We start from the raw sequence: 119,962 nt of genomic DNA on the forward strand, positions 1-119,962 counted from the left end.
AGTTGTATAGACGTCTATCGTGTCTCCCCTTAGCCACCTTCTTTCCAAGCTAAACAGCCCTAAGTGTCTTAACCGCTCCCCATAGGACAGTTGCTTTAGTCCCCTAATCATTTTGGTTGCTCTTTTCTGCACCTTCTCAAGCTCTGTAATATCCTTTTTTAGGTGTGGTGACCAGAAATTTACACAGTATTTCAAGTGTGGTCTCACCATAGTGTTCTGAGAGAACTGTGACTAGCCCAAGTTCACCCAACAAGCTTCATGTGGATAAGTGGGGGACCAAACCTGGTTCTCCAAATTAGAGTCCGCCGCTCGTGTGGAGGAGTGGGTAATCGAACCCTGTTCTCCAGATTAGAGTGCACTGCTCTTAACCACTACGCCATGTTGGTTCTCTATAAATATCACAGAGGGGTATTCTTCATGGATATTTGCTGCTGTTTTGACGCTGTTTTGCGTCGGAGGCAAATTTTGGTTATTCACTGCAGAGCCGTGTTTTCCCCCACTGAGCAAAATAAGCCGGTTTAAAAGAGAGGCAATCCAAACCACTTCTGAGCCGTACTTTCCAGTAAAAGAGCATTTTGTTGCTCGGATGCCCATGAAGAAATGTTTGCTTCGCTCCCCGGGACGTCTCCTTTCTCCTCCCCCAAGAACGGTGATTGGCTGGAAGAGTTGCCACTCTAACAGCATCGCACTGGCAGGAGGGAGACCCAAACCAGACTGGCTGCCCCTCTTCAGAAGGGTGATGGGGGTTTTGGCTTGGATTTGCTGCTCTCAGGATGCCCCTCCCCAACACACACACACATAGGATCGCACCGGCTGGAGGGAGACCCAGAGCAGACTGGCTGCCCCTCTTGAGAAGGGTGATGGGGGTTTTGGCTTGGATCTGCCGCTTTCAGGATACCCCCCAACACACACACACACACACACACAGGATCGCACCGGCAGGAGGGAGACCCAGAGCAGACTGGCTGCCCCTCTTGAGAAGGGTGATGGGGGTTTTGGCTTGGATCTGCCGCTAGAGAATATAACCAGCACCTGGGAAGTAATCAAGCAACAAATCAGCTCTTTAATGAGATCTGAATTACAATCAACATTTTCTTCATGTTCAGAGCAACAGCATCTGACTTTTTCAAAGGGGGCTGGGGCACACTGAACTGGTCTTGTCCTGCATCATCAAGTGTTGCATCAGAAGTCACCATATCCTCAATAAATTTAGAAAAGTTGTTGGGACTGGGATGTGACAAGATATGATGGGCCACTGACCGTGAAACAAAGAGCCTTCTTAGCATATTCAAGGGCTTGTTCATGTCCTGTGGCATTTGACCATTTTTGTTTGGACAGCCATATCACAAATGGCTTTTGGGAATCCCTCCCAGTCTCAACAGTGGTTTACCATAAGCAGACTGCTGTTTAAGATACACTCACCCAAGCTTCCTGAGGCATTTAGAACTTGTGCAATTATTTGCATCTTGGCCCTCTTGTTGAATCATTCACAAGATCTGTAACGTGCTTAAGTCTACTAAGTGCAGTCCTAAGCAGAGTTACATCTAAACCAATTGACTCAGAAGGGTGTAACTCTTCTTTGGACTGCACAGTATAGTGATCAACTTTTGATGATGTCAATAGTTAAGCTACTCAGCCTTTAGTCTTTTCTAAAGCAGAGGTTCTCATACTTTGTCAACATAAGCCTTCTTGCCTCCCTAAATCATACATAAGGCCAGGAGGGCACCTTCTGCCACTACAGTGTTGACTCAACTGAAAGAGAAGGAAAGAGTCATGAAGCATGTGTGTGTGTGTGTTAAGTGCCATCAAGTCGCTTCCGACCCTATGAATGAAAGTCCTCCAAAATGTCCTATCTTTGACAGCCTTGCTCAGATCTTGCAAATTGAGGGCTGTGGCTTCCTTTATTGAAGCATGAAGCATAACAGCCTCAAATGGCACAGCATCAGCGACAAGCTAAACCCTCGAGAACACCAGTGAGAACAAGTACACTGGATCACACAACCTGCCCTTGGAAGCCATCGCTAGTGAGTCACTGGGCTTATCTGATAGAACCCAAAAGAAGGATCCATCAAATGGTGCGAAGACTTTCAAAAACACACATACAGCTGAAAGTGGAATTCTTACAGGAGAGTTAATTTTGTAAGAGCTTGGGAATGGTAGTGCTTTAACAGGAACCACATTTCAGAGTGAGTCACAAGTACGCACCTGTTTTGCAGGGTTGCAGAAATCCAGGCATCCGCAAGCTATTGCCACTTACGTTGGGTGTGTTTGCTGAACAGAGCAGGAAGCAGATATCTCCTCCCATCACGCCTTCTGTTTTTTTTTTAATATGACTCCTCCTCTCTTTACTCCCTTATTAACTTCTTTGCTCTGCACACTCTGTCCTCACTTTTAAGGTTGCAAGCTCTTCCTATACTGTTGGGAACTGCCTGGAAAGGAGATTAAAAGAGACTGCTATCTGGCTCCTGTGTTTCAACGTATTTTGCACTCTTGCACTATCGTTAAGAATATCAGCAAGAGTATAGATCTACTAAGGGCCAGGCTACACAGTAAGTCTAGAACATGACTTCTATAGAGTCTTATAGTCAGACAAGTTCTTCATGGGAACTTGACTATCCAGTGTGTGGAGCTTCAGTTCAGATTGGGGTCACAGTGCACAGGCTCTTACCTTCTGCCTTTTTCTGACCCCCAAACAATCTGGGGGCCAATATTTACCCTGCTGGCAACTGCAAGTGTACAGATGGGCTACATGTGCAGTTGTCAACAATAGCACCCCCAGAGCTGTTTCATGTTGAGAAAATTGTTCGGGAAGGGAGACAGGCACCACTTTTTCCCATGATCTGAATGGGGGTCTAAATATGCTTGGGAATTGAGTTCACGTGGAGAACTCATAACTGACATCAAAGTGGCAGTGGCATACGTGTCCCCTGGTCCTTACTGGATAAAGTTTATAAAATGTTCACCTGGATTTTGTGAATATCTGGCCTTTACTCATAGGAACATCACTTTGGATAAAGGCCAATGTAAAAAGAAATGTTATGGATACTGTGGACTTAAAAAAAAAATCAGTGGGTTATAGATCAAATCAAGCCTGAACTGAGCCTAGAAGCTAAAATGACTAAACTGAGGCTATCATATTTTGGTCACATTATGAGAAGACAAGAGTCCCTGGAAAAGACAGTTATGCTAGGAAAGGGCAGCAGGAAAAGAGGAAAACCCAACAAGAGATGGACTGACTCAACAAAGGAAGCCACAGCCTTCAGTTTGCAAGATCTGAGCAAGGCTGTCAAAGATAGGACATTTTGGAGGACTTTCATTCATAGTCGGAAGCGACCTGATGGCACTTAGCACACACTCCAAGGAGTGAGAGGTTCTGTGGGATAGTGCTTAACTGGGTTGGTTCCCTGTGGAGGAGTGAGAACGAGAGACCTATTGAACTTTGTAGTATTTAATAAATACAGGTAGAGTGCAGGTGGAGGAATAGATGCACCTCTACAAGGCAGTGGACCCTCTATCCCACATCAGATCCCCAGAGAGAAAGACCCTGCATCTCAAGATTTTTCAGCCTACTATCTCTCTACTAGCATCCAAAACTGTTACACTTTCTTTTCATATACACACACCCATTTATCTCTAACATCCCTCTAAGCAAAGGCCACAGTTCTTCTTCTCAGGCCCCTCCCATCTTTATGGAAAATTACCAGTCAGGTAGTCCCTGAGTCTCCACTGATAACATACAGATCAGGTATTAAAGAAGTGCCTTTGTTCTCTCATAGGGTTATGTGAAGTGCCCCCTTACTGTCCTGTCAGACTGAAGACTAGATACATGAAGGCAGCTTTAGCTTAACCTCTGAGCACCTAGAGCGCAAACTAAACATTAATCCCAAACCTATCATCACAATAATCAACCTACATTTTTTCAATCCACTATGTCAGATGACTTTTTAAAAATTGGTCCTGTGTGCGTTATTTTTGCACTGCGATCCCAAAGCAAGCCAAGCTACAGTTCTCAGTTAACACTCAGACCCTGCGTAAACACTTAACTCGATTCTGCCAGGGACTTTCCCCCTCATTTGATGAAATGTTGCGTTCAATTCTGAAACTCTTGAAAGATACAGAAGCCTTCTGGATCTGTCACCCTATTTAACAATATACAATTTTATTAAAATGCACCGGGAAGACAGGAAGAAGCTGTTGTTCTTAAAATGTTGTTAGAAAGCCATAGGTGAAATGCCTTCTCAGTCACAGAAGGCTCAACTGGGTAAGCCAGAGTAGTAAAGTACAGAAGAAAACAGTGACGGTGTGGAAGCCAGGTTCATGATCTAGACGCATTACGTTCATATATGTAGTGAGCAGCCAGTGAGCAAAGTCCTCGTGCCAGATTGTGGAGACAGCAGCAGCCATTACTAGTTGCAGTAGTATAGGCAGGATCAAGAGAGGGCAACGATATTAATTATCAACAAACTAGTGGAACTGCCAGATGACAAAGCAAACCAACTGGAAAACACTGAGACTTTTCCCCCCACTACAATAATCATATTTAGTTTAAAAACTGTGTTATTTGCTGGGGCAACTGGCACAATTTAATTAGCTTTGTTGCGGTCTCAGCTGAATATTTGTTGGTTATGCCCTTCTTTGGAACATCATAATTGGGTGTGAGCCGCTATAAGAAATTGTGGTTAGTAGGTGGGGAACAAATGTTTTAAATAAATAACATAACCTGGAGTGTCACTTTGCAACACTTCACTGAAGCATATTTTCAGATATAGCAGCAGCTCTTGAACCGTTTAAGAGCAATTAAATAAATTTCTCTGATGCCACTGCCTAGCCCCTCCTAATTGTTTATTTTCTTTTCGGCTGCTATTAATTCATCTGATATAATGCAAGCAGCGGTTCCCAAGCTTCAGGAAAATCTTTGCCAGTATGGCAGTTAGAGACAAAAGGCGTTACAACAATACTAAGCAAGAGTAATAACACAGTCCTTAGCAGAGTTAGAACCTTCTAGTCCCATTGAAGTCAATGTCTCCTTTGGCACCAGCGCAAGCCCCTGTGCCAGAGGTATGCTGCCAACACGGCTGCGCCATACTAATGTGTGGTGCTAGCACGCCACTCCCTGGCGCCAGCAGAAATGCCCATCTGGACAGCGCAAATGGCATTTACACCTCCGCCAGGGTCACACCGCCTCCAAAGTTCCCCCCCCCCTTAGGATTGCACTGTTAGTCTCTCTCTCTCTCTCAGCTAGTACTGTAGTTAAAACAATATGGTCATTTATGCATGGTCGCTTTAACCGCCTTTATTCCCTGTTTCAGCCAGGATCAAATTTTTCAGTATGCACATTACCTCATTCCTTGGAAGCTCAACGCTGTTTCAACGCAAAACGAACCCAGCTTTTCCCATTCCTCTTCTGGCCCGAATTAAACCGTTGATCGTGGCTCATTCTGGAGTCACAGAGCGTGCATACTCCATTAGGGGGAAACACAGAAGACTGGCTTCTCTCACAGCCAGTCACGAAGCAGTGTGTAAAGAGGCGGGGATTCAAGTGCTTCCTGCTACCTCGGAGCTCTTTCTGAGCAAAAGAAAGGCTTTTTAAAAACGAGGCTTGGGTTTCTCCCCCCCCCCTTTTAGATGGCTCCGTTTTTTGTTCTTTGTTCTTAAAATGCTTTTTTATGCAGCAGTTGGGTTGGGGGGGGGGAGGAAAGCTTCTCTCATGGTAAGCTAACAGTTCTCTCCTTACACTATTTATATTCCTATTTCATTGGAATTATTCACACCAGGATAAAATGCCTTATGTGCTGTGAAGAGCCTTTTAACAATATACTTTATCAAGAGGCCAAAACACCTCCCCCAACAACTTATTATTCTAAGCTTTTCCTTTGATCTTCACTTTGAACCTTACACATTTTAAAAAAAACCACTTTAAAGACAAGCAACAGGTAACAAATCTCAAGGAGCAACAAACCACCAACGGCCAAACTAGACATAGGAGTTGTCCATATATAGTTTTTAATAAAATGCTGCCATGTGGCAAGACTGTGAATTTTATCAAAGTTGAATCTGAGCATACTTAATTCTTTCCTCACAGGCGATTCTTCCAGTCAAAAGCCCTCCTCCTTAAAGCTGCTTTCCTCCATACGCGGCAAAAGATCCTTTTCCCCTGAGGTGAGAAAAGCAGCAGGGGGCAATTTTGATCAGAGAAACAGCCCACGGGGAAAAGGTTGAGCACACCCTTTGCCTCATGCTGCTTTGATCAAATTTACAGTCCCATCCCCAGGGCTGCATTTCAATTACAGCCACAGAGAGACAGCTCACGTGTCTACTCTAGTTTGGCTTATTGCTTATTAGTTGGCCCTAAAGACAACCTGACAGTTTTGAAAAGCTGGCCTGGAAATTCTGTGTGTGCACCATCTTCAGATTGGCAGGAAAGGGCACAAGACAGGGGATTCAACTGGTAAGCAATGAAATAAAGAACAGAGAAAAATCCAGATACTACCCCACAGAGGGATATGATGCCTCAGAAGTCATACATACAAACATAACATTTTCACACCATAATACTCCAAGGATTGGTTTCTGGTTTTCTTTCTTTCTTGAGAAATACTCTTTTCATCTGGTCAGAAGAACTAATAGATATCCATTTAATGCGGTGTGAAATCCCCAAATATCCAAGAGATAAAAAGAAAAAGTAGCATTCTCATCTACCGTGATGAAACAGGACGAGGGTTTGAAAAGGGAAAAAATGAGCCTAAAAGAGATAAGGGAAAGAGAGAACCTTAGGATTGTTTTATTCCCTTCTGATTGTCATCAAATACAAAAAGAAGAAGGCTAACACTTTTCCTGTCCAGGGAAAGCAGAGGTTTGTACATGGTTCTCAAATCATCTGCAAGGGTCAACATTCACAGGAAGCAAACCTCAGAACAACATGCTAGAAAATCGGCACCTGGCCAAAAATAAAAGCCAGCTACTCGTACAAACTATTAGAGAAGATGAACCTTACCTTACCTCATGAATCTGTCTGAGTGGTACTGATTAGGTTTGAGACCCATTTCCAGTTATCATCTTACATTTACATGAGGAAGGAGAACCTTTGCTTTCTCTCCTCAGTTTTTCCAAATGAATGTCTGTTTGGTGCTTAAGCAAAAAGCCTTGCAAAGATTATTGAAGTGCTTAAATTAAAATGTATTGCTGTGCATAATCCCATTACTTTAAAGGGCAAACGCACCTGGAAAGATAATTATCTATTTAAATCCATCAAAGACTGAAGGTTGTTAACCTTATCTTGGTCCAGCCAAGAACTAAAGCTCTAATTGCTGTGTAGCTCTCAACTCTCATCCTGTTCCACTGGCAAATAAATTCAAAATAAGGAAGTGAAAGTTTGCATTTCAAACTATGGAAATATTCAGATCTCCATTCTTTCAAAAGAGTCATTCAGCACTTCATATTCTAAAGGCTTAATGTACTGAAGCAAAAGTTCCTCACTGAACCAAAAGTACCAAAAATGCAAATTTAACTTAAAAGGTCTTATTTTTCATAGTCAAAGTTCTACTCACAGCTTGAGTTCAATCTCAACAGAAGTCGGGTTCAGGTAGCCGGTTCAAAATTGACTCAGCCTTCCATCCTTCCAAGGTCGGTAAAATGAGTACCCAGCTTGCTGGGAGTGAAGTGTAGACGACTGGGGAAGGCACTGGCAAACCACCCCGTAAACATAGTCTGCCTAGTAAGTGTTATGATTTGCCATCACTCCATGGGTCAGTAATGACCCAGTGCTTGCACAGGGGACCTACCTTTATCTTTTATCTAAGGTTTTAAACACTTTTCCAAAATCAACCATCCTTTGTTTGGTATTTTTGAGTATCTGCACAAATCTCTTGAGAATCTACCTGACCAACAGGGAAGTGGGTCCACTGCAACATTTGTCAAAAATGGCCAGGTAAGAAGACAGCAACCACAACATCCTAAAATAGCCCCAACTAGCATGAGTTCGTCAGAACTTGGAAGCTAAGCAGAGTTGGCCCTTTTTAGTACTTAGATTGGCGATCATCTAGGAAGACCAGAGTTGCTACGCAGAGGAAGGCAATGGCAAACCACCTCTGCTCATCTGTTGCCTTGAAAACCTCATGGGGGTCATCAGAAGTCAGTTGCAACTTGATGGCACTTAATTATTGTTATTTTTTTAAAAGACCAGGGCTGCAGTGGAAATAGATGGTGAGCATGACTGAATGGGTATTATATGCCATTAAAGGTTTTTGTTTGTTTGACTGAATGGGTAACACATTGGTACTTGAAGGTCTTTTATGTATGGGCTGGATCTCCCTGCTTGGACCTGGGTTCATCGCACATTAAAGTAACCTGGGCTCGGAGAAACTGTATGCATTGGCTTGAATGATCAGGGACAAAACTGTGTACTTATCGAACCATGAATACAGAAAAACAATCTTCCAAGCTCAAATCAAGTCCTACCCCTTTAAATGCTGCTCTGTAATTGGCTTACCTCACATTGCTCCCCTCCCCGTGAGAGAAGATTTCCTTCCCCCCAAACCCAACTGCCACATAAAAAAGCTTTTTAAGAACAAAAAACCCTGGAGCAATCTGAAAGGGGGGGGGAGTGAAATCCAAGCCTCGTTTTAAAAAAGGCTTTCTTTTGCTCAGAAAGAGCTCCGAGGTAGCAGGAAGCACTTGAATCCCCGCCTCTTTACACACAGCTTTGTGATTGGCTGTGAGAGAACCCAATCTTCTGTTTTCTCCTGCAAGCTGCTTTGAAGAAGGGGTTAGAAAAGGGTGAAGCATGATGGCGATGGGAAGCTCAACCCGAGAACACAGTATGCACGCTCTGTGACTCCGGAATGAGCCAGGCTGAGCGGTTTAATTCGTGCCAAAAGAGGAATGGGAAAAGCCGGGTTCTTTTTGCATCGAAACAGCATTGAGCTTCCAAGGAATGAGATATCGTGTATACAGAAAAATTTGATCCTGGCTGAAACAGGGAATAAAGGAGGTTAAAGCGACCATGCATAACACCAAAAAGGAACTAAGTACTGGTCTTTGACAAATATTTACCTTTTTGTCACCTTGAATATTTCTTTTAGAAAAGTGCCAAATAAATACATATATAAACTGTGTGAAAGTTGGTAGATATTTAGCATTAGTCTACCTAGAGCTATTTACTTTACACAGCTAAGGTCTTCTTTTGTGGAGTGAGTTACTTCATATTTTGTAATATAATCACTTGGAAGGCACAGTGTCCAAGTTTCATTTCTTGCCACTCCCTGATGCCAGCATGCACACCTCATTTTCTGTTTGCTGATTTTTCTAAATATATATTGAAAAGGAACACTAATTTAAAACCTATGAATACAGTCCAAATAACTTCGGACCGAGTGTGTCCAACAACGATAGGTGTCACTTCCCTGCGGTGACGGATGCAAGTGACTGAAAAATGTGTCACCGTGTTTATGGCAAGTAGTGCCCTATCATTGTGGACCTGCCCGTTCAGATGGTGCTTTCTCCATTATGGCTACATCAATGGCACTGATTCTTATGGAAACCTGTCAAATATCTGAGTCAACTAGGAGTTCCTTCTTTCAATTACACCTAGATCTTAAACTAGCCCCTTAGCTAGATTTTGCTGACCTAGCTACACTGATCCAACACAACCAATAACCTCCAGATTGGACTGCTATAATGCACTCTACATAGGGGTTGCCTTTCAAGACATCTTAGAAGCTCGTTTCATGCAAAATTCTAGTCTCTGGGGTCAGCCACTTGGAACACGTAACTTGCAGCACTGCGTCAACAGTAGTGGCTACCTATTTGATTCTAGGCTCCATTCACAGTGCTGGTTGTTACCTTAAAAGCCCTTCATGGCTTAAGAGCCCCCATAATTATCAAACCACATTTTGATCTACAACAAAAATGTCCTAAAATCACGCAGTAGCATCTGAGGAAATCACTAAAAATAGGAACCATGACCAACATTTCCCGATGCCAGTTTCCACATGACTCATTTTCTCAGCATTCCATTCAGTTGGGAGTTACCTCCTCCTACTTGGCATAGATCCTGAATAGCAAGGATTTGACAGAATGAATTTCCCTTTTATTTTCCCTTCCTGGAATTAAATTGTTATCCCTAATGGTTGTTGAACAGCTTACTCATCAAGAGCCGAAGTCCTAAATGCAGTCATATCCTAATAGATATTTACTTGAAAGATGACTCACTGAATAGTACAGGACTTACTCCTAGAAAGTGCTTATAGCTCCGCAGCCCTATTTTACTAAATCACCAAGCCCAAATGAATGTAAGAGCTTAAAAAAAAACAATGCTGGGAAATCCTTCACAATATATTCCCAGCATATTTTAAAGGCACCAATTGGGATCTCGTGCTGCTATTAGTCCTGAAAAGGGAGGAGGGGAACAGGCACACTTCCTTTTTGTCCCTTCTAAGGTTAATAGTGTGGTGACACTAACTTTGATTGGCAAACTGTGTAGGGAACAAAGAGTTAAAGTCTCCCCCTTCCCAAATTGCTATTTAACTTTTAAAACCACTGGGACAATCTGGCCACAGAACACTCATAGGGATTCCACTTGCTTGCCCGACCCATCCCTGTGGGCAGCAGAAGAGCTGGGCACAAGCCCCCTACTAGGATTGCCTCAACAGAGGCAAGCGGACAAGCAAGTTGGTTGCTCCCAAAGGCCCATGTCGCTAAAGGGGGCAAACAGCAATGACAGGCAGGAACATCAGTCATCAACGTTCACTCACCCATTTCTCTCCATTGGAGCAGCCGCTACTTTTAGCTGCCAGGACCACTCATTCATTGACCCAGATGAGGTGCGCGACTGAGCAGCAATGGCCGCTCACTCACCTGCACTCCTGCTCATTTTACTAAGGGAGGTAAGAGCAGCATTTCCCCACAGCCATTTCCCATTTTCAATGGCAGGCGCTGCCCTCAGTTCTTAAAGGAAGAGAAGGTGCTACTATGATACCGGTGGAACATGGGGCAAGACAGAAAAGAGGACCCAATCTCTTTGGGGTGCGGAATAAGCTCTGAGGTGCCACTGGAGGGGGGAAGCCCCCCTGGGGGGCCAGCAGCTACAAGATGATGCTGATCCTTCAAAATAAGCAAGCGTGCCAGGGGGAGAAGACAGTTGCATAAGCATGGTTTCTGGGCCTTGGGGTTCTTGATATTTTTATTTATTTATTTCATTTATACCCCACCTTTCTCCCCAATGTAGGCCCAAGGTGACTTACATAATTCTCTTCTCCTCCTTTTTATCTTACCTCTTTATGTAGAAAAAGGGATAAGCAAATTGTTATCTTTACAAATCTATGTAAAGTTAGCTTTTTGCTATTCATGTTGTTACATAATACATTTATCACCTATCTTGGCAGAAATGAGACTTCTCTTTATGCAAGATTTCCTATAATACTTCCTCTTCAGATGAACTTTATAATCTTCAATACATGATTGCACAATGAACACCAAACCAGCCTTTGAACTAAGGCCTGTCTTAATGACTGATAGGCTGTTAAAATGGATAAGAACCTGGACAAATTTATATTTTACTTTCAAATGGCTAGTTCCAATATAGTGAAAATACTCCTAATTTTCACTTAGTCAAAAGCTTAAACAGGAACACATCAAACAGAAACACACACAATGAAATCAACAAATCATGTAATTTGGCTTATTCTGTCTACTTAAAACCATCCTATATTCTAATAGCGAAGCTATTACCCCCAGCAAGCTGGGTACTCATTTCACCGACCTCGGAAGGATGGAAGGCTGAGTCAACCTTGAGCCGGCTACCTGAAACCAACTTCTGTTGGGATTGAACTCAGGTCGTGAGCAGAGCTTTTGACTGCAGTACTGCAGTTTACCACTCTGCGCCACGGGGCTCCTTTTTGCCATAGCTGAACATTTATTACACTATACAATATAATTTTATATGTCCCAATCCAGAAAAGAAAATCCAAGTGTGTGAATATCTGCATACCCAGCAGATACTCTTCTCTGGCCACACTGTGTGCCCCCCCCCCTCAGTTTTGGTTTGTTTTTCTATATTCCATGTCCAATCTATCTTGTTGTAGAATCTGGTTCGTTTCTCATCATGTGAAGCCAAAATACAGGATTTGTGGCCATTAGCACTTCAAAACACAGAATGCCACCAGGTATGGGGTTTTATCAACCCAAGATTTAGGCTCACAAAATAACTAAGGGAGCCATTCCACCCAAGAGCACCAACCTTGCCCCAGCATCACTCTCGATGAAGGGGGTTCACCAACCTACCACAGGGATCCAAAGTGCTCTGATAAGTCATAAAGCAGCCCCCTGTGTCTATATGACCTTTTTGTTTCCTCCAGTGACCTTACAGTGTTTTTACTGTTTTTAAGCTGCAAAGTTTTTACAGTCTCCCTCATGTCCATTGGGGCCCAGTAACATGGCAAATAGCAACCATGGTCAGTGTTTCACCAAGCAACTATTTAAAAGATGATAGTGGTTAAGTTTCCCCGTGAAATTCCCGACCAGCCTTAACAAACAGAAAGTCAGTGATGAAATGAGGTGAAGATTATTCAGTTTAGGCTTCAGTAGTACCCAATGCAGAGAACATCAAGTTTGTTCTACTGCCGCAACGGGAATTCCCCCGCCAGAAATTCTTCCCGTATATCTTAACCTTTTAACTTCCCCAAATCAAAGGTGTGCTTTTATCTTGGCAAGGCTGAACCTTTTTCCCACACAGGTATTAAACGGCTGCTTTTTAAAAACTCCTTTTAAAGACTGCGGAGACAGTGTAATTGAAACCCATCTGTTCTCTTTTGCAAACACTGGAACGCAGAGAGAACTCGCTGAATTACACCTATTCTAGCAAAATACGATCTCCCTTTAGAACCTTGGATTATGCCGTTTCTTCTATCTGACCTCAATGGTGATACCGAGAAAATTTACCCGATTGCGAAATAACGCATGTAATGGCCTTAAAATTGTCTCGATAAAATGGTTCTAATTTATACCAAGCTTTAAGGCAGGGGTGGGGAACCTTTTTTCCGCAGAGGGCCATTTGGATATTTATAACATCATTCGTGGGCCATGCAAAATTATCAACTTAGAAATTAGCCAACCAAACCCCAAGCAGGCAGCTGCCCCAGATGACCGCCCCCCCCCCCGGCATGGGCAAGCAGGCAGGCATCCAACCAGTGGCACACTTGCCCACCTGATGGCACAGGATGGTCTGTTGCTCCAGCCACATGCCAGAGTTGCTCCTGCTACCTCTGACACACTGGCTAAGAACTCCCCACCCCGCGCATTCTGGCCCTGCTCCCTTTAATTCCTCCATTGTCGCCAACTCTGCCCCCAGCCCTCTTGTAGTACAGAGGGAATACGTTTCTCCACGGCCTGGGTGGGAAAGGGTTGACACAGTTTCTTGGGCAGCCCTAGCAGCTCCATAGCTAACGACTCTTCTGCAAGGGGGGGGGAAGGTTCCTTTTCTCGGCAAAACAAACTCACATCCGCCTTGAATAGAGGCTATTCCTGTCTGCGGGAGGGGGCAGAGCGCCAGTCTTAGATCCTTCTGAGCTAGAGATCTGCTAGGACCCACGAAGGGCCAGACCAAATGACTTTGCGGGCCTTAAACTCCCGGGCCTGACGCTCCCCACCCCTGCTTTAAGGGATCATGCTGTTTTTGTAAAACTGTTTTCCTATACAATGTAAACGCTTACGTCTCCGTCAATGAGCAATAAAGGTTGTTGTTGTTGACAGTGATTAAGAGCGGTGGAGCAGATCCCCACTTGCGCTATAGAAGCTCGCAGGTTGACCTTGGGCCAGTCACACGCTTTGAGCCTCACCTACTTCACAGTGTTGTTGCGAGGACAAACCGTAGGAGAGGAGAACAATGTAAGCCGCTGTGGGTCCTCATTGGGGAGAAAAGCGGGGTACAAATGAATTAAATAAAGCTAATTTTACTTTCCCCTCCCTTGCATTGTGAAGATCATGCCTATAAAACGGAAATCGGAGGCCAGGGTAAAGAAAAGGGGAAGGGGGGGGGGGAGGGAAGGGGAGGGGAGGGGAGGGGAGGGGAGGGGAGGGAGAGAACCTCGTGTATTGAGTCACACTTTCTCAAACTCATCCGATCGATCACGAGGCAGAAATCCACCCCCACCACCCCCGCAATCTGCGGTGAACAGACTTTGTTCCCTTCCCACGACTCGCCGACCAGCTGGAACAGGGGAGGCGCGGGACACCACCCCTCCCACGCCCTGCGAAACAGCGTTCGTTGTGACGTCAGCAGCAACGCGTTCGGAGCCCCGGCGAGGAGACCAGACCATGTCCAGTACAGGGGGGGGGGACCGTAAAGTACGGCGGGGGCGTCAAGGCGTTCCTTCAGCCGTGTGAAAAATAGCTTGCCCCAGTTGTGTTGGTTAAAATTTACCCTGCTCTGAGTAGCGTGGCTGGCGACATTTTTTTAAACGTTATCATCTCCCCCTCCTAGAACCTGCAGTTGGGAGCTGCCGGTTGCGTCAGCGCCGGCAGGAGGCGCGAGGTCTACCCTTTCGGGCTTCTTTCCGCAGAAGCCGGGCGGGCGGGAGCGCTTTCGCTAGGGAGCCTCCAGCTGTTTTCTCCCGGGAGTTCTTTCCCAGCAGCTGCGGCTCTTCCCCCCACCCAGGGACCGCCTGGCAGGGTCGGCGTGCCCCGTCCTGGAGGGTCCTTCCCGGCTCGCCCAGGGTAGCGTGACTATGTATCAAAGCCCCGCTCGCTCCATGTGCTCGGCCCTCTCGAACTTCTGCTGCGCTCCTGCCTCCGCCTCCGCGTCCCTACTGCGCCGGTCTCCTGTGCTGGTTAAGAGGGCTTTTCCCCCGCCTGCCCTTCTCGCCTCTGCCGCCGCCTCTCTCTGTGGTTGCTCCGCTGCGAACCCTCGAGCTGGTGAGTATTCGGAACTCCCTGCGGCTGAAGGTTCCGTGGATGGAACGCTGGGCGCGGGGCCTTTTAATGCAGGCTGCGATTTCCATCGGGCCGCAGCTAGAAGGGTACGCGTCACGTTAGTAGCTGCTTTGTAAAGCCAGGCTTGGGATGATAGGCACCGTTCAAGCGAGTCAGTCCTCTCAGCAACCTTGCGAGGTAGGTCGCTGCCATTTTACACGTTGCGGGGGTGGGGCGTTAAAGCCTGGATTTGAAGTTGAACGCACATGAAGCTGCCTTATACTGAATCAGACCCTTGGTCCATCCAAGTCAGTATTGTCTGCTCAGACCGGCAGCGGCTCTCCAGGGTCTCAGGCGGAGGTCCTTCACATCACCTACCTGCCTAGTCCCCTTTAATTGGAGATGCCGGGGACTGAACTTGGGACCTTCTGCATGCTAGGCAGATGCTCTACCACTGAGCCACAGCCCCTCCCCACGGCTCTCCAGGGTCTCAGGCAGAGGTCTTTCATCACCTCCTTGCCAAGTCCCTTTAACTGGAAATGCCAGGGATTGAACCTGGGACCTTCTGCGTGCCAAGCAGATGCTCTACCACTGAGCCACAGCCCCTCCCCATGGCTCTCCAGGGTCTCAGGCAGAGGTCTTTCACATCACCTACTTGCCTAGCCACTTTAATTAGAGATGCCTGGGATTGAACCTGGGACCTTCTGCATGCCAAGCAGATGCTGTACCACTGAGCCATGGCCCCTCCCCAGGATTTGAAGTTCTGCTTTTCAGGTTCAGCTCAGCTCCTAGGGTGAGATCTGAAGTGGGGCTGCTCTTTGGGATGCTATCCAGACTCCACAGCATCCTGCTTCCATATTGGTCAAAGCTTTCAAGGCATGCCAGATGCAAATTCTCGGGTGGGGATGTTGGAGTGACTAACAGGCCTGCTATTCATTGCCTTATTGATGCCATCATTTTCAAATAGGGACTGGCCGCCTAATGTGTTCATGATGGTAATTCCAGTGGTGTTTGCCTGTGGCAGCAAAAAGAAACAGGAGGGTTGTGCCATCTTAAAGACTAACAGAGCTTTATTCCAGTGTAAATGTTTGTGGAGTAGAAGCAGGTTCTGGTATGTAGAATTGGAATAAAATTTTGTTAGTCTTTAAGGTACCACAGGACTCGTCTTTGTTCTCTTTGTAAAGCATCGTGTTACACTATCACTCGGTACATTACCCACTGGGCAATGTTCTTTGTTTTACTATCTTATTAAGATAGGTTTCAAGCTCCCGGTTTATTTCTCTGGGTTACCTGCCCAGGCGCTGAAGGAAGCATTGTCTCCTGTGCCATTTCAAGCAATCCCTGTGGCATATTTAGAAGGGAGGTATGCTAAAGTCACTTTTAATTATCAGTGTGCATTTGTGCCTGGGGAGCATGGAGAAAACTTCTATGCTGTTTGTTTCTCTTGTGTTTTATCCTGCTTTTGATCCACAGATTGGCTTCCAAAGTGACTAATACATTCCAATGGGGTAACCGTATTAGCCTGCGGTAGCAAAACCTCCCAAAAAAGCACACACTTTCAGGAGCATCTGGTGAAGTGGGCTCATGGCCAAGAAAGCTGATAGGTGTTATGGGACATTTCTTTTGTTGTTTTTAAAACTTCAAATGACACTAGGAATCCAGTAAAAAACATTTTTTTAAAAATGTAGCTCAGGAAGGGGTTACTTGGCAACATCTAGGCACAATGGAAGGATAATATTTTCAGCAGAGACCTAGTAATTCTCTCCTGTGAGGTTTATCTTAAATCCAACAGAAACCAAGGAATTCATATCTGAGGGGGATAAATAGGTACCATGCTTGTCCTGACTGCTCAGAGAAATAAGTAAAATTTGCTTTACAGAACATAGGAGATGCATTGGAGACTGTTGTGATGAGCCTATAATATGGTCCTCTTCATTCGATTTTGTCAGCTGATTCATATATAAAACGAGTATGTTCTTATATTATTTTAAACTAATACTTGAAAGGAAAGGTGCTAGGCCCTAGGGCTGTCAAAAAAAAAAAATTCGGTACAGTTCGGATTCGGCCGAATTTGACCCTTGTGGGGTCGGTACGGTCCGAAGTCCGAACTCCCCCGCTTCGGATCCCCGGTAATTCGGGGGGATCCGGAGTTTGGGGGAAAATTCGGCCGAAGCGCGCCTTCAGGGATTCCCTGAAGGCGCGCGGGGGCCCTTTAAACTGATCTGAGCCTCCCAGCTGGGAGGCGCAGATCAGTTTAAAGGGCAGCCCGCCCCCCTTCAGCGGGCTCCGCTGAAGAGGCGCGGGCTGTCATTTAAACTCATCTGTGCCTCCCGGGCGGGAGGCGCAGATGAGTTTAAAGGGCAGCCCGCCCCCCTTCAGCGGAGCCCGCTGAAGGGAGGCGGGCTGCCCTTTAAACTGATCTGAGCCTCCCAGCTGGGAGGCGCAGATCAGTTTAAAGGGCAGCCCGTGCCTTTCAGCGGGCTGCCCTGAAGGGGGGGCCGAATTGGCCGAATTTATTCGCGAACTCCCGAACTCGCTGAATTCGCCCCCCCCCCGTTGCCCGCCAGAGTTGAGTTCGGATCCGTCCGAACTGAAAATCACCGAATCAGGGGAAATTCGGTTGATTTTCAATTCGGACCGAACCGAATTGACAGTCCTACTAGGCCCCACTAGCTGTTTAAGTATTTGTTTTTTAAAAGAGTTAAAGAAAAAAACGGGAGAGTGGCAGAAAGGATCTGAGATCACTTGAACCTTTTATAACAATTACCTGGATTTATGTACCCCTGCTTTCTTTTCTTGGTTCTTCTGCCTCTTATCTTGTCTCCATCAAAAAATAATTCCTAGTAATCTTCTAGCAGATGGATGAAATTGGGATACCTTAGACATAGTGTACACAAACGCGAGAGAGCCCGCTTGGTATAGTAGTTAAGGTTTTGGACTAGGGCCTGGGAAACACAGGTTTGAATCCCTACTTATGCCATGGAAGCTTGCTGGGTGACCTTATGCCAGTCACACACACTCAGCCTTGACCCTGGCTAGTATTTGGATGGGAGACCTCCAAGGAATACCAGGGTCATGATGCAGAGGCAAGCAGTGGCAAACCACCTCCCAACATCCCTTGCCTTGAAAACCCTACTGGGTCGCTGTAGGTCAGCTGTGACTGAAAAAAAAAACCCTCAACAACACCACAAGCACAGGAAATACTCCTGCCTCATTCACTCCCAGCTGACTTCACCTAAGTTGAATTTTTGTCAGTCCTTACCCAAAGATTTTGAACCAATGATTATCCATCTGAAACCATCAGCAAAGTAGCTTGTTTTCTGAAGTTTTAACGAAAAACCACAAAGATTCCCTTCCTTTCCCCCTCTCAAGACTAATTTGTCTGAACCAAAGAATCTTCTGTGCTTATTGGGGGCAAACTAAACAAAACACGGGAGGTCTGTGATTGGATAAGTGTTTGACCCCAAGAAGCTCTGAAGCCTCTGTGGTTCAGGATTTAAGAATAAATAAAGAAATAGCTGCTAGAGGACAAAGGGAATTAGTTTGGGACCATGGTAGGGAGAAGGGGTAATCTTGATGTTCCATAATGTGTTTTGATGTAGATCGCACACCCCTCCTCCCAAGCTACTAATGCCATAATATTGAGGCAAATAACAACTGAGGAGGGGAGAGCTTTAGGACTGTTGAAAAAGAAATTCGGTAAAATTCAGATTCGGCAAAATTCGGCCCGTTTTGATTCGAGCCATGCTGAAGTCCGAACTCCCCTGCTTCGGATCCCTGAAATTCGGGTGAAAATTCCCCCCCCCGCACGCCTTCAGGGGGCTTCCAGCTGGGAGGCGCAGATCTGTTTAAAGGGCCCCCAGCGCACCTTCAGGGGAAGCCCCTGAAGGCGCACGGGGGGGTGGAACAGATCCGTTTAAAGGCCCCCCTGCGCGGGGGGGGGGCTTGGAATAGATTTGTGCCTCCCGGACGGGAGGCACAGATCCATTTAAAGCGCCCCCCCCCCGCGTGCCTTCAGGGGAGCCCCCTGAAGGCACGGGGGGAAACCCCAAATCTGCCTAATTTATTCACCGAAGTCGGCAAATTCGGCTCCCCCGTTTCCCGCCTTTTTTGAGTTCGGCTCATCCCGAACCGAAAAACAGCCGAATCGGGGGAAATTCGGCTGTTTTTCGGTTCGGGACGAGCCGAATCGACAGCCCTAGAGAGCTTACATAGCAGAAGGGTGAAATTCTCTTGTTTCTTAGCGCCACGTTCTCATTTGAATTCTGTGCCTCCCCCATATGCCATTAACGGGATTTTAAAGAGACAGGCACTATAGTCTTTGATGTCCATTGTCGCTTCAAGATTGGCCCTCAGCCTGCTCAAACCTAGGCCTTGACAAATTTCCAAGGTACTCACTGCTTTGGAGCAGGCCCCCAAAAATGTGTGTACTTTCATCCTGCATATAAGACGCGTGAGTTGTATCATCGAGAGGTCCACCTAGACCAAGCATAGGAGTTTGAAAAACTCCTTGGTATGGAAGAATGTATGGCCGTAGCAGTTGTCAATGATACTACTTATCGTCTGTGGCTATGACTATTATTCTTCACTTTGCAGCAGTTCAAAATGTGAGGCTATGTATTCTCTGGCATCTTCTTGACAATTTCAAAAGCATGTTTGGAATAGACGTACTCAAAATTATTTTGTGTGTTTTAGTTAGTTGCTGCTTTCATAAGATGTCTGGGTGTTGCTAAACTTAAATTGGGGTGTGGGAGATGTTCTCCCCCCCCACCCCAAGAAATGAGTCATGCTTGAGAATCTCTCCTTTTGGAGCAGAGGCTCCTTGTCATTTTCTCACCCACATTGCAGCACAAATAGCAAAAGAACAAATTGTCTGGGCGTTGTTGTTTTACCAATGCTGTAACAAAAGAAAGAGGAAATAGCTTTCTTAAACAGAAGTACGTTCTTGAATCGTTTCACCCACATATAGAAAAGGCTTAATAACTGGTGCTAGGTCCAGGGTGGAATTGTGACTTGGTTAAGGGAGCAGATAGTGGCCACATGCGTGTAAGATCCCAAGCATCTCATTAATCCCTCCCTCAAAAAAAGGCTGGGGACAAGGTAACAGCTACAGATGTCCCTGTTCCCTTGAAGTGCTGATGGGTTTGAAGCCACTTGGACCCCTATGAAATGGAGAATTGTTTTCCAGCTATTCAAAGGACACCACTTCTTAAGGTCCACCATCTAAGCATTCCATTTCAGTGGTGTAGCGGTTAAGAATGGTGGACTCTAATCTGGAGAACCGGGTTTGATTCCCCGCTCCTCCATATAAAGCCTGCTAGGTGACCTTGGGCGAGTCGCAGTTCTCTCAGAATCCTCTCAGCCCACGTGGAGGCAGGCAATGGCAAATCACCTCCGAACGTCTCTTGCCTTGAAAACCCTTCTTATGGGGTCACCATCAGTCAGGTGTGACTTGACGGCACTTTCCACCACCATAGCACTCTGAGAACGGTTACTTGGAAATCTTGTTAGGCTCATTTAAGTTGCATTACATCTTTGTATACCTGTATACATCTTTTTTTTTTTAAAGTTCTACCCATGAAATGTTAATGTACTTTAGTGACCCTGATAGTGGTATGGCAACCTTCACAGAAATGCTTGGTTGATTATGTAAATCTCAACTGCCTGTGCTGAGCAAGCTACGCACCTTGCATAAGAGTTATTGAGCAACTTACAGTAAGCTTCGTAGGCAGGATTAAACCACTCTTCTCTTCTGGTGGAAGGTTCAATATTCCTTTTGCTTCAAGGTTGAGTGGAACTATCTCGATGGACCCTGGAAGAGTTCCAGACAATTTATTACCTAGGCTCTGCCTGTAGACTTCTGAGCTTTCCATAGAAGCATCTGACTGGCTGCTGCTGCAGCGCTCATCAATCATCAAGGCTACGTATATGATGTTGGGATAGCTCTGCTTCACTTGCTGCGATGTGTGTGGTTGCTTGTGTTGCAGCGTTGCAGTTTATGTGCTGGAACTATATACAAAGGTTTTCTGTGCAGGGCAAAAAGCCGTTCGGATCAAGTTGCAAACTGTGCAGTTGCAGCAGTGCAAAAAAAAAAACAGAACACCTAGGGCTTTGGATCAGTGCAACAGTGATGGTGGATACCAGTGTGACTGCCTAACTGCATCTGCACAAATACAGTCGACGTAAGAATTATTGACTAGACTTAAACACGGTAAAAGTGACATTGAGCTCACTGCTGTGCCATAAGCAGCACTCTGACACCCTGGCGCTGTTCAAGCCCACGAAGCGCCCACAAAGGAGATGGGCGGCAGGTTTTCTGATTGATTTGTGTCACTTAGTTGCAAGGATGCTTGCTGGCGTACATCAGTATAAATGTTTGTGTGGCAGTAGGCTATTGAAGAGACCCATAGGATCAAGCTTTCATTCTTTTCCTCCTTTGTAGTTTACATGTCCTTATCCCATGTTTGACCAGCATGCTTGAATACTGGCTTTTAGGTTACTCTGGTCTTCAGCTGTTGGATCAGGACTAACATGTAGGTCCCATTTTGGGTCAAAGTGGCCCATGCCAGGGTCACTGCTATCGTTTTATTTATTTTTAGTGTAGCGCACATTTCTTTTTCTTGGGTGGAGAGAGGGAGAGAAATCCACATGTTAAAAGTAGGTCCTGCATTCCAAGTCAAAGCTAAAGCTGATCTCTCCCCACCCCCATGATGAACTGTATTCCCTTCAGTAGCCATCCTTTGATAGCCAGAGCACACATGTCAGTGCTGGGTGTGGCTACTTTCTGCTGTCCACCTGCCTATCCCTAAATAGCAATCACATCCAAGGTACTGTAAACTTGGTGGGATTCGGTTAATAGGTCATTGATAAGCAAATCTTCATACACAAGTCATGAAGGTGAAGTGGCATGCTAGAGGTCATGCTAAAGGTCATTTGCTTAAGGTAGCTGAGAATTCTTGTTGAATGGAAGCTTAAATAAAGCAGAGCCTGGGTCTTCCCTTTCAAAAGAGAAATTCTTAGGCGTCTTGATGAATTGAGTGTGTAAGGCTCATGCAGACTCTGTGGTATGCATGGTATGGAGAGAGTGGACAGGGAGAAGCTTTTCTCCCTCATAACACTAGAACTAGCTTTTCTCCCTCATAATACTAGAACGTGAGGACATCTGCTGAAGCTGGAGGGTGAGAGATTCAACACAGATAAAGGGAAGTATTTCTTCACACAACGCATAATTAAATTGTGGAATTCCCTGCCCCGGGATCTGGTGATGGCTCCCAACTTGGAAGGCTTTAAGAGGGGAGTGGACATGTTCATGGAGGATAGGGCTACTCATGGCTACTAGTCAAAATGAATAGTAGTCGTGATGCATATCTATTCTCTAGTATTAGAGGAGCATGCCTATTAGGTTCTGTGAAACACAGGGAGGATGCTGCTGCAGTTGTCTTATTTGTGGGCTTCCTAGCTGCACCTGGTTGGCCACTGTGTGAACAGGCTGCTGGACTTGATGGCCCTTGGTCTGATCCAGCATGGCCTTTCTTATGTTCTGAGTACTAAATTAATTTTCAAAGCAAAAAGGTGCACAGGCGTGCATTTCCTTCATGTGCCAAAGCTGCCACAGCTCATCTACTGAGTGATTTGCCATGTGGGAGCCAGTCTGAGTCTAGATTTTTTTGTTGTAAGCATTGCTGGATAACAGTTAAGTGTAACAGTGGGCGGAAACATTTCCTGAACCATTAGAAACATTGTTGCAGGAGGCCATTAGGTGTCGCCACCAGACCAGTTTAGCAAATGTAAGAGAGCTCATGTGACTTTCAGAGGCTGCTAATTGTGTCTGTGCCTCACCATTAGCTGTGTTTGCCGTAACGCTGATGTGGCCTTCCAATTTTTCAGGTGTGTATGCAGCATTAACGTTGTTAAATGCTTTTTCTCTTGAAATATTGCAAAGCTTGCTGTCTGGAACCCTTCTGAGTGTTGACAGGTTTGTACGGGTATGCTTAGAGACCGTTTCACGCAGTTTTAACTTTCATCCAGGAACTGTTAGACAAAAAAAAAAAAATTACAAAGGGGAACAACGTTATTCTACCATAGGAAACATGGTTATAAATAAGCAGTAAGATCTATTTTCTGTGTTGAATGCGAGAGTGGGTAGATTGTGCGGTTTGAAGGCCTTACCTTAAAACTATTGCATGTCTGACTGTACTGTTCCTCCCCCCCCCCCAGCCCCCGTCTGGGGGGAAAAAATCAGGGTTGTTCATGTACTTGATACTTGCTTTAGTAGAGGAGCCATAGAAAAATGCCTTCGTACAAAAGTCCAGTTTCCCCTTGAGGACAAGTTGGCAAACCTTGCCAGCAAACAGCTGCTTGGCCAAGACAAGGCGGCTGAACATATTAAATCAAGCTGCCAGTTCTTTCCAACGATGGGAGCTGGGGTGGGCTCCGCTGCCGCGATGACTTGATATGGTCAAGTGTGCTCTGCCGTGAGATTTGGCTTGTCGGTCACGGCAGCGGTGGAATCGCTGGTGACTGTGTTGTGATCTGAATTCGCAGAGGGAAATGAAAGCGTTTCCAGAATGGGAAATGGTATCAGTTTTCAGACAATCAAAATGCGGTTCCACAGCCTTTGGGCCTGGTGTCTCTTTATATGTCAGATGTGGCTCTAAATTCTTACTCCCTTCTCCTCAGGCAGGTGTTTGAAAATTAGTTCTGCCGACAGGGCCTAGAGGCTGAGGCCTTCCCCTGATAAAGGGAAGGGCTCCACATTCGGAGGCAGTAAACCCCTTCTACCACTGGTGTTGAGGGGTTTACTGCCTCTGAATGTGGAGGTTCCCTTTAGTTCCCTTTAGTCTCAATGAATCTGTCTAAAGCTCTCTGTGCCTGTGGCCATCACCACAATTAAAAAAAAAATAGTTCCACCATCCTCTCACAAACATTATTGTTACTGTCGAAGGCTTTCACGGTCAGAGTTCATTGGTTCTTGTAGGTTATCTAGGCTGTGTGACCGGGGTCTTGGTATTTTCTTTCCTGACGCCATTCTTTCTTTTTTCTTTCCTGACGCTATTCTTTCCTTCCTGACGTTTCGCCAGCAGCTGTGGCAGGCATCTTCAGAGGAGTAACACTGAAGTGTGTAGGAAGAGCAATATATAATCAGAAAGGCTATTAGCACATTACCTTTGATACTTTTTGCAGGACAATGATTCAGCTCAAACCCAACCCCTTTCTGACTCTATATTACTCTTCCTACACACTTGACACTGAGAGACACTGTCCTTCAGTGTTACTTCTCTGAAGATGCCTGCCACAGCTGCTGGCGAAACGTCAGGAAAGAAAATATTAAGACCACGGTCACACAGCCCAGATAACCTACAAGAACCAATTATTGTTACTGCTTTTCTGTTACTGCTTTATCTTGTAGAATTTTCTTTTTATCATCCAGAGGCCCCCCTTTTTTTCCTTCCGCAGTGGGCGGAAGTGAGTGGGAACAGCTGTGCTATTTTCTTCTTTGCAAACTGGTGATGCACTAATGAACAGAACATTCATGACTGCTTTGGCCCCTGTCTGTGGGTGGAAGGTAAACCCTTGCGTCATCAAACTTGGCACGCGTGAAAGATTACATAAACCGCCAGTCAGTTGAGTAAGAAGCTGCCGGTTTTTGTGTACTCTTCACACGTTTAAAAGCTGCCACTGTTGGCATCAATAGCTGGGTCGTGCAGCCTGATGGGAAATGTCTGGTGTGTGACAAGCCACTCTGGGACGCAAGTCAAGTCAACGGAGAGGCTTAACAATCAACTGAAAGAAAGTTCAATTTCTCAAGCGCCCCACTGTAGAATTGAGTGGATTCTGATGAGGGATGATTTTGGCCTGCAAATTGTTTCCATGATAGTAGTAATAACTTGTGTGATGTTCCATGACTGAAAACAATAAAGTTGGGGGCTAGATTTTCAGGCTTTAAGAGAAGAAGAGTTTTTTTTTTTTTAATATGCCGACTTTCTCTACCACTTAAGGGAGACTCAAACTGGCTTACAATCACCTTCCCTTCCCCTCCCCACAACAGACCCCCTGGGAGGTAGGCGGAGCTGAGAGAGCTCTAACAGAGTTGTAACTTGCCCAAGGTCACCCAGCTGGCTTCATGTGTAGGAGTGGGGAAACAAATCCAGTTCACCAGATTAGCCTCCGCTGCTCATGTGGAGGAGTGGGGAATCGAACCCAGTTCTCCAGATCAGACTCCACCAATCCAAACCACCACTCTTAACCACTACACCATGCTGGCTCTCATTGTGTGCCCAGCTCATAGCCTTCATGCCAAAGAATTGAGACATTGTAGTTCTTTGCTGCAATGTGTACTGTCCAATTGATTCAATAGATTTGCCCTTGCAAGAGTCAGCATATTTTCCTTTCCCCCATCGTGGATCCCTTTTCAGTGTGACACGACCTCCATGTGCCCCTCATTATGTGCAAAGGAGTGTTTTGAAACATGGTGGCACCAAAGGGAATTTAAGCAACTTTGTTTTTGAGTATAGTGTTAAGAGGTCTTTTTTTGTTCTCTTTCTCTTATTTACAGTTGGTTGACTAAAGAGGCAACTTTCAATAAGAAGCATAAGCTAATTCTGAGCTGATTGGTCTTGAAGTTTTCTGATGGTCAAGTGGAACTTTATGCTTGCTTTTGGGTACCACTAGCAGGTAGAAAGAACCTTGGTGTTGTTCTTGCATGCAAATTACCAGTGAGAAGCTCCTCTGTAGCCTTCCTGTTCATATTTTCCCAGATAAACCAGTATCCAGCCTCATGTTTTGAGGTTGTGCTGTGTTAGGGACTTTGTGACATAGTTGGGACAGTGTCTGAAGGAGGAATAAGATATTGGCATACTCGTCTGTGGAAACCAGGTCCATGTAACTTGTGGCACAAACCAATTTCACAGCCCCGTCGTTAATAATATTTTCCTTACTACTGTTGACAGCATCAGCACCACTGTCAGCAGCGGCTATCCACTTAGAGATGACATTTCACATTGACGGTGAAAATATTGCCTAAAACAATACAGCTGCAGTTTATCTTTCCAAGCGAAGTGCTTCATATTTAGCACTCATGACAGCAGATGGCGGCACAAGATACTAACAGGACTAATTCTGCACTATTAATAGGAGCAAAAGAGAGCCAAGGACTTTTCAGATTCTGTGGTAAACTGATTAAATGAGTTCAAGAGGAAGGGAGTGGTAATAACTGGAGTTCCAAAGAGCAGGAAACAGATAATTGTAGCACCATGAATAGTAGCGCTTCCTTTTTTGTTATTTTATTCAGTACGTTTTAGGCCTTATGCTCATGTGACCCGAGGTGTATGCGTTGCTATAAACATCATTCTTCCTGAAAAGCTCAGAACCGTGCAGCACAGCCAGCGTAGCATAGCTTATGATCTCAGCCTAAAGGGAGGTCAGGACGACTTGTACTTGTGCTTTTCCAGTGATGGTTCCAGTCCTCTGGAATTGGCTGCCTAGAGTAGTGTGGTGATAACTTCAGCAGTCTTCAGGAGGTGAAAGTAAGACTTGGAACAATTCAAACAACATTTGGAAATTGAGCGGCTTTTACTGAAGTATGGGCTATGTGTATAATTGGAAACGGCTTTGGTTGCTTTTCAGAAAAGCAGTATACAGATATATTCAATTAAAAAATAATGTCTATTATGTTGGTCTAGGACTGGGGAAGTCCTGAGTACAAACTGAGCCACTCTCAGTTGTCTTGTAGGGGAGGCACACAACAGGTTCTGCCTGCACTATTCTGGGCATCCCATTCATTGCCCAGCAGGACAGAAGTTGTGGCACTGCCAGTTCCGATGCCACTGGTGTGACTGCAGTTTTGAATACTGGAAGAAACCAAATGTTACCCATCCCTTCCTCTCTCTGATGCCGTCAGCAGCCAGCCACTCTGTAGCTGAACAGAAGAGGGGGAGAACAGTAGGCCCCTTCAGTTGACCCACTTCAGATATGTTTCTGTTGAGGGCCTTTGTGTCTCTTAATGAGAGAGGCAGGTACAAAGACATTCCCATGGACTTCATCATTGTGTGGTCTGGTTCTCACATAATGGACACTTTTTTTATAGTGATCTAAAGAGCACACATTTGGAAAGTTTTACATCTGAGCATACTGTCTGTCTTGTGAGAAGAATCCCAGGGTTCTGGAACTTGGAAAGAACCATTGTCTTAGTATTCAGAATAGACAGTCTCTGACCTCCATGAAGATCATGGTAAATCTGCCCTATACAGTATACTTTTGTCCTTGGCTCTTTCAGAGGAAAGTAGTAATTTTTATTAATTTTTATTTAATTTATTATTTTATTAGTGAATATTAATTCACTACATAATGTCTACTCCCATCTCCGAGACTGAACCTTTTGAAGTTTGCCTAAATGTTTGTGCAAGCATCTTGCATGAAGGCCTTGTAAAACTAATTGGAATGGCAAAAATTAATTGGAACATGAATGTATTTATTTCTGACATTTGGGGGGGAATGAAGCCTATCCAGCATTAGCAGATCTGGAGTGGGAACTACTTATCCTTTTTTTCGCTTAACTGGCCATTCTTTCTTCCCTTCAGCGTATCCCATGGGCAACAGTACAAGCAGGCTGTACAGCGCTCTCGCAAAGACTTTGAGCAGCGGTTCGGTCTCCAAACATCAGGAATACTTAGAACACCCAGACTCCGAACTCCTGGATCCTATAGATCCTAAGGATCTCCTTGAAGAATGTCAAGTGGTGCTTCAGAAACGTCCTGCCCGGCTCCAGAGAGACTTTGTGAACCTGCGGACCAATGTTGCCAAAAGCCACCAACCCATTAGAATAATGCAGTGGAATATACTTGCACAAGGTAAAAACCTTAACCACACTATTCCTGGCCATCCAGGAACACTTTAATCAACAAGTAATTACTCTGTGGGATTAATTGCCAGTGAATCTAGTGATGGCTGCATACATAGGTAGCTTTAAAAGGGGTGAGATAGAGCCATATGGAGTAGTTTTAGCAACTCAGGGTCTATCAATGGCTGCTAGCCATGGTGACTGAAGGGGAGCCTCCATATACTGAAGCAGCAAACCTCTGAATACCAGTACTGGGAGGCAATATCAGGGGAAGGCCATATCCTGTATGCCCTGGTTGTTGGCTCTCCAGGGCAACTGGTTGTGCAATGTGTGAGGCAGTATGTTGGACTACATGGATCACAGAGCTGGTCAAGCAGGGCCCCTATGTTCTCTACAAGCCTCTCATTGTTACAATGATCAACAGTTGCAGTTGATGTATCAGTTGCAGGAGAGGTTGAGTGGAGTAAGACTGAAAATTATAGTGCAGGTTTAGCCATTGGTGGACTTGAGCCTTGGAGGATAATGAGGTTGGAAAATCCTGAGGTAGTAGAATGAGTTATGAGAGGTAAAACCAGTTCTGCATGTCCCTTTGCGTTAAAAACTTCATGCAAATAGAAGGCTCTTCGCTGCTGTGCTGACTTCTTGTTTGCATGGATGTTTTAACAGAGGACCAGCTCAAAATGTGATTCTTCAGCTCTAGACTGACGCTTTGACAGTCCATTTTGCCATCTCATTTTCTGCCTCCTCATTCTCTTGTGAATATGAACTAGGCTTTACAGTTCTTTCACCAGCAGCATCTCATCTGAGGCCTCCATTTGCAAAATTGATAAACAGAATACCCCTATAATGGCAGGACAAAAATTCCTGAATTGACACAGGCTGATTCTCGGTATGTAGAGTACAAATTAATCCACCAGCTGCCATTTGAATTGCTGTAGCAATCTTCCCATGAGATGAGCTCCCGGTCTAGAGGTATGGGTGGAATTAGAATGTATGAAAGTGAAAGTTAACTTCTGAAGAAAACTTAACTACTGTGAATGTGTTCTTTTATTCCAGCCCTCGGGGAAGGCAAAGACAACTTTGTTCAGTGCCCTATGGAAGCCCTCAGATGGGAAGAAAGGAAATGTCTCATTCTCGAAGAGATCCTTGCATACCAGCCAGACATCCTGTGTCTACAAGAAGTGGATCACTATTTTGACACCTTTCAACCACTCCTTAGTCGAATGGGATACCAATGTACTTTCTTCCCTAAGCCATGGTCTCCATGTTTAGATGTGGAATGTAACAATGGGCCAGATGGCTGTGCCTTGTTCTTTCTTAGAGACAGGTTTACTCTAATCAATAGCACCAACATTAGGCTGACCGCCATGAAGCTAAAAACTAACCAAGTAGCCATCGCTCAGATTCTAAAATGTAATGAAACCGGCAAACTATTTTGCATTGCTGTCACTCACTTGAAAGCACGTAATGGCTGGGAAAGATTTAGATCCGCACAAGGAGCTGATCTTCTGCAGAAACTGAAAAGTATCACCCAAGAGGCTGAGATTCCTGTCATTGTTTGTGGAGATTTCAACGCTGAGCCCACTGAAGAGGTTTACCAAGAATTCTCAAACTCCAGTCTGAACTTGAATAGTGCTTACAAGCTGCTGAGTGCTGATGGGCTGTCAGAACCCCCATACACAACGTGGAAGATCCGCCCCTCTGGAGAATGCAGGCACACACTGGATTATATCTGGTATTCACAACATGCCTTACAAGTGAATGCTGCTCTCAGTCTTCTAACTGAGGAACAAATTGGACCCAACAGGCTACCATCTTTCAATTACCCTTCAGACCATTTGTCTCTAGTGTGTGACTTCAGCTTTAGTGAAGATCCTGACAGGCTTTTATAGTTTAGGTTAAATTTGAGGGATTTTTAAAAACGTACTGGGTTTATGCAGTAGCTTGTGAAACTATGCTTCTGAAGACTTTGGGGAATTATTTATGAACAGACAACTAATTTACTTTGAACCACATTCTAAAGATGCTGTCATTAAGACTTTGCCATGACAGTAAGAAACAAAATCTCTGCCGATTGCTCACTTCAAGAGATGTCTTGTGTGTTCTCGTCACAGAGACTAAAGAGAAGCTCTGCCACTGTCTCCTGTGTTTGAGAACTGATTCCCTAACAAATACATAGAGCTTGGGGGTCTATGAGTTCTTAGAGCATTTGCCCGAGATGTGAGTTAGGCATTAAGTTCACAAAATGGGCCCAAAAGGTGACCTACACAAAAGGTGTCACATTACAGTGTAAGTTATATCAATTGACCAAATGTTGGTGACCCAGTTTAGGACCCATTTAATTCTATACATGCAAAAACACTGTAACACAGATTTTACGTAATTAAAATATGCTTGAATTTGCACTCAACTGGTCTCCTTTACTGGGTAAAGGTGCTGCAAATGTACTAGTTTTAATTTCCATTGTGGATAATAAATAACCTGCAACCCTAAAGCCCTGTTTAGAATCTCATTGAACACAGAACTTTGTATCTAAATACAAATGCTTAGAATTGTGCTGTCACCCATAAAAACAGTTAGGTCATAATGGCTGCGAACTATTGAGACCAACTAGCCTTGGAGTTAACATACTTCTGTGTATTGATTAAGCCTCTCCTGTTTCTCTAAAAAGCTGCTTCTCAAATGGATTACATACATAAGGCACTGTGACTCCCCATGGAAAACGTTTCAAATTAGGCGAACTTCCACATTCCTTCCCTCTGCTGCTCTCTTGTTCATAAAGCTGTTCATTCTCCTTATTCGCCTGGGCCATCTGTTATTTTAAGCTTGCTTCCCTTGTCCCTTGCTAAATCTGTCTGGGAGTGGCATAGTTGTCATGAGCAAACAGCCAAGACTTTAGAAGTACAGCTCAGGGAGTGGTAGCCAATACACTTGCCCTATAGGCACGCATGACCCAAGGTGTTTGGCCATGGTTGCTTAAAAATCCCTAGGCAAGTATCCATGGTTTCAATGTTTCCTCATGATCCTAGTCCATGAATGTACCGATTTTCAAAACCCTTACCTACTGAAATGGTTTAAGTTTGATATTAACTGAGCATAATGGATTTTATGAATAGTATTAGGAAGACTTTTAGTGGATAATGGGGAGTGAGGTCTGGTTCCCGTACAAATGAGTCTGAAACAAAAGGAATACAAGGGTTTGGGTTCATACTTGCTGCCTTTGGGAGAAACAGTTTGCTATAGATGTGGTAGATGAAAGTGGCACAGCAGGCTAATCCTGACTTTTCCCAAAGCCTGCTATTCATGACCTGTCACTGCTGGCCTGCCTAATGAGTCAAGAGTGGATTTCAGAGCAACTTAAAATGGCACATTTTAATGGAAGCTGAAGTGTGGACAGTTCCTTTACCAGTGGGGCTGAGTGCTCATGGGCTACGCCCCAATGGTAGCATTTTGGACAACAAAGTTCTTTTTTCTTACTATCACAAACAGCGCTTCCCTGGGGAAAAAATCACTATGGGAGTAAAAAGGGGCAGGATTGCAGTGTACACAGCAGCAATACTACACATTACCCTGCTTCAACAAATTGGCCCATGTGAAAAGCACCTCCTCCTCTAGTAGAATGGAAAGTGTCACAACTACCTGCTAATTCTTACCATTTTCAATTATTCTATGTGGACATGTTAATAAAAAGCCTTAGACCGTTTGTTCCATATAGTAAAATATGACAGTTTAGAAGATAATTACTACATTGTGCAACAAAACCACTATTGTAGATATCTGTTTCAACAATAAGAAATATACTCCCATAGATAACCCTAACATGGGGCCAACTGCTTGGTAGTCTGACTTGCTGTATCTGCTGAAAAACACTTTAGCAGTGAGGCTGCTCTTCGAGACTGGAAAATATGAGAACAGTACAGACTGCTGTTTTCATACACATCTATTCCGAGCATGTATAAGCTGTCCAGGCTTCAAGGTAGTGGCATATCTACCATCACTGGATTGTAAGGACAAGGGTTTCTCCACTACCTTTCCTAGGGAAAGCAGATGATAGAACATGCAGCTGTTAACCACGCCAATCTAATACCTATTACAACATTCTCTTCAAGAACAGTGCAGCTGTTTCATAATTCTTGAACCATGATTTGGATATTTCCACTGCAATGATGAATAGTAACTGGTAGTCCGTTTAGCAGATTTTCTTCCCTCATTGTTTCTCAACCTTTTCATTATTTTAATGAACCCAAGCCCCCAACCATAGCATTTCTGCTATCATTTTAGAAGCAGGGCTGAGAAATATGGGGGGGGTTTGCCTTTCCTGAAGCATAATCCGTGAAAACAGCCTTTATTGCAAGATGCAGTTTTTAAAAAGTGTTCCCCATCTAAATCTTTGTTAGCATGAAAACTATATATATGATATCTGGCTGAACATCAGCAGACATAGAGGATTTTTTTTAAAAAAGGAGACTAAATTTAAATTTCATGTTTGTATTTCAGTAAAAGCTACTTGAATACACTTTGAAACAAGAGTACAACAAAATAGAATATACTTTAAATGTTGAATATACAAACTATTATAGTTCATTCTGAACACTGGTACTTCCCTCTAACTTCAACTAAAAAAAAATTTACAGGCTTTTAACTACCTGACACGAGTTCATGCCAAGTGTGACCTTTCAAGTGACAGAGTAGAAGCTGAAATTGAAATGTATGCACAGATGTCGAGGCTAAGTGGTTGACTCCAGGCACGGCACAGCAAAAGGCTGGCAACGCCCAGCGCCACTTCGTCCACAAGTAAGAAACTGACAGACTTAGCTACCATACAAAATATGTTACATGTAATTCTATAACAATACTGTGCTAGGTATAAGATTTGTTTTAAAAAAATTGTTTTTAATAAAAATGCTTTACACAAACAAGCCATTAGCTTATTTCAAGAAAGGTAACTGAAAATCAGTCTAAGGCTTTCATTTTAAATCTGCTGAAGCTGTATGATACAAAAATCCCTCTAGATCTCAATCTCTTAGAAGCTCTTTAATCCTCCTTTAATTCACATTCTAGAATACCTAGTAACAAAGTTTAACATAGCACCAGATGAACACTGTGAGTACACAGTAGTAACTGCTGGTATGCATATTAAATGCATCTGATTTGTCTTTTTGTAACAACTTTTTTTAAAAAAACCTCCAATACTTAGCAACTGAGAATCCCACATAGAATCGGCTTAGTGTTCCGTGCATTAGTGTAACGTGACAATGCAGTGAGCTTCTGCAGCCCCCCACCAGTTGGCATTTTCCTTTTTCATCAGCTTAGTATTTTCTCCGTTTGCAAGAGGCAGTTGTGTCAGTGTGTGTGGCTGTGGTTCAATTCCCACTGAAACATGGGACATTAATTCATTTCCAGTAAAAGTTTCAAATATATTCATAACTATTAACATTTTAAAAGTCTCTGGTTTCAGCCTTGATTGTGTCCATTTCCCTGCCTCCCTCAATATGTCAGTTTGCTCAACTCCACAATGGACCATGCTAGCTAATGTTCATAGTTGCCCTTTCTTCATTTCTCGCACGTTACTATTCCCTCCGTTTTCACGGTTACAGGGAGGGCAATGGCTGAGGGCGTACTGACGACAACTACATGAGTGACTGTCTTGGTTCCATCTGCTGGCTTTTCTTCTTGTATAAGCTGCAGGGTTTTAACTTCCTGTTCCTGCTTTAAAGCCACGGCTTCAGATTTGACTTCTGGCCCTTTGATGATGGCGCTAATAACTCTGGGAGGAGTATGGCCGCTGGCCTGCTGGGGAGGCATGGAGAGTCTCATCACTGGTGTCCCATGGGCTAGAGATACTGGAGTGAGTGCTCTGACAGCCAATGGCGTTCCAACTATGTTGATACTTCCTGTCCCAGGCAGACCTGTTTTCGTTTGCAGCTGGCACTGTGCCAGTTGTGTGGCAGGGATGGTAATGATTTTTGCAGGCTGCATTGTGATTTTCTCTCCATTTTCAGCAGATGCCGGCATCACAGTAGGGATTGTCTGGATGACCACCTTTGGGGTTGTTGCTGCTGTTGGGCTTGTGTTTGTAATTAACGGTGACCCTGCGTTTACTGACTGCACTGCAACAGTTGAAATTTTCTGCCCCAAGGACGTCATTACAACAGGCACTTGCATTGCCACGCGGACAGTTCTGTCAAATACGTAAAGACAAAACAGCGCAGGTTAAAACCCAAACAAGCAGCAGGAACAAAGGACTTAAACTGAGATACCACAATCAACTGTACCCAAAAAGGAAATATTCTCCCTCACACACACAAGTCAGAGTTTGAAACTACAGATACCCAACTACCCAACCCCGTACTGGCATGCTTTCATTTGCTTCTTAAAATAGTGTTGTCTTGCTGCAGCTTTAAGAATTGCATTAAAAAAATGTAGTTTAAAAATATAAGATTAATCAAGTAAGAACTATCTTAAGAATTTGCTTTTTTTTAAAAAAAAAAGTCCTGACTTCACTGTTAAGCCAGCTGAAACATTCAAAAATAGATAACCAGGTTTCTCCAAAACAATCCAAATTTAACTAATTCCAGGTTTTTCTAGTATGGTTTATATGCCTGGTATTTAAACAGTCCATTGGTCTTTGCCTTCTCAATCTGAATAAGTACATTAAAAAATGCATCCAATGGTGCCCCTCTGGCCTCAGCCCAGGGCACTCCATGCAGCACTAACCTGGGAGCAGTCGTCGCTGTTACAGTAGTGGTGGTGGGAGAACAAGGTGACATTTCATGCCCAGATGAGGAGATATTCATCACTCTGGTAACTGGCTTCTCTGCTCTTGTGCAGTTCAACTGAGAAGCGTTTTTCCCCATGCGAGCGGAGGTCGCTGCTTTCAAGAGATTTTCTGCAGACAATGACACGCGCTCTAACGATTTCTCATCTGTTGGTATTGACAAATCTTCACCGCCACATTCACTTTTGTCATCTATTACCACAATGTTTTTGGGCATTTCTTTAAACTGATATACAAGCCTTTGCCCTTCAACTTTTGCCAGAATTCCTCTTTGATAGTAGTATCTGCAAGGAAAAAGTGCAAGATTACTGTACAGAACATCAGTTATAAACAACCTTCCCCTTTTGCTTTTACATTTCTAACCAAAAGATTTAATGGGGAGACCAAGGCCATTTTCTCAAAAGAAAATTAACTAACCTATGTCTATCGGATTCTAGAGTATAAAATTCGAAAGTGAGAAAGATTTACAGTAATGTAATTATTAATGAGAGGAGCCCTGTGGCCCAGAGAGGTAAGCTCTGTTCACAACCTGAGTTCAATTCCCAATGGAAGTTGGTTTCAGGTAGCCATCTCAAGGTTGACTCAGCCCTCCATCCTTCAGAGGTCGGTAAAATGAGTACCCAGCTTGCTGGGGGTAAAGTGTAGATAATTGAGGAGGGCAATGGCAAACCACCCCATAAACATAGCCTGCCTAGTAAATACCATGATATGACGTCTCCCCATGGGTCAGCAATGACCCAGTGCTTGCTCAGCAAACTACCTTTACCATTAATAATGAGAAGAGTGGCAACAGCAATGCTCCATGGGGGGCGGGTAAAGCATAAGGCTATAGTAGCAAGAAGTCTCTAATGTCTATGGTAAAGCTCCCAATCTATCATTAGTGCAGGCATTTTTTTTCTTATTTTATTAGTCCTCCCCATCCATGATTTTTACATACATATATACCTCAGGGCCCTTCCCATTGTTTCGTAGTTCATGTCAGGCTTGTTCTTGTGTTTTCCCCATAGTTTAGAAACTGCCTTTGAGTCCACAAGTTTAAAGATGCCCTTCTCCCGCTGGGTCCATTTGATATAGCGAGGACAGGTGTTTTTGTCCTGAAGCAAGTCTAGAAGGAATTCCCACAAGTAGGTTGTATTTCCTACAATAAATAAGTAGATATATATACATGTAAGTGTATCATTTTCATATTTAAAACAGAAAAGTACAAAACTTCCCTTGCTATTGCCAAGAAAACAGAATGGTTAGATTATATATCCACCTTCTCGTCACGTGGATATATACGGTAATTAAATTAATTCAAAAACAAGTACAAGTCAAAATTATAAGATACAGCTATAAAAGAAGCATTAAAATAATGTTAAGTGCTTTTAACTTTCTCAATTACTGGGGAGAAGAAACAGAAATGAAGTATCTATAGGCTGTGTCAGGATCTCAGGGTTGGTTAACATAGTAGTAGCCTTAGGCGCTTGCTTCTCAAGTAAAAAAACAATTCTTTTCAGATCCAAACAACAGACTTCTTTAATATATAACACTAACTTCATACCATTAGAAAAAATGCTGAACTGTCCTTGGTTCTTATTCTATACGTTAATGCAAACTTACAATCTTCTGAGGCTTTCCTGTCAGTATTCTCACGGGGAGGGGAATCTCCTCTTCCTTGCCCTTCAATGTAGCAGCTCCCTTCACAGACTCCCTTGTGACTGGCTGCAGTCAGGGTCCTGGGGCCTAGCTCTCTCCGTAGCTATTCTGCCCTGCCTGGTCTACAGCTTCCTCAGCTCTCAGTCTCCTTCCACCTTCTGAGGGAATTCTCTGCTGCAAGGGTCTAGATTTCAGCTCTGTCCCTGTTTTCTGAAGTCCTTCAGAACTCTTCTTCTGTGTCTCCTGGGCTGATTAAGCTAGTTCTACTTATAGTTTGAAGGGGGAATGAAAACCCTAACTAGTGATTGGCTCTTATCACAGTTTGCTAAAAGGGCCAATAAGATTGCTACATCCTCCCTGCTGCCTGATTGGTTCTTTTCTTACCAGGCTAAGGGACCAATACAACAGTTCTATTTTCCCACCTTCTCTAATAGGCTAGCTTTACAAACCCAATTTGCATGATTGTTCCGCTTTCTACTAGGCAAAAAGACCTTAAATTCATTCTAATACATACGCTTTTCTGTTTACAACTATAAATATACAAATATATACATTTGTTTTTATTTCTTCACAGGCTGCTAAGCAGAACTTTTCAGAAAATGAACTCTCTCTCTCTCCCCCAGTTTGAGTTTTATTCATGGAACCTCTGCATATTAGTGTGTTTTATAATTGGCTTTAATCTAACTTGGTATTTACCATAGTGAATATTGTTATTTCAACTCAAGTACCCACCTCCAAATAAAAACCCAGGTACAGCTACGTTTGGAAGGGAAAGTGATAGAAAAAGTTTTTAGTGAAGAAGGGTTAACAAGTGACTGAACTTGAATGCTGATATGTTCTGTATGTTTGTTAAGTGCCATCAAGTTGCTTCTGAGTTATGGTGACCCTATGAATGTCCTCCAAAACGTCCTATCGTTTAACAGCCCTGCTCAACTGAGAGTCATAGCTTACTTCATAGAGTCAATCCATCTCATGTTGGGTCTTCCTTTTTTTCTTGGTGCCTGCAACTTTCCCTAGCATTATTGTCTTTTCCAGTGACTTTTGTCTTCTTGTAATGTGACCAAAGTACAATAGCCTCAGTTTCGTAATTTTAGCTTCTAGGGAGAGTTCAGGCACTGATTTGTCTTTTCGGTAGTATCTGTAAAACTCTCCTCCAGCACCACATCAAAGTTCTTGTCAGCTTTCTTCATTGTCCAACTTTCACACCAATAGATAATAGAAAATATTATGGCATGCATTACTTTTGTCTTTTTGATGTTCAGTTGTAATCCTGCTTTGGCCCTTTCTGCTTTAACCTTCACCAGGAGTTGTTTCCAGTCTTCTCTATTAATGTGGTATCATTTGCATATCTCAAATTGTTCATGTTCTTTCTACCAATTTTCACTCCACCTTCATCTAAATCTAAACCAGCTTTCCTCATGTTTTGCATATAGATTGAAGAGATAGGAAGGTAAAATACATCCTTATCTGACACCTTTGCCAATCGGAAACCATTCTGTTTCTTCATGTTCTGTCGTAACAGTAGCCTCTTGTCTGGAGAACAGGTTGTGCATCAAAACAGTCAGGTGCTGTGGCACACTCATTCTTTTAAAACCAACCACAGCTTTTCATGAGCCACACAGGTAAAAGCTTTGCTGCAGTCCATGAAACACAATCTGATTGTCTTCTCAAATTCTCTTGTATGCTTAAAGTAGCCAATGTAAATTTGCAATATGATCACTAGTGCCTCTTCCTTTTCTGAATCCAGCTTGAACATCTGGCATTTTTCATTACATATATGATAACGGTCTTTGTTGTAAGACTTTGAGCATCACTTTACTTGCGTGAGAAATTAATGCAATGATCTGATAGTTGCTGCAATCTTTGACATCTCCATTTTGGAATTGGAATATAGATTGAGAATTTCTATTGTTTTCGTGGGCCACTGTTTTGTTTTCCATATTTGTTGGCATATTCTTCTGCAGCGTTCACTTCCTCAAATTACAGGTTCTTCTTCAAAAGTTTCTTCCTTGAAGTAATCTGTTATCTCCTTTGATCTATTCTTTACAGTTCTTCAGTGTATTGTTCCTAACTTGTCTTCATGTTGTCTAATTCAGTCGATATTTTTCCGTGTTCATCTTTAAGCATGCCTACCATGCATTAAATTTCCCTTTGATTCCTTGGATCTTGTGGAAGAGATTTTGTTCTTCCTTTTTTGTTGTTCTGTTCAATTTCTTTACACTGATTATTGTAATATTCTCTTTGTCTCTACATGCAAATCACGGGAATGCTCTATTTAGACTTCTGTTTCTGTCACCTTTTACTTTTGCTTCTCTTCTATCTTAAGAAATTTTAAGAGTTTCATCAGTCACCCATCAAGGATTTTCATTTCTTTTGGCTAAAGTCTTTGTGTATTGTTCCTTGACAACATCTCTCGTTTCAACCCACAGTTCTTCTGACATTCACTTGGACTTAGTAATGCAAATCTGTTCTTTACTTGGGCTTTAAAACTCCTCAGGAATGCTGCTTAGATTGTATTTTGGCACTATGAATCTCTGGTTTCTTCTTTAGCTATATTCTAATCTTTGATATTAACAATTCATGGTCTGTACCACAAGGCTCCTGGTCTTGTTTTGGCAAAGAAACCAGAGCTTTTCCAATCTTCTGCTTCTGATTAAGTAATCTGTTTGATTTCTGTATTGGCCATCCTGTGATGTCCACATATACAATCGTCTTTTTGGTTGCCTGAAACATGTGTTTGCAGTGAACAAATAGTTGTCTTCTACGAGTCACTCTTCTACTTCATTTCATGCTCCTAACTTTTGTGCTGAGACTGGCCTACTTTTTATGTTTGAATGGATCAAGTTATATCACTCACTGAGATAATAATTAACCAATAAGGATTAATACGAAATGCTTCTTAAAACATTAGAAAATTTGAATATAAATAACTAGATAATAAAATCATTCAGTATCTCTACCCTTCAAAAAACAAACAAACCCTTCCAAAGTATCATGTTAATCACCATGTTAACTATCTGTCAAATGAAGCAGAGGTACAACTGCTTGTCCAAAGCAACATACAATTCGTTATGTTATACATGCAGAGCTAAAACAAAAAACTCTCTGAATTAAAAAGACTTACGCTTCCTAGATCCTCCTGCAGAATGTTATAAAATATCTGACCAAGTCCTGTCTTAAACACTACTGTGATTTACTAGCATTTCAGTAGGGGGCAATCTTCGACAAGAATCAGTATCAATTTACAGTACAAATATTTTTGCTACCATGAACTGAAGTCATATTGTACAAGGACAGTGTAAAGGTCATCTCCATTTCTGCAGTGAATACACATAACTTTCTTTCCATTTTATCTGAGGTGAGATCTGACTCACAAAAAGCTCATACTAGAATAAACGAATAGAACTGTATTTAAGGTGCCACTGGACTTCAGTTTTATTTTGCTACAATAAACTAACATGGCTACCCCATTGGAATACACATACTATAACTATATGGCATGCAGTGATTTTAAGAGTACACAGCAGTACCTATAAGCTAAATGCTTGTTCTTGCTAACTGGCTCTCTCCTTAGCACATTTCCAATACCAGGAAACATTCAACACAATGACAAGTTAATGTCACCTATGACTTTGTCCAGGCCTCAAGAATCACCAAGAAACAAAATCAAATAGCATAAGCTACTATTGCTAGCTGGTGAACAACAACAAGGAGCAATTAAGTAAGGCTAAAAGAAACACGGACCCAATGCATAGTGTGACTGCAACAGAAAAATGTGAACTGAAAAGCCCATTGCTCTACCATGCCAACTGGAAGAATGTGCACTTCTAACTAACAAAACCTGAGGAAGCAGAAACCTGGAAAACACACCAACAACTCTGAGTGCTGGAAAAAGGCAAATCTAACATGTTAGTTACAGCCAGCTACCTGGCAGCTTACTTCCCAGAAAGTCTATTTCCCTACGGCTCACTGCAAACCCTAAAAGACAGCAACAGTAGGGGGGACACCATGCAGCTGGAGAGAAGCTTTAGCATCACATAGCCGCCCCCCCACCCCCATCTCACTTAGTTCACACATACAGGAGAATGAGGTGGCAGAGAAGGAAGGATGGACTGCACCACTTCAGACTGCAGGTGGAGGATCATGTAGAACCACATTTTGGGATGCTTTTCTGAATTAAAAACTCCCTGCAAATGGAAAAATAGCACAGCAAGTAAAGAAAGGGAGTGGAACCTTTCTCCCTGCTGTGTTAATTTTGTTTTTTTTATGCTGAAGAAAACTTTAAGCTGGAATCCGCCCCACTGAAGTTTTCAGTGGCAAACTTCTGCCACCTCTGGACTCTGCCACTTTATTCTCTTGCACCTACAAACCAGATCAGAGCCACTAGGCTGCTAAGAGATGACCCCGGAACTACACCCCCACAGGTATCTCCTTTCCTGTATAATTGATCAAGAAGTAGGACATAGATAGTATAAATAAATATGGAAAATACCCATTTCATTCTGCCCCCACCATTTCTTTCTCTTTTTTTTAAATTTTTTTAGTTATAAAGGACAAGTGTAAGGGAAATACAGGAAAAGGGAACATACATAAATGTTACATATCTGCATGGCCTGCACAAGTCAGGACATTTACCCAACACAGAAATATGGTTAATAGAGATATCAAAATACTATCAATTCTAGCCTTCTAACATCAGTTATTTTACTACAGCTGTGTTAAACCTTTACGTTAGTATAAATTGCAAAAATATATCCCCACCATTTCTTGAACTGTTTCCCCTCCTCATTGCCGTGGCCACCTGATCTTTCTGGCTTGGCAAACAAGCCCTCGCAATGGCAAATGCCTTGGTGTCATGACAGGCTGCCTTACCAACCCAAAACAGCAGCAAGAACTTAATATGATTTTCTCATGATCTCTCCACTGTGAATGAATTAAGGTGTGCTTGCTAGGTACTTCACAATATTGCAAGAATGATTACACAAAAGTCACCTTTGCCTTCTCTTGGCTTCTTCTTTATGCCCAAGTCTGGAGATGAACTGGAAATGGCTGATGGTGCTTGAGTTTTTGGCTTGCGGCCAGCTGCAAAGAACAGTTTGAAAGGCTGAAACCTGTACCTACTTTACAGTTTGGGTTACCTCACAAGGTAGGCTTTATCCAAGTGTACACAGGCCACCAGGTGGTGATAAATTAAGATGGTGACAAATAAGCATGTCTTGTAAGTCACAATTTATCTGATCTTTGAATTTTTAAGGAGAAAATCTGTTTCATTTATATGTAATTGACAGGTACATTAATTATAATCACTCGTTTGAGTCAACTAATTGGGTATATGCTGATCATTCATCCATTCATTCATTTACTAGTGCACATCCTTAGAAATAATCATACAAACTCAGTCATTAACATTCCTCTTTTACAGAGAGGCCACTGATGGTGTCCCTGTAACCTGCCCCATCTCTCCTGAAAAATGCATGGCAGAGGGCAAATCTGAACCAGTATTCCTGCAACTATCACATGTACTCCCCTCAAAAATAAAGCAAAGGCAGTTCACTTTGGTCTGTAGGTTCCATCAAGAACACTGTTGAAGAGGCACAAGTTTCTTGTCTAAATACGTAGTCTGAATTGTCTATTTACAACATTATCTGCAGCCTTGCTTTTCATTAAATCAAAATATTAATAACCAATGGAGCACCTATTGGCCGATGTAGGAAATATGCCATTTCTTAGTTACCTTTCTGGCCCAGAGGGCTCAAAGTGACCAAACAACAAATAGCTCTATGTATGCCTTAATCGCATTATCTGCTGTTTTATTGTTTTCATTGGTGTAGTTCACCTTAAGGAATCTGTATATAAAGGCAACAGAAAAGTTAACAAAAATCAGAAACTCTGGGGCATATATTCTACTTGCCCCTGAAGTTCCTTGTTGGGCTTAAAGTACCTTTTTTTTTCTTCATTGGCTCATGAATCTCTGGAGATGTTGGTATAGGAGAGGTATCCATTGGTTCAGCCTCCTCAGTTGATACCTCCACTACTGTCTCTGTGATCACATCCGGCCTCATTGCAGCATGAATGAACTCTGGAGTCGACACACAAGGCGGCATAAAAACTTCCACTAAAGAAAGCAAATAAATAAGGTGAGGCTTTTTTTTCCAGATTCTTCACACTAGACATAATTCAGTATACTCTACATTGTACAAAATATTTTTATAATATTGCATGGATGGCTTAAGGCAAAGGCATCCCAACATTTCTAAAAATCATAGTATTCTATGCATTCAGTCACTATCAGGTACATATATCAGTGCTGGACGATACATACGTCTATTGTGACGTAATATGGACCTAACTTTTTAAAATAATTTTTGCTTGTCAGAAGTGGAATGTGTTAAGTGTAAACTTTACAGCCCGTAGTTCTTTAAATGAGATTTAATATCCTTCCTTTGTAAATCCCGTGCCTCCTACCATGGTTCCACTAAAAGGGAGGAGGGGCAATCTTGCCCAATCCTCCGCCTCAATGCAGTCCCCCATTGCACATGTGACTTTGTGTCTGTAAGGAAACCTCTTCCCCCAACCACGCCTTTTCATGAGTCACAGAAGGCCGCTAGATGGGAGGGGAAAGGATCTGCTTCTGACAGCCAGTCCAACATCTGTAGGATATAACCCATAGACTGAGATAGGGTGTTTTTTTCTACAACATTTTTCCTTTTAGAACACAGTAATCGGCACACTAGTAAACAATATCCCCAAAGTACAGGATCTTACAGTTTTCTTTCTGTATTACGGGGGCATAATACAACCCCTGAATTTACAAATGGTGTGGTGTTTTTTGTCTGTTTTTGCCCCACATAATGTAAACAATATTGAAGATATGTGAGTAAAAAAAAATACTCCACAATTTTTTCAGAAAATACTGATCCACGGATATATTATTAAATGCTCTTGATACAGTCATGTTACATCTTCTCATAGAAAAGTGACCTCATAACATTTTGCAGAAAGGGTGAGAGTTATTAATTATGAAAAAGGAGCAGGTCTAAACAAAACAAAAAATAACCTAATGTGGAAGTGTGCATCTAGGCTTTGGAAGTTTGAAACAATCACTTCTCCCCCCTCCCTAATAGCTTTAGGGTAGGACATTTGACTACCTTGAGATACAATGGAATATGAACTGAGATAGGAGGTTGGATCCAGAGCAAAATTTCTGCTTGTGCTAAAGCTCTGAGCAAGCATAAATGCAAGTCCGCAGTACCTAGTTGAACTAAGTCAAACATATTGTTTCCCAATTGGGTTTGCATTTGAGTAAGTTGTGCAATCCATTTCTGTGCACTATAATATATAAAGATCTTGTGTAAAAGGAACAACAGTGTCCATTTATATTTTCACTTGCACATCTCTGGTTCCAAGCCAATGAATACATCACAAACGACAAGCTTTTTTTCACACAGTTGTCAAGGGATCTTTAATAGATTGGGAAGGACTCGGGCTGTTCTTTAATCAACATTTGTATGTCAATGGCTGACTATTTAAATATATCAGTTCAGAAACACTTCTAGAAATTGAATAAAAAAGAAAACATTCTATTCTGTCAACCAACAGTTTTCTGACTGACTAACCCGAGTATTAATGGACAGATTTAATGCAACACAAACAAATATACAAATAATTGTAAAAAATAACATGGCAGGCACAAATTACAAACTGCCTTTCCTTTTTGAGGTCACTTAGGGCCAGTCTAGACACGGCGTTTGCCATATAGAAGTTACTTGAAACAAGCTCTGTGCAACGGCTGCTTTAAATGGCAACTATAATGCATGGAGCTACTGCTGGGGTAAACAGTCCTATTTGTGCAAAGTTTCCAAAGCATTGCTGCTGCCCCAAGAAAAAGGTTTCCAGCCTGCACATATAACTTGTTAGCTAGCTTTTAGAAGGAGTATCAAAGTTGGCAATATGAAGGCTCAGGAGAACAGGAAGAAATCTAGCCCTTCACACCACTAAATTAAGGTCAATGAACACAATCTTCAGGGCTCAGCTCTGCTCTGACTGAATGCAAATTAAACCACTGTTCCAAAATTCTCATCTGTGTTATTGACGTACCAGGAGTTCGAGCATCTCTTAAGCAGGTTGGAGATTCCATGTGAAGCAAGGCTTCTGCTGCTTCAATCGTCTTGTCTGAACAGTGAACATTGCTGCCATGAACTGATGCTTCCACTGCACAAAGAGAAAAGTAAATTCCATCACACACATACATTCAGTTGACAACAACTGTGTGACATGACCTATACATTAGTCAGTATCCATTAGTTAAATCTTAAAAGAAACAAATTCCATTACAACAAATGCTTAAAAGAGCTAAAAATCATTTACATATTTATACATCTACTCTCCTCCCCAATCGAGACCCCAAAGTTACTTAAAATTTATTTAAGATGACACATATGTGGCATCTTTCCCCAAGCAGAGTTAAAAAAATGTGCAACCTGTATAAAAATTCTAGTAAATGTTGGTATTGTGATTCAGCTGGAACAGATTTTCTACACATGTGGTGGAGCTGCAGTAGAGCCCAAATATATTGCATGAAAGTGATTGAAATCATATCGAGCGACCTTGAAATTGTTATTCCAGTAAGACCAGAAACAATTTTATTAAATTATTTTCCAGATAAACCACAGATTATTAAAGTTATGTTTTCCCATATACTAACAGTTGCAAGAACAAATCTTGTGAGATATTGGAAAAGCAAAAAACTCCCTTATTTAAATAATTGGCCTGATAAGGTTAAAGAAACCTATGCTCTAATTAAGTTGACGTATTATAATAATGGCCCTGACCTGGATGGCCCAGGCTACCTGGTCTCGTCAGATCTCAGAAGCTAAGCAGGGTCAGCCCTGGTTAGTATATGGATGTGAGACCACCAAAGAATACCGTATATACTCGCGTATAAGCCGAGTTTTTCAGCCCCAAAAAAGGGCTGAAAAAGCCGGCCTCGGCTTATACGCGGGTCAATACGGTAGGGTAGGGGGGAGGAGGGAGGAGGGAGGAAGCAACTTACCGCCGCCATCGCTGCCGGGCCCATGCGGCTTCCCCCAGCCAGGAGCGCCCTGTGAGGGCCTCCTGCGGCCGCTGCAAGGCCGCGCGGCCGCCGCCGCCAGGCGCACCTGGCTCCCCCCGCCCTGGAAGGGCCGGGGGAAGCCGGCAGCCGAGCGCTCCTGCCTCCCCCCGCCCTGGAAGGGCCGGAGGAAGCCGGCAGCCGAGCGCTCCTGCCTCCCCCCGCCCTGGAAGGGCCGGGGGAAGCCGGCAGCCGAGCGCTCCTGGCTACCTCCGCCCTGGAAGGGCCGGGGGAAGCCGGCTGCGGAGCGCTCCTGCCTCCCCCCGCCCTGGAAGCCTCCTGCGGGGGGCCTGCCGCCGCCACCACCGCCTTCGCCGGGAGCCCTGTCAGGTAAGCCTGCGGGGGGGGGAGGGGTTATAAGCCGACCCTCGGCTTATACGCGGGTGCCTAATTTTTCCCCATTTTGGGGGAGAAATTAGGCACCTCAGCTTATACGAGGGTCGGCTTATACATGGGTATATACGGTACAAGGGTTACTGTGCAGAGGAAGGCACTGGCAAACCACCTCTGTTAGTCTCTTGCCATGAAAACCCCAAAAGTGGTCGCCATAAGTCGGCTGCGACTTGACGGCACTTTACACACACACACACATTATAATAATGACAAAAATACAGAAGAACTGGACGCTCGCTGGTATGTAACAATTTCAAAGATAGGAAAAACACTCCAATGTGTAAATCGCAGTGAGGGAGGGAAGTGACAATCATGCGGATTTTAGATAAATAGATTAGTGCTTGGTTCACTATTATGGATATTTTAGTTATATTAGCAGCACGGTCTTAGTTTCTTCTTAAGAATTTGTATAATGAGTATTTTAGTAATGTTATATTTCCATTTTCCTTTGTTGTTGTATTCTCATTTTCTCTTAATAAAATAATAAAATTGTTTTCCCCTCATCCATTTTTCTTCACAACAACCCTGTAATGTAGGTTAGGCTGAGAGAATGACTGGCCCAAGGTCATCCAGTGAGTTTCCATGGCAGAGTAGGAATTCAAACTAGCTCTCTAAACCCTAGTACAACAATCTAGCCACTACACCATGCTGACTCTTCTTTCTATGAAGAAACCCCTCACTCTACAAAAAGAGTGCACAGGGTTAGAGACAACATTTCAGAATTGATCCTTCCCTTAATGTCAGGTCAAAACAGCTTCTCAAACACAACTAATTGTGTTTATGTTATGATCAATTATCTGTGTGTATAATAAACGAAGGAATTAATCATCAGATTAAAAAAAACACAACTATCCAGTTGTAAGGATATGAAGCTGCCTTTACCAACACAGACTGAAAATGGCTCTTCAGGGTCTCTGTAAAGTCAGGATTTTCCTAACATCTACTAACTGAGATCATTTTAACTGGTATATGATGGAGACCCTGGGAACCTCTGCAGGCAAAACATATGCTCTACATATAATTATGCCCTTCCCCTAACGGTTAACTGGGAACAAGGGCTCTGAGCCAGAGAAACTGACCAAGAGCTTACTGACAACATTCAGATATCAAAACAAACCTCCACTTGTGATAAACAAGAGCATGCCATGTTTGCTATGAACATGCACTATCTCCCTTCTCCCCTCATATGTGGGGCACAACTGAAAGCTCGCAATTTAATTCCAGTTTGTTATGATGTCTGCACAAACTGGAGTTTGTTCTTGCACAAACCAGAAGTCTAAAAAATAGTCTGCACCAGTACAGAAACCTGGTTTGTGCAGAGAAAACAAGTTCCAAGTTGCCCATGGGCCTGCATTCAGACTGGAGGTTTCCCTAACCAGAAATCTTTGAATCATGCTCAGTGCATGAGGGGAGGAGGGAAGGGAGTATACCAGCATGGCTAAACAACTTATCACGTCTGTCACAAACAAACAGAAATTTATCATGATGTCAGTGTGGGGCCACACCATAGTGACCCCGACTGGCTGAGCGCTCCATTTCTCTGTTATTTCTCACACCTTCATTTCTCACTGTATAAAGGGCCGATAAGAAAAAATAGCTACATCTATTAGTTAAGTACATTTGTAATACACAAGGACTTACAGATAGCCAAAAGCACCCAGCAAGTAAACATCTGAAATTGAAGTTTTATATCAGGTCCCAGCTGTTACCAGCAAACACATGCGATAGATTTTTTCTTTTTCTTTGCTATCAAGTCCTAGCTGACTTATGGCAACCCCACAGGGTTTTCAAGGCAAGAGACATTCAGAGGTGGTTTGCCATTGCCTGCCTCTGCGTCACGACCCTGGTATTCCTTGGAGGTCTCCCATCCAAATACTTGCCAGGGTTGACCCTGCTTAGCTTCTGAGATCTGTCGAGATCAGGATAGCGTGGGGCTATCCAGGTCAGGGCATGATAGAAATAGTCTGAGAAAAACATAAAGGGTTGCTTTATGTGAACATGTATAGTAAAAATTTAGTCCATGGCAGCTTTGGATGACCCAGTGATATCTGAGGCAGTGAAGTAAGGCACCCCTCTATTTTTCCTACAGGAAATGTTCATTTCTAAAAACTTCTTTGTTTCTTAACATTTGTAATGTTACATGAAATGAGAAGAATACCAATAAATTAGGCAGTTAAAAGTTAATTAGTGGACGTCAGTTGCTTATCACACACATTTGTATGATAAATGTGCTAAAATTAGGTTAAGTTTTCATGGCCTTAATCTTCCCTTAAGACTTAAACAATTCATGGTAAATATATGATGTTGAATTGTTAAGTCTTGTCATGGTGGTGGAAAGTGCCATCAAGTCACAGCTGACTTATGTTAACCCCCACAGGGCTTTCAAACCAAGAGACATTCAGAGGTGGTTTGCCATTTCCTGCCTCTGTGTAGTGACTCCTAGACCTTCTTGGTGGTATTTCATCCAAATACTAACTAGGGCCAACCCTAGTTCTCCTTCTGCTGAGGAGAAATAAAAATAATTTCTAAGTAATGCTTAGAATGTTTTGAAGTAATAAAACCACATTACATTGTTTTATTGATTTGTTCCCCCAATCAAGTATTTTAACTACTGCTGGCAACTGGAAAACTTTTGAAATATTTAAACAGCATATGAAATAGAATTTAGATTTTTATACCCCACTTTTTCCCCAGTGGAGACTCAGTGTCTTACAACATCTTTCTCCCCATCTCCATTTTATCCTCATAATGATCACCCTGTGAGGCAGGTTAAGCTGTAAGTATGTGAGTGTCCCAAGGTCATCCAGTAAGCTTCCTTTGGTAGAGGGTGGATTCACACCTGTGTCTCCCACATCCTAGTTTGACACTTTAACCTCTATACCATGTTGGCTCTCTGAGAAATCAACGTAGCTTCCTTTCTCGTCTAACAGTTGTACAGAAAACTGATATCATAAGTATAGGTAATACCCAGATTCATGTTATTACACATCCACAGTCAAATTTTGATGGTGCCAAGCTTAAAACTGGGGGTGGGGGATTAAACCCACCCTCTATGCTCCACACATGCCAGCACTGGAACATGCCATATGAGGTATTTTTGGATTCATGACTAAGCTTTAGCTTCAAAGGTGCCAAATCAAAACTGCTTGGGGGGTTGGAATTGAATGCTTACCCCTGGTTGACTTGCATACCCTGTCCAGGTGTGTCAATATTTAGGGATGTTGGTTACCAAACTGAATTTTTTTTATGCCAAAAGCGTGCTAAATCTTTCAGGAAAGTATCTTAATTGATATTTTGAGATACAGACATTTCAAGAATCAGGCAGTTATTTTACTAATGGTAGAATCCAACAATCTACGGGTGCAAGAATCACAGATCTGTCCTGTGTTCTCTCCCCTTGAGAAGTCTTCTCCAAACGTAGGCCAGGGGATCTACATGGACTAACAGTTACTTGGGACAGGGGACCTGCAATGTGGATGGGGAGGGAATCACTCTGTTGATAGAAGAGAGAGAAAGCAAAAAAATAAAAAACAGTGGATGACTGGTTTTGTATTTTATCTAGATTACTATTGCAAGCTTACAATTGTTCTACAACACTACAAGAAGCCTTAACATTAGGACTTGGATACTCTTATGCATGCAGTAGGATTTTACGAAGAAAATATTAGACAATTTGGAAAACAACAACTATGTTATAAACATTTATTATCAGAGACAAAATATAAAATTAAAAGCAATTTCTTTGTTTATCCCCAACCACAGATTTTTAAAACCAGCAATATATTTCTCAAAACCTGTTACATATCACCCACATATGAAGGTGTATACACATGCACACAATCTCCAGTTGGCATTTCCATTTATGGAAATTTGCTCAAAGCTAAACCACTCCAGCTGAGCTGTCAGCATCAAAGTCTATCTTTAGAATAAGCAGGGTCACCAATCCCCAGTGCCAGTAAGCTAATGAGGATTCAAGTAGTCTTTCTCTGCTGGAACTTCAAAAGAGCTATCCTGTTACATCAATATTCTAAATTAAGTAAGTGACAAGGAAGAACCCCTTTTTAAAAAATGAAGAAGGCTTTTGATCCTAGGACCCAAGTCACACATGAAACCATATGTGTGGGTACAGGTTTGAAATGCAATATTGTGGAGGCTGCTTCATGTGGCATACCACTCAAGCATCTCCCTACATGGTGGAATGCACTTTCACCAACCAAGCAGCCACCAGAGAGAATAGCTGCATATGCAAATCAGGCTTTCCCACTGCTGACAGGCACAGCTTGCAAAGTGTTAATAGGGACTTTCACCCACAACAAGGAAGATGGTGGCTTGAGAATGACGTGGAAGATGGAGAGGAGCCGGGGCACATACAAGTAATGTCAAGTACATGCCATGCCTTGACGAAGACTTGAACCTGAAATAACTGATCCCAACACAGTGAAGCATGGGGCACACCAGTCCCTGCTCTAAAAATTGAACCCTAACCACCATCTCAAGGGGCTGAGAATAAGAATTATAACATGTTTTTAAAGTGCTGGAGAAATGAATAATGAACTCTCTTGCAGACCAGCAGTTAATTAACAGGAAATGGGATAGCACAGATCTCTAGAGTGCAGTGCCCTTTGACCCAGACAGAGAGTTCCATTAGTCTGTACATGCAAGGACTGATGCTATCTGCCATCTCTGCTCTAGTACTTAAAAATGAGAAAGTGCACTGGGCTCACATTATGGTTTATCCTCTTAGGTTCTATTCCAAGGCATTCAGATAACTGTAAGTCTCTCTAAGCAGCAGCTGGAAATAATTCACTACATGTAAGAGAATCTGTCAGTAAGTAAACAGCAGTCAAACGTAACAGGGACATGTGGAAAAACTAACCAACCTTGAGGTTACTAACCAGAAGAACCTAACACACACACAATAGCAGATTTGTAAATAAATTTATTTTGTAAAGCACAATCAAGAATAGGTATACTGGAAATGCTATAAACTAGGAGCCAAACTATGTCAACATTTAGAGTAACAGATCAACAAAGACCCTGTATCCATTTGTATAACTGAAAACAGATGACTTTACATTACTGATAATTGACATGATAATTGAGACTATTCAATTCAGAAATGCCTAGATATTTGTAGTTGAACTAGCCAGTCTTAATGCAGTCAATTCCCCATCCATCACCCCTAATACATGGATTACAAAACTGGGTTCTCACTGTACAGAAAAAATGACAGGCAGGAATAAACCAGACAGTGAAAAAGACAACAAGAGGAAATTTCCCAGAATGCTGAAGTAGTGACACATAACTATTGTAATATAAGAGAATCTGCATAACTTAAATTTGCCACAAACTAGCAATATGCTGCATAAGCAAATCAAATTCCATCCCAAATAGATCTGATATGCATGTATATTCAACTTTGATCTCAGTGCATATTTCCATTAAGAATTATTTTGACAATGCAGCAACTCCACATTAAACAGAAGTAATTGTATTGGGAGACATACTGGTTAAATTCAGACACAGCTTAAGTGATGAGCCTGTTCTGGTATATACGTGAACACATGAAGCTGCCTTATACTGAATCAGACCCTTGGTCCATCAAAGTCAGTATTGTCTACTCAGACAGGCAGCGGCTCTCCAGGGTCTCAGGCTGAGGTCTTTCACATCACCTACTTGCCTAGTCCCTTTAACTGGAGATGACGGGGATTGAACCTGGGACCTTTTGCATGCCAAGAAGGTGCTCTACCACTGAGCCACAGCTGATTTGGGGCAGAGATACAACCTTCCTAAGACAACAAAACTCAGAAACAACTGCTTCTTCCTGGTTCCAGCAGAAGACAGCTGTGCAAACAGTGCTCATTGGCTGGTCCTTATCATAATCACAGACCTCCTTGCCCAACCACACAAAAGTAGACTGGCTTTTTAAAAGACCCCAAATATATATTTAACAAGTTAAACACAACAGACAGCTGAAAACAATATAAAGCCAGAAGCCTGCCTGATGTATGGAATAGAGGGGTGAAAATCCATTCTGTATTCAAGGCAAAGTATGTATACCTGTAGAGGAGGAAAGCAGCTTATCCCTCCCCGGGAGGGGGGGGGAGAGAAACTATGTCAGATCCTGCAGGAAGGCACATCTGTATGCTACCCACATTTTTGCATCTTTTTAAACTGTATTTCAAGTCACAGGGACCCAATTCTGGTATATGCTGCATGGGAAACAGAGAGTGGTTTCATCGATCCACCCCCGTAAGGTCTCACCTTTCAGAACTTCCCCCTGTACTCCCATTAACTTTGGAAGGAAAAAAAAGGACAGGTGCAAATCTGAACAAGGGACACCCTAGTTTACAACTTGGACTCTTTAGAGCCGATTCACGTGAAACAAAGTCCTCATGATCGCCATGAGGACTTTGGATCACATATGCAGTGGAAGTTCTGTGCTCCCCAGATGTGTGCACACCTGATCTGGATCAGGTATATGGCACAGTTTAAAACTGAAAAAAACAATTTCAGTTATAGTTCTATAATGCAATTAAATAATCAGATCGGCCCATAGACCCACAGCTCTCTTCCCTCCCTACCTATATACACACTAAAAATATAGCTGCGATATATAATCAAATTGGTTGCCACTGGTATTTCCATGTTTGTTTATAAGTGGTAGCCATTCTTCTTTTTATCTAAAAATAAGCAGTGCTAAGTGAAAAACCAAGACTGATAACATCACCAATCATTCAAGGGCACCAGCAACTTGAGGGACAAGGGCAAAGGTATTGTGTGCTTTGTTAGGTTCACTGACAACCAACTAAAGCAGAGGTATGCAAGGCTTCCCTTTCTCTACCCTCACTCCCAATACCTATCCTTTCTGGCATCACCAATATCATAACACCAACTGTAGAAATTAGGTCACATTCACATCCATCCCAATTCCACTCCATGATACAAACTTACAGAGGCGTTGAGATAACTATCTGAGGACCTTCCTCAGGTTCCTTCTACCTTCAGAAATGAGGCAAGCCACCCAGAGAGAAGGCCTTTCAATACCACCCATTTAATGTGGAACTCTCTCAAAAGAAATGTTCATCTGATATTGTCTTTGTAATCTTTCATGCACTGGGTGAAATTAGTCAGAAAACAGAACCTTTATTGGCATTAACAGTGAAATTAGTCCTGTTTATTCATACTGGAGTGTTGATTGAAGTGGGTCATAAAGACCGTATCGCTCCAGTCTTGCTCTTCCAATTTGCCTCCGGGCTCAATTCAAAGTGCTGATATTGACTTTTAAAGCCCTGAATGGCCTGGGACCAACATACCTGAAAGACCACCTTTTTCCATATGAACCTACTTGTCCATTCCAGTCATCCTCTGAGGCCTGCTTCTGTTTTCCCCACCGTCTAAGGCTAGAAAGGTGGCTACCCAAGGAAGAGCTTCCTCAGTCATGGATCCAAATGTTGGGAACTCTCTCCTCAGGGAAATTCTTCTGTCTCCCGCCTGCAGTGAAGATTTCTGTTTTGTTTGGCATACCTCCAACAACCATTATTGGCTCTCCTTCCCAAAGTCTCATATTGTTTGTTTTTATTGAATTATTTTATAATTTAAAATGTTTTTAATTGTTCAAATGTGTTAGTACTGTTTTTATGTGCAAAGCCTTGGGGACCCTGATGAGGTGGAAAGGTGACCCAAAAATATTTTAAATAAATACTTCAGCTGCTCGAGTTCATCCCCTCTCCCTTCTTATGGTTTTACTTGTTTAATTTTAAACTACAAGCTTCTAGTGTGTGTTTTGAACTACTGATGTTTATACCGCTAGGTTAAATTGTTTTAATCATTGTGATTGTTTTTACTGTTCCTATGAACCACCTTGAATGTCTGATAAAGGGGCAAACAAAATGTCAATACTGTCCCAACAAGTTGGTGACACAATATATCCACAACTGAATGGCATCATGTGCTGAACACACTGCTTGTCCTTTTCCTCTTCCTACAATCACAGCCAGTCGAGGTTGGAAGGATAAAGAAGAGATATTCTCCCTTCTGTGGCTGTTTGCCATGATGATCTGATCAACTGGAGGCGGCAATAGCAGACAGGAGACATGTTCAAATGCTGCTTCCCAGAAGATGGCACCATTTTCTTTTCTCAGTTCTAACACCTGTACAAAGGTGGTATTTTCCATACAATTCACAATTGACAGAGATGGAAATAACTATTTTGCTACTGGTACTGGTAACATCTAGACACAGAAGAACAATGAGTCACAAATGATCAATGAAAAAAGATAGAAGTGAAGTCAATACTACTGAAAGCCAGCGTGGTAAGAGGCTAGAAAGTCAGACTAGGATCTAGGAGACCCAGGTTCAAATCCCCTCTCCTCCATGGAAGCTTGCGGGGTGAACTTGGGCCAGTCACACAAACTCAGTCTAACCTATCTCACCTCATAAGGTTGTTGTGAGAATAAAATGGAAGAGAGGAGAATGATGTGAGATGCTTTGGTCCCCACTAAAGATAAAGGCAGGGTATAAATGAAGTAAACAAAATAAATAAATAAATGCAAAGAATTGCTAAGTGCTGTGTTACAAAGCAAGCAATGCCGGAGGAGTCTGTGCATTAAGTATGGTAATTATGTTACCACTCATACCAGCATGGCACAGACATTGCACTCATACAACATGAGGAACTGGGAAGCTGAACACATTTGGTTACTAAGGACACTGGCTAGCTCAAGGCAAAAGCATAATCCTATTCATTTCCCAGTCTTTTAGGCAGAAATCATGATGGTATCTGTAAAAGCCCATTACTGCCCTCACCAATGTCCACTAATGCTCAAACCCAACTATTTCAATCTTAAACAAATTAAATCCACAACTGATTCCACAAACCATTTTTCCTTCCCATTACAGCAGCCATGCTCTAATATAAAAGTACATGATGGTCATAACTATAGATAGTGTCACCACATGCATACTGCATCAAGGTATGGGATAGTGAGACAACCCCTTTTGGCTCCACTGTTTTCCAGAAATTCAGGTCAGATTAAAGATTCTAAGAGCTGAGGTGGATGGTGAACTAGAGGGAGGGCCTTTTCAGAAGTGGCACCTTACATGTAGAATGCCTTCCCTTTGAGGCTCACCTGAGGCCTACCCACCACTCTTTTAGACACCAGGCCAAACCATTTATTTTTAACCCAGACTTTTAATTGAGAAGTTGATCTCTGAATTGTTTTTACAGTTTGCTTCACCATCACACTGATTTAAATTGAATGTATTTCCTAAAAGTACATTTAAAGCCCAACCCTGAATATCTTTCCTTATTCCAATTGAATTCAGGACAATTACTTTCTAGGAAATATGCTCAGATTGCAATCTATAAACTGCAACCAGAGACTTTAGAGTGTCGATTAAGCAGATGATTCTTGACACAAATGTAGAATGCTCTGGAACAATCTGGGGTGGCAAATAGGAAGGTAAAATAGAAATCTGGTAACTCCACAACATCTAACTATATAGTAGGAGCACTTTGAGGTTATAGGTTTGAGAAAATAAGTTGAAAATTTCTAACTCATTACAAACTCCCCCAAATGCCCCACAAATAAAAATGTGCAAACTCTTTTCAGTTGCCATGAAGTGGAAAACCGTTTACAATAATATCCTTCTAGAGACCTTTCAATTCCCATGAATTACAGATGCTTAAAAATCAAAGTACATCAAAAAGTAACACATCTGCAAATGAAGTACATCAAAATCAAATCAATACATGAAATTCAGCTTCAATCCCTGCATCCATACCAGTCTGTTTCCCTGACTACAGCCTCCTAGACATCTACCCATTTTTCCCTTCAACAGCTACAGTCTTTCGTGTTTCTAAGTACTGTGTGAGGTGTTTCCCCAGGCTGTTTTTCATTCTCCATTCTCTGTTCATATCCCTCTACTTACCTTCCCTCTTTTCCTGTCACTTAATCGTCTAACTCTGATCATTTTATTTCTCACCCTGCCATCCCATTCCCACCTAAGAATACATAGCTGCCTTTGCATCTATGCCCTGTGGAAGAAATTACCAACTGAAGTGACCTTTTACTTCCCTCATTCTATATTTACCCACTCCTCTCAGAAGTTAGAGTATTTGTAAACATTCCATGGCCTCGTGGTAGTAGCTCAGCATAGGGATAGAGGGGATGACAGATAAATGTGCAGTAGCAGGCTTTTAACCTACTGTGAAGACATCTTTCCTTTCATTAGTAAAACAAGAATGTTACATTCAGCTGTAACTGGTGCCGAAATTGAAGAAGGCACAAGCCGCTTTTCAATTTCAAGAAACTGCTAAAATGACAAATAAAATTACCAACAGCAAAAAATATATATCTGTGACTGTAGAACTATGTAGAAAGATACTGAGGGTTCAGAATGACCCCATGAACATACATCTTCTCCCCCCTCCCAATTACACAGCAGGAAACAAGAGAATCAGGCATCAGACAACCGTGTGCCACTTGCCAAACTGGCAACTGGAAAAAAAATTCCTAAGAAATATTTTCTCTATTTGAATGAAGAAAATGTTTCTTAAGACGGTAAGTCTGAAGACATTTTCAATTGTTCCAGTGGAAAATATTGGGAAATTTGGGGCTGAACTCAAATTCTTCTTTTTGAAATGAGCAAATGTACAGTATAAAAATTTGTATATGATGATCTATAGGTTCAAATAATGAGATTTCCTATGTATATTGTAGACATATACAGCATTTACAATAATATGTTTCTTGTTCAAATGTGAATAATTTTGGTAACAATATCCTATGCATTTAATGATACAAAGTTACTAAACAGTTCATTGTTTTCAAGGTATCTCCCTCAATTATCACATATATTTGCAATTTTCTCATATAGAAAACTAAGACATTTATACTTTTAAATTCCACAAGCGTACAAAATTGTACAATTTTATGTGCTAAATTATAAACAGGATTTCATTTTGTTAAATCAATAAAATTAGTTTAGATTTGATAGGAAAGTAAGTACTATATATATATATATATTTCAATTTCCCCCAAAATGTCTCTTCTCCCCACCCCCAAGCCCCATGGAACTGCTGTATACAGTTCCATGGGGCTACACCACCATTTTTGCTGGCATAAGTACATGCCAGCAAAAAGGAGCGTTCCCGCAGCAAAAGGGCTTAGGGAACTGACTGAAGTAAGTGTTGCCCTTGGGAACTCCCCCTTTGGTGCCAACGCAAGCCCTTGCACTAGAGGACTACTGCTGCCGCAGCTACTCCACAGTCTACGCATGGAGCTGCCATGCCGCTCCTCGACGCAGGTGTAAGTGGCTTTGCATTGGCGTAAGTGCCCATGTGGACGGTATGAGTGGCACGGTATGAGTACGGGGGTCACACCACCTCCAAATCCCTTTTGCCCTCCCTCTTAGGACTGCACTGTAAGTCTGGTCTTCTCCACAACCTTTGAAAGAACAAATGGTCTTCTGCAGCTTAAAGATTGTGAGAAGGAAATAAGCTTCAGGGTTATGATGCTTGTTCTCCCAGTATAATTCCATCCCTTCCAGAACAACCCTTGGACTGTACAGGAGAACAGGAGACAGACTTAGGGGAACATACTTCCTATAGACTCCATTTCCTTCCTCTTGTTTATGTAAATATATAAGATACACATTTGCAACATAAGATAAACACACATTACAATGGAAATACTCTCTATTTGGCTGGCTAGCCTTCCTAGAAAAGTGGATTTGCTCTACTAGTTTTGTCACTGACTGATCAGTTTGGGATCCAAAAAAAGATCTATAGCAATACAGACCTATACTGTTGTTTAAAAACACACAGATTGCAATACATTGCCCAAACAGCACCATCAATCAATATGTAAAAAGAGTGCAAAGGGAGAAATCATGTATCACAGAGTTGCCCAAGTGAAAAGCCTTCTGATCAAAGCAAGATATACAAGAGACAAGAGGTCAGGAATAACCTGCACCTCCCCAAAGAGGGGTGTCCTAAGCTTCATGAACTGCAATTCTTTCCCACTTGAGATGGGTACCTAAACAAATACAGACAAGAAAGGTGTATCACAACATCAGCGGACGACCATGGTCTTCAACCAAGCCATCCCTATTCAGTAGTAGTTATTCTGCAAATTAGTTTTATAAAGTAACTAGCATCTTAACACGTTACTCTAAATGTAGTACATTTGTACCTGTGATTCACCTGATAATGTTACTATCAAAATGGGCTTATTAGTATCAGAATTCTAAAAAAAAAATTAATGGGTACGGGTAGAAATTGGCAAATGTCTGTCTATGGCTGACTGGCTGTGTGCAAAAGCAGCGATATAATCCTTTTCCAGGAGAACACATGCTTAAGGTGACTTCAAAAAAAAACCCACAAGGGTAAATAGCTGAACAGAATCTACCAAAGATTGCCCGATCAATAACGTACACAGTAAAGCAGTCAAAAGGTTAATGGTACAGTTATCTTCGCATCAAGGCATCAACACTACAAGGACAGGCCATTTATGAAGGCTATTGGGGGCCCCCCTCCACCACCACCTTCCAGCCCCTCCCTCGCTTCCGTATTTACAATCCTTCCTCTTCCCTCCAATTCCGTGCTTGCATTGTCAGGGCCACAGGCAGCTGCCAGTCACCTCAACCTCGCCCGGATTGGCCTGACGGAACCTAGCCCCGCCCAATGGAGATGGCCGCATTCTGATTTCGAACACGCTTGACAGTTGATTGGCCGGCTGGGCCCGTCACTCCCTCCTTATCCCCCCCACCCCACCCAGCGCACAGGGGCTCCTCAGGGAGCTCCGCGCTTCCGCTATGGGGGAAGGGGGAGGCCAAACATCCTTCCGAAAGGCGGCCGACTCCGTTCGCCTTTGGGACGGCACCCCAAGCTCAGTGGCGGCACCCCCCACCCACCCCCCACCTTTCCCCTCAAAGCCCCGGGCGGCTGCCGCGTCCTCCCCAGCGCGGGACAAAGTTTAGAGGGCAAGAGACGCCGCTAAGGGGAGGGGGAGGACCTCGAGCCCATTGTAGCCCACCCGAGGGAGGAGGCTCCTCGGTCTTGCCCGAAGGCTGCCGGAGGAAGCCGCCTTTGCGGTCGGGCGGCGTGGCGTGGCGCGAGGGCAGGTATAACAATCGCCACACGCTTCCTGGTTCGGGCTCCGACAGGAGGCGCGGCGGCGGCAAGACGCGCACGCTTCTGCGCCCGCTAGCAGCGCGCGGACACTTCAGCGCTCTCGGCGGCTGCAGCACAGCCAGGTTGCTATAACCGCGCGCACACAACACACGCCGGAGCGACCACTTCCTGGATTCGTCCTCCCTCCATTACTCCTGCCCAGCGCCAGTGCCGCCCCCGGCAGCTCCTGCCCTGCTCCCCTCCCCGGCGCCCCCACCCCCAGGCGTCTCCCCTTCCCCGCAAGCGCTCCGGCCGTCCCCCCCGCCGCCGCTTACCGGCCCGGATGAGCAGATCGAGCTGGTTCGTGGGCCCCTCATGCAGGGAAGTCGCCATGTTTATGCCGCTGGAGCGAGCGGCGGCTTCGCATTGACCCGCAGGGGCTCCCTCGCGCTCGGCCGCGCGCCCGCGGCAGCCCCCCTGCCGCTCCGCGCGCGCGCACGCCCGGGGAGCGCGCCGCAAGCACGCCCGGCGCTCGCCCAACAGCCCTTTCTCTCTCGCGGCGCGATCCGTTCCCGCGCACGCAAAGCTGCGTACGGCCTCTCCGCCCGCAGCGGCGAGGAGCAACGGCGAAGAGGCGCTTCCTCCTCCCCCTCGCCCCCCCCCGATCCTTCCGCCGCTAGCCTCGTAGACAGGAAGTGCCGAGCGGGCGCTCCTCCTCGCCCTCCCTCCCTCCCCCTGGTCTGGAGCCGCGGCTCCGGGAGAAGACGACAAAAACGCCTCGCGTCCTTCGGAGGCTTCTCCCGCTCGAGAAAGGGGCGAGAGCCGCTTCGCTCCTTACTTCATCCGTCAAGAAACTAGGCGAGGCGGCCGAAGAAAGGCGGCGGGAACGGTCGCAGGCGTTGGCGGTTTCGTCCTTACGGAGCGACGGTCTCTCCTGCAGGCGGACGCCCCCCCCCCCCCGGCACCCTCCTGAAGCGCCTTTCGCCGCGCAGAACGGCAGACCCTTCCGTCGGCCCGAGGAAAAGCCATCCCTTCCCCCCCCCCCATGCAGTTCCTCGGCTGGCTTCCTGGAATCGACGGGCAGACGTTGAACTAACGGCTCTCCTGTGACCCCTGTCATCGAAACGACGGCGGGCCTCCACCCGGTCATTATGCAGAGGCAACCAACCAGCCTCACGTGGCGGTGCTGCCTTAAAGCCCACCGCTTCGGGGCAGATTTACACACCCGAGAGGCAGAGACGGTCAAACGGCGTACACACGTACACACACACACCCGAGGGCAGGTGGAGACCCACTACAAATGGCAAGCACAGTGAGACCCGGCAGAACCCATCTCCCCACTGGCGCTAGTTATCTATTTGAAGGTGAAGAACATTCAGAACTGGAATCCGCCGACTGCAGTATAAATCAGGCACCTGACATCAAATTAGAGATCATTGCTATTGGTCTTATGTATTTAGAATATCAGAAGAAAGCTGAGGATTAATGGGTTGATATTTTTTTTAACTGAACACTTCCGTTATACTAAATTGTTCCTTGGGGGTTCCATCAATCTCAAGACACATGCCTTGCTGCATCTTATCTAGCATTACATCATACGCCTTTGTAAACTCGCAAGCAAGGCATGAAGGTGACTGTCCTTATCACTAATAAGCATTAATGTAACTGCGTATAAATTAATCAAAACTACTTCTCTACTTCAGCAACGAGCGTCAGACAGAAGGTGACAATTGCAACCCTAAGCACACTTACCTGAATCCCACTAAATTTAGTGGTTCTTACTTCAGAGTAAACATGCAGATACTGTACAGTAGTTTTCAGCACTGCTGCCCAATCCCATTCATTCACATATATTTAGCAGGCATATATGCCTGCCCACACACCAGTGTGGATCAAAGAAAACAGAACCTTAAAGGCTGCCAAGTAAGGTTCAGCAAACCCGGGAAAATCCCAGCTAATGTTAAAACAAACCGTAATACCTGGACACATGCAAACCTGCATGGCAGAGGCAGGGGGAGCATTAGTAGAATGCAAGGTGTACTGCTTCTGCAGACACTGGGTCTGAGATGAAGAGGCGTAGGAAAGGGCACTCCTGAACCCATACCTGTTTCCCAACTTCTGCAGCCCACCTTGCATTCTACAGGGCAGCCAACAATCTTGGGCCATGTCTGCATTGCACAGCCACCACCAGAAGGTTAGAGGGCAGAAGTGGTTTGCTAGGGATAAGAGGACCAGTGAAGGCTGTGGGGGGCAGGGAGGGAAGGGGAATCTGGAAGCAGCTATAAGGAAAAGGAAATAGGGGTGAGGGTTGAACAAAGCAGAGTGCCTGAGCCAGCAGGGAAGCAGAACCAATGGCAGTGAATGATAACAAGGGGGAAGAGAAAGCAGGAACTGTAACAATGGCAAAGAATTGGGTAGGGAAGAGGAGAAAGAAAAGGCAGAAAGGCTGGGGGGAGAGATGCAGGATGCCCTCTTCCCTCCTGCCCCCAGGAGTGTTCACAATCCCCATTTGTTACAGTTAAACATACATGCTGCAATGCCCTTAAAGACCTTATATACAAAGTTATATCCAATTAACACAGCTGCTCAAGTTTAATGGGTTTTATCCTACATCCCACTACTGGAATTAACATGGATGTTTTCTACATCTTACACAAGCACACACAAGACCCCTGGTATAATCTGAATACTGGCAACATATTTACCATATTGAAAGTCAAACAGCAATGTTCAGTTTTGAGTGGTAAGGTTTTAAACAATTCTGTCAAGCATGTACAGAAAATGAAGCTGATATTTTAAAAAGCAGACAAGATCTACATGGCTTTCTCTGCCTTTATTACATATTGCTCAGCAGTTAAAATAAGCGATTAAGGGCACATTCCTGGGAGGGGGGGTATCAAAGCTCCTCAGGAGCCAGCGTGAACCTGTGCCGGCGCAGGTACCCCCTTATCCCATGATAAGGGGCACTTACGCTGGTGCCTGGGCAGCACGGTGCTGCGCTGGCCTCCCCCACCAGCGCTGCCACTCTGGGAACTACATCCTGGAAGAGGTAGGATTCCCAGGGGCAAAGCTGTCTTTAGGCAGCTTCCTTACCCCTTTCAGCCCAGAAACACCCCGTGACGCAGCTGTGTGGTTGCCACCTTTTTTGGTGGCACAGCCCTGCTAAAGTCAATGGGGTTTTTTGGCCTTTTTCTATTTTGTTATATTTAAAAATAGGGTTTTTTTTCTCCACAGAGGCCAGGAAGCCTCTTTGGCAGTGGCATGGCTGCGCCACTACCAGTTGCCATACAATCCCCCACCCCCAGGAAAGGGCTGCCTGTATATGAATTACTATGGCAGTATCAAGACTTTCTTCAAAACCAAGAATCATTATGAATTTATATATGCAAGAGCTTGCATACAGAGGCTTGGATCTAGCAGAAAATTTGACTGAATGGATGGGACAATTTTTGACAATTCCCCCCCTCATGGCTGTTTCTGGGGCTCCCCTGCCCCCAAGAGGCAGCATTTCAGGGGACATTTTGGGATGCACCCTGAAGTGGGTGGGAGAAACGAGTTACATGCTGTTGATGGAAATCCCTTAAGTTGACTGAAGCTTTCCACTGGATCTATTCCACAACAGAGCTTCCTAGACTTTCCCCAAAGTCAAAAGCAGCTTACAATTGTATGTGTTGCTTCAGAGCCAGCTGTTTTAGTGTTCAAAGCAACCTTCATATTTAGAAACGACTAACACTTAATTTATAAAACACTTTCACCACAGCCATTCAGATTTTGCACGAAGTACAGATTATTTCTCAGAACTTAAATCCAAGTATATCTAGCTGAACAGATAGTGCTAGATACACTCTAAGTAGAGAAGGGGGATAATTTTAACCAGCCCCCCCCCCCCAACTACCATACTACTCCTAACAGAATTCCTGGGGGTTCCCTGAAATCTGGGTGCAGCATTGCAAGTGGGTGGGGTGGTTTTAAACAAGAGGGGAGGCAGGAAAGTTCCATTTTGCCTATGGAGCTCAACTTGCAGTACTCTGGATCTAGTTTATTTCTTTTTTACTCTATTCTGAAAACTTGAATACCCATTAATCTTGCCCATTTCACACAAAAATCTTGTTAATGTCATATGCCAACTTTAACTGCCAGAAAAATGATGAGGATGGACAGGGATGTATTTAGAAATGCAGTATTTAAAAAACAAAGGGTTAAAGAACATATTTCATGAAAAGGTAACAAACCAATTGGCTTCAGATGAATGGTACAGATTCTTCAAGCAGTATCTTGACCAAACACATGGCAAATTAATCTTTCTACTGTTCCTTTAATATCTATCCAAAACTGAAATCAGATTTAATCGTCACTATTACAACAGTTCATTACAACAGTTACAAAGATGTATACATGTTTTTACCCTTATAGTAAGATGAAAATGCAGAGGAATACATTTAAAATATGTGCTTATTAAATTGACAAAGTGGTGAATAAAGATTTGAAGTGGTTATAAATTATTTGTAGTGAGCTGATATAATCTGAAAAAGAAAGAAAACTTACTTCAGAATATATATTAGCACTTTCTATGAAAGGGGCTAAGGGGTTTTCTATATCTTTATAACCCACCCTTATTTATAATTTCATAATATAATAATACAAAACAGTTATACATACCAACACTGTTCTCTGCCTCAGGTTTTTTTCTACCATGTGGTAATCATGAAGGAGCTTCTGTTGAGTTCCGTGTTTTTCATTTACATCTTCTACCTCTCTGTGGCAATATTTTTATAATTAAAAGACTTTGCTTGTGGCACAGGAAGGATTTCTAATGCGAAGTCAAGTTCTGGCAAATGTTGTCAAATATTTAAAAAGTATCAGCTTGTCTAAAAAGAAAACACTTCTCACATGATTTCACTGGTTTGGGAAAAATCAAGTTATCACCCATTCTGGAAAACGGAAAGCATACACAGATACATTTCACTTGAAGTCAAGTGATAACTCCTCCATTAATCTATTTTCTTAAGCACCAGTTTTTATTTTGTCTTAGGAAGGAAGGTTTAACCTTAAAAACCCCTTACTTTACTTTTTTTTTTTACAACTACTTGTACAGAAAGTTAATTGAGTGCTTAAAATATATCTGCCTATATATGTATAAGGCCTTGGTGGCCATGGTTGGGCACAAAAGCAGAATATAAATTCTGTAAATATATAAATAAATAATGTCCCTTTCATGATACACTTTTCCTGGGGGGAAAAGACACCATCTTGTGCTACCTTGAAGACTAATGCAATTTTATTCCAGCACAAGCTTTCATTGACCAGAGCCTTCTTTGTATGCAAAAAGGTGCCACAAGACACCTGTTTACTTTTGCTGCAACAACTAACACAGCTACCCCTGTGAAATTTTCCCCAGACCATTATCCTGAATGCTTTTAAAGAAGACACACATTTGTATTAGCTACTGAAAGTGTAGGGCTGGATTCAAATAGCTTTTCTACTGATAAAAAAGAGGAAAGGTCCCCAAAAGACCCACCTAACAATTATTCTAGGGGTGTTGAGATCTGCATGTACAAAAGGTATGCACCATAGCGGCTGTGGTAAAGAAGAGAATTTAATGAAACTGAGGGGGAAAGCTGGCTAGTTCCAATTCACACTTAACTATTTGTTTCTATCCGGTGGAATTTTTTACTTCGTTTTCTTGAAAAGCAGATTGCCCAATCCATTTCACAAAATGCTTTTGACATTCTCCTCTGATTCAGAAGCAACTTATCACCTGGCAAAGAGGCTACTGCTTGAAAAAACCAAAGCCCCTTTGGGTGTGCATTTCTTTGAATCCTAGCAGAACTCTACTTCAAAGTATTGGCAACACCACTAGTTCTTTAAGATGGCAACATTTTAAGTGTCTTGAATTTATAAAGTATCTTTTGAAGTCAACTGCAAATTTTAACTGCATGATTCTCACAATCCTGCCTCAGAGACAAAGTATAATCAATGAGCTAACATGCTAGCATTTCACATGTACTGCACAAACATGGCATTCCAGATACAAGCCAAGGACTGTGCTCATCTACCTCAAGGATCTTTCACTTTTTCCTCCCTGCCTCATTCCTAATAATATCTTCCCAATGTTATGCTTAGGAAGTTGTTTTTTTAACGGCCCGTTGCACAGTGAGGGAGAGAGGAGAATGCTAGTTCAGGACTAAGTTAGCTGGATCATGGGAAAATAACTAAGCCCATACGCATCACACACTTAAAAACTATGACTACCTGCAATCACTCATCACTCTGCTAATGAGGACAGAGAGGGTGTTCTTTACAACAAACTCTTTGTTGTATTAGAACAGATACAGTTTTAATGCTTAACAGCATTTTCACTGTATTAACTGCTTATGCAAAACAATCTTAGCATCTAAATTAGACACATGTGTAGAAATATTCTATTAATTTCAGTGGAAGGGTTTGTTTGTTTTTTGGTACACACATTCATGCTCCAGCTAAGATGCTAGACTGATGGGTAGACAGCAAAGATTTAAAACATTTGGCAAAAAAGTATCTGACTGACAATCCTAACCAATTGATTGTCTTGGCTTTACCTGAAACACTGATCAATAAAATTTAAATAATGTTTACAATATGTAATGTCTTAATGAAAATACCTGCAAGACCAGCTATAAGGTAGTTGCCTTTCAAAATTGCACATTACTTCTTATTAAAAGGAACATATTTAATATTTTCATGCAATTTTGGAAACAGAGCTATTCCCTACAATAACTACACACCAGAATAGTCTGAAAAATTAACAACTTTAAGAACCATCAGCACTGTAAAAATTCCAAGTTTGAACACAATGCCAGATTTAACAAGCACTGTTAGCTGGTTGGCTGTGTTTTGGATTGTGAGAAGGAAAGCCACAACAATCTCACACCCCAAGAGGCAAACCACCTGCTAGCACTGAATAGTATTTGGAAGGAAAAATCATGTTTCTTCATTGAATTTTATACAGGAAGAACAGAGGTGGAATATTTGTGCAGTGTACACAATGGCTGCATTTTAAAGTTCCCTGGTACTAAAGGGTTTTTATTATTATTAACCACTCCTATTACATGAGACCCGGACCTGGATGGCCCAGGCTAGCCTGATCTCGTCAGATCTCAGAAGCTAAGAAGGGTCGGCCCTGCTTAGTATTTGGATGGGAGACCACCAAGGAATACCAGGGTTGCTGTGCAGAGGAAGGCACTGGTAAACCACCTCTGTTAGTCTCTTACCATGAAAACCCCAAAAGGGGTCGCCATAAGTCGGCTGCGACTTGACGGCACTTCACACACACATTACATGAGAAGAGGAAGGAAGCACATTTTAATCTGAAGTTCAAACTTCAGTAAAGCACATCAGTTGATTAAAGCTTGAAAAGTGCTAACAAAATATTCTATTTTGTTTTAAACCTACCTGTTTTTACAGTTTCAGTCTCAATTTCTTGTTCTTCTGCAACATCTTGTAGCAGATATGTTTCATCATCATATACAAAGATCTGGGCAGCATATCCTTGTTCTACTCTGGCACTTGGCACCGGCTCTACAATCACCGCTGGATAGCCAATGACTGGGTCATCCTCCTATAAGGGTGAGTAAGCATGTCAGTAGTTCATCAGCACAATTAAATGCATCCCTTCTACTTTCCCCTTAGTGGCTTTAAAATAAATCTGTGTGGGCAACCACTAGCACCGGTGGAGAACATTATGAGCCCTGAAGCCATATCAGAAATGCATCAGCGTACTGCTGACATGCAGAATCCGGTAACAAACAAATAAAGCTAACAAATGCCAAATTACTCTGTTATAGAAATAATGAGGATTGAAATAAGGCCAGAATGCAGCCAAAATTAACCACTTCTAAATTAAAATTCAATATGATTTAATGGGACAGTTAAGTATAAGCCTCAAATATGGGATTTTGATCACTGCCAATTCACATGTAGCTTGGGCTTTTCTGAATATTTAATAGATACTTGACATTATCTTGGAACAAGAGAGCCAGACTGTTCCTTCTCAAAATTACAGTTGAGATGCGGGATGGGATCCCATGAAGGATTTCTGCTGACAGACCATGGGGTAGGGGGATGTTTTGCCAGTTCCCCCATATTGTTTCTGGGGTTCCTTGTCTCCCAGGAGCAGCATTTTGGGGGTGTTTTGGACTGCAACTGGAAGAGGGAAGTAAGAAGTCACATTCTACTGATAGAAATTGCTTGCGTCCAGAAATTTCTGCTGGTCTCAACCCTTAGTTTAAATTGCCCAGGCCAAGCCTGTTCTACTTACCGTACTTTAAGATTAAGAACATGTTCACTAATCACACTGCACATATTGTTCTCATCAAACCTGTTCTGCATCAGACACTAATTTTCCTCACACTGTAAACTGTACAAGTCTTTGCTAAACAACCTCCCTTATAACCTGTACCCTTACTAGCCATTAATTAACATTTATGAAGACGGCATGAAAATTTAACATTTCCTGACCTCGACTTGAATTTGTACTCCATTGTTGTCAAACTCCAGGCCTGAACCTCCACTGTCAACTACTGCTGATGTCATGGTGCATTCCCTGGAACAATTATAAGGATTGTAGCAAAGTAGCCAAATCTTCCCAATGATGGCAATGCTAGAAGCTTGAGTTATAGGAAGTTTGTAAACCAAGAAGAACGTTTCCAAAATTCAACTTCTCTGCTACTGTGATTAGAAATCCTGAAACAGAGTAAGTGAAAAGTCAGTTAAAATGGATTTTGTATGTAACTGTGTACAATATTAATGGTTTAATTGCAGTTTAAACGTGTGTACATCTAGACATCAAAACAGGGTATCAGTTAATAAAACAAAAAGGAATGTGATACTTTTCATATTCTGAACAGAATTACTGTTTTGGCATCACATGACTGTTACAGATTTATGGTCCATATCTGGAGAATCCATTCCTACCATATACATTACATTTGTAATTATTCCTATTCAATTTTTCACATAAACTCAATGTTGTTCATCAATATATTTCATACAAGTACTCTTTACTATTAGTAACTGACAATATCAGAAGATCCAGTAGAAATACTCTAGTATTAAGGAAGAACTGTAAACATGGTAGCTGAGAGAACGAGTAAACTTAATTAGTTTCTGGTTCTCTTAAGAACTCAAGTGTTCTGATAAAGAATGCTGAGCTGTACAATGGTGACCTAGCCTAATTCAAAGGTAGCAACCCTCTCATGCAAACTAAACCCTCCATTAAAAAAATTAATAACTCTGAGCACATGCTTTGTGTCTTTCCTCATCCACAAGGCACTGCTCACTCCAAAGCTAAGACTAGAGCAATGTTTTCAATAGACAGTATGTTTGGATTCCAGGTAGACAAGCCCATCTACACTACCACTTTCTCATTGCCTTCCTAAAAGAAATACATGTAAGAAGAATGATAAATCTCACATTTTCTACAATTCTAATCAATCACTATTCCAGAGTATTGTGCAGCCGTACAGGATATTAACCACACTCTGCCCTGCCACTCCTGAAAATGGGATATGGGATCTACAGGTCAGGTACAACAACAGGCAAAGCTACCAGCACCAATGCATGTGCTAAACTTTCTACAACACCCTCAGAATTTCCTGTTTGGGGGCAGGATTAGGGCATGGCTACCTGCCATGACAACCTCTCTGTCCCTAGGGATAAGCAGCACTGGCATTGGAGGCAAATTCCCCATAACTGTAGTTAAGAATCTGTATCTTACATCCTTTTTTAGATATCCCACACATGTGATCAAGTGGATTATTTCTATTACTCTACTTGCTGAAACAAAACGTTTCTCTACAATGCTGTGCAAAGAAAATCTCATGTCCCTTGCTACATACCTACATTGCACTCACTTCAAATGTTTCATATGTTAAAATGTGACTATTAAACTCACCATCACACAGCTGCTATTACAAAGAATACCAGGTTAGAGGTAGTAACTAATCTATTACACACAGTACCTAAAATCTTGAGACTGAAAATTTTGAATTTTCGGTTAATTTATTTTCTACATTGTTCAATATTGTATCCATAAGGAATTGAAACTACATAAAATATAAAATCTTGATAATTTTAGTCAGCATTTATCTAATGCATAGGTCTCTCTGCATTTGTCTTCGCTGTCAGGTTAGGAGAATCATTCTCTGGTTAGGAGAATCATTCTCTATAAACAGGAAAGAGAAAGTCTTTATTTTCCTCCTTTCATGATCTTTGCTTTTTTTCTTCTCCACATCATTAAGTGCACCAATAATTTCACATTCTTTAGTTAAGGTGTTGGACTAGGACCTGGGAAAGCCACGTTCAAATCTTCACTCACCCCATGGAAGCTTGCTGGGTGACTTTGGGTCAGTCACACACTCTCAGCCCTGACCAGTATTTGGATGGGAGATCTTCAAGGAATATCAGGATGACGCAGAGGCAAGCAATGGCAAACTACCTGCACAGATCTCTTGCCATGAAAACCCTACGGGATCTCCATAAATCAGCTGTGACTTGATGGCAAAAAAAAATAAATCCTGTGGGAGTACCTCTAGAAAACCAGCACAGGGAATAAAACCCAGAATGACAACAATTTATTGGAAGGTCAACAGACCTTTAAAGTACAAAAGGGAAGACAACCTATTATAAGGCCACATCAGCCTTAGGGCTGGATTGAGTTCTACCAAAGTTTGAAGAAACAAGAGATCCCACTGGGAGAATCAGCTCATCAAAGGAAGCTATAGCTCCTATTTCACCAAGGGAACCGTATCTACTACCAGGTAAGAGACAAAAAACAGAAGTCTGTTGAGGTCCTTCCCTCCTGTTGCTTGCCAGCCAAATTATGAAAATTATAAAGACAGCAACAGCCAATAAAGCAATCCTGGATATATTGCTGTTTCAGCAGCATTTCCTCCTGTTGACTGGCTGATTTCTTCAGAGAACTGTCCTGTTTCCTGGGACAGTGATGAGCAGCAAGAAGTCACTGCCTGTAACAGTCCTGCCTGATTCTTCTCTCTGGAACCTCACGTGGGGTTGTTACCTCCAGCAAGCACATACATAAATGCAGATGGGCATCAAAGCACAAGAAAACAGCACGAACTAGTCAAAAGAAAGTTGGTGTGCAAGCATTTTTTCACTACTTGGATACACCCCAGAAGACAGAAGCAAGAAAAAAGTTATATCCAACCCTTGAACAGTATGTCTATGTTGTGAGTAGCCGACCAGCCCCACCCTCCTAATATCAGCAATAAAATAGCTCTTATTGCTAGACAGACTGCTAGATAGTTAGGAATATGTATATATTTGTAATATGCAGAGAGCCAGTGTGGTGTACCAGTTAGAGTATCAGACTAAGATGTGGGAGACCCAGGGTTGAATCCTCTCTCTGCCATGGAAGATCACTGGGTGACCTTAAGCCAGTAACACACTCTCAACCCAACCTAACTCACAGGGGCCTTGTAATGATGTAAGCTGCTTTGGGTTCCCATTGGAGAGACAAGCATGTTATAAATACGTAAATAAATTACAATTACAGTAGAGGGTCAGTTGCAGAAATCAAGTAAGCTCCTGGGCATAAAATAGGAGTAGGTGATCACCTATATGGATAAGCGGATAACATAAGATGTGACTTCCCAGTCCCTGACCCCACTATAAAGCCATAATATTGGTGCAGTAACTATTGTGCTATATGACTGCTGGTGGAGTTGTTTTCTTTACAAAAAATAACAGCCTCATAGGATAGTACGGTAATGAATTAAATTGTGTATGTTTGCATTACATTCCAAATGTATTTTAAACTAGTGGTGTGTGTTCAAGAAGAGCTTAGTGTAGTTAACTTGATTAAAAATCCGGCTTTTCACCCACTTTTTAGGGATACAGAATATTTTTCTTCACCTCTAAAACTATCAATACATCTATTTCTCAACATGGCCCCATCTGTGGATACTTAATTCCAAAGAATGGAGCCAGAGCAGAAAAGACGGATCTTTCTGCTATTCTGAGGAAAAACCCAAATTTGCAACAAAACAGAAAAAATCTGAACCCTCCCCACCCCAATCACCACTAATAATTCAAGCAGTGCCTGTACCCTCAGTGGCCATTGTGGGGATTGCTAGGCAACCACAAAAACATTTTCAGAGGCTAACCATGTTGGTCTGTAGTAGAAGAGCTAGATTCAAGCCCAGTAGCACCTTAGAGACCAAAAAGATTTGGGAGGTATAAGCTTTCAAGAGTTGGTATCTGACGAAGGGAATTTTAACTCTTTAAAGTTTGTACCCTAAAAATATTTTTGGTCTCTAAGGTGCTACTGGACTTGAATTTAGTACAACAATATAGCTAGCCCTAAAACTATGATTTCTGTGAGTAAAAGGCAAGGGGGGGCAGGGCCATTTCCAGGGCTATTTTGGCCTCCCAATCCATTCCTGATGACCTCCCTCCTCATCAGGGGCCAGGCCCAGCAGCAACTACCAGATAACTTGCTACCTTGCAGTTTGTTCCACTCACCCAGGTACAGCTGGGCCAGAGTGGTGTTGTGGTTAAGAGCAGCGGACTCTAATCTGAAGAACCATGTTGGATTCCCCACTCCTCCTCATAAGTGGCGGACTCTAATCTGGTGAACCGGGTTTATTTCTTCACTCCTTCACATAAAGCCTGCTGGGTGACCTTGGGTTAGTCACAGTTCTCTCTGACCTCTCTCAGCCCCACCTACCTCACAAGGTGTCTGTTCTGAGGAGAGGAAGGGAAGACTATTGTAAGCCGCTTTGAGACTCCTTAAAGGTAGAGAAAAGTGGGGTATAAAAACCAACTCTTCTTGGCCTGACACCACATAACTTGCCTGGGACCAGTCAGTGGCAGCCTCCACAGAACATGCACAACTTGGTTGGCCCAAGCAGTGGCCACCACACAACTCACCTGAGCAATTCACTACCATATGAGTTTTGCAACCTGAGTAGGCTTTTCCCAGGGAGGGGCTCCCTGGGGGAGAGAAAGCTGAGCGCCAGTATGATATAGTGGTTGGAATGTAAGACTAGGACCTAGAAGGCCCAGGTTCAAATCTCTACTCTGCCATGGAAGTTCTCTGGCTGACCTTGGGCCAGTCAATCTCTCTCAGCCGCATCTAACTCACAGTCTTGTTGTAAGGATAAAATGGAGGAAAGGAGAATGATGTACGGTGCTTTGGGCCCCCATAGGGAAGAAAATTGGGAAATAAAGTTAAGTAAATAAAAAAATAAAGCTGAAGACTGAGGGACGGATAACAGGAAAGGTGGTGAGTGGGAAAGACAAGGAAGCAGGGAAAGAAGGGAGTATATAGGGACTGCCAGGAGGAGAGAAAGAGGAAGTAGTGTGAGGAAGTGGATACAGGGGGGGAATGAACTGACTCCCACAAGTCCTTGCAGATTCCCCACTTGTTGAGATAAAACTCTAGTACGAAATTGATACAGAATGTAATAGGGAGCCATGGCAAATAAGGATAACAATCCTAAACACTGAAAAAGATTGAAGATGCATTCAAAACATACATAAAACAGTGATGAGATGTGTCTGTTGCTCTACAGAATCAAGCTCAGGGGAAAGCTATTCTGCAGGTCTGAGCAGAAGCTGGCAGAGCATAAACTGGCAGGTAGCCAAGTTATCAGAATCCCAAATCCCCATAGAAGTTATACATCTTTAACAATTGATTGAGCATGAACAAGTCCGTGTAGCAGGTTCACTTTCCAAACCCCACCATAAACTACACAATACACATGAACATTTTGTACCTGAAACTTACTGATCACAATATATAACCTTTCAGTTACCATCCAGAGAATACTACATGATCAGTTGTATCCAACCAAGCTCTAAGATATAATCACACTTGCAGTGGTCCTTTGGACAGCACAAGCACTTGCAGAATTTACACAAAACATTCCTAAAATTACAGAACCCACCAAAGGAAGTAAAGAGATAGATGGACCAAGCTAAACTTGGGAGTCACCTTCTACAAGACAGACCCAGAGGGAGATACAGTGGAATGTTGTCACCTACAACTCACAACTAAAATCTCTGCAGCACACAATCCAACATCTATACCTCCCCTAAAAATTATCTTTCCTTCCCACAGGCCTTGAGAAGTAGGCCCCTGTCAGACCGCCACCCCAATCTGAAGCAATAGCTCACCAGCAACAATGAACCACCTAAAAATGTAAACCCATGGACTAGTCTTGACATCTATCTCCAGTGCCAACTCTGTCCTCATATCTATTCAAGAGACATTATAACAGAACCCAGCAACAACAGTGATACCATCAGCCAGCACATTCATCTTCATACTCTCTTATGTGAAATATGCATTATGTGACAGTAATACTCTTCTGCCACTTACTTTGGCCAAACTGGACTCACTGTACACAAAAGAAGAAATAGGCCCAAATGATAAATTAAAAATGAAACACTCAAGTCATCTACTCCTCAGCATTACATGATATGCAAAGAGAGCACTATATCAACAGAATAAATTCAACGGCAGTCTCCAGGATGAAGCTGCTGAGTTAGAATTCACATGCCAACTTGATATCAAGAGGAAGTAGCTCATTAAAAATATTTGCTGTCCTTTCTCCCAAGTTTTTGTATTTTCATCATACTTTGCACATAAGAACTTAAGAAAAGCCATGCTGGATCAGACCAAGGCCCATCAAGTCCAGCAGTCTATTCACACAGTGGCCAACCAGATGCTTCTAGGAAGCCAGTAAGCAAGACGACTACTGCAGCAACTCAGTGGTGGAGAGTGGCCCACATCAATTCTGATGGATGATTTACTCTTTTTGCTGGATTGTTGTTTTCATCTGTTCTCTCAAACATAACACAACACAACTGGGTCCTGGAATGCTGGGGCAGTGGATTCTGTAATGCTCCTTTGCCCATCCCTCTTCTTCTGTTAGTACTTTTTCTGTGTGCGTATTTTTACCAAATGAGTTTCCAAGTTCTTGCATGTGACAAAGTGAGCTCTGACTCACTTTACATCACAATTCATTTTGTCTAAGGTGCCACAAGACTCTTATTTTGGCTGCAGAAGATTGATACAACTACCGCTCTAGAATACATGGAAAGTTTATTTACTTGAATTGTTTCTCTCCAGTAAACTGCTTGAGATTACTTACAGCAGGTTTAAAACATAAACCAATTAAAAATGTAAACCATCAATTTAAAATAAATCTAAAACCAGAATAACAGAAAAAAACACAGCAAATAATCCAACCTCCCATAAAAAAACCACTAGGAAAAACCAAAATCAATATACAATTAATATAAACAGGGCCAGTGGAATAGAACAACTACAGGCAAAGCATGAAGTTACAAAAACTCAAGAAAATCTTAACTAAAAGTGGCCAAGAAAACGTAATTAAAAGCCAGGCCAAAAAAACCCCTTGGCTTTACCTGGTGCCTACAGTAAAATAGGCTCTAGTCACACTTGTATTCATTATTTTTCCAAAGCTGGGAAAAACACCTTAGGAAATGTTCAATTATAGTGTAAATGGCATTATATGACTATTCCATTTTTTAGTTTCTTTAAATATAGCGTACCTTCCATTTCTGCATGACAATGCCTATGTTTATACATCACTTCTAACCCCAAATAATTTATATTTTAATCTTTTAATTCTACCGTTAAAACAAGAAACTCATTTTCCCCTCTTTTGCAACTAGCAAAAATCTAAGCTTTGATAATTTATGGTATGATACATTTACATGAAAATAAATGCCATTGTGTTCCTTTGCTCTTAAGAGTGCAGTAGACTACAATCTCAGGCTACAACAGTTTACAGATTATCTCAGATTTTGGATATATTTACAAGTATTATTTGAAATTCAAATTAATAGAATTTTAGTGGGCCTAATCTTGAACAGAATCTATCCATTTAAGTTTATATACACAACAAAGTCTAACTTTTATGCTCACTCAAGTAAATTACGCATTTCGTGTAAGTAAAGTTTTGGTTTTAGGTTACTGTTACTTGTATATATATTTTTACCCACAGTTTCAGTTCTTTTACAAAAAAGGCAGTTTTTTTTATTAATTTAAAATTCCCAGACATTTTGCATCTCTATACCAGAGAAACCACACTAGACCAGACACAATCTCACATGGCCTATATTTATTTTATTTTTATTGCATTTTTAGGCCACTCTTCCAGATTAGGTCAGAGCGGCTGTAGAATGTATCCAACTCACCTAGACTTGTACCTGGGCAGTGACCAGCCACAACATATACCACCCCAACAGCAGTAGTAGAATAAAGCCAAGGAAAAAGCCACAAAGAGTAATAAAACAACCACAGACAATATAAACCATCCATGTTTTACATCCATTTTCTACCACAAATCATTTAGGAAGGGTTTGTTTGGGGGGGGGGGTTAGACTATAGGACGTTAATTTTATATTTCAATCTGCTCATTTTCATTTTGACAAATCTGTTTTTATGGAAGGACAAAGCAAGACAACAAAGGCAGTTTCACACAAAGCAAACAGTCACAATGTATAAGCAGGATCCAGACTTAATCTGCATATAACATTTCAAAATCAGTCCACATTATTGACTACAGCTCAATATAAATATTCAAACATCCATGTACAGAACTAAAGGTGTACATGTGTAAAGTTTTGTTTTTCAGTCTTATAACGCAGGCCTACTAAAGCAATTAAGTCATTGCAACACCATAGATATGCCATGTCCATTAAAAATCAATTCCAAGACAGTCACAAAAATTTGTGGGCCTCAGAGTGATGAGCTAGTATTTCATCATCAATGTCAGACACTACCCAAAAGTTGATACTCTCATAATAATATGCAGACATTACAGTAATACTGGTGGCACTTTGAGGAATGGAAGCTATTTCCTACTGACCTATTTCTATACCCTTGAAAAGGGTTTTTCTGGTGACAGAGGTGCAAGGGCAACAGAAAGGCAGACAAGCCTGATGACACTTCCATGTCTCTCCACAGGGTACTTACTGTCTGTGCGAGCCACAATCCTTCTATTGTACATCTCACCAAAGTATCCTATTTCAGTTCTAAACCTCAGTTGACACACAGCTTGGTTGAATATTCTGACCTGGCCCACCTTGTCCCTGCCCCATGCTGGCAAAAATATGCCCACAAATTAAAAAAAAACAGGCAAAAATAAGCCATATAGATCATCAGTGTCATCTTAAACACCCACAATTAACACTGGGAAAATTTGTATCAATGCAACTGTTCAAGTGCCTCTCGCACAGTAGTCTTTCTTCTTTATTAAATATCAAATAATTGTTGTGGGTCCCAAAGCTGTGGCTAGCTCAAACCTACTCCTTCGTCTCCTCTGAAAACAGTTCAAGAGCTTAAAGCTGTAATACAGAAGCACATTATGGCTTTTGGGATGTGCGTACACGGACCTAACATTCCGCTCACATAAATGTAGCCAAGAATCTCCATAAAGTCATGACAGCTTAAGTGAGTCGCATGGTTAGTAGACTCCACTCTGCCTTCCCTTCCCAGAACTGAATCATCATATGACGATTCCTTTTTACTCACTGTGCACAATTAGAAGAAGCGGGAATCCCATTCAAGTCCCATGACCAAGAAGGGGGGGGGGAAGAGAAACATCTCACAGCAAGCCACAGCAGTGGCTTAATCCCACTGGGCTAACACAGAGAACCCCAACCGCCAAGAGAACATGTCAGGGCACATTTACAACTCTGCTCCCTGGGGAAAAAAAACAAAACACACACACACACACACACAGTCACGTGCAGAGGGCAGTGATCCACATCCGTTCCTCCTAGACGTGGAAAATATTTGCAAGCCACGCTGGGTACAGGGTTGTTGTTGTTTTGTCATTGCGGGAGGATGGGGCAGAGAGGGAGGGCTATCTTCCGCAGACACAAGAGGAACGCGCCCCGGGAACAGCTGAACCGACCCTCGCTCCCCAGGATTTGCATACGCAATTCTCATCCAGGAAAGGAGGCCATCTGTACACGAGAAACTGAAAGTAAAGGGGGAGTGGAAGAGAAGGGAGATGGCTGGGCTCGAAAGTGCAGTCATCTCATTTGACAGGGGACGGGCTGGAGCCGCCTCGATTACCCCGCTGGTTCTTCCCCTCCCTTCCCAGCACCGTCAACAAAGCAAAGCCAGCGACGGATGGGGGGGCAGGAAGGGGGAGCCGCGCTGACATTTTCGCATATCTTCTCTCCCCCCCCCGCCCCGGTTCCTGTACAATGGCTCGAGCATCCCACGAACGGGATGACACGACCTGCTGGCCGGCCCCAGACAAAAAACCCTGACAGGCCAGCCTTCGCCTAGCAAGCACCCAAGCCAACCCTCTCGGATGGTTTCCCCTTGCCTCCTTTCCTGAGCTCGTGCACACACACACGCAAAAAAAAAATTGCACAATCGTTTAACCAAGAAAGGGGGGGGGTGGGGGAGAGATCACAGTCGCGGGGATTCAGGGGCTTTCCAAAGCCACGACCCGGGATCTTTTCGACCAGACTCCCGTAAGATACCCGGACATAAACCTATGGAGATGTAGTAGAAAAGAGCAAGAGTCCAGTAGCACCTTAAAGACTAACAAGAATATTTTCTGGTAGGGTATGAGCTGAGCTGCAATAGTAGAAAAGAGCAAGAGTCCAGTAGCACCCTAAAGACTAACAAGAATATTTTCTGGCAGGGGATGAGCTGAGCTGAGCTCATCCCCTGCCAGAAAATATTCTTGTTAGTCTTTAGGGTGCTACTGGACTCTTGCTCTTTTCTACTACTGCAGACAGACTAACACGGCTCCCCACTGTGAATTGTCTATGGAGATGGGGAGAGAGAAGGAGAACACCATTTCCCCCCTCCTCCCCCCCCACAATGGAAATCGCCCCCAGCCCCTCGGGGGCAGGGAGGACTGAGCTCCCGCCACGGCCAGCCGGCGCTCGGCGACCCAACACCCGAAAGCCAAAACAAACGGGAAGGGGGGCGATTATGAGGAGTGTGGGGGGCAAACATCTGCCTCCCCCCTACACACATCCTGATGAGGCGGCCTCCAAGGAAGGGCCTCGTCGCCGAGGGTGCATCCACTCCACTTGGGGGGGGGGGGCGATGCCGCGAAGGCTCGTCCGCCTCAGCCTCGGCGGCCGCCACCATCCGAGGCCAGGTCCGGCCCGTGAGCGGCCGCTGCCATTTCTCCGCGGGCCGGAAAAAAAGCAGCTCCAACGACGGCGCAAGAGACCCCCCCCCTCAACCCCCCCCCCCAATTCCCTTTACCTTGTTTATATGTCAAAGGGAAGCGTCGCGTCTCTTCTTCTCCCAGGCCGGGCGGCGGCGGGAGGGAAAACAGCCGACAGCCACGACCAGCAGAGCAGCAGCTCCAGCGGAGGAGAGAGAGAGAGAAAAGGGGGGGGGCGCTCCTCGTTACCAGCAGCCGCCCGACGCTGGTGGGGGGGGGGGAGGAGACAGGAGAGGGAGGGAAAGGACGAGCGATAGGCGAGGCGGCCCGCTCTGCTGTGCCTCCCTCGCTCGGCCGCCCACCCGCTCAGGGCTGCCCGCCCAAGAGCGGCCTTCAAGGCCTGCTTCTGCACATGCTCACGCACCTGAAGCGCCCTGGCCTAGTGGGCCTGTGCGCGAGGCTCTCGCCCAGGCCCGTTCGCCCAGGGGAGCGGCCGGCGGCCCTCCCTGGCCCTGCGCTCGTTGCTGCCCTCTGAGGAGGTACTAGGGGGGGTGGGGGGGGATAAAGGTACCAGTATATCTGTTTCTCAAAAAATATATCTGTTTCTCCCGCATCTGTGGAGACTGAAATTCAGGGATTGGAGCCGTGAACAGGCAAGGAGGCAGGAAAATAACCCCCGGTTTGCAGGGGAACCTGAAGTACGGGGTTGGGTGTGTGTGAAAAGTGCCGTCCAGGCGCAGCCGACTTATGTCCTGATGGAACTGGCCGACATGGCGAAGTGAACTGCATGAAGAAATCAAAAAAAAAAGAAAAAGAAAATACTGAATTCTTGCGAGAATGGGAGGCAGGGACAACATATTGTGCCACTGAACTTAAACTGGGAAGTATTAAGGGATATTTTGGCCACGTCATGAGACGCCAAGAGTCACTGGAAATGACAATCGTGCTAGGAAAAGTTGAGGGCAGCGGGAACAGAGGAAGACCCAACAAGAGATGGACGGACTCCCATCAAGGAAGCCACGGCCTTCAATTTGCAAGATCTGAACAAGGCTGTCAAAGATAGGACATTTTGTAGGACTTTAATTCATAGGGTCGCCATGAGTTGGAAGCGACTTGATGGTACTTAACACACACACACACACAAGCTTTACTATGTATGGGTGTGAAAGCTGGACATTGAAGAAAGCTGATAGGAAGAGAGTAGATTCCTTTAAAATGTGGTGTTGGAGGAGAGTGTTAAAATGACTAAATTGAGGCTGTCGTATTTTGGTCACGTCATGAGACGACAAGAGTCACTGGAAATGACAATCGTGCTAGGAAAAGTTGAGGGCAGCGGGAACAGAGGAAGACCCAACAAGAGGTAGACGGACTCCATCAAGGAAGCCACGGCCTTCAATTTGCAAGATCTGAACAAGGCTGTCAAAGAGAGGACATTTTGTAGGACTTTAATTCATAGGGTCGCCATGAGTTGGAAGCGACTTGACGGTACTTAACACACACACACACACACACAAGCTTTACTATGTATGGGTGTGAAAGCTGGACATTGAAGAAAGCTGATAGGAAGAGAGTAGATTCCTTTAAAATGTGGTGTTGGAGGAGAGTGTTAAAATGACTAAATTGAGGCTGTCGTATTTTGGTCACGTCATGAGACGACAAGAGTCACTGGAAAAGACAGTTATGCTAGGAAAAGTTGAGGGCAGCAGGAAAAGAGGAAGACCCAACAAGAGATGGATTGACTCAACAAAGGAAGCCACAGCCTTCAATTTGCAAGATCTGAGCAAGGCTGTCAAAGATAGGACATTTTGGAGGACTTTCATTCATAGGGTCGCCATGAGTCGGAAGCGACTCGACGGCACTTAACACACACACACACACTAAGGGATATGCATTAATCTAATTCAAAATGTTAGGCGTCACTAAATTACCACAGTTAAAAAAATTGTGATGTAGGATTGACTTTTTTGGTTCATTCTAATGAATTAGAATTGAATTCAAAGAGAGAATCGTGGATATTAAATGGACTGAGGAGGGGAGAGGGGAAGTTAAATATATATACTTGCTTAGAGATAAGATAGAAATCATTTATATTATGTACTATATGAATTGAAAGATATCCAAGATTGTAAATCAATTTGAAAATAATAAAAAATAAAATAAAAAAAAAGTCGCAGCCGACTTATGGCGACCCCTTTTGGGATTTTTAAGGCAAGAGACTAACAGAGGTGGTTTGCCAGTGCCTTCCTCTGCACAGCAACCCTGGACTTCCTTGGTGGTCTCCCATCCAAAGACTAACCAGGGCTGACCCTGCTTAGCTTCTGAGATCTGACGAGATCAGGCTAGCCTGGGCCATCTGAGTCAGGGCAAGTATGGGGTTACAAAACCCCAAATAATAGAAGCAGTGCCTGTAGCTGTAAGGAATAATGCTGTTGATAGCCATTGCTAGGCAACCATACAGTATTGCCCGCTTTCAAGCCTTGGTTTCTGTCCGTAAAGGGCAAGGGAGGGGACAGTGCCCATTCCAGGGTTGTTTTGGTCTCTAAGGGAGGACTAAATCCACCCTAGCAGCAATCACCAGGCGACTTGCTACCATGCAACTTGCATGACTCACCCAGGTCAAGCTGCTTGGTACAAAAGCCAGTGTGGTGCAGAGGTTAGAGCTCCACAATAGGACCTGGAAGACCTAGGTTCAAATCACAGCTCTGCTGTGTAAGCTCAGTGGGGTGACTTTGGCCAAAAACGCATGGTCGCTTTAGCCTCCTTTATTCCCTGTTTCAGCCAGGATTCAACCAGGATCTAACGCATGCGTTTCGCTGAACGTGCATTTGATCCTGGCTAAATCCTGGCTGAAACAGGGAATAAAGGAGGCTAAAGCGACCATGCGTTTTCGCCCTTTGAGCCAGTTACACATCCTCTGACTAGCTTGCCTTACAGGGTTGTTGTGAGGATAAAATGGAGGAGAGGAGAATTATATAATTCCCATTGTGGAGAACAGTTGCATATAAATGAAATAATAACATAGGTGAAGAAGGGAGGGCATATAGAGAGTGTGTGGGAAGGAGAGAAGGAAGCAGGAAAAGGAGAGGGACTACAAGGGATTTCAGGGAACAGAAAGGGGAAATAAAGGGGAGGGGGAAATGAGTCCTTGTGGTTAGCTATATATTTTCTATAATGTAGTAGAAAAAGCAGTACCATTTGTTGAGGCGAAATATAGGAAGTAAACTTATTTCATTCTCTCTCCCCCCACCCCCCACAGAGTGGAAGTGCTGTGCTGATATAGTAAATGTGTGCTAATTTTTCAGTAAAGTGCTGAGGAGGACATACATGGTTCTTACCTCCCCCCGCCCTCACATTTTATACTGACAATAACCCTGTGGAGCAGGGTTACCAAAAAGGCTTGGAGAAAAACTCCCTGTCCCTATAATAGAAGCTTAATGGGATGTTAGTTACCTTCATGCCATGAACCACCCATTTCCACACATTAAACAGCTATTAAAAGGATATAATGTTTTTTCAAGGCCTATTGGCAACACCTATGAGGTAGGTGAGGTTAAAAGAGAATGACTGGCCCAAGGTCACCCAACAAGCATCCATGATAGATTGGAGATTTGAACCAGAGTTTCTCATCCAGTCCAGTACTAGTTACTACACCACACTATTTGATTATCTCCCCCCCCCCATGATTATTGTGAGAGCCAGTGTGGTGTAGTGGTGCAGAAGTTGGACTAGGACCTGGGAAACCCAGGTTCAAATCCCCACTTGCACTATGGATGCTTGCTGAGTGACCTTGGGCCAGTCATACACTCTCAGCCCTGACCCTGGCTAGTATTTGGATGGGAGACCTCCAAGGAATACCAGGGCCATGACACAGAGGCAAGCAATGGCAAACCACCTCCAAAGGTCTCTTGCCTAGAAAACCCTAAGTCAGCCATGACTTAAGGGCCAAAAAAAAAAAAAAATATTATTCGTACTAGCATCCCAGCTTTTTCTTAAATGTAGATTTGCTGGATATAGTCCTGAATGTTAAGGTGTGGCCTGTTCCTATAGTCATCATAGATTTGCAATTTTAAATCTAGTTTTAAAAAAATTCTGGCCTCTAAAGAATATTAAAAAATTTGGGAAATGCCACTAAATTACTTTCCCCTAATAAATAGTTGTGTATAAGTTGAGAGTCCCAGGACCTTGATTCTCTTGTCTTTAAATTACTTCTCCTTATGCTTGGTGTAGTGGTTAAGAGTGGTGGTTTGGAGCTCTAGACACTAATCTGGTGAACTGGGTTGGTGTCCCCACTCCTATACATGACGCCAGCTGGGTGACCTTGGGCTAGTCACAGCTCTCTTAGAGCTCTCTCAGCCCCACCTACCTCACAGGGTGTGTGTTGTGGGGAAGGGGAGATGATTGTAAGCCAGTTTGATTCTTCCTTAACTGGTAGAGAAAGTCGGCATATAATAACCAATTCTTCTTCTATGTTTGTAATCAATGATCTGTTGAAGGGGGTGCTTTTAAACATACATAACTTGAGGTTCACACTGTCTTAGTGACTCAATTAACAGAAGGGGCTGCATGACATAGTAGAAAGCACCTGCTAGGTTCAATCCCTGGCATTTTCAACTAAAAAGTATCTTAGGTAGCAAATGCTGGGGGGAAAAAAACCCTTTCTCTCCCTGAGACCTTGGAAACCCACTGCCTGTCACAGTACGTGGTCTGACCAGGTAGAAACAGTTTCCAGTGTTAATTGAAGGATATATGATCAGGCACTGTCTCTAGGCAATGACCTAGCAGTCCTTAACACAGGCTCAATTGTTGTGTTTGACCTTATATGCAAAATGCGTTCCTATAAGCCATTGCATCAGTGTGTTTGTGTAACTCTTATGCCAACAGTGCAATATGTCAGGGCCTCTGATCTTAAATTGGGGTTCCTGCATCCTTGTATTCCACTGGAAAAGTGCAGTATCGTTAGACTGCCCCGCTGCTTATCATATTCAATACAGAGTTTGATAAGCAGAATTTCATCCTGGCCCAGAAAGATTCTACTACCAAAATAATGTTCAGGGACAATTACTTCAGTACCATTCATACCAGAAACATGGATAACTGTAGCCAGACTTGTCAGTAGTTGTGTGGTATGATCCACTGAATTCAATGGGGTATGACTAGGGTTGCAGATATTTGGTTTTTGTTTTGGTTTTTAGAGTTGAGCACTGTTTATTGGGATGTTTAGCAAAGAAAAGCTCCCTTTTAAAAGCAGAACAGTCCACAGTTTGCACAAAGCAGGCCATTCCACATGTCTGGGGAAGATTTCAGTTCCATCTCCCAGTTGCTCACATCAAAATGGCCGAACTTTGAGTAGCCGGTACTTTCGCTTTAGATTCTCCTTCCGGAGGAAACACCAGTATTCCATAGTGTCCGGGTCTAAATCTTCCAGCTTCTTAGGTGGGCCAAGATCCATCTGGAAAAGCTATTCGGGATATTCCGAGTCTGGTTTCAATGCCACTTCAGGGCCTTGCTTGTAGATATTGGTGCCCATGGCGTGGGTGGTGAGCAACACCGGGTCTTTGCACACCTCGGGACCCTTGAGACCCTCATTTGACACACCTTTGCCTTTCGCCTTCGGCACAACTTTCTTGGTGTAGCTCCGGAGTCCCAGGCTACTCCAGAGGAGACCAGGCACTGGCGGGGCTCGGGGGATGGCCCGCAGCAGCCCAGCCCAAGCCATACAAACGTTCAAACAGCCCCCCGCCCGCACCTGCCTGCCACACTCTCTCCCAGACTTACAGATATTTGGATTGTAACCCTATACCAGGGATCCCCAACATGTTGTTGTGAGCACCATGACGCCCACCAACACCTTTTTTGGCGCTCACCAAATGTTTTTAGGAAGTGGGTGGGGCCAAGTAGGGCTTTTGTCCGGCAGAGCTTCTGTATGGCTATTGAAGATTTCATTGGCTGTGCAGATTTTTAAAAACATTGCTTAGGCAGCAGCTGCCACCAAGACACAAGAATCTTCACAGCGTGACTGAAGTAAAACTTTGCCAGACATTTTGAGGCTGGCTCCGCCTCCTGCAAGCTCCCTTTTATGGCAGCCCTTTTGTGCCCGTGCCCGCCATGCTGTGTCGGAATTCCAAATTTGCCTGAAGGCTCAAAAAGGTTGGGGACCCTGCCCTATACTATACCTTTTATAATCAATCTATTATCAGGTTGCTGCTGTGGTTGCAATTATTGCCTTGAGTTCTTGCCTTGAGTTGGTATCTAAGCCAAAGGCTGCTACCTTTTTGGACAACATTAAAGATAAAGATAATTAATGTTTATCTGTGTCGTAAACAATTTACCTGGTAACATGTTACCTGCAATTGCTGGGGTCAAAGCAGGATACTTTTTCTGGCCAATTATCTAAATACTCTCGGTGTGACTGCTGAGCCTTTTTATCCCATTGCTCCCTCACTCATTTGCTTCCAGTGGAGTAGTTACAGCTTCATGCTGTTTGTTTAATGCTGTGAGGTTAGGCATTGAGGGTCGACGCTTATTTTGCCAATAAATCTTTAGACGTATAGAGCCCAAACTACCTACCCAAGCGTACCTTCTGCCCTTACTTGAGGACTCAAACCATTGTTGTCTTTGGGACTTGACTCTGCTTGTATCACAGCCTGACTGGAGTGGACTTTCAGACCCTGAGTATCTCTTGTTATCTGGCCAACTTGACCAAACAGAATGGCTTTCTAGCTGATCTGATCGTGCTAAGTTCTCTGCCTCCCACAGGTGCCCTCTGTTATATTTTTACCAGTGGACTTTCTCAGCCTTATCAACAGTTCCCCTCGCTTGCCCTTCATGAATGTTCTGCTTGCCCAAGTCCGAATTAAAAACTGAAAAGAGGTTTTGTGTGTGTGTGTGTGTGTGTGTGTGTGTGTGTGTATAGTGCTGTCAAGTCGCAACCGACTTATGGTGACCCCTTTTGGGGTTTTCATGGAAAGAGACTAACAGAGGTGGTTTGCTAGTGCCTTCCTCTGCACAGCAACCCTAGTATTCCTTAGTGGTCTCCCATCCAAATACTAATCAGGGCTGACCCTGCTTAGCTTCTGAGATCTGACGAGATCAGGCTAGCCTGGGCCATCCAGGTCAGGGCGAAAAGAGGTTAACGGTTTGTAATTCTGAAAATTACGAATGGAATGCAGCCAAATACTCCCTGTTCTTTGAAAGTAAGGTCACCTTTCCCTCAAAACCTCTCAATCTGACAACTCTGAAGGTTCTAAAACCTTTTAAAGTGCAGAAGTGACATTATCTTTAAGTAAGGTTGCAGAGGCATGCAGGAATGTTGCACCTTTAATGGAACAAGAAATTTTGATAGGTGGAACTTGTACGAGGATAAAAAAATTTCATCCTGATTCACAGAAGTTCCACTTTTTGTATCTCATCAATGTATGGAGGGAGAGTCTTTCACTATCCCTGTTTCTTTCTCATTCATCACTATGATTTCATTGTGAGCATCAATTATATATGGAAGGAGTGTCTCCTCCCACACTATCCAGCCCACCAGTTAAGATTGGCCTCTCAAGCCCTGCTCTCTGTGCTCCTCCCTTCAGAGGTGAGGTTGGTGGTGACTGGAGACAGCTTTTTCTGTGGTGGCACCTCACCTTTGGAATGTCCTCCCTCCTGACACTTGCCTGGCACCTACTTTATTTTCTTTTAGGGGCCAGGCTAAAATATATCTTTTTACCCAAGCTTTTAATTAGGGGTTTATCAGCTTTTTAATGGTCTGCTATGTTTTATAGTTTTATGCTGCTTGTGTTTTTTAATGGCTTGTGTTTTTATAGTGGTTTTTAATCGTAAACTGCCTCAAGCAGAACTTTGAAGAGGCAGCATAGAAGTATTCAAAATAAATAAAGAATACTAACATTATGTACTCATTCAAATTCTTTTTGTGATACCCTCCCTTTCTCAAGACTGATCTGAAAAACATGCTTCATAATTTGAGAAATGTGGTTACATGAACCCAGTATGAAGAGCCTTCCATTTTGACTAGGAACATGCAATCTGTTGAGTTGTTTTCAGCTATATCCTATAAGTGCAAGGGTAACAAAACAGACAAAGAATAGACAATTAGATGTGTTTCATTAAGTGTACATGCTCTGGGGACTTCCACAGCTCTGAAAACAATAAAAGTTGTGATGAGAATAAAGACAGTGGACGCCAGATGCTGAAGTGGGATCATTAGGGAGGAAAAAATTACCAGTAAGCAAGGCCTGAATTGGTTTAAACTGAAAGCACCTGTTATTATATTAGCTGGGCATTTCATGGAATAATTAGCCTCAGCCACGATAATTATTTTATCAAAAGCTGACCTTCTTTGTTAAGCAATTAAACCCTTCACAAGGTTTATAAAGTTTAAACAAATTTTACATCAGTCTATGACAAGAATGCCCTGACCTAGATAGCCCAAGCTAGACTGATCTGGTCTGATCTCAGAAGCTGAGCAGGGTCAGGCCTGGGCAGTATTTGGATGGGAGACCACCAAGGAATGCCGGGGTCCTGAGGCAGAGGCAGGCAATGGCAAACCACCACAGAACATTTCTTGCCTTGAACACTCTACAGGGTCGCCATAAGTCAGCTGTGACTTGATGGCAAAAAAAGAAAAGAAAAAAAGACAAGTCCAGAAAGAGAAAACTGCTTATTTATGGTTAGGAAACATCAATATGGTTTGCATCCAAGAGTCAGTTCATTATCAGTATCATAAATGGGACTCTGGAAAACAACCGTTTACACACTTATCTAATAAAGCAAACATAAGAAATTACCACCAACCAGTAATGGTGCAACTCAAGCCAATATGCTTGGAAAAAGAAATTCGAGGCATTGCATTTTCTTTAAGATGTACTTAATTGCACTGGCCTTGCCTATTGGGGAAAAAATGTATTATGCATTCCTTGTATGTCTTGTCTAATGGAGTATCTCTTGTTAGTAGCATGGCTTTCTCTGTCAACCTTACAGTCTGTGACTTAGTGCCCTCTTCTGTTTGATACATGCCACTGCAAAAGAAAGCTGAGTGAGCCACAAAAAACTTCCTCTATGAAGTTCAAACTTCTTTGCCTCTGTTCTTACCCCCCTATACCAGAAGCCTTCCCTGGTTCCTCGACTCTGCTAATACCACTGCCTGCTTCTTTCTCCACACTTGCTTTATCTGCCTGGAGTGTCCTTTGGAACTCACCTAAGCTTATTTCTCTGACCTCCAATTTCATCCTGTTCTTTTATGAGCTTGTACTGCTGGCTGGAAATGAAGGATGACAGCTCTGGGTTGTGAAATTCCTGCGGATGAAGAATGTGGGTTTTTGGGAGGGGAGGTGTCCTCAGCAGGGTATATTGCTATAGCCCACCCTTCAAAGCTGCAATTTTCTCCAGGGGTTCTGATCTTTGTCATCTGGTGATCAGTTGTAAATCTGAGAAATCTCCAGTCCCGACCTGGAGTTTGGCAACCTTAGCTGGAACAACTTTGACCATGGAAAGATACAGATCTTTCTCCTCTTCCCTTGTGTTGTCCTGAACTCAAGGGGCATACAAAATCTTGACAAGTTAGAATCATAGAATCATAGAGTTGGAAGGGACCAACAGGGCCATCAAGTTCAACCCCCTGCACGATGCAGGAAATTCACAACTACCTCCCCCCTCCACACCCCTAGTGACCAGAAGATGGCCAAGATGCCCTCCCTCTCATCATCTGCCTAAGGTCACAGAATCAGCATTGCTGACAGATGGCCATCTAACCTCTTCTTAAAAACCTCCAGGGAAGGAGAGCTTATCACCTCCTGAGGAAGCCTGTTCCACTGAGGAACTGCTCTGTTAGAAAATTCTTCCTAGTGTCTAGATGGAAACTCTTTTGATTTAATTTCAACCCGTTGGTTCTGATCCGACCTTCTTGAGCAACAGAAAACAACTTGGCACCCTCCTCTATATGACAGCCCTTCAAGTACTTGAACATGGTTATCATATCCCCTCTCAGTCTTCTCTTCAGGCTAAACATACCCAGCTCCTTCAACGTTTCCTCATAGGACTCGGTCTCCAGACCCCTCACCATCTTTGTTGCCTTAGTAATATGCAAGTATAATGAGGTATATGGAGGTATCAATAATGTAGGAAAGTCTGAGTCAGCTGTCTTCTGCTCTACCTATGGCTTTGGCCCACTAAAAGGGATCCAGATGGTTTATTGGTTAGAATGTTGGACTAAGGCGTAGAGAGCCAGGTTCAAATCTCTACTCTGTCATGGAAGCTCATTGGGTAATCTTGGGCCAGTCACTCTCAGCCTAAGCTACCTCACAGGGTTGTGAGGATAAAAATGGAATTGGTTACAAAGAGCTGCAGCATTGCAGAGGTATGTGGGAAATCTTCATATCCAGAAGTATGATGCTGCCTAATGACTGTTCAGCATTGTTGGCTTGAAGGTTGACATTTAGAACTTTTACATCCATTACATGCACCTTCTGAAGCCTTCAGAGGTTGAGCAGTACCAGGTTTTTCACTCACAGATGGTGTGTGTGGACTCTGTTGTGCTTGTCAGGCTGGTACTCCTTCTGGTATTTCTTCTTGAGAAGACAGAATTTCATTATTCAGGACATCATCTGGAGTTCCTGGACACAAAGGACATTTGTACATTAGGGTGTTCACTAATCAATGAACAATTTCCTAATATGCCTTTAGTTAAGGGCCAAGGCTAAGTGTGGGATTGATTTTTACCCTGCCTTTCAATCCCATGGAGACCCAAAGAGGCCTGCATTTTTCTCTTCTCTATTTCATCCTCATAGCAACCTTGTGAGATAGGTTAGGCTGAGAGTGTGTTATTGGTTTCCATGGCAGAGTGGGGATTCAAACCTGGGTCTCTCAGACTGTAGTACTCTAAACCTGGGGTCCCCAACCTTTTTTCAATGTGCGGGCACCTTTAAAATTCTGACGAAGTGTGGTGGGCACAGCCACAAAATGGCTGCCACAAGAGGCAGAACCAGCCACAAAATTGCTGCTACAGCTTACCTTTACCAGACAGTAAAGATCCTTCTGCTGTGGTGGCAGCTGCTGCCAAAGCAATGTTTTTAAAAGTCTGCTTAGCCAATCAAACCTCCAGTAGCCAATCAGAAGCCTTGCTGGGTAAAATTCCACCTGGCCCCATCTACTTAAAAAACCTCAGTGGGCACCAGGAAAGGTGTCAGTGGACTCCATGGCTAGGGTTGCCAACCTCCAGCAACTAGGTGGAGATCTCCTTCTATTACAACTGATCTCCAGCCAGTAGACATCAGTTCACCTGGAGAAAATGGCCACTTTGGCAATTGGACTGTATGGCATTGAAGTCCCTCCCCTCCCCAAACCCTGCCCTCCTCAGGCTCCACCCCAAAAACCTCCTGCCAGTGGCAAAGAGGGACCTGGCAATACTAACCATGGCACCCACAGGCACCAAGTTTGGAACTACTGACCTAAACATTGCACCATGCTGGCCCTTGCAAGATAGCAACTGGGCTATGCATGAAAGTTAAATACTTGTGTGAATAATTCCTAATATGCCTTTAGCTAAAGCTAAATATGAGATTCATTTTGCAAAAGAACTACAAACATAAAGTTCTATCTTATTTCTTGGAAGTTTCACAGTTCCTTCTGTGACTCTACCAGAGGTGTTCTTGATGGGGCACTGTAAACCTATTGCAAACCAATGAGATCAGATTGTGTAATATCAACCTGGCCTATATCCACTATTAACAGAAGGAAAACATGCTACCTGTACAGGCCCGCGTTCTTGCATGCCTACCTTCCTACAGCTTAGAATTTAATCTTCTCCAAATTTGATCAGTTTCACCTTAAATGTTACTGGGTGTTTCTTTCTTTATTGGTTCTTTGTTGGAAATTAAGCTGAACAAAATAATCTCACAAAGAATTGACCTGCAAGATCAAAGCCAATTCCCGTGCAAGAATACATATTCTGATTAAGAAACTTTGCAAGAGGATAAATGCAAGTCAATATTAGGTCATACAAACAGAACAAAATAAATATACTATTTTCAGCTGTAACTTGTAGAACATGGTACATATTACGTCCTCCAGTTTTGCTCTTTAATTGGATAATTAATGCTATTTAATTGGATGAGTTTCCATAACCTGGTTTTCAGACAACAATTCTGAGGAAGAATGACGAAGAGGATGAACCTGCATTCCCCAAGGCTAAAAAAAAAAAAGGAATCCACTGCCTGTGTCGTGAAAGGATTCAACATCTTACAAAATTGAAGGACTAGCCTTTGAAGCAGGTTCAGGTCATTTGTGGCAGAACTTCAATCTTCAGCTTCACCAACTGCCCCTCACTTCCCTGTTAACCCATCTCAAAAGGCACACCCTGTGGCCATAAATTGTGATGCCTGCTTTAGGCAAGGACAGACTTTACTTATATTATGATAGTAGGAACCAAATTGTTTTGTCAGCAGATGCATGGAAGGAACCAGATTGAGAAACACCAGCACAGAATGGGACTCTAGTGTAGCAGCTGTTCTGTTCTCCTCTGGCCTAAGCACGTGCTGTATCTGGGTCCTGTCAAAGCAGATGTGCCTTGGGAGCTCCCATTTTTGGAGTTCCCAGCAATTTTTGAACATTTTCAGGAACATGGGGCCCCGTCTTGGATTGGGACCATGACACAGAAGAGGGAGAGGAGGCTTAAGCAGTACAATATGTGGTTAGACCTCAGTCCTCTGTAGCAGCAGCATCTTTCTATAAATATTGTAGCAGCAAATTTAGGCAGGGCTTGGACAGTCTGCAGGTCTCTTCTACTTCTTAGTAGCTCGAGAGCCAGGGAAAAAGAGATCTAGAAGAATCTGCATGTACCCTCCTGACTTTGCATGATTTTTTAATGCAGGTTACAAAAGTCCAGTGTCAAAGCATAGCTTGTGCATAGCCTGCATTGGGGAAAAATCATGCTAATGCTTTGTGGAGTCCCTATGGTGCAAAAAGTATAGATTTTAGTCATGAGTCCTTATGGATCCTCATTATTTTTACAGTGGCACACCCCAAACCCACCTTCAACTCTACCCTGGTGTCTTTATCCATATAAAAGTCACAGATCAAGATCTTTGTAGTTCTCCCATAACAGAAAAGCCTGAATATAAGAAACTGATTTTCAGTATTTTTACATGAAGATGCCCAAAATGTACCAATAAATCACAATTTTCATTGATGTCCATGGGCTGTAACCATAAAAATCACATGTGAATGGTGGTGAAAAACAAAGAGCTCAGACATAGATATTCATTATTCTTACAAAGGGACACAAAGCACTAGTGTAAATTGCAGGTCACAGTTGGGCAGATCAGCTATACCACATAAAGAATTCATTGTTGCATAATGCTGCTATGGTGTGAAAACAGATTTAAGGTACAGATCCTCATGGCTCCTCATGGTTCTTACAGATAGGACACAAAATCCCACTGTTTAATCAAAGCTATCATTCATTTGCACAGACTGCAGTGTAAAAATCATATTCCCACTGTTTCGTGATCTTGCTGTAGTTCAAAAACATGGATCCAAGCTAGGGATCTTCACAGATAATCATGATTTTTGCATGGAGATATTCCAACTACACCGTCAAATCAAAGCTCACATAAAAGCATATGATTTGCAACACAAAAATAATACACCCACTATTCCATGGACCTGAGGCAATTTAATTCTAAAAGGAAATCACGTACACAAACCCAGCATGAAATAGCATTTACTGAAGTGTTTGTGACAAGTCTGTTCCTTTGTGTGTGTGTGTGTGTGTGCAGTCAAGTCACAGCTAACTTATGGCAACCTTGTAGTGCAGGGGTGGGGAACCTTTTTCCTGCCAAGGGCCATTAGCACATTTATAACATCATTTGGGGGCCATACCAGGTGTAGATCGCCGGGGGGGGGGGGAGGCTAGGGTTCCCAGGTCTCCGGCCACCACCTGGAGGTTGGAAACCCCAGGGGAGGCCATGCAGAGAAGGCTTGGAGGGCGCCCCCGCTCCCCTGGTCCTCCCCCCTCCCAGGTGGGAGAGCAGCTAGCGGTGGGCCCAAGCAAACGAGGCACCAGGGGGGCGCAGCCCGCGGTTGATCGGCAAGGGAGGAAGGAAGGAAAACAGAAAGAGGAAAAGGGAGAGAGGGAGAAAGAAATGGAAAGAGGGGGAGAAAGAAAAGGATGGAGGGAGACAGACAAAGAAAGAGACAGAAAGAGAGGGAGAGAGGAAAGCCTTCCCCCACACACACACCTGCCGACCCCACACGACCTGGCCCCAGGCTCCATGCCCTCCCCCCCCAAGTCCACAAAAGGCCCCCCAAAGCCCGATCAGCTCCTGCGAGCATGCTCTGCCTCCGGGAGCCGCGGGCCTCTTTCCCTCCCTTCCTCTTGCTGCTCAACAGCCGACAGGCAGCAAGAGGGGCTTACAGTGTGCCCTGGCGTTCCTGCACGCTGCGGCTATAGGGGGCAGCCTTGGGGGAAGCGTCCCTCCCCCTCCTCTTGCCGACCAACAGCCGTTGGCAGGGCCCCGGAGCTCCCAAGGGCCACAAAAAAATTCCTCGGGGGCCGCATACGGCCCCCGGGCCTGAGGTTCCCCATCCCTGTTGTAGTGTTTTCAAGGTAAGAGATGTTCAGAGTTGGTTTGCCATTGCCTGCCTCTGTGTAGGCTGAGAGAGTTTGTGAGAGATCTGTGACTGGCACAAGGTCACCCAGCAGACTTCAAGTGGAGGAGTGGGGAATCGTACCCTGTTCTCCAGATTAGAGTCCCGCAGCTCTTAACCAGTACACCATGCTGGCTCTCTGTTCCTCTAATCGGAGCCAGTGTTTCAGACTGCATTAGTCCACTCCAGAACTTAGCAAGAACAAGAACAGAGAAAGTACAAAGTTGTTTTACTGCAACCCCTCTCAGAGAAAGAAATTGGCTTATTAAACTGTGCTCCTATTTAAAAATGTGCTTTCTCCTTATTCTGATATCTAGTATTAAGGACATAACACTGTTTACTAATATGTCTTATCAAACTAATACTGAAGGCTCATATCCAAAGGGACTGAGCATGTATCAAGCCTTGATGCAGATGATGGTGAGTTACTTGCATATGAAAACATGCTTCTGTTATGAACATTATAATACCCATTCTGTGATCTACAGGATATTGCATTTCAGAACAGAAGGAACAGTAGATTACCATGAATAAATGCCTTGTGGAAATTTTGGGATTATCCCAAGAGTTTATTACTAATACACTGAACGTTGCACATCCCTTTACTGGCCAGCTCTGCTCTGAAAATTTGCCCTTTTAAAAGGGGCAGGAGGCCCCTATGACTATGATTCTAAGCACACTTATTTAGAAATTAGTTCCATAGAAAGCAATGAGCATTACTGCAGAGTTAATGTGTTATATATTCAACAGAAGCCATTAAAATTAACTCCCTCCCCAACACTCAGCATTAAAACAAATTAAAAACAGAGTTAAAATGCATACAAAGACATAAATACATCCATTAAAATATGGGTCAGGAAGGAGGTGTCACTGACAGAATGCCAAATGAAACAAGAGAGTCTTTACCTGCTGGTGGAAAATGGCAGCAGAAGGGGACAGAGCAGTTTCCCTGAGGAGAGTTCCAGGGCTTTGGTGCCACGACTAAAAAGGCCCTCTCAGGTTTCCACCCACCTATTCTTAGAATGCAGTGGCACCTGAAGCAGGGCCTCCGAAGATGACCATAATGGTTGGGCAGGTTCATAGGGAAGTAGGCGGTCCTTCGTGTATGTTGGTCCCAAATCATATAGGGCTTTAAAGGTCAACCTTGAATTGTGTCTGGTAACAAATTGGGAGCCAGTGTAGATGAGCCAAGACTGGAGCATCAGGGCCCTAACGACCCATTTCAGTCAACATTTTGGCTGCGGCATTCTGTACCAACTGGTTTCCGAACTCAAGGGCAGCCCCACACAGAGCACTTTGCAGTAATCTAATATAGATATCACCAGAGAATGTACCACAGTGGACAGATCTTTTCTGCCAAGCAAAAAAAAAAAAAAACATAGCTGGCTAACAAGTCGAAGCTGGTAAAAGGCAGAGCTGGCCACAGCTGCCACCTGCTTATTCTGCAGTAGGCCTGGGTCCAAGAGCACTATGGACCTGTCCCCTCAAGGGAGTGCAACCCCATCAAGAATGCATAAAACCTTAAGTCCCCAATACTCACCAGTAACACCTCTGTCTGGTTCAGGGCTTCCACAGCCTTCTTGGGATCAGCTGGAAGCGTGAGATAGAGCTGAATGTCATCTGCATATTGGTGACAACCCAATCCAAATGTCAAGATGACCTCACCCAACGGTTAAATTGTATATTAAAGAGCATAGGAGACAAGATGGAACCTGCAGGCCAAAGGCCAAGGGGAAGAGCAGCAACCCCCCAGCACCTACCTTACAGATTGGACCAGAACCACCGCAGAACGGCGCCTCCCAATCCCAGTCCAGGTAGATACCATGATCAATGGTATCGAAAGCTGCTGAGAGATCCAGGAGAATCAATACTGGCGTACTCCCTCTGTCCATCTCCTGGTGCAAGTCATCCACCAGGGTGATCAATGCTGTTTCATTCCCACAACAAGGCCTAAACCTCATTGAAAGGGATCCAGTTTGCCTCATCCAGGAAATCTTGGAGTTGTCCAGCCACCACCCATTTAATCACTTTGCTCAAGAATGTAACATTTGGGGTAAAAGGTAAAAGTAGTAACCTGTGCAAGCAGCGAGTCATTACTGACTCATGGGGTGATGTCACATTTCAACGTTTACTAGGCAGACTATGTTTACAGGGTGGTTTGCCATTGCCATCCCCAGACATATACACTTTACCCCCAGCAAACTGGGTACTCATTTTACTGACCTCAGAAGGATGGAGGGCTGAGTCAACCTTGAGCCGCCTACCTGAAACCGACCTCTGTTGGGATCAAACTCAGGTCATGAGCAGAACTTTTGACTGCAGCACTGCAACTTACCACTGTGTGCCATGTGAGTCCTTAACATTTGAGACTGGTTGATAATTATTGAAATCTTCTGGGTTGAGGGCAAGCTTCTTTAGAAGTGGATGCACCACAGCCTGTTTCAAGACTGGGACGACCACCCTTTTCTTAAGGAAGCGTTAATTACCTCTTGGACCCAGTCACCTATCCCCCACCCAGCAGATTTAAGTAACCAGGAAGGGCAAGGGTCATACAAGCAGATGGTAGGTCTCAAACTTCCAGGAATCCTATCCACATCCTCAAACTGAATAAAGTGAAAAGTATCCCAAATAATTGGACGAGCTGGCATCCTGGTACCATCTGACCCTGTCACTGCTAACATAGAGTCCAAGTCAAAATGTATACAAGCGATTTTATCTGCAAAGTGCTGAACAAAATGGTCACAGCAGACCACTGAGCAGAGTCCACTTTCTCCTCCAGGCCAGATCCCAACAGGCCTCTGACCACCTGCAACAGCTCACATTATACATCTCTCAATGTCTCCCAATGTGCAATCCATAAACTTCCCCATTCTAACCTGCCCCAGGTAAGTGCCCCCTGCTCCCATGGCTTCATTGTTGGCCCATCCTCCAAAACAAAAAGATTGGGGCTGAAAATCCAATACAAACTAGGTGTGCACAGAGAGTTGAAGCAAGCACAGTATTTAAGACCGGAAGGTCTCTTTCCTGCATGTGTAAGTGGCTGGCACTTGTGATGATCCTCCACCACCACCCCTTGCCCAAGAGCACCCAAGAGGCAGTGGGGAATCTGTGTGTGTGGTTTTGACTTCTCCAGCCCTCCCCTTTCTTCTTTGCCTTGGATAGGTTGCAGCCACTTAATCTCTGCTCTGTTCTTCTGCTATCCACTGTTTGAGGCATGGATAGAGGCTATGCGTGTGCATATGAACTGCTAAACACCCCCTCTTCCCCTGCCTGCGAACTGACTTCAGCCCAGTTAGGAGTTTGGTCTATGCGTGGAAAGCGGCCAGGTGTCCTGGGTGAGATATTTTGAACCCAGTCTGAGATATTTAGAAGGAAAAAAAATCTTTATTTACTGATGTACATCAGTATTTACTTAGAGCAAATAGGCACTGGAAACAATATGGCCTTTTATGCATGGCTGTTTCCCTCATGGTCCCCCCTCTGACAACTTCGGGTCTTTGTGTTGATTATGCATGCTGTTTCCGACCGTCAGAGGTTGCCTCACTCTCCCACTGCATTCCCCCGCGTTTTGCCCATGTCTCTGAAAGCATGGGCAAAATGCCGGGAAACGCAGGGGGAGAGCAAGACGACCTCTGACAGTCAGAAACAGCATGCATAATCAACACAAAGACCCAAAGTCGTCAGAGGGGTGACCACGAGGGAAACAACCATGCATAAAAGGCCTTTATCAGAACATTACAGAGGTGTTACAAAACTAAGAAAAACAAACAAAACATAATGCGAACTAAGCAATACAAGTCACTGGTATTACCTTGGCATTCCCTTCAGAGGAAAGGACACATATCTTGCTGGAACTTTGAAATAAAGGCTGGTCAGTGCAGACTTCTCTCTATTTCTCTCCGTTCAGTTCCCCAACTTGCATGCCTTTTAGGGTGTGTTAACCCTTTTACCTCTTTCCCTCCCAGCTGGGAATGTTTCTCCCAGAACTATCCTAGAGTTGGCTTTGAGACCCCACTTATGCTTCCCTGCACCTAACAAGACACACATCCTCAGCTTTTGTGCTATTTTAAAAGGAGGGCCAGGAGGAAGGGGAGGGGCAGTCAGTTGGCAAGCACCTACTCCTCCAGTGGTGCACAAGGCAGTAAGCTTTTCCCGTGATAACCAGATGCTGGATAGTGAGACACACAAAGGCAAAAGGTTTCAGAACTTGGAAGGGAAGCTGGGAATCCCGGCCCTCCCAGTGGGCAATTCCTCCAAAAGCCAGGTGGTGGCAGCAGTTGAACAGAGTGAGAGAAAAGCCCCTCCAGGTGTTGGGAAAACCTTGGAGGGCAAGGTGGAATAGGGCCTACAGATCAGAGCAGGACTGTTCTGCCACATCCCTTAATAATTGTAGCTGTTCTCTGAATGGGCGCTAATTGTCAGGAGATAGTCTGCTGATGGCTTGAACAAGGGTTGTTGCACCCTTGTTGCACATCAGAGGCTGTTACCGCACTAGGTATTCCCAGCGATGTATCAAGAGTTTGGAAATGTTATAAAAAACATCGCTTTAAAAGGGTTTTTGGATGCCACAGCTAAAAAATGGTTGGAAGACGTCTTCACAGCTAAAGGGGCCAAACAAAGTGCGAACAGTATTTTTTATAACAGTTTCAAACTCTTAATACATTGGTGGGAATACCTAGTGCAGTAACAGCCAGAGTTTAACGAAGGTGTTTGTCTCAGCTTGCTTTTCCACCTACTCTGAGGCTCTATCCCATGCGCTGCCAATCCAAGGCTAGTTTTACCCTACTCTCTCCTATTTAGCTTCTTCCCCTTCTCTCTCTCTCTGTCGCCAAGAAAATATTGTTTCTGTTAAAAATAAGTTTGAAGACTTAGAAGGAATCCCACACCCAAAATCGTGCAATTCACACAGCTTAAGCATCTAAAGTAGTGTTTAGGGGACAAAGTAACCTCTGTGAACAAGACTTTACTTCTTTGTGAAATACATCTTTATTTAAGAAACCATTTCATTAGCCAATTCAGCCATCAAGACATCATTTCCTCTAATACATTCAAATATTTCTTTCAAAACTCTGTGAAGCTAAAATAATAACAGATGGCTAGCATAACAGAACTGGAATCTGCCTGGAGCTGTGAGATGAACATGAACAAAAGTTGGAATCAAGTGTAATTTCATGTCCTAAACTGTGCAATAAAAACAGTGCTACTCAGGGTTGAGTTTTTTTCTAAATCTAACAAACCTTTTCTTTTCCATTTTCAAGTATAGCCTTTGACTCACACCCATTGAAACATTGTTGATCTTCAAGCTGAGTTTCCAGCATACTTTGAAATGTTTTAATTAGATTCCATTAGAGGCGGGGATACCCAGCTATGCTATCACAGGCTGAGGGCTAGGGCAGGTCCCAGGGTTGTAACCAGGCACTTTCTAAATTCTCCGGTTCACAATAATCCATGACACTAGACAGGATTAGGACTCTTACAGAAGCACCAGCAGTCTTAAATTTCTGCAGACAAACATGTGGGACAGAACAGGGCAAATACATTCCATGGTACAAGCCAATCAAGTAGTAAAGGTTTAAAATGACAAACAGTTTGCAGACCCTAAACAAAGACCAACATCCTCTTCCTTCTTGGTCCCTCAGCCAATCAGGATGCAGCTGGTTGATAAACAGCAGGTAAGGCTGAGGCACTCTTGTAGGATAAGAAATGTATACCTTAGAGAACAAATCCTGACAAAGCCCAAAATCTGGTTAATAAGTATAATTCTGCTAAACATTATACATAATGAAAGATTGCCAAAGCTAGCTTCTATATATCAGATTCAGGACTGTGAGGCCCAGATGACATTAGGCTCCAAATCACCCTAAATAGTATTGCTGGAAAGATTCAGCTAACACAATTGTAGCATAAAAGAAAACTTTCTTTGCTGCCATCACCACCAACTCAAACGCCCTTAAATGAGCTCCAAAGCATGTTCTATATGAGTCAGAGTGAGCTTTTCACCAACAGCACTCTAAGCCGTCTCCCCTGCCTCTTCATATCCCCCAGCTCCTTGATAAAAGAAGGAACCAGAGTCCTCCTCAAGTGAGGGAGGGAGTGTGCTAAGGAGCAACTCTGATAATGGCTCCCTGCAACCCAGCATTCCTGGCTGGTACCAGGACCTCTATTGAGTCAACAGGCTCTCCCAAAAGACCCCAGAGCCATTGGAAACCCACTGGATCCATCAGTCTCAGGGGACAGACAGTGTTAGCATGTCCTCCACCCTTGCAGAAGAAGTTAAGCATCATAAACTTTGCACTCAGCAGGTAGTGATCTGACCACGGTACAGACTGTAACAGCAATCCTACCAGATCATCCCAAGGGCAGAAAAGAAGATCCAATCTATATCCTTTCTCATGTGCCAGATCTCAGTTTTAAAAAGGAAGGAATGTCATGAGATAATACTGGCAAACTTTTTTTTAGTAGTTGTGTCATCAGTCAAGTTCAAAGTCGAGTTACTCTAACATTTGCTGCTGTGCTACACACACTGTACCTTGCCCTCTCACTGTCCTTCAGTGTTTACTGAGCCAAGGTACTGGAAAAGCAAGCAAAGTATATATCATAGCTAGGCCTACTGGCATCTGCATCCATCTAGAACAGGGGTGGGGAACCTTTTTTCAGCCAAGGGCCATTTGGATATTTATAACATCATTTGTGGGCCATACAAAATTATCAACTTAAAACTTAGCCAACCAAGCCCCAAGCAGGCAGCTACCTCAGATGACCACCTCCCCCTGGTGTGGGCAAGCAGGCAGGCATCCAACTAGTGGGGCACTCGCCCACCTGGTGGCACAGGATGGATCAGAGGAGTATTGTATAGCTAGCAATAGAGGTTCCTTTATCCTCCATTTTCCTTTGCACAGAACTGGAGAACCCCTCTAAGGAAGAGGAAGGGAAGAGATTGCAAGCAGAAAAGGCAAATTGACTTCCATGTGAGTTACCATCTCTAGAGCCAGCGTGGTGTAGTGGTTAAAAGCGGTGGTTTGGAGCAGTGGACTCTGGCCTGGAGAACCAGGTTTGATTCCTCACTCCTCCTCATGAGCAGCAGACTCTAATCTGGTGAACTGGATATGTTTCCCCACTCCTACACATAAAGCCAGCTAGGTGACCTTGGGCTAGTCACACTCTCTCAGCCCCACCTACCTCACAGGGTATCTGTTGTGGGGAAGGCAAGGTGATTGTAAGCCAGTTTGATTCTTCCTTAAGTGGTTGAGAAAGTCGGCATATAAAAACCAACTCCTTTTCTTCTTCTTCTAGAAGAACACAGAGGGAAAAAAGAGAGTAGTGTTCCAACTAGTGTCTGTTTGAACTGTGTAGTCAGAGTTTTAAGTTAAGGTAGCAGCTTTGGAAGGCTCTGGTTGATGGGTTTTCTTGCTGGTATATTTGTTAAAGAAGATGCCCAGTTTGGCCACCCTCTGACGACACACGTGGAAAGAACTATGTATACAGCAGAGGTGGCTTTCAAGTTTCTATTACAGCCATTTGTGTGGCTGAGCAGGAAAGCCAATAGTAGACCAGAAAGGACTTGCCTGTGAAACAATGTGAGATAATAGAAAGAAATACATATCCAAACTCATGTGGAATGCTAACCCACATGCATAATTTTGTAAGATTGCAGCATTTCAGCATATGTCATCACGCCAGAATATTATTTCTCATCCTTTTCACAGGTAACTTTTCAAAGAAAAAAAAGTATTTGTAAATACACAACAACTTTCAGAAAATATTAAAGGTTTTATCACAATACAGGTTGTAAAATGAGACCCTTTATTTAGTAAGAGGTAGGCAATAAACCAATCAGTCCCATTTCTCTGTATGCAAAAATAATTATTCCATTGGGGAAAATTGTAATAGAAATCTTCAGTTCTGTTCCTACAAAATATTTCAGTGCAATATTTACTGGGTTAACCCACTATTGTTCCTGCCATATATACTAAAATTAATAAGTAACCCACCACTCCTTAAGATAAGCTAAGAGGTGCTTCAAAGATGACTGACTTAACTGAAAATTCTGAATGAAAACAGATGTATTTCTATCAGATTTACTAAAAATAACATTCTTGAATTCACTTCATAACAATGTAGAGAAAAAGCTTACAATATGATAATTCTAGCCTCATAAATTAGAAGTGTTACAAAATACACCCAATGCATCTTGTTTTTACTAGTATTTTAAACATTACACTGACAAATTACTTTTATTACTTTAACACAAAAACCCAAACAAGTGGTAATCGTGATTCAGCAGCTATTTGTACACTTGAAAGCTTATGCTCCCAAGGGTTTCCCCATTCCCTATTCACCATAGCACAGAGACAGCACTACGTACATTTCCTACTGTGTACACAGAGCCATCTCAGGAGAGTGAATTAAATAGGAAGACTTTGCTTGTGTAGGAGCTTCGTGTGAACACTGAACTTTTGTGGAGCAAGGAAAAAGTTACACCTCAATGGCAGAACACATGTTTTGAACATAGAGGGGCCCAGATTCCATCTTTGGCATGTTCAGCTATCAGTGTTTCAGGTACCGTGACTATGAAAAAAACTCTTCCTGAGATTCTGGAGAGGAGATTTATTGCCAGATTTAATGAAACTTATCTAAAATAATGGTTTCAAATTATCAACTGCTGAGAGTTACTTGGCTTTTTAATACAGTGCCGGTAAATTTGGTTTTGTTTTATTTTTCAAAATAACTCAAAACCCTTTGGTTTTAATAAAAAAATATGTCATGAATCAAAAGTGTTATTTCCTCTTCACAATACCTCTAGGCCTACTAGAAAAAAAAAGTAGACATCAATGCACAAAATTCCCTCTGTCTTAAACAGAAAAAACCCACTTGATTCTAAACGTTTTATTAAAGCTTAAAATACCGATGGGTAAATGATACTCTTTTTTTCCCTAGAAAGTGCATAAAACTAATATATTTTTAAATATAATTGTTACAGATAGTAGAGAATCAGAATTTATGTTACAGTTTACTTAATATCAAAAGCAATTTAGTTTACAGTTCAGAGAGTAACCTGTGATATTACTGGGGACTCCTTAATAAAGTCGAAAAAAAGATCTAGGTTTTGTTTATTTAGTTTATCAGCTTAATCTTGAAAATATTGCCTCTAATCAACGCTGTAGAGTGCCAGCCTCCACTGTCAGTAATGGAAGATGAAAAACCTAACCACAGGATGACCCTTAGCAAACGACAAGATAGATCCCAAGCCGTGTTTACATTTAGTCACTTGCTGGATCACAGCCACCAAGATTATTTTAGCATGGCTTGTTGTTGTTGTTTTTTAGGGCTGTCACAGATTATTTCCTCATCTCTTTTCAAAGCATGTGGCCTGACTAATTGAAAGGAAATAAAAAATGTTACCCTTTTTCTTCATCCACAAAATAAAAGTGAATGCCAAATTATTATTTTTCCTTCAGAAAAGTGTGTGTGTGGGGGGGGGTGAGATGCAGCCACATGCTACAGATATTTGAGCAGTTCTCTCTCTAATGAGCTAAAATATTAGTATTTTAGCCATCTTACATGCTGGGGAGAGGAATCGTATCATGCATTTGTGGGAGATGGTTAACTTATATTACGTTTGCTTTTTCTTCTGGACAAACCTCAAAGCTCTCTTGCATAAATGGGAGAACACCAGATGACGAAGCATTAACGCTACTACTGAAGTGAAATCTCAAGAGCATTTAAATGAAAATTAAAGTTTTATCATGCAACATGATTCCATTTGAAGTACTGTGGAGGGCCCTGGTTTGTTCGTCAGGGATTTGTGTGATCTGTTTTTGATCATGAGAATCTATATGAGCTGTCTTTTGTACTATGTCTATTAAAGGTTATTGAATTGAATTGAAGTACTGTGGATTTTACTGGGAGCAGAGTTGTGCTTCCTGTGGTAGGAGACAAAACTGTTAACAGAAATTCTACTAACATTAACCTTGATCCTGGGTTGCCTCAGAGTTGGCAGTAGCATCCTGCTCTCCTCCTGGCACACCAGAGGTTGCCTCCTCAACAGGTGATTCTTCTCCCTTCTCCGATTCTGTAGATTCCGCATGCTCTTCACTCTGGACTCGAGATTCACCAGCAATTACTCCTTCAGTCTCTTCTGCCGCTGCATCTTCTGCCTCTTCGTTTGTGTCAGTAACTTCTTTTGTTTCAGTTTCATCATTCTCTAAGGCTTCATTTAATATAACAGAGAAATCATGAAGTATGGCATGCAATGCAGTAAGGACAAATAAAGATGGTGGAAGCAACTGGCCAAAGCTATTTTAAGATGACTACTAGTACTATGTCAGACTCTCACAAAACTAATTTGTTACTACCATAATGGAATGGCTTGAAGCAAAAAAAAAAATACTATGAAGCACATAACTCAATAAGCAGAAACATGCTATATTATTGGATGTGATTTATGGAGGCATACTACACAGTGCATTCCTAAACAGAGTTAACCCTTCTAAGTCCATTAAAGTCAAAGGGATTAGAAGGATGTAATGTGGTTTAGGATTGCACTGTCAGAAGTTAAAGCATACAGTCATTACAAGAACAGATGGAAATTATTCCACTGAAAAAAAATAAGCTCATATTCCTATTATAGTTGTATTATGAAATCAACAGACATTGAGGCACAGACACTAAAATTTGTACATTAAGATGTTTGTAGGTATTTGGGACTAATAAGCCACGTTATCATCTGGATCAAGAGTATTTATACTTATACAAGCACCATTTTACATCCCAAGCTCCCATGCATGCAAGGAAGTCTCCATTCACTCCACTGGAGGGTACAGTCCTACCTACATACCATTCTCTTTCTTTGAAGTGAATGTGGTTACATTTACATTAAGAGCTAGCCAACTTAGGTGCAACAGATTCAAAGGACTCCTTTTCTGCTAAATCAGCTGCCCGTCTTCTGGACAGAGACTCCTCACTCAGCAGAATGGAATTCTTGCATTCAACTCAGTGCAAATAATAATTGAAAATATTGCACTACAATATCACAAATCAAACAAATATATTTGTGAGCCCAGCTAACCAATCGGTGAAATGTGATTGCTTGGGTCATTTTGCAAGAAACAGTGAAGCCCACTGAAATGCATGTAATACTTCAGCCTCAAAATGGAAAGAAACATATTTTCAAATAAGGATTTTAAATATTCTGGAGAAGAAGACATGCAAAAGAAGATTAAACAGAACAGGCACTATACCATACAGAGGAAACAGTGCAGCGCAAACTTTGTTAGTTGACATTCATTCAGAGAACCTACCCAGGTGACAAAGCAAGAAAGGAATTTGTGATTCACATGCAATACAAACAAACAAAACATACAAGAGACACTGTCAGGTTAAAGAATGACCCTGTCCTCAAAAACCGTTACAAATTCATCATGTTCTATCATGTGAACTAGACCTCCAAATAACATAATAGTGTGTACAGGGAAGGGAAGTATCATTAGTTTTAAACAGTGAAAACAGTGGGGGCTGTTATTGCTGTTTTGGCTTAGACCAGTTCATAATCTCATGCACTAGTACAGCAATTTGCTCTTAACATTTGAACAGATGCAGCTGTTTTAAAAAGTCCAGCCTGCATACTTGTAAATCTGAGGCCACAATACCTGACTGTGTCCCTCTCAAGAGAATGAACCTGTTCGGACAAAGAACAGATTGACAAGCAAGATCAGTGTTCATTATGCTTTATTGGACAGTCAAATTACGAGTGCATTCATCCAAAACAGCCAGTGCCTTACGAATGCCAAGTTATCTTCTGCAGGATGCCTTAAATAGTGTTATGTTTTAGGCTTGCAAAGATATTATTGTTGGGACAAAAATATCCCCCCACGCAGATGATTTTCTCAAGTTTGGCTGCGAGGTACACAATGATGAACTGTCCTTTTAAAAATTATTCCTCATGTATGGAAAGAGATTTCCCTTGTACTTTATTCTGAAAATGTAAAAGCAGAGGAACAATTAGAAAGATTAAATGCAACCTTTCCAATGCAAGAAAGATTAAGACAGGGAAAAAAGGAAACCAGAAATACGTTTAGGAAAGAGAATGGAAAGTAGAATGACATGAAATCACTCAGAAAATAATAAAAACTAATTATTCTGAAAATTAATTTAACATTTATTATAAACACATTTTACCGGATGTTTCTACTGACATTTAACTGATTCCCCCCCCCCCCTTCTACCATGTTCATAGTGTTGTGTAGAGGTCAGGCTCCACCTGCACATTACAAAATCCTCATATTTGTTGGGGAACAACACAAGGATTCTGTATCGCATGTGCGATGGGAGTGAGGTACCTTCCAGGTGCATACCCCCTGATGTTTTTGCACGTGCACTTTTTGTACCACGTAGCTCTGGTATTGACTCTGTGTAAAAGTCAAGTTATTTACATGGCTATGTGCAAGTTTCACAACACAGCCAACAAGGAATCCATGGGGTGGTTCTTAGGTTTAAACCTAAAAAAGATTTATATTAAGAATAAAAAACATTTCAACTAAATCTAATAGGTTTTCTAGATTATAAGAGAATTTGAAATATGGAATATTTTAAGAGGTCAATGGAAATTCTTATTTTCTGAGTAAGTTTCATTTTTAAAGGATCTGAGCAACACAGTTAAGGTGGAGCAAGGTCACTTCTGAAAAATGGCCCAAGGAAAACCATAACCCAATTCTCTTCTCAAAAAAACAGCACATAGGGGAAATGACACACAGACAGGAGGAGAAAAAACAGTAGATAACATTGGAATTAATAATACGCCCAGAAGTATTATTACACATAATTATAAACAGAAGGGAAGAGAAATCCAAAACAAGGAAAGTACAAAAGAGATAGTTTGCATTTGATTGCATTTAGATAAGGAGACAAAAGAAACACTAACATAAGACATTTGAGGATGAAGAGTGAGAGAGCCATATAGTAATTTGTAGTGCCTGGGCTCAGCCCCAAAGTTAGTTGTTCCTACATTCCATTGGAATCAACATGACTTGAAGCTAAACTTGTTTATTTGTACATTCCACTAAGTTCAGTGGAGCTTAATTCCAAGGATGTAAGCTCACAAATCTGTAGACTGCAGGTGTACTGACTTCAAATAACATCTGAAAGTTTACAGTAACATTTCTGACAGTGCAATCTTAGACAGAGTTACATCCTTCTAAGCCCATTAACTTCAACGGATTTATTTAGAAAGATGTAACTGTGTTTTAAAAAGTAAAGGTAAATGTCCCCTGTGCAAGCACCGGGTCATTCTTGACCCATGGGGTAATGTCACATCCTGACATTTTCTAGGCAGACTTTGTTTATGGGGTGGTTTGCCAGTGCCTTCCCCAGTCATCTTCCCTTTACCCCCAGCAAGCTGGGTACTCATTTGACTGACCTCGGAAGGATGGAAGGCTGAGTCAACCTTGAGCCAGCTACCTGAAACCAACTTCCGTCGGGATCGAACTCAGGTCACGAGCAGAGCTTTGGGCTGCATTACTGCAGCTTACCACTCTGCGCCACGGGGCTCCTGTGTTTAGGATTGCACTAAAAAAGGGGGAACTGGCATGATAAGCTACATGAAACAAGGTATAAGCCTTGAAGCAATTAATTCATTTTTTATTTTATTTTTTACCCTGCCTTTCCAGCTCAAGCACTCTAAAGCAACTGCACAGGGCACAGCTCACTGTAACTGTCTGCTCAAGTAGTTTCAGGACTACAGCTGGAAACATTAGAGAGGAATGCAGATAGACAGTGTGATTAAACTCAAATATTTAAAGCAGCAATTTAAAACCAACTAAAGGTTTACATTTCAGGAGGAAAATTTAATTTATAACCTAAATGAGAAAATCAGAACTGCCCCTTACCAATATTTACTGAAGAACTCACTATTTCCAGCAGCTTCAAGGAAGCAAAACTGTTACCTTATGAATCCATTTTAGTGTAATACAAGACACATCAATTTAAATGAGAACCCTCAGAAAACCATAATGTACCTTCCTTCATTCTTTCCTTCTTCAAAGTAGTAATAAATAAACTATACAATTCACAACAGGGAAAACACTGATTATTCATCTAAGTTCATAAACTTATGGTAATACATTTATCATAGCCTTAAAAATGTTTAAGTATATCTCTTTACACTCAAAATGAGCACTACCTATATGCCTTCTTTGTTACTTCACAGTGGCTATTATTATGTGTGTAAATCTTAAATATTAAAAAAACTTTATTTATTGAAAGAGACACACTTGTGGGGGGCTTCTGAAAAATCAGCTCTGCTCAGATTTAAGCAGTAGTGAACTATTCACTGGATATCATATGTGGAATGTACTCCCCCACCTTAAATACCTCAGCAGGGCACAGTTTTGTGTTTTCTGACAGTGCCGGAGCCATGAAAATGCTGACTGAGTGGAACTATAATCTTCTCTCACTGAAAGCACAAACTGGTTTTGGTTGCATTAGGTATTTACACATGTTTAATTAGTCCTTCATCATTCAGCAGTTAATAAACTTTTTTGCTAATTTGTAAATCAGTGAGTTCTGTCTTCATTAAATCTAATGAATATATATGTATATTTAAATGAAGTTAACTACTTCACTGAGGACTGTTTGCTGTAGACTCAAAAGAATGATCTGGCAAAGCAAGAAAAAAAACCCACCTAAATATCTTCATAACTCAAGAGGAGTAAATAAGAACTACTATCTTTTCCAAAACACTTGGCCAGAATTTCATCAAGAGGCCCTTAGAGTTGCCAACCTCCGATCTCCTGGAATTACAACTGATCTCCAGACTACAAGGATCAGTTCCCTGGAGGAAATGACAGCATCAGAGCGTGCACGCTATGGCATCACATCCCTGCTAAGATCCCTCCCCATCCCAAACCCTGCCCTTCCTAGGCCACCCCCTCCAAATCACCAGGATTTGGAGAGGGCTATAGCTCAATTTGTAGAGCATCTGCTTGGCATGCAGAAGGTCCCAGGTTCAACCCCCGGCATCTCCAGTTAAAGGGACCAGGCAGGAAGGTGATGTGAAAGACCTCTCTGCCTGAGACCCTGGAAAGCTGCTGCCGGTCTGAGTAGACAATACTGACTTTGATGGACCAAGGGTCTGATTCAGTATAAGACAGCTTCATATGTTCATGTGTTCAGGATAGGTGATTGTCCCTCCCTCTTTTTGGCCTAGCTATTGCAATTTAAAATAATGACTGAAGTTTAACAGTTAGAATACATGTAGAAATTAATAAATACTGGACTTACACTGAGGAGGCCAGGGCTTTGGTTTCCATTCTGCTGTATTTCTTCGTTGAATTTCTTCAATACGTTCATTGTACCTGGTTTTATCTGAAGTGACAGTTTTGTACGCCTAAAAATAGATTATATAACAGCTCTCACCTCCATGAACCAAGGCTAGGATCTAACAAGCCCCTTAGGAAAACCACACAAGTATTGCTGCAGATGTACTGTGATTTATAAATACTAAAGTAAATAAGATTTGCCTCGCCACTAAAAAAAAAAAAAAATGTCTGAGGCAATACACAATCAACCTGAAAGGACTGCCTCCACTCATAGTATCCAGCCCACCTGTTAACATCTGCCTCTCAAGCCTTGCTCTCTGTCCCCACCTTCATGCGTGAAGGGGGTGGTGACCAGAGGCAGGGCATTTTCTGTAGTGGCACCTCACTTTTGGAATGCCTCCCTTTGAGGCTTGCCTAAACCACATCTCTCTACCCAGGCTTTAAATTAAGGGTTTCTATCGTGTCAGCTTTTTAAAGGTCTGTTTTTGTTTTATGGATAATTTTATGTGTCTTATGTCTGGTGGTGATTTTAATTTCAAAATTGAAAAGAAAAACAATTAAAAAATCCTAGAAACCAGCAAATTAGAATATTAAAATACAAGAAACTACTGCAACAAGTTAAAGTCACAACATCTAGGTAGAATAGCAAGGAATTTTCTCTCTCTTTTTTAACCACTAACGCGCCTCATACAACATTGGAAATCACTTCCCAGTCTCCCACATTTCAGCATCTGTTTGTCTGATGCGGGGGCGGGGGGGGGGAGATAGATTTCCTTCTAAACAGTAGTAGAGAGGATCTCTAAACAGTAGTCGAGATCAATCTACCTACTAGGTATGAGATCCATCAATTAACTTCCCAACATTTTAACTTTAATCTGCTGAAGCGAATTCTAAATTTTATTAAAGCTATAGTGCTGGAGAAGATTTTCTCAGTTTAAATCCCTCCATGTATGTGTGTGTAAAGTGCTGTCAAGTTGCAGCCGACTTATGGTGACCCCTTTTGGGGTTTTCATGGCAAGAGACTACCAGAGGTGGTTTGCCAGTGCCTTCCTCTGCACAGCAACCCTGGTATTCCTTGGTGGTCTCCCACCCAAATACTAACCAGGGCTGACCCTGCTTAGCTTCTGAGATCTGACGAGATCAGGCTAGCCTGGGCCATCCAGGTCAGGGTTAAATCCCTCCATAACTACCTATAAACTGTTGTTTGCACTTTGGGGAGAAAATACTATATTTTTGCTCCACTGAGCTAATAGTTCAGAGACAGTGAAAATGGCATAGAAGGAAGGGTTAAACACTCCCTCTCCCAGTGTTTCTGCTCCAGTCTGAGCCCTCCACAGCTGATTTAAAATGAGAATACTGGGTAATCCAATCAGAGACCTCCTATGTAACTAGGTTGACCAACTGGCCTGGAGAATAAATGCCCTGTCCTTTTAAGTTCTATTAACCTTCACCTCATACCAACTGGGAATCTACTATAAAGGACTAAAGCGGAAGTTTAAGAAAAACTGCTTTCTGCTGTATGAAGAACAGCCTTTTACATTTTTTTCATCATGTCAAGGGCAAGGTTAGGGCAATCGTAATACTACTTTTTATATTCTGTTTGCTATTTTCTTAAACACATAAAATGTTAATTGTTATGGCTTTCAGGATATATATATATATAGCTTATGTTTGGGATAACATTTAAACTACCAGTGTCACTTTCATAACTTACAACAGCAATAAAAATTGTTGAACCAACATCATTCTTCAACGCTCACTAGTAAAACTCTTGTGCTGACTCAATGGAAGTTATTTCCAACTATGTGCTGAGCATTACAGCCCAAGCAATTCATAAAGTCTGACTAAAATGATTTAATTAATGCTCTTCATTTACTCATTGCTTCACTAGGTACTAGTTGGAAGAAATGGAGTATAAACACACTGTCAAACGTAGGGGGGAATGTCAAAAATATATAAATTTGAAGGAACATTAAGCCAGTACACAGTAAAATTTTATTGAAATGTTGCTTCTTGGCCATAGCATATGTTATTTATTAGCCTGTGTAACGGCCAAATTTACAGTCCTCTTTTTTTTCATTATCATATCTGTTCTTTAAAAAAGTTTTTTTTAAAAAAAAAAATGTTCCTTCTCTAACTAGTAGGAAGTTCAGTGCATCTTTTACAGAATTCATTTACTATGGAGGGGGAAATCCATTGGTGATTTTAGTAAACTCTGTAAATTAATTTCCATCTTAGGAATGATGGGTTGGGAAATCACAGCCAGCATAAATCGGGCCACTTCCGGGGATACAACCCTGTAATTAAGGTCAAACTAGGCACCCGTCTTTTTTTAAACTTTATAAGTCTAACAGCAGCACGGGAGAGGGGATTTTGACACATAAAACATGTGAGATGGTAGATAAGTGAAATCCCCTTATACCTCCCCCATAGCCCAATCTGAACTGGGATCCTGTGCAGCTGTAAATTAGCTTTTAAAGATGAACAGATATCCATTATCTTCCTTAATTTGACCACTGTACTCAAAGTGGAACTGGGTCCTGGAACTGTCAATTCAAAACTAATTTCACCAGATCCATCATTTCAGACCCTTTGCTTTTTGTTCTACCAGTCCACGCGACTAACCAGCCAATCAGGACTGATGAGTTATTGTTAAATAACTTCCACTGCTCAATGATAGGCATCCTCCTGTCTCCACCTCTCACCCATGTTCAGAGTACACTGAGCTTGCCCATTGCATCTGAAAGCAGAATAACTTTAGAATCATTCTAAAGGATGAACATCTCAAGACCTTCATTGAGTTTGTCTGCTGATAAGACTGCCTTTTGCTTTCAGATTCTGTCTTCACTGAAAACAATAAACATTTCCTATAAAGGAGAAATCTGTGCAAAGTTCTGTTATTTCTAAACTCACATTCATTTCAAACAAAAGCTTGGATGTCTACTTAAAAAAAATCACACCACTGTAAATCATACTTTTAAACTTATATCCAAGCTTTGACTCTGATCCAGGATTATACCAAAACCTGCTCCAATGCAACCATTCTTAACAATTAGGATATGTCTAAGTCTGATCATAAATCAAGTTGACACTCTAAAAGTAGAACATACCAATTCCTTCAGTGTCAGACACAAATACCATTTGATATTTCTGTATTACAAGCCACCTTGAATGCTATTTAGCTGAAAGATAGGCTGTAAGTATTTTAAATAAATAAATGTGGTGGGGGGAATTGCTGCCAAATCACAGCTGACTTATGGTAACACTGTAGGGTTTTCAATGCAAGAGATGTTTAGATGTGGTTTGCCATTGCCTGCCTTTACATAACGACCCTGGATTTTCTTGGCGGTCTCCTGTCCAAATTTTAACTAGGGCCTACACCCTACTTAGTTTCCAAGATCTGATGAGATCGGGTTAGTCTGGGTTATCTAGGTCAGGGATCAAATAAATATAGTGATAAAGAAGTACGAGTCATTATCCCACCTCCCTTTTCTCCCCTGTTGATTACAGCCTCAGATGTTTATTGTCTAAGAATTTATGTAGTTTAGAGACTTTCAAAAACGATTGTCAGAACAAATTATTCTCATTGCCATCAACTCAATGCCTGAAACTATAAGAAGTTAAAAGAAAATCCTAGCATCGCAATAAAATTCACAGAGAGTTCTGTTGATATGATTTCAAGACTTGTGGAAAGTATAAAAGTATGTGAAAAATAAATCAGGTACTCACATAAAAACTAGCGGCACTAGCAGCACCAACAACAAACAGATAGTAAATCAAATTCTCCCCAGAAGATCCAGGAACATTTCCAGATGACATTTGGCGGAAAGGTACTAAAAAAAATTGAACATCATTCTAAGAAATGAACTCTGTACAGTCAAAATGCTACCAATGAAATAATATAGACAAATGAATATGCTATTTAATAAGCAAAGTGGTTATTAACTGCGCAGACCTGCACAAAATAAAAGATGCAAAGATTTTTTTAAAAAGGCTGATGCTAGAACTACATACTGGCTGAAGTCAGGCATCACCTTAAATCAACACTGTACACATACCCAGTTTATATGCTGTAGTGTCTGCAATCCTGTTTAAAAACAAACTTTGGTTACCAACAATGTACAAATGAAGGCACTCAGGTTAGCTGGAATTAGTCCTCAGAATTCTAGACCAGAATGTAAAACTATGGTTTAGAATCCCAGCTCGTGGGTAGAAAACAAACTCTAGTTGAACCAAGTACCTACCTTTGTACATTGCAGTGTGAAGTGTCAGAAAAGGAATACAGTGTGATACAGCATAATAATATAATTATAACATGATAACTCATGTTTAATTATAACATGATAATTATAACATGAGAACTCATTAACATCTCTAAAGGGTGGGTTATGCTGAACTGTTACCAACCATAGTGAGTTAGGAAACCCAAGTCTTCTTTTAAACCTGGATGCTGTGTGATGTTCAATCTTATGATAAGGTCTAATTCAACACTTTCATGTTATATTCTTTCTTTAAAATCTTTGATTGATTGATGGGTTGATTGATTGGAAAACAGTGACTTGAAAATCTGCAACAATTTGTTCAGGAAGATTAAAATGTTTTCCCACAAGTTTCTGAATTCTATGATTTTTAATATCATTTTTAAAATATCATTTATTCTATTCTATTAATTTATATTCTATTAATTTTTTAAAATATCATTTTTTCTATGAAGTAGGAACTGATCCATTTGCCCAATGTATCTACTAGAAGGGCATTTTTGCTACATGATGGCATATATGAAATTGCGTGAAGCAAGCAGATGAGCCCAAGATGGTATAGCTAATATTATTAGGTTCCAAATTAGCATTGCTTGAGTGCATATGAGAATAGAGTTGAATCTAGATCTATCACAGGATTTGGTTCATGGGTCTCTGTCTCTGCTACATCAATTCTTGAGAAGGTGTTTTAGGTTGGGAAGCTGTAAGTGAGTACAGGCCTTCCCCCAAAGGCCCATGAAAGAGAAATATCCTTATCCAGGAGAGGCTGAATGTCACTGATGATGCATTGAACTGTGAGATATAAGTGGCAACCAGTGGTGTTCCACTGTGATCTGCTTTGGATATGTCTTGTAGCAAACTCTTTCTGGGTACCAATCTGGTTCTTGAAGTCTGTTTCTTTACTTCATTAGGTGAGGATTGTAAACCTGAGATTGTTTGTTGCAAATCCTTCAGGTAAAGATTTCCTGTTGGAGGGATCAAAGCAAATACACTTGTAACATAATGGTTGGCTGTAGACTACAGATTGTTTCATGTGTTTCCGGTGGTAGCTGGAAGTATGTTTGGCAGTCAGTGCATTTCTGATGTATGTTTGGCAGTCAGTGCGTCTCTGCTTATGTGCCCTTCACAGTTTCCCAGTAATATCTAAAAAACGTACTTGCTGTATGGACAGGTCCATGCTCACGTTGATGGTAGGGTAAAAATTAGGACTTTGAATGCAGCCATTGTGTCTGCAAACACAGGTTCTAAACTTTGGGTTGGATGAATAATGGAAAAGAACGGTTTTCAGGGCAGAAGTGTTGGGCTTCGGTCTCCTGCTCTCCCACCCTTGCACCTGTTTCAGCTGTTTTGCCCCCACCCCAAGTTTATTTCGAGGAGTGGGGGGAACAGGAGCAAAATGGCCAGAGGAAAGAAAAACACTTCAAGGAAAATAGCAAGCACTGTAGACAGCATAAGCACCAGTTCCTTTGCCTGCCAGCTCTCCCTTACAATGTCCCATACCTCTGCATGGCCTTACTTAATCAGCATGAGACTGGGAACTTTGTTCATAATACATAGCTGACTTGAGAGAATAATGTCGAAACTAATATTTATAACAGTACATTGCCATATGTTCATAAAGGTTTTTTTTTCAAAAATAAGCTACATCTGCTAATAACTTAAAATACATTCACTGTTTTATCATCTTTACCACCACACACAAAAAACCATAAACATTGCCATGCATTGGGAAAATAAATCCCAAGGGAAAGTTCTACTCCAGCGCAGAATATCACTTGTGAGGGAATCACAACCAATATAGCAATCTAAAAGAAGAAGAGTTGGTTTTTATACCCCACTTTTCTCTATCGAAAGGAGTCTCAAAGCAGCTTACAATCACCTTTCCCCCACAACAGGTACCCTGTGAGGTAGGTGAAACAGAGAGTTCTGAGAGAACTGTGACTAGCCCAAGGTCACCCAGCAGACTGCATGTGAAGGAGTGGGGAATCTAATCTGGTTCTACAGATTACCATTCACCGCTCTTAATCACTATACCATGCTGGCTCTCAAAAAAAGAGAAACATCTGTAAGATATCTTTCATTTTGGAATTCAAAGACAATTGCCCATGCATATTTCATGCTTCAAAGCCTATCATTTTCTTGCTGCTTTGAGGATAAGATGATTACATAACTTTATTTTTGAGTAGATGCATATGTTGTTACTTTAGGGCACAGAGTTATTATTAGTTGCAATACTTTGTAGCGAGGAGCTCAATATTTTATCAAAGTTTAGACACAGTGCAACAGCCAGACACTAAGGAAGATTTTAATTGTGCTGTAGTAGACTGATGGAAATCACATATCTAACATTCCAATTCACAGATTTCCTAAGCAAGCCTGAAGATTCATTTAATTTTGTGCAGAAACTATTAAAACATATATGTTTGCAATTTCAGAATGCCCAGCATTCCGTATCACATGCCTTTTGTACTACAGAATGCATATCTGCTTAGGAAACCAATTGTTAAAATTCAGAATTTGTGTTTAGCATTCTCTTTACTCATGTGAAAACATTACGTAATTAAAGACACATACTGTTGCCATCATAAGCAGCATTATACCCTGCTAAATCCATTTAAATAAATGTGCTTAGAATGGTGTAACTCTGTTTAGAACTACACTGTTGAAATTCCAAGAATGTTTCAGAATCAGGTTTTTTAGTTATAGAGCAGATTTCTCCATGAGATTAGATGTCTACACTATTTGGTTGACAATCTAAATATAATAATTCAAACAATAATACATGCACTATTTATCTGAAAAGAAAGCTAGTTTTTTTCCACCACATGTACCTTCAAATAAAAGATGGGGCCATCTTAAATTCACAAACAAGTTACAGTTATGTAAAAAAAAAAATGAGTGTAACTGATTGTTAAGTGGGATTGTCTTACATTCAGAGTCATTTTCCTTTCAGGTAAATATGGGGATATTATGTTATCATATTTTTAATGCTTGATCTCAAGAGTTAGACATTAATCACTTTTACATAGTGTTACCTAGTTAAGTGTATCAGACTAGGATCTGGGAAACCCATGTCTGAATCCCCAGTCTGGCATGGACCTTTAGGCCAGTCACTGTCAGCTTGACCTACCTCACAGGGTTGTTGTTTTGAGAATAACAGGGAGAAGTAGAGAATGAGGCTATAAACTGCTTTGGGTCCCCACTGGAGAGATTAGGCTTCCCCTGATGCTGCTTCCTAGCACTAGTATTCAGAGATTAACGGCCACTGGATGCAGCTACTGCCCATAATCACCACGGCTTGCAGCCATTACTGGACTTTATGAACCTGTCTAATGCCTTTTCAAGTCACATCTATACTAGAGAACATCCACAACAGGGGAGGGGCTGTGGCTCAGTGGTAGAGCATCTGCTTGGCATGCACAAGGTCCCAGGTTCAATCCCAGGCACCTCCAGTTACAGAGTCTAGGCAAGTAGGTGATGTGAAAGACCTCTACCTGAGACCCCGGAGAGCCACTGCTGGTATGAGTCGACAATACTGACTTTGATGGACCAAGGGTCTGATTCAGTATAAGGTAGTTTCATGTGTTCACTGGCAGGTAACACAACCCTCTATCCAAGATATGCCACCCGAGGTAGAGACTGAGGCAGACATAAACACAATGTCAAGGGCAGAACCCAGCCTTTTAGACTCCAGGCGGTCCTCCCCCCCCCTTCCCCCAAATCCCTCATTACTCTGAATGGAGAATGTGGTAGAATAAATTCACTGAACTGAATGCCGGGCACTTGTGGGGGGTGCCAGCTCAGCTCTATTCACGAGCCCAAACAATAAGGAAAAACCCGCCAGCCCTTTATTTCCACATTCTTGCTTCTCTCACCCTTCAGCGTGAATTTGTGTCAGCTGCTCAGCCTGGGCACGCAGGCTTCCTCGGGCCCACATGAGGTTTGTTTGGTTTTTTTGTTGCAACTGTCAGCCCATATTTTCCCCTCCAGAGACCAGGTCACGCCCTCATTCAAAACAACTCTGGAAGAAAACCCAAAGGGACAGGGGAAGCTCTGGGGGTTGTTTCGCTTCTCCCCCCCCCCTCAAGGTACATGGTTTAGGGGGAAGGCCTGGACTCCCAGGGCCCCGTGTCTACCAGGAATATACTGTGAAGGAGCCCAAAGGAGCGCCTTCACGGGCCAGGCTCCGTTCCATGCCGTTGCCTAAGCCTCATGACCAAGGCCGGTGCCAGTCTTTTTTTGCGCCCTAGGCAAGGCCAACGACTTGTGCCCGCCATTGCTAACCAATGTTCAAAAACAGATGTCTTGTAGAAAAACAACAACAAAAGCCTGATGCATTCCTACAAAACTTTTTATAAGACGTTATAATTATCTTCCATAGCATTGTTGTGGCACTTATCTTTATATATGTATATATTGGCATATATATATATATATTATAGTATATATTAATATATAATATTTAAATATAATATATATAAGATAAAATAAATAGAGATTTCAACTCTCATGTTATTAGAAATAGTTTGTTACAAATTTGGAAAAGATATAAAAGATGTTGGGAAGTTAAAACACCAGGATGGATTAACCCTATAGAAGCATATATGAAAAGGGGAATGCAGCTTAATCTAGATACAGGTAATTATAGGGATATTACTGAGGAATGTGGAGACACTTGGGTTCTTAAAACAACAGAAGAACTCAGGATGATCTTCCATAGCATTGTTGCGGCACTTATTCTTGATATAGATATTCAATTGCCAATTGTCAATATATATATAGAAATTGTCAATTGCATTTTCCCCAAGAAACGAATCGGTTTAAAACGGCGGCCCTGCTCGTGACCTTCACGTCTCCTCTCGCGGGCGGCGCGCGGCCACCGAGGCCAGCGCACCTCCGCGCCCGGCGCTCCCCCTTCCTCCTTGTCCGGCCGCAGGCCGCGCGCTTCCCCTGCCGCCGAGGGCTCACCTGGCGCGGCGGCGCGCGCACCCACCGCCCCTCACTCACCGTGTCCGCGAAGGAGGGGCGCCGCCCTGCTGAAGCGAGACGCCACGGTCTGCCAAGCGACCCTGCAAAAAGGCATTCTGTGTGTGTGTGTGTGGAGGGGGGGTAGTGACGCCGCAGGTTCAGCCGCACCAAGGCTCAAGCCGCTACTAGCCAAGGAGAGAATGACAAGCGGTCCCGCCCGCTCCACGCAAGGAGGAGGGCCGAGGCGGGGGCTGAGCCAGGCTCGGCCAATCCAGGCTCCGCGCCCTGCCTGCCTGCCTGCCTCTGCTGCAGCCCGCTCCTCTCTGCCCGTGACGAATCTGCTCGCCGCCTAGGCCAGCTCTCCTCCGCAGGGCAGAGGCTTGGCGCGGCAGAACCGGAGGCTTCCAGCCAGGGCGGGAGCTCGCCGCGGAGGCGCGTGGCACTGCGCGCGCCCCCCAGCGGCTGTTTTCGGGATCTGCGGGGCAGCTCAAGGCGACTCGGCCTGCTGCAGAGGCTGGAGCGCCGCATTCCCAGACCTGCTGCCGCGGCCAGCGAGCTCGCTTGTGGACAGCCGGTATTGTTCACCAAGGATCAGTGGTTCCCAACCTTTTTTTGACCAGGGACCACTAGGACTTTTTTGTTCGGTGCAGGGACCCCGAGGTTCAAAATAAAAAATTCCGAGAATTTGAAAATAAACTTTAATCATAACTGTTAGTTAAACATTGAACTTAGAATAAAATTTGAATATATATTTTTATAATAGAGAACTTTTAATTGAAAATATTAATGTATTATGGGTTTATAACTTTGTTTCGTGGACCTTAATTTAGTTCTCGCGGACCCCTGGTTGGGAACCAGTGCAGTGATGCTACTATATTTGAGCTGAAACTCCGCTTTAAAACAGGTTTTAAAGATCAGGACTAGGGTTGCCCACTACTGGGTACTAGCGAACAACAAAGCAGCAACAAGGCTCACACTAGAATAGTAATTTACTGACGATAAGACAATTCAAATCATGCACATAACAACCATGTACATAACCACACCGAAATAAGGTACTGTGCATGATTTGAATTGTCTTATCGTCAGTAAATTACTATTCTAGTGTGAGCCTTGTTGCTGCTTTGTTGTTTGCTAATTCACAGATACAGCATTGGTTACTAGTTGTTTGCCAGAACTACCAGGTACTAGCTGGAGATCGCCTGCTATTACAACTGGTCTCCAGCCGATAGAGAACAGTTCACCTGGAGAAAATGGCCGCTTTGGCAATTGGACTCTACAGCATTGAAGTCCCTCCCCTCCTCAAACCCCGCCCTCCTCAGGCTCCACTCCCAAAACCTCCCGCCAGTTGTGGAAAGGGACCTGGCAATCCTAATCAGGACCCCGGTCTCATTACACAGTATGGAGCGGGACACAGAACCATGCAAATGTCTCCAGTTTCTATTAAGAATTTCAATCCAGCACAGACTGATGTAGTTCATTTTTATGCACACAGCATTTTGTTCTAATGAGGGTCAGTTTCTGCTGTTTTGACTGGACACCAAGGAGTTTTATTTATTTGTAAATGACCAGTTAAGAGTGTAGTTAATAATAGCTGAGAAAGAAAAGTTGTAGCTAAACAGATTCTCCTAAACAAATGAGCTTCATATGCAAATTATATATTATATGCATGTGTGTGTGTATATATGTGTACGTTGTGCCATCAAGTTGCTTCTGACTTATGGTGACCTTATGAATTAACAGAAATATCCAATTAGACATGTCATAAGAACAACAAGTTTTATTTATAAGCTTCAGAAATGACCAAGCAAAACATGACCATCTCAGCCACTTTCCCTTCTCATCGTCACAGTTTTACATCAGAAAGATAATATGAATTAGAAGTAAATCCAATAATCAATGGGTTATCTTAAATTAATGATCACCTTGGGCAGTATACATTAACTGCAGAAACTTCTTAGGCGCATACCTTCAACCTAGAAAAGTGTTTAAAAAAAGATAAAACCATACTGTAAGAATATCAATCACAATGAAATAATGGCCCACAATGCAGACTCTACTAAATCAAATCCACACCCTCCCCAAAAGTCAAGCAATAAGACAGACTCTTACAACTTACAGATGAGTGTGTGTGTGTGTGGGGGGGGGTGATTGTCAATAAATGTCTCAACGCGTGTAGGCGATAACTGACAAAAGTATTCACTATTTTTTTTGCCATTTGGCTTGTCAGTGAGATACATAGCAATTATAATCTATAAATATTTAATCTTTTGTATCTTCACGTTGTGATAGTTATTAATACTCCAGTTAAAAAAACCAATAGTGAAAAAAGGAGCAAATTTATTTCCAGGACGGATATATTTTCTATAGCATACATGGATATATTTTCTATAGAAACTAGGAATAATTCCGGCTTTGGCAGCAGGCAGTGCCTTCATCCCAAGTGCCCGTATCAGCCTACTCTATGGGAACTGTACCATGTGAATATTAAATCATTTTTAGTAGCCAGTCTGTAGTATCTGCAAGCATTGCCACAAATCAGATGTTTGCAACCACCAAAGCCAGCATGACAACTATTACTCCTTCCCTGCCTCCTTCTCTTGTAGCATTTATTTATTTATATTTATACCCCATTTTTCTTCTCAGTAGGAACCCGAAGCAAATTACAACATTCCTCCTTCTGCAATTTTATCCTCACAACAACCCTGTGATACAGGTTAGGCTGAGAAAGTGAGTGGCCCAAGGTCACTCTGCAAGCTTCCATAGCAAAGCAAGGATTTGAATTTTACTCTCAGATCCTGATTCCATACTCTTAAGCAC

The 119,962-nt window shown here is 42.8% G+C and overlaps 4 protein-coding genes across 5 annotated transcripts; 1 reads left to right on the plus strand and 3 right to left on the minus strand.

The window, feature by feature from the left end:
* Positions 1-22,768: 22,768 nt before the first annotated feature.
* NOCT (nocturnin) lies at positions 22,769-29,663 on the plus strand. The gene is made up of 3 exons (XM_056855363.1): positions 22,769-22,791; positions 27,483-27,752; positions 28,799-29,663. The coding sequence occupies exons 1-3, from the start codon at positions 22,770-22,772 to the stop codon at positions 29,632-29,634; spliced, it is 1,128 nt and encodes a 375-aa protein (XP_056711341.1). The 5' UTR covers position 22,769; the 3' UTR covers positions 29,635-29,663.
* A 3,536-nt stretch (positions 29,664-33,199) lies between these two features.
* On the minus strand, positions 33,200-78,114 carry ELF2 (E74 like ETS transcription factor 2). 2 transcript variants are annotated; one of them, XM_056855534.1, is made up of 9 exons: positions 78,054-78,114; positions 67,274-67,498; positions 66,209-66,374; positions 44,256-44,369; positions 42,100-42,273; positions 41,151-41,240; positions 35,466-35,658; positions 34,460-34,804; positions 33,200-33,923 (listed from the first exon to the last, which is right to left on the minus strand). In XM_056855534.1, exons 2-9 carry the CDS (start codon positions 67,346-67,348, stop codon positions 33,296-33,298), a joined length of 1,785 nt encoding a protein of 594 aa, XP_056711512.1. In that variant the 5' UTR covers positions 67,349-67,498; positions 78,054-78,114; the 3' UTR covers positions 33,200-33,295. The 2 variants fall into 2 exon arrangements, with proteins under 2 accessions (XP_056711512.1, XP_056711514.1); XM_056855536.1 differs by lacking the exons at positions 66,209-66,374; positions 67,274-67,498; positions 78,054-78,114 and adding an exon at positions 59,113-59,246.
* A 5,167-nt stretch (positions 78,115-83,281) lies between these two features.
* LOC130482965 (39S ribosomal protein L54, mitochondrial-like) lies at positions 83,282-83,671 on the minus strand. The gene is given in 1 exon segment (XM_056855843.1): positions 83,282-83,671. A coding segment is annotated over 1 exon segment (390 nt).
* Positions 83,672-102,498: 18,827 nt separating this feature from the next.
* On the minus strand, positions 102,499-117,257 carry MGARP (mitochondria localized glutamic acid rich protein). Its single transcript, XM_056855835.1, has 4 exons — positions 117,182-117,257; positions 111,645-111,748; positions 107,878-107,983; positions 102,499-102,811 (listed from the first exon to the last, which is right to left on the minus strand). The coding sequence occupies exons 1-4, from the start codon at positions 117,255-117,257 to the stop codon at positions 102,567-102,569; spliced, it is 531 nt and encodes a 176-aa protein (XP_056711813.1). The 3' UTR covers positions 102,499-102,566.
* Between the last annotated feature and the right edge of the window lie 2,705 nt (positions 117,258-119,962).

Source organism: Euleptes europaea, chromosome 9 (assembly GCF_029931775.1).
Source record: "Euleptes europaea isolate rEulEur1 chromosome 9, rEulEur1.hap1, whole genome shotgun sequence".
Classification (NCBI taxonomy): Eukaryota; Metazoa; Chordata; class Lepidosauria; order Squamata; family Sphaerodactylidae; genus Euleptes; species Euleptes europaea.

Bases quoted from the DNA above. Each gene is read 5' to 3' on its own strand.
- NOCT (XM_056855363.1), top strand. From the start codon at position 22,770: ATGTGGCCTTCCAATTTTTCAG. The intron at 22,792-27,482 runs GTGTGTATGCAG...TCTTCCCTTCAG, and splicing joins GTGGCCTTCCAATTTTTCAG to CGTATCCCATGGGCAACAGT. The intron at 27,753-28,798 runs GTAAAAACCTTA...CTTTTATTCCAG, and splicing joins GTGGAATATACTTGCACAAG to CCCTCGGGGAAGGCAAAGAC.
- MGARP (XM_056855835.1), bottom strand. From the start codon at position 117,257: ATGCCTTTTTGCAGGGTCGCTTGGCAGACCGTGGCGTCTCGCTTCAGC. The intron at 107,984-111,644 runs GTGAGTACCTGA...ATCTATTTTTAG, and splicing joins CTAGTGCCGCTAGTTTTTAT to GCGTACAAAACTGTCACTTC. The intron at 102,812-107,877 runs GTAAGTCCAGTA...TATTAAATGAAG, and splicing joins AAAGCCCTGGCCTCCTCAGT to CCTTAGAGAATGATGAAACT.
- ELF2 (XM_056855534.1), bottom strand. From the start codon at position 67,348: ATGACATCAGCAGTAGTTGACAGTGGAGGTTCAGGCCTGGAGTTTGAC. The intron at 66,375-67,273 runs GTCAGGAAATGT...TCACCCTTATAG, and splicing joins GAGTACAAATTCAAGTCGAG to GAGGATGACCCAGTCATTGG. The intron at 33,924-34,459 runs GTTAGTGCTGCA...CGTATTTGACAG, and splicing joins ACAGCGACGACTGCTCCCAG to AACTGTCCGCGTGGCAATGC.